We start from the raw sequence: 144,179 nt of genomic DNA, 5'->3' as shown, positions 1-144,179 counted from the left end.
GGGATATATTCCCTACTTCCTACCTGCGCCCCATCTTCCCCTTATAACTTTTGTGCTTCTGTGCCTCCGCTCCACTCCCTTGATTCTCTGTATCTTCAAACATACGCCAAAGACTGAGAATCTCTTTTCTCTTCTGTAGCTGCTTCCCCTTGTATTTCGCTACTAAAAATGTGGACATGTGTTCCAAAATGCTCTTATTGTGCGAGCCCTTCTCTCGAGCCATCCCCACTCCTCCTGTCTCCACGATACACTGCTTATGATACTTTTCCACCCTGTCATGATACAGTGGCAGGGCCTTATACATGCGCTCTATTGGTGATCCCCCATACTAGTGATGTCTATCCCTTACCAGCCCTGCAAAGTCCCTCTATGGCAGCTGCCGCTTGCTTATAACAACAAAAACAAAAGAATTAACCCTCAACCTTCTCTCTCACCCTTCCATACGCACACACACCACTCCAAGAGATCAGGCAGCACCACACCACACCGCGACTCACACAATTACTGGCCCCAGGTATGGCCTACATTTTCACCCACAACACACAACTACATAGACTAAACCAATGCACTACACTAGCAACTGCTACTTGTCCCTGGCCTACTACTTATATGAGACCACTACTTTGTACTTCCATTGATCTCCTTTTAATGTTATTCTGCCTCGTTGTACCACCTTCCCTCCCCTTTTGAGGAGGGGATCCCTGACTTACCTTATAAATCCTCACCTCATAATACTTTACCGAACCCCTCAATCACTAATACAAATGTTACCAACAATAACCCTACCTTCATAAACATCACATGAATGACCTCGCTCTTCGGGCTCTCTACTTGCTCACACCTCTCACACTTCCCCATGCGTCTGTCCCATACTTGTTATCACTTACAAGAGTCTACTCACATGTGTGTGCTCACCTGAACTCCTCCGTCACAGGGTTCCAACACCGGCCTGCACTCTCCTCAGAACTGCGCCACACTTCAAAGAGCAGAGAGGACTTCTCTTAAAATTGCTCCTGCTAAACCACTCGAAACACATATTTTTTCGGAGCCGGTCACTGTAGGTGGGCATGGCTCCTTCTCGAAAAGCGGCCTGGAAGCCTCTGCCGCTAGGGGGCGTGGGGGGGGGGTCTGGGATCCCGTCGGGGTCACCATTAAAAGTAAGCCCTAAATGCTCACACCAGAGAGAATACAAAACGGCTAGGAAAGAAAGGCCCAACATCATCATAAATTACACAATACATATGGTGACAACCCATGCGGCTGATTGGATGGACCCCATACAGGTGCATATGGGATGGCAGTTTATTGGTCCCAGCTCAGTCCGTCAGTCTTCCATCATGTGGGCGCTTCGGGGCTTATCTTCTCACGTCGAAGGTCAGACAACAAATTAATTATACTCCTACTACACAGCTTGTTTATCACTCACACCGTGCACTTGGCAGTCTTCAAAACAGACACACAGGAGGTTCCCGGGCACTCTAAACTTCACACACACATTTCACTCACTCACCCGCGCCATCTGGCTCCAAGGTCTCTGCCCTTGTTTTGAACTATGATGTATACCTCCCAGCACCTTGCAATACAAATCACGCGATTGTCACCACAAAGATACATCCTGTCCATCCTCTTTGAGCATTTTAGGACTTGTTACTTTGGGGTTGATGGTGAAAGGGCACTGGTGTTGTGCAATTCAGGGATTTTAGGGTTTTCGTCAGTTATATGGGCCATAACTCGTGGTCACTCAGGAATGGGCCCTGTCACGCGTTGGCCAAAGTGAGATAACAAGCACACCAGGTGCCAGCCTGTGATCACGGCCTTGTAGGGCACGTTCATCATGGGTGAAAGGCACATCTTCGCAACACTTTCAAGAACAATGGACAGTGTGGTGAGTGGGGGGTGCAAACTGTCCTCATGGAAGCTCATAACTGGAGATTTCCGTTGCCTCATAGATTTGAGCCTAGTGCATGCAATGCTGCCTTTATAGTGCTTACCGTGCAATATTGCTCTTCTACCTAAGAATATTAATATCTATGCAAAATAGCGATGCCACTTGTACCTTGGGCCACACCATATGAATACTCTATAATTGATGATGTTAGTATTGAGTGGGAAAGCGTCCCTTTTACTGTCCCCCCTCCACCTGGTTCATTACAGTGCCTCAAATGCATCTCGCCCCCTTCCCAACAACAGAAGACATGCAGGTATGTGATGATGAGATCATACTAACTCTTGCATTTTTTGTCAGAGACTCAATTTTTCAGCCCACATGTTGAGATTCTACCACATTCTTTAAACGTTCTCCCATCTAAATGTACTTCACTCCAAAATGCAAATTCATAGGGAAAACAAACCCTTATCTCCATCCCTCTTAACTGTTCTCAAATGTTGGATTGTATACATGCAATAAGTGTCATTGCATAAGTTGAATAACCCTAAGCTAACCAAACGTGCCTGATTTTTAGGGTCAGACTCCTATTTTCCCACCTTGCCCCAGATTGCATCTCTCCCAGAATATGCATCTAATTTCTGGACACAGACAGTTAAGAACAAGTGGTTAACGGCTTATCCCGCTCATAGCAAAAAGGGTTGCCTCCACGCACCAGAACACAACCCAGGTACATATGGAGGGAACAATATTGACTTGATGAGGTTCAGGAGAAGCACAGTCTCCTTCAATGAGCGCACTTCAGTCATCAAGTTGTACGTGTCAGTGAAAGGCGCCGCAGTCTTGGGCTGGGACGACCAGAGTTGTCTAAAAATCAAAGTGGACCTGTGCTTACCCAAACATGTATTTATTGTTCACCAGCAATCAGCAACAAGCCTACTCAATTCCCGGAGAGACATCTTCCGGGAGGAACTGGGAATGCTAAAACAGTAAGTCCACTGGATAACACTACAGGCCAGGGGACATTAAGACATACATACAGACAGAGCATGCTTAAGAGCAGTGATGGGACAGACCATGGGACATTAAGACACACGTACAGAGCATGCTTAAGGCCAGTGACAGGAGCTTGCACACAAAACAGACCGTGAGACATTAAGACATACATAAATACACGGCATGCTTAAGCCAGTGATGGGATATTGGACACATGGCCAGACCATGGGACATTAAGACCTACATTATAGAGCATGCTTAGAGCAGTGATGGGAGACTGTACATAAGGGCACACCATGGGACATTGACATACACACAGAGCATGCTTAAGAGCAGTGATGGGAGGCTGCTCACACGGCCAGACCATGGGACATTGACATACACACAGAGCATGCTTAGAGCAGTGATGGGAGACTGTACATAAGGCCACACCATGGGACATTGACATACACACAGAGCATGCTTAGAGCAGTGATGGGAGACTGTACATAAGGGCACACCATGGGACATTGACATACACACAGAGCATGCTTAGAGCAGTGATGGGAGACTGTACATAAGGGCACACCATGGGACATTGACATACACACAGAGCATGCTTAGAGCAGTGATGGGAAACTGTACATAAGGCCACACCATGGGACATTGACATACACACAGAGCATGCTTAGAGCAGTGATGGGAGACTGTACATAAGGCCACACCATGGGACATTGACATACACACAGAGCAGTGATGGAAAAATCCACACGTACACCAGACTATGGGACAGACAGACAGATAGACAGACATGCATACAGAGCCTTCTTAGGGACAGCGATGGGAGACTGCACACATGCCAGACTATGGGACATAAAGGCATACATACTGAGCATGCTTAGAGTGAGTGGCAAGAGTCTGCACACACGGCCAAGCCATGCACAATGAACACATGCAAAGAGAGCATGCTTAAGGCCAGTGATGGGAGACTGCACACATGGACAGACCATGGACATTAAGATATCCAGTTTAGGGTTCCAGTTACAATCATCCGGTTTACATTTTGTAAATGAAAAATGACAATACATTATAAGGCAGTGCAACAGTAGAAGGGGTGTGACAGGCGCCGCTGTAGTGCCTGGGATGCAGGTGGGCCTCCATTATCCAGGGGCCTCCAGAACATGTGCATGTTTATGGTGCTGGGAATATCCGGGGATCCTTCGCTTTCCTAAACAAGAGTCCTCTACTCATGGCAACACTAGAATGGTTTAGAAAGTGCTTAAAATATGGTAAACATAATATTAACAAGCATAGTTATTGTCTTTTTTTATACTTCTGTCCTTAAACAAGTCTTAGGGTTGTGTAGTATTAAGCATTGTGTTTTTTTATATCTTAAGTACCAGCTGTGAACAAGGGTTGAAGGACTATTCCTAGGTTGGCTGCGCTACAGCTGAAAACCTTTGTTTAGTTGCCTAGACATTTCTGTGTCCTGCGCATCCTCATCAGCGCCGGTGAGTAGTAGCTAATGTTCTGCGTGGCCCCAGTACAGCGCTGGTGATGTTATCTCCTGGTTTGCGCAGCCTCAAGGAAAGATCCTGTGCTGCGCAGCCTCAGTACAGTATTTATGATCGTATCTCCAGTTCTGCGCAGCCTCAGTACATCGCTGGGATAAGTAACTTATGGGTTGCGCAGCCTCAGTAAATCGTTTCTGATCAAAAAGCACCTGTTCTGCGCAGCCTCAGTAGATCTCTGAGCTAAGTAGCTCATGTTCTGCGCAGCCTCACTGCAGAGTATCTTCCGTTCTGCGAGGCCTTGGAGTACCGTTACGGAACATATTTCCTGTGCTGCGAATCCTCAGAACAGTATTTGTGAAGGTATCTCCTGTTCTGCGCAGCCTCAGTTCAGGCTGAGTGATTCGTACCTTCCGTTCAGTGACAATGACAGTCCTGAGGTGAATGACTTTTTTCAACCTGATATTCAACTACTATATTGGCTAATGCAAATGACCAGCTAGGACTTTTGATATATTGGTTTGTCCCATGTATTGGACCTATTGATATTTGTTCTCTGATGGGGCCTCCTTTCTGTCTGACCCACAGGTGTCCTATTCGAATTGACACTGCATTCCTTGAAGTGTCTGGTACGTACAGATGGAAAATTAGAGCATATTGGAAGCCTCAAACTCTGGCCTTTTGCTGTGTGAGGGAAGGTAAGGAGGTGTTTTTTGGACATAGTACCTGCAGTGCCTTTTATTTCTTGTGGTAGCCTATGAAATTATTAAGGAAGATACCTTTCCTTGAAGGCACCTAATTGAGTGGTCGCGAGCTGACCGCTAGGGTGATGTTGTGCAACAATTGGACTTGCACTTATTGTCTGATGACCTAACGACGCAGACAATTACAGGTACACTATTAGTAGTTTACTTTCTTATCCTTGTGGGGTGAAGAACCTTAGCTAGGCCGCATAATGGACCGCCAAAGCACATAGATTTATACATGTTTTAATTGTGTACCCATGTATACAGGGATTTGTGAAGAGTGACACAAGGAACAACCTGAGGGATTTTCTCCTGCCACCTACAAAGCACATTGTTTGATTTACATATTTTGCCCCTGTGGAATGTCCAGCTAGTAGCAGCGTTTTGGGACAGAAACCTATATAGGTCGGGCTAATTGCGACATTATGGAAACTTAGGTGGAACAAACCATCACTTTGTCATGTCCAGCCAATGTGGCCGGCTGTGTTTATTGTTGAAATGTATTAATTACTGTATGTCTTTTTGTGTTTTGTAATACTGATGTGATTGAACAATACGGTTGTGTATTTAGGATTTTAGTACAATTGGTTTTTTGTGACTCTTTAGCAGGTGATCTTACCTGCACTTTGTATCAATAAAATTGATATTTGCTTTTATATAAAGAACATCTCTACTTCGGGAGCCTGATCGTATTGAAAAAAAACTGTACGAAGATGACTGGATAGAGGCGCAAGAATCTGTATATGAATATAAGCATTATGAAGACTTTTGGTCCTTGCCCCGGAAGTGGAATGCTCTGCCACGCTATATAAATATGTTCCCAAACCCGTTCTTGAGGATGCAATATTTACACTTGCGCCTGAATCTATTTCCTTCAAATCTGTGGTTGAGTGAGAGAAAAGGCTCAAATACCTTACCCATTTGTAGGCTATGGGGGTCATTACGAGTTTGGAGGTAGCCATGGCACTATCAGTGCCATGGCTGCCTCCAAACCCGTGTCCGGTCTCTCTGAATGGGGACTTACCAGTCATTCCAACCTTGGAGGACCCGGTAAGTCCTCATTCAGAAAACCATTCCCCATTCCCATTTGAGCCCCCATAGGGCTCAATGGGAATGGGGAAGGAGCAAATAACCGGCCCGCTAATAGCGGGCCGGTTATTTGCTCCATTGCCCCTTAACGGGTCCCGCTAAGAACGGCTGGTCAGGCCAGCCGTTCCTGCTGGGACTCGCTAAAGGACCTCGGAATATGGCAATAGGGGCTTAACGGCACTGGCATCCTTAACGGTGCCGTTAAGACCCTCCCGTCATACTCGGAATGACCCCCTATGCCCTATGTCACCAGGAAAATTAGATTGAATCCATTCAACATCTGCTTTTGAGTTGTTCTGAACTATCCACGGAAAGAGAATTGGAAATGGGTGAAATTCTGAGGAAATATCGTTGCAGATCCACGGAGGACTGGTGGTGGATGATAATTGAGGGAGGACAAACACACTTTATACTAGCTGTGGCAAAATATTTACTTTTAAACCAGAAAAGACTGGAAGAAATTGCTCTGTAAACTAAAAAGATGATTTAAGGAGAAAAGAACTGACACATACCTAAAGTTATCATTTAACGTGGATGATAATGTAGATCTTCTTAATCTGGCATTAATGTTATGTAATGTTTGTTGATTTTCTTTTTATTTCTTTTCATGAAAGCTGCTCTTTTGGTTGTTTTATATGATAATAATGAATCTGTTAATTTCTTTTCTTTTTTTTGGCAAAAGTCTTTCAAAATTGTAAACCGTAATAATGCCAAATACATTTTAAAAAAATAAAGAACATCAACTTGAATCTCCATCTCCTTCTATTTGTTTTGAGGTAGATGGCTTGATCTCGCTGTTAGTGTAGGCTATGGGTATTTTTGTGTTATACGTATACAGAGTAACCTTCCTTTTGTTTGATGACAGACTGTACACACAACCAGACCATGGGACTTTAAGACATACATACATACATACATACACAACAATTGCTGTGAGACTCTCAAAGAATGGCACAACTACCCCCATGATAAAAACAACGAAAGGACTAAAGCAGGACTGTCCCTTTGCAGCCACCCTATATAATTTATACACAGCAGACTGTGAAGAACATCTCAATGGCTTGGCTCTGAATCTCCAAAACTGAACTCTGTCCCAATCCCAGCATTGTTCTATGCCGACGACATTATCCTATTAGACAAAACCATCTCAGGTTTACAACGGAGTTTAAATCTCATGGGAATCTACATGAAATCCAAAAATCTAAGGATCAACACGACAAAGACTAACGAATAAAGTCATGGCATTAGTAAAACCTACATTTAAGAAACATCCAGCATTAAAATTCTCTATCAATAACATCTGCCTAGAAAAAGTATCGACCTTCAAATACCTCAGCATTATGCTAAATCAGTCTAGAATAGAAAACCAGTGGTTCAACAACATGGAAATGAAACCTCAGCCAGACAAGGTTGTGTCCTACACTGGAAATACGGCAAATTCTCATTTAAACCCGTCATAACATTCTATAGACAGAATGTAATCCCGGTAATTACATATGGCAGTGACGCAGTGATCCACTCACAATCCAACAATTGGGCGAAATTTTAAGCTATATTCTGGAGAACGATCTTAAGGCTCCCAGACTATTATCCGATGGCCAGAACTTGCTATGAAGTCGCAACCCAATCCCTATCCTCGATAGTGACATGGAAACAGCTCGACCTTTTAAGAAAACTTCTGACAAATGAAACATCGGCCACAGCAATTCTGAAAAATAATCCAACTGCTTTTCACAATACATCTTTACGTAAATGGAAAGAACATTTTTTACAACAATTAAAAGACAAAGAAATATTGCTCGAAACCCTCATGAACAGACCCCAACATGCAAAACGTAAATTGGCAAATAATGTCTGGATCAGATCATGTCATGCCAAAACTTTAAACTCAAGAAATTTTCAAAGCCAATCGGATATCCGAGTCTTAAACGAAATCCCGAAGTACATGGAACAATTTCCTGATGACAACATCCGCACAGTGTACATGGGGATTCGTCTGAATAACTTACCTACAAGAAACAAACTGGCGATGACATGGCAAATCCCGAAAACTGATAGCTATTGCCGTTTCTGCAAAGATAGAGAAATACCAGAAACAATCTATCATCTAGTAATGATCTACCCAGAATTAACAAGAGACTGAGCTTCGGTAACTTTTTTAAAATATCGACCCAACAGCTGTACACGGAAATGCTTTGGTCATTATTATTGAACGGACGTGAAAACAAACTAATTTACATGATAGTTCAATTTTTACAACATATTTTAGGATTACATCCCAGTGCTCAACAGAAAGCCACATGAAGATACTGACGATTCGCCTAATTGATGCCGAAAGTGACAACAATGTTCTTATTGTTTTTATATTCCTTTTTTTATTTTTGTTTTTTTAAATTTTTTTCTCAATTGAAATGTTAAATATTATAATTTCGTGTATCACTGAGTTCTAAAAATAAAAAGTTTGTAACAAACTAAATCATTTTAATAAAAATAAATCCATACACAGCATGACAAACACACAAGCACACATGCACACACACAGATACACACACACACTTACACACACACAGACACACACACACACATACACACACATACACACATACACATACATATACACACACATACACACACACACACATACACACTATGTGACATTGATATGATATGATATGGCATTCATAACGCACCTATAGACAAGTGTTTCAAGGCGCAACAAGGCAAGGGAGGGGAATGGAGGGCCTCATTACGGCTTTGGTGTTAGCCATGCCGCTATTGGCGGCATGGCTGCTTCCAAAACCGGGTCCGGGTTCTCTGAATGGGGAATTACCGGGCCATTCTGAGTTTGGAGGGCTTGGTAATTCCTCCCTCAGGGAACCCGGGCCTGGACCTTCCCCATTCCCATTCGAACACCCATAGGGCTCAATGGGAATGGGTGCAGGGAGCTAACAACGGGCCGATTATGACCGGCCCGTTGTTAGCTCCCTGGTCTCCTCAGGGGACCCGGTAACGACGCCTGGTTTTACCAGGCGTCCTTACCGGGTCCTGCGAGGAGACCTCGTAATCAGGCGGAATGGGTTTAAGGGGTCCGCATCCATTAGCTGCACCCGTTAACCCATTCCGCCAATGTTATAATGAGGCCCAGAGACAACGATCTTACTAGGCCAGGTGACATTGAGATTGTGCATGTCCGGGGGGGGCAGGGGAGAAGTGCGAGGGGAAAGGAGGAGGGAAAGTGCAGTACATAGGATAAACAGTAAATTAAAACCAAAACAATAAATAAGAAGTGCGGCCAGCTGGTGACAGGTGCAAGGGTAAGTGCAGACATCAGGTGACAAGTGCTGGTAGGGGGCTGTAGGGATACAGAAACAGCCCCAGAGTGCAAGGGTTCCTAGGAGGCAGTGCAGGAGTGCAACTGGTCGGGAGGGGACCTAGGCCCAGGAACAGAGTGTAGCCAGGTGACCAGTGCAGTTTCAGTTTCAGCCAGGAGTTCAGCAGGGGAGAGGAGGAGAGAAAGTAGAAGCAAAGAGGAAGGTCTTGAGGTGCTTCCAGAACCGGAGATGGTTCTCCTCAATTTTCAGAGAGGCAGGGAGGCTGTTCCAAAGGGAGCCCCAGCCGAAGAAAGAGATCTACCACCAACTTGTTGCTTGGAGAAGCGACTGACCCTGGCAGAGTTGGAGTTGGATGAGCTAAGGGCTCGAGAAGGAAGATATTTAGGAAGACAGAGTTGACGGTATTGCGGCCCCAGAAGGCCTTGTGGACAATGCAGAGGGTTTTGAACTTAATCCTCGCAGCTACTGGGAGCCAGTGCAGATATGTTAGTCCTGGAGAGATACGATCCCTGAGCTTGAGGCCAAGGACAAGTCTTGCAGTCCTGTTTTGGATGAGTTGCAGAGGGCGGAGAGTAGAGGCAGGCAGATTTAAAAAGAGGCTGTTGCAGTAATCCAGCCTAGAGAGAACCAGACCTCGGGAGACAGTGAGCTTCTGGGGGAAGGTGAGGAAAGGAAGAATGCCTCTGAGGAGGTGCAGCTGGTAGTGTGACTTCTTAAAGACATCAGAGATGTGAGGAGAGAAGGAGAGTGTGGAGTCGAAGATGACACTGAGGTTTTTAGCCTCACAGGTCGGAGCAGGAAGAGGGCCAAGAGAGGCCGGCAAGAGAGTGACAGGAAAGGGGGGTGCGGGTGTGCCGATAAGGAGAATCTCAGACTTACTGTCATTAAGGCAGAGATCATTAATGGCACACCACTCCTGGATACATTAAGACATACATACACACATACAGAGCATGCTTAGGGCCAGTGATGGAAGATTGCACACACGGCATGACCATCAGACATTAAGGCCCTCATTCCAACCCAGGTGGTAAGTTCCCTACTTTACCACCATGGTGTAAACTCCGTTTGGGATTTACCGCCCCACTCACCTTGGAATGGGGCGGTAAATCCCCAATCCCCATTTACCCTTCTCCATTCCCATTTTTGCCCCATAGGGCATAATGGGAGTGGGGAAGGCGCTAATTACGGCACCGTAAATTACGGTGACGTAATTAGCGCCAAGGACGCTTAGCGCCTTGGTACTTAAGGCGTTAAGGGTTAACGGCGCCGACGGCGCCATTATACCCTTAACACCTGGGTTGGAATGAGGGCTTAAGACACACATACATAGAGAGTATGCTTAAGAGCAGCAAATGGAGATGCACACATGCCAGACTATGGGACATTCAGACATAATTACAGAGCATGCTTAAGAGCAGCGATGGAAGACTGCATACACTGCCAGACCATGCGACATTAAGACATACATAAATAGAGAGCATGCTTAAGGTGAGTGTCAAGAGTTTGCACACACAGCCAGGCTGTGCAAAATGAACACATGCAAAGAGAGCATAATTTAGGCCAGTGATGGGTGTTGCGTTGTGCCGTGATGCTTATCAGTCACCCTGTGAGCTCCCCCCCAGCCAAACAGAGCACACGGGAAGCACTTTTCCTTGTTCGGGCTCTATGGGCACACTGCCGCTCATGTGGCATGCCCCCTTTATTAATTTACATGCGGCAGAGTTACGTCACTCTGCCGCGTGTGTCTGCTTAAAGATACAGACACCACACTCCCCCTTTTTCATAACAACAAAACACAACAGGAGTTATACAAGGTATAAACATCTAAGCGTAATAACATTTCACTGCAAAATATCCCCCCCATCCCATTTCTTTGTTCAACAGACACCCATGTCCCCACTCGGTCCATGGAACAGGCTGTGCAAGTTCAGGGGTCCAATATAAAGTCATGGAAGTGGGCAGGCTTCCCCCTTTCCACTTTCTGGGGATATTTGCTGCCCCCTTCCCAGCTTGGACTCTCCTCACCTGCATCCCCTCGACCCCTCGGCTGGTTTTCCCCACCTTCTTAAAGAAGATGGCGTTCTGGGTGACAGACGCGGTTCCATCAGATGCTGTCACTATTGAGCCATTGACTGCAACAACGTCCAGAGGATTGGGTTCATAATTCCGAGAGAGCTTGCCCTGAGTCTGGTGGTTTCTCACCAGTACCTCATCGCCAGGGCTTAGCTGATGCTGTCGGTTGCCTCTTCTCACGTTCTCACCCTCTGTCCTTGTCCTTCTTTCCCATTTCACGTGGGCATTTTAGATCACTGCTGGCTTCTGCACACCGGCATCAGGTATCAGGCTCCTCGGGCATGGCTCAAACATTGTCTCTGCCAGGGCCACTCCGGTCGATGCATGAGGGGTAGCTCTGTTCTACCTCAAGAATTGGTACGGTGCCCACTGTAGGCATTGGCCCTGTCTGTGAGCAATTTGAAGACTTTGTTGAGGTTCCTCATGAATCGCTCAGCCTCACCGTTCGCACGCGGCCAGACGGATACCATATTTCTCCATGAGCTGCGCAAAACTTTCCCCTTGGAACAGTGGTCCATTGTCCGAGCAGAGGTTCTGGGGCAGCCCATGAGTGGCAAAGATCTTCTCGAGAGCCACAGCTACCTTGTCAACCGACACCAACTAGACAAACCTGACTTCGGGGTACCGTGACCACTCGTCCATCATCACAAGGAAATTAATGAGCCTCATTACGAGGTGGGCGGTAAGGGATTACCTGCACCGGTAAGGGCACCGGTGCCAGTAATCCCTTACCACCCTACTAGGAGTTCCCTTTGCGGGTCCTTCCTTAATGCCTGGTTTTTGCAGGCGTTAAGGATGGGACCCGCAAAGGGACTCTAGAGCTAATAACGGTACAGCAATTTGCGGTACTATTATTAGCGCCTTCCCCATTCCCATTGAGCCCTATGGGGGCTCAAATGGGAACGGGGAATGGCCCTGGTGAATGGGGAATTACCGGTCCCGCCAACCAGGGTGGAGTCGGAACGAGTTTGGAGGCAGCCATGGTGCTAATAGCGCCATGGCTACCTCCAACCTCGTAATGAGGCCCCATGTCTCTGCCAGTGGAACCAAAGTCTGCATGTACGATTTCCCAGGGCTGTGTTCCTCGGGGCATGGCTTCAATTAGGGGCTCCTACTGTGCTGGGGAGGCTGCTTGGCACCGCACACAGGCTGGGACAAAGTCTTCCACCCATTTTTCGAGATTGGGGAGCCACACCTTCTGCCACAGCCGTGCTTTCGTCTTTGCCATACCCTGGTGTCTCTGGTGTGCCAACTCAATGGGCCTCATTACACAGTAGGAGGTAACCATGCCGCTATTAGTGGCATGGCTACCCCCTTACTGCATTCCGGGTCTGGGTAGGCGTTATGGGGACTTACCGGGTCATTCCGACCCTGGAGGACCTGTTAAGTCCCCATGCCAAATACCATTCCCCATTCACATTTGAGCCCCCATAGGGCTCAATGGGAATGGGGAAAGAGCTAATAACAGTACCGCAATTTGCGGTACCGTTATTAGCTCTGAAGTCCCTCAGCGGGTCCCGTCCTTAACACCTGGTCAGATCAGATGTTAAGGACGGGACCCGCTGAGGGACCTCGTAGTAAGGCGCTAAGGGACTACCGGCACCGTAGACCTTACCGGTGCCGGTAATCCATTAGCACCTACCGTGTAATGAGGCCCAATGACTTGCTGAACCTTGCTTGCCGGCACCATAATGCGGTCCCCATGGAGCAGAAGCCCTGACTCTATGTATGTTAGTTCATCCCTCACTCTCCATACATGTTCCAATGTTATCTGCGCCTCTTGGGTTATTCTCCCTAAGGTTTCCATCACCGACCTCCATTCACCCTTTTGAAGTGCCTCCTTGAGGATCTGGAAAAACTCATCCACCTCTACCGCCCTCTCCAACTCCTGGAGAGGCATGGAGTTCGAGGTCACAGATTCAACGATCAGCTGCACATGCTCAACAGCCTCGCCACACTGATGCTTTCTCCATCTCTAACCCCACAACGCGGATGTCTTGAAAGGCAGTCAGCCCCATTGCTGGTTCCAGGGTGATACACCAATGACACACTGGCCCTCATTACAACACCGGCGCTAAACCATGGCGCTATTACCACCATGGTTGGTGCCGGTGTTGTAACGAGTCCGCCATGGTGAAATGGGGAAATACCGCCCCATTCCAAGGTTGGCGGGGCGGTATTTCCCCATTTCACCATGGCCCTTCCCCATTCCCATTTTTGCCCCATAGGGCTCAATGGGAATGGGGAAGGCGGCAATTACGGTACCGCAAATTGCGGTACTGTAATTGCCTGCGAGGTCCCTTTGCGGGTTCCTACTTTAACGGCTGGTCCAGACCTCATAGTAAGGCGCTAAGTGGTTAACGGCGCCGCAGCCTTTTACGGTGCCGTTAACCACTTAGCGCCTGGGTCGTAATGAGGCCCACTGTATTTGAGGAGATCCAGCATCCACCTCTCAACGCATGCCGGGTGCTTCGAGGAGGATCCAGCCATGATCGGCAGCAGTGGCTTGTGGTCTATCAATACAGTCACCGGCCAGCCCAGCACATAGAGCCAAAAGTTCTGACATCCCCATAGCACTGCCAGAGCTTCCTGCTCTATCTGAGAATAACATTGCTCAGTCTGCGACAAGGCTCAACTCACATAAACAATGGGCCTGACCTCCCCTTGGGCATCCTCGTGAATGAGTACCGCACTTAGACCAAACAGGCTGGCGTCCACTACCACCTCTGATGGGACAGAGGGGTCAAAAAAGGTCATGGTGTCCTCTGCCGTGAGTGCCCCTTCACGTCCATGAACCCAGCCTGCTCTAGCTTGCCCCACTGCCACGTAGCATCCTTTCTGATGAGGCTCTGCACGGGTGCCGACCTTGAAGCCAAATTCCTGATGAACTGACCACAGTAGGTCACCATCCCTCAAAAATGGCAGACTTCAGTCACATTTTCCGGTGGTCTGGGGACACCCCTCCTTCCTTAAACACAAACCCGAAGAATTTGTTGTTAGTTAGAATTCACACTTATCCTTGTGCAATGTCTTTCCCAGCTCCTGGAGTTGCTCTGGGCTCTTAACCAGGCATGCAATATGTTCCAGCTCTGTTCTGGCGAATACCAGGATATAATCGCTGATATTCAGAATGCCGGCTAAATCTGCCAGGGCTCCTCGGATAATGTTCTGAAAAACTTCTGCCACCCAGGACACACCAAAGCTCAGACGCCTACATCGGTCCAACCCTCGTTGTGTAGTGAAGGTTGTGATGTACCTTGAGTCAGCAACACGGCCTGGTGGTCCCTGCCCTCAAGTCCAGTTTCAAGAAGAACTTGGCACCTTGAAACTCTGCAATGATGTCATTGATTGTGGGTGTGAGGTGCATCTCGTGATTGATCGTTTTGTTCGGTAGCCTCATGTTTTACACATATTCTTAACGAGTCAGGTTGCTTCAGCTTGCGAGCGATGTCTATGGGCGACACCCAAGGAGTGGGCCTATCAACCTTTTCTGTATGATGTTCAAAGACAGTAAACTCTCCAACTCCTTGTCGACAAGGTCTTGCAGGTGGAACAGGACTCTGCGGTGCTTGAGGGCAATCAGTTGAATGGACTCATCGATGTGTAGCCTCACTGGCTCGCCAGCCATCCGGCCAATTCCTTCGAACAACCAACCATACTTTTGGAGAAACCCTTGAACATCCTCCACATCCTCCACTTACACCCGATAGGCAAAACTGACAATGCCCAAGGCTTCAGCTGGTGCACTGCTCAGTAGAGTGTTATTGCTTATGTCAGTCATGTAGAAACAGGCCTTGATAGAGGTACTGCCATGTTCCACCCATGCTACGAATGCTCCAGCCAATGGGATGGGCTTCTCACCCCCAAATGTGAAGATGCATGCCTTTGGCTTTTGCACCGTGGGCGGCACAGTCATGGCGTCATAGTGCACTTTGGCCATCACATTTACCGAAGCACCTGTGTCTACCAGCACTGGCACCGTTGACTCATTTACATGGTCCAGGCATTTCGGTTGTCTTCGGGTATTGGCACGCAGTGCACTTACACTGGAGATGAAAAAGATGTTTTCCTCATCATCCTCTTCCACTTCCTGAGCTAGCCTTTCTTCCTACTAGTCCACCAAGGCTATATTGGGCGGGGCGTTGTTGCCGGAAGAATCCTGCCTAGACAGGTCCTCTCTGTACCACCACCGGTACCAGCGCCCAGCACATGCGTTCATAGTGGTCCATTGTTCTGCACCTTCCACACACCTTCCCTTGTATGGGACATTCCGATGGATGCAGGAGGTCGTACCCACATTTCATGCATTACTCAAGTGATCTGCCCCCTTTGTCACGTGGGACACAAATCGGCCGATGAGCACCTCTCTCCCCTTGTGCGAGGCCAACGGCACACACCTCCTCTGTCTTTCCTGGACGAATAACCACATCCATCTTTGATGCCCTTACTTCTGCCACCTCATGAGAGCGACCCAGCTCCAGTATGGCAGGTAATGTGAGGCCAGGTTCACGCAGCACCTGATGTCTGAGCTTCCCAGACGAACAGCCCTGTATAAGCTGGTTCCTGATCATGGACTGTTCGTTATCCTAAGCACACAAGACTGCCATGTCCCTGAGGCGGCAATAGAATGTGTCCAGGGATTACTTTATTTATTTACATTTACTTCAGCGCACAAAGCCCCTGGTCATCTAGGCACTAGTTAGAGAAAGTGCATGGTACATTGCGAAGTGCATGAGTGAGCATATGGTTACAGATATAAAATGGTATGGTTACACAGACTGGCATCGCCTCACCTCAAGTTACAGGGAGCTACATCAGGCAGCATATGAGTCAATCAGGTATGGTTAAACAGACAGGCAAAGCCTCACCTCAAGTGACAGGGGGGGCTAAATCAGGCAGCATATGAGTCACACAGGTAGGTTGCATAGACTGGCAAAGCCTCACCTCAAGTTACAGGGTGCTACATCAGGCAGCATATGAGTCAAACAGGTATGGTTACACAGGCTGGCAAAGCCTCACCTCAGGATATCGAACCACAAGTTACGTGGGCTATAGCAGGTTATGTGGATGACTTCTCATATATAAGAGTGGCACTCAAGGAACCCAAGCGCAAAATCTAAGGTGGTTGCACAGATCTAAAGCGCCTAAATGCAATTCTTACATCAGTTACCAGGCAAGCGTACCATAGTGGTGAAATGGCTAGTAGTAGACAGGGAAGCGGCAGTGATAACAACAGATGCAGTGTCCAAGTAAGGAGGATTGAGTGTTATGCCCTGTGGTTGCTTACAAGTTCGGGTTGGAGCTCAAAAGGTGCCTAGAGTTTAGAAAGTTCCAGAGTATAATGTACGGGGGTGCTCTACCAGGCTCTGACTGGCTCAGACAGGGCCCTTTGTGTGGGCTGGCTTTCCTTGCCTGCCGGCTTGCAATTGGCTACAAGAGTAGTGGGGCAGCCAATCAGGAGCTTTTTGCACTCCGAAGCACCATGGCAACCAGATCAGCCTATGGAGGCACTCCGGTGCTGAGGATGAGGGCGGCCATCAGTAAAAACACACAGAAGCAATGAGGGCAATGGTACAGCAGTGCATTCATCGTCTTTTTGTTTTGCACTACACATGATGAAACGCTCATACTGCGTGTTGACAAGGAGCAACAGATGTTCGTGCAAGGCATTCTCGGCCTCCACATAAGAGTCATTAACCTGCTGCAGAGACTGAAAAATGTGATGAACCGGGCCGGGCCTGCAGAGTATAGTAGCGGGGCCATCTTGCTCTCCTCACCCGTCTTACTGTTAAGAAAGGAAGAAGGCAATGTGCACGGAATCTCACAGTGTACAATTCTGAATCTAAATATGTGCATACAAAACCCAAGACTTGTGTATACTAAAACCCAGGAGAAACAATAATAGCTATATATGAAAAGGAATGTGGGGTAAGCACTTAGAACCTCCTTATGACTGAAAGGAAAGTTGGCAAACTCCTTACCCACTATGCTATTACAGATACTGGGCCTCATTACAACTCAGGCGGTAAGGGGTTTACGGCGCCGTAAACAGCGCCGACCCTTACCGCCTGAGTACGAGGTCCCTTAGCGCCATGGAGCTTTTAACACCTGCTTTTAGCAGGTGTTAAAATCCATGGCGCTAAGGGACCATGGAGTTAATTATGCCACCGTAATTTACGGTGGCGTAATTAACGCCTTCCCCACTCCCATTATGCCCTATGGGGCAAGAATGGGAATGGGGAAGGGTAAATGGGGATTGGGGACTTACCGCCCCGCCAAGGTTGGAATGGGGCGGTAAGTCCGCCAACCACCATGGCGTAAACCTAGTTTACGCCATGGTGGTAAAGTCACGGCCCAGGCGGTAACTTACCGCCTGGGTCGTAATGAGGCCCACTGACAGCGCTAAACCCACGTAGAGGGCAAGCAAGGACAGGATCTGTGAGCTGACACTCTGGATGATACAGAATAAGGAACTTAGAAACTGTACTCACGAGGACCGGAAAGACCACTTGAATGTCAGTAAACTCACGAACCCAGTTGATCAAACAGGAACCCTGAAGGCTATAACAGCAATGGGTGGAGGAAACTAAATACATAAGACCCTAGTCAAGGGGCGAGTAGAAATAGTGATATAAAATAGTGAGGAAACAAAAGGGCATTACACTGGGACTAGTTACAATAACACCCACATCTAATAATCCATGGGAAATGAATGCAGAAGTGAGATGGAAAACATGGAATGGATCCCAATAGAAGGTATGGATCAGGAGCAGGGAAAATGATATCACAAAAGGAAACCTTGAGGCAGGAAGCTAAATCTATAAAGGGAAAGACTAAAGCATCAGGTTTTTCAGTAGCAAAGGACAGCAATAAAGAAACAGAAAACACAGGCGAATTGGGCAGCAATAAAGGGTAAAGCACAGAGACAGGCTGCCTGCAGACAGAGGAAGACAGAAAGGGAAATCCAGTGAGCAGAAATCAATTAAGCACAAGAATCCGAAATCCAGGGCAGAGGAACAAGGAACAGGAACTAGGTACTAGGCACAAAAGCTAGGAACAAGGAACAAGGGACCAGTCACAACAGGAACACAGCAACAATGACCAGCGCTAGACTGAAGCAAACTGAGGCTTTTAAAGCTGCTTAACGAGCACACCCCTCAGGCGTGCCGCCTGCTGCACCTGCAGCCACAGGTGTTGCCTATCCTCCACCCAGCCTTGTCCTGCAAGGGAGGAGGTGAAGCAGTGAGCCAGGCATTCTGGGAAGCATAGTCATTTGATTAAAGTAGCATGCTGGCTGCCAAAAACCTGGAATGGATCTGGAATGGATCCGGAAGGGAAGTAATTTGGGAAATAAGGTTTTAGCGCTCCCAATTCATCAGGACACAGTAGCATAAGGTTCGGAGGAAATGTCCAGTAGGGAATAAACCCCAAAACATGCCCCCAAGTGGCGGGAACAGGAGCGAAGGGAGCGAGCCGTGACACTATACCCCCTCCCACGGCCGACTCCAGGCGGCCGTTACTCGCACAAAACATCTTCTTTCCATGACAGGAGCGCTTTGTCTTCAGAAGTGGCACTGACGGAAACGATGACCCACGGGCAGAAGCAGAAGGACTGGAATGAATAGAATCAGGCCGCAGTCTATAAGAGCCATAGGCAGGTTTTCGGTGAGGAAGAGACTCATGGGTCGAAGAAAGGCATGAAGGACTTGCAGGACCTGAAGCAGAGTTGGAAGGTCCAGGAAGCTCAGTCTCTGGGAGCGAACACTCATACATTATTGAGGAGGGAGGCAGGCTGGTGCAACATGCTTTGGACAATGATTGATGCTCTGGTAGCCCCCCTGCTGAGAGTGGACACACAGGAGGTGAGAAATCAGCAGGTTTCAGGAAATGTTCATGTTCAGACAAAGAAGGTGGCGGCCGAGGTAGAGGTTCGGATCTTCTCTCATCATCCATTTGATTAAAGGCCTGTGGTTGAAGGTGACCAAGGTTCGACTGCATCTGTCCCACGCCTTGGGGGCCTGGAAGTCCAATGGGTTGTACGAGGTTGGCACTCTTGGTGTCAGTCATGTAGCCACCTTGTTGCACCTGGAATACAACTGCAGGAACGTCTGGCATACCGATAGGAGTGATAGACGCAGTACTTGGTACATCAGGCACACTCGCAGCAGGAGCAATAACGGGCACATTTTGAACTGCAGCAGTCATATCCTTCCTTTGGCTACTAGCACCCGAATGGTGCAGCAGATGGGGGGCCGTGCCCGTCCCTTCCTTCAGGCTCATGTGGGATCCGGCAACAAAAAGGCTGTCAAGCGGCTGATCCAAACCGGCCCCCAAATGTGAACCGTCCAGCCCGTTATCCTGGTTGGCTACTTGTTCGATGTCTGGGCCATGGCGGATGGTATCCGTCTCCCTCTTGTAACACTCCAGGCAAGTCCAACGGCCTTTCATGTAAGGCCCTCCCGAGTCGTGATCCAGCTTGATGTTTCTGGCAGAAGTCTCAGACTCAGATGTAGCATATGCGGGAGGTGCTGATTCTACAGTCAAGCAGTTGGGAGAATTAACTTGTGTAAGAGGCAGGCCTTTTGGTGATCCTCCTGAAGCATAAGAAGGGCAGATTGGACGTTCATCCGTAATAAATGGTTGTGATTTAGGAGGTAGCTCTGAAGTAGATGAATCTGCAACACGATCAAACAGAGCAGACAGGTGCACCTCCGATATTGGCAGCGAGGCTGAGCAGGATACAGGTCTTTCATGAACTGAAGCCAAACTAGCAGTAGGCTCTGGGACCGAAGACAGGTACTCAGGGTGTGCTACCGGAGGCTCCATGGCTGAAGGATAATCCACTGGATGAGTCACTGTAGCCGAAAACAGGCATGCCAGAGGAAATTCAGAGGCTGAGGGCATGCAAGCTGGCGCAGTCTCGTTAGCTGATGACAAACTTGTCAAGGTCTTTGACTCTGACCACGTACATGGTGAAGGCTCTTGAGTGATTGGCAGACATAGCAATTGTTCATTGATTGAAGACATGTTAGACAATGATGACTGCAGAGCCGTGGACTGGATAATCGAAGAGTCAATGGTTGTAGGAGGACAAACAGAAGTCCCAGAAGTCGACAGACACATTTGTGGCTCAGGAATGGAATGCACCTTTAGGGCGGTTGACTCCTTGGCACCAGTAACCAAAGACTGAGCTGTAACCATGCCGTCCCTCTCCTTAGTGGATGACACAGAGTCTCTTCCTTTGTAAAAGTCAAAATCAACCAGAGGAATCACCATAGTAAAGTCTCTGTTAATCAGGATTTCGTCAAATGTCCATTCCTCTGACTTAGCTTCTGAAAGTGGCATATTAACAATCAACAGTTCAGGAATTGCCTGCCAGGTCTTTGGTTCAGTATACTGTGGAATGAGTCCATCAAAACATGAATTTTGTACTGTCTTTGACTGTTCATTGAGACAAAAATTGGCAGAAGAAGGAGCGAACACAGAGGTAGCATCGTTTTCCACATCAGCTTGAATGTCTACTTCAGTCTCAGCAGCTAGATCAAGGGCTGAACCTAAGCCTACAGTAGTGACTGATTCTGTGTATGCCACCATTGTGGATTATGTTTGGGAATCAGAAGCATGTATGTGTTCAAGCTCAGAATTATGACTGACTGCTAAACAGGAAATCTTAGGTAAAGGAGTGGCTTGTAAATCTTCAGTTAACGGCAATTCCTGACAAACGGTAGAACAATTGTCAGAACCTGTGCCTTGAATAAGTGTTGTGCTAGAAAGAGAACTTTCACGCCCAATAGAATCTTCATATTGACAAGTATCATGACCTACAAAAACCTCCGCACTCAGGGATTGAACAGTATTCACTTCATCAACGGATAAAGTTTGAGGTGTATTCAGAAAAGACCGTAAAGTCTTATTCTCCTCTAGTAAAGTAATGTATTCTTGTTTTAACTCCTCAAGTTCAGCTTTTAGCATGCCCCGCCTTAACTGTACATCCCTATCAGTAGGCACAGGGGAAGGCATGGTGGCATCAGGGCTGGATCCTGCCCTAACCATCCGGGTGTGCACTGATTGTACATTGTCATTTGCTGCTTGCAGGTTTTGTGATCTATACTCACTCTTACCGACTTGGTCTGTGTTACCCTTAAGCAGACTACTGACATCAGACCTCTTGACATTAGGGACTACAGTAAGTACTTGTGCAGAGGAGTAAGCAGTTGACTGAGGGCTGAAAACAGAAGATATGCAATGAACCCCTCCATTCTTTATGTTTGAATCATGAAACTGTTCAATCTGAGGTAAAGCACAACCGGAATCATGGGGTTCAACAACAGACGTTCTCGTGTGTAATAAATCTAACAGTGTGTTGTTTTCTGCTGCTAAGGCTTGTGCGGACATAGAATCTGGATCAAAATTAAAGACAGAACTAGGATCAGGCAATGTACGATGGGCCATCCTGTGGGTAAAATACTCAGCACGTAAATACCCATTTGTATCAAGGAGTTCCTTTAAGTCAGGATCAATGATTTGATTGTCACAGGTAGATTTAGGGGAAACATTCTGTACTAACTTGTTAGTGACCTTGCTGCCTTTCTTTCTTAAACTGGCCATATTCAAACGGGAATAACGGCTGGTCATTCTGTTAAGAAAGGAAGAAGGCAATGTGCACGGAATCTCACAGTGTACAATTCTGAATCTAAATATGTGCATACAAAACCCAAGACTTGTGTATACTAAAACCCAGGAGAAACAATAATAGCTATATATGAAAAGGAATGTGGGGTAAGCACTTAGAACCTCCTTATGACTGAAAGGAAAGTCGGCAAACTCCTTACCCACTATGCTATTACAGATACTGACAGCGCTAAACCCACGTAGAGGGCAAGCAAGGACAGGATCTGTGAGCTGACACTCTGGATGATACAGAATAAGGAACTTAGAAACTGTACTCACGAGGACCGGAAAGACCACTTGAATGTCAGTAAACTCACGAACCCAGTTGATCAAACAGGAACCCTGAAGGCTATAACAGCAATGGGTGGAGGAAACTAAATACATAAGACCCTAGTCAAGGGGCGAGTAGAAATAGTGATATAAAATAGTGAGGAAACAAAAGGGCATTACACTGGGACTAGTTACAATAACACCCACATCTAATAATCCATGGGAAATGAATGCAGAAGTGAGATGGAAAACATGGAATGGATCCCAATAGAAGGTATGGATCAGGAGCAGGGAAAATGATATCACAAAAGGAAACCTTGAGGCAGGAAGCTAAATCTATAAAGGGAAAGACTAAAGCATCAGGTTTTTCAGTAGCAAAGGACAGCAATAAAGAAACAGAAAACACAGGCGAATTGGGCAGCAATAAAGGGTAATGCACAGAGACAGGCTGCCTGCAGACAGAGGAAGACAGAAAGGGAAATCCAGTGAGCAGAAATCAATTAAGCACAAGAATCCGAAATCCAGGGCAGAGGAACAAGGAACAGGAACTAGGTACTAGGCACAAAAGCTAGGAACAAGGAACAAGGGACCAGTCACAACAGGAACACAGCAACAATTACCAGCGCTAGACTGAAGCAAACTGAGGCTTTTAAAGCTGCTTAACGAGCACACCCCTCAGGCGTGCCGCCTGCTGCACCTGCAGCCACAGGTGTTGCCTATCCTCCACCCAGCCTTGTCCTGCAAGGGAGGAGGTGAAGCAGTGAGCCAGGCATTCTGGGAAGCATAGTCATTTGATTAAAGTAGCATGCTGGCTGCCAAAAACCTGGAATGGATCCGGAAGGGAAGTAATTTGGGAAATAAGGTTTTAGCGCTCCCAATTCATCAGGACACTGTAGCATAAGGTTCGGAGGAAATGTCCAGTAGGGAATAAACCCCAAAACATGCCCCCAAGTGGCGGGAACGGGAGCGAAGGGAGCAAGCCGTGACACTTACCCAGGGCCCTGAAATACATGTCCAGACGGTCAATCCATAGTTTCCACATTGGCTCTATGCTCGATGGGGCCCCAGAAAGATCAAATTCAGGCAGCAGTGTTAGTGCCCCCTGCTGGCATGAAATACAGACTCCCACTGGAGCTACTGGCCCTGGCTGCGCATTTCCACCAGCAGCACCACCTTCTTGCTGGTCGTTCATATTGGTGAGCGCACAAGCACCACTCGTATCCTCTGGGGCCGCAATTCACACTGGAATCTCAATGAGCTCAAGAAACCATCACGCAAAATGTGAGCGTGCTGACAAGCCATAATCCAAGCAGTGTTCAGAAACATACCAGTAACCGTGATCGTCCCAGTCTATTGATCGCTTTGAAAGAAGAGAAAGAAAATACATTTGTTTTTTTATTTTACTAGATCTCTCCCTTCTCACCTTGTCATCTGATGAGTAAAGGTCCAGAAAGCACCAGTCTCAACTATGCAGGTGAACAAAATACCCCCTTCACCCTGTGGGGGTTCCAAAAATTAAGTGGGAGGTGCACAAGCACTCCACAAGGGTGCTGCAACCTTCTCCACCATGTGTTCGCAAAATGACGGCTGTCTGCGTTATGTTTGCCGACTCTGCGGCATGATGCTAATGAGCCGTGTCTGAAAAATCACTTCAGCACTGGTCCTGCGGGTTCATTCAGCAGAGCGACAAGGTCGCCATTGTTATGCTGTGCCGTTAAGCTCATCATCCACCCTGTGAGCCTCCCTAGCCAAACAGAGCACACGGAACGCACTGCTCCTTGTTCGGGCTCCACGGCGCACTACCGCTCATGCAGCACACCCCCTTTGTTAACCCACACGCAGCAGAGTTACGTCACTCCGCCGCATGTGTCTGCTTAAAGATACAGACACCACAATGGAAGACTGCACACACAGCCAGACCATGTGGGCCTACTTAAGGCTCGAATTGCAATCATCCAGTTTATATTGTGTAAATGAAAAATGACAATATATTATAAGGCAATGCAAAAGTAGTAGGGGTGCGACAGGCACCTCTGTGGTGCCTGGGATGCAAGTGGGCCTCCACTAGCCAGAGGCCTCCGGGACATATGAATGTTAAGGTGCTGGGATTAGACCCTCGCTTTCCTACCCGAGTGCCCTACCCTCATTTTGTGACCTGCCACTTATGCATGCCAACACTAGAATGGTTAAAATAATATTAACAAGCATAGTTATCCAAAATAATGACTCTTTTTGTACTTTTTTTTAATTAATGATGTATAACAGTCAATTATCAGACTTTTCACATCTAGTCAAAGAGAAAAACAACATTAAAACAACATATTCATCTTAAACAATCCCATCTTTACACCCTTCACCAGGATACTTGTGTTTTTAAACAAGTCTTAGACTGCTGTATTATTAAGAATAGTTTTCTTTTTTTTAGCTTAAGTACCAGCTGTGAACAGGGAGGATCGAAAGACTGTTCCTAGGTGGGCTGCAATATATCTAAAAAACACGTTGTTTCATACTTGTTGATGGTGTCTCTTATACGCAGTCTCAGTACATCGCTGGTCAAAGGAGATTCCGGTTCTGCGCAACCTCAGTACATCGAAGGTGGTGTCTCTTATTCTGCGCAGACTCAGTACTTACTGAACGGAGACTCCTGCTCCGCGTAGCCTCTGTGGTGTCTCCTGTTCTGCGCAGCCTCATTACAGCATTTCTGAATAGAGCCGCCTGTTCTGCGCAGCCTCCGTCGTGTCTCCTCTTTTGCGCAGCCTCAGTACAATGCTGAGGAATCGAGACTTTGTTCTGCGCAACCTCTGAAGTGTGCTGTTCTGCGCAGCCTCAGTACAGCGCTGTTGAATGAAGAATGCGTTTGATCTTTCTCTGTTTGTCTTGCCGGGTGTTCCTAGGAGGCCCTTAAGGGATCTCTGGAACTCTAAGATCACTGGAGAAAAATCCAAGATCACTGGGGAGAAATGTCAGGGCAGCAGTCAGAAGAGGTGAGTTTTCTCTCCCGTTGTCAACTGGAACCGTGTCACGAGTACAGGCGTTCCTATAGGGCGTTAAAGGGGAGCAGTTGCCCCCATTTTTGCTGCTTTACCCCCCCCCCCCCATCCCGCAAATAACTCTTTCCAGGTGTCTAAAAGGTGCTCCCTCACCCAGATGTCCCTGGCATTTGTAGGCTCTTTGTTTGCAGATAGCTCAGAAGGAGGGTGCAGCAAGGGGCCCACCCAGAAAGCTGCTTCCGAGCTTGCAAAACAAAAGATGAAGCAGCCTGCAATGCTGGTGGGTGCTCCTGAGACTGCTAAGCGTTGGATTATGCAAACAAAGGAATGCATATTACAAACACAAGGTGTGAGATGCTCTGGAGTCACACACCCCGTGCCCCCCATTCTCTGTGTTGACAGCCTTTCAAGTGGGGGCATTTTAAAAGTGATAGCTCATTTAACAAGCCATTGTTTTTACACAGTATGTACTTAACATTTCAGTGTTAAGAACTGAACATAGGGCATTTTTATTCACCAGGCCAGTCCAAGTATCAGTCAGCTGACCAAAGCTATGTATTCTTCAAATAGAATTAAAATGCCACACAGAAAAAGTTTTAAACTACTTTATTTTCATATCTCTTTATTTGACACACCAAAACGTTTATTTTTTTTTTGTATATTACTTTTTAGTTACATATGGCGCATACCTGGGGAAAGTTAACTCTAATTTTCTTGCTTAAGTATTCTAGTGGCTGCTTTGGGACATGGCCTAAATGCATCTGCTCAGCATTAAAGGTCTTTTAATTGTCTACACAAGCCAACCACTACCTAGCAATCACACCAGATGTCAACTCAGTGTCACTTGGCACCTTGATTAGGAAAGTAAAGTTCATTGTGTGCCGCCATGCAGACAGTAGTCCATGGCAAAAACATGCAGTGATATGTGTGCAGCGATGTTTTGTGCACTGCACAAGCCTCCACCCTGTTGGTTAATGGCGACTATGTGTCGCTCCTGTATGTAACCACATATATGCCTGTTTTTGCGTATACTGGAACATTTTGGGTTTGTGGCTCTAATGAGCATGCCATACTATGCCCACACTTAAACACATAAAATAATCAAAGAAGTTGCCTCAAATTGTACATACACTAGGCCAAACGCCCTTTCTCCACTGCCACACCATGATTGTCACAAGCTGCAGGCCAGCACTAATAAGATATGCTAATGCCGGCACTGTTAGATAAAGCATGGGCCAGCTCGTTCTTGCAGAAATAACCACTGAGGCCTGCTTAATAGTGAGGAGATAGTGGCTGAGGAACTGTGGACCCTTTACCATGTATTAGAAGCCGGATTTGTTTAAAACGCTTCCTCCGCTTATTAATGGTAAGGCTAAAGTTTGTAAGGGGTACAATTCTTTCTGTGTAGCCTTTCTGTGCATTGTTTATTAGGTGTCTCTTCTACGGTATCCTGTCCTGTCTATAGATGTAATTCCCAAAACATATTTCTGTATTGGAGTTAGCAATGCTCACACTGAGACCCAGCCCTTTCTCATCTAAAATTCTTCAGAAACGAGAAGCAAAAGAGCCATTTTACCCCATTTGAGTGACCAATGTTGCAGCCATTTTATACTTGCATCCAAAAACTTAAGCTGTCCAATTGAGTATGTATGGTTTGTGGTTGCAAACATTTTAATTTTAAGGGGGAATGTTGTGAACAGTGATGAGAGCACCAAGCCATGTATCGGTTATGAATTTAGAGATTAACACATACAATCCATTTATCAAAGACTTGTTTATCCAATATGGAGATCTCTGATCACTGTTACAGTCCTGAAATGCTCTGTGATTTTAATGCAAAGTATACAGGAACCCTTACTGGTGCTATTTTTCCCCTTCCTACTTGAAAGAGTACAATAAGTATACCAGACTGTCCATCTTGGAATAATAACCTTCCATCAGAAAATAATTCATATGGTAAGTCTAGTATTGCACCTTGCGAAATACAAGTGAGGTGGTACGAACAGAACACCTGCAACACACAGGGCCAGTGGTCAGTGGGCCCACAGACCCCAATAGTCTGTTCACACCGCAGTGTGCCAGTATGGACAGTTCGTAACTGCATTCAGGCAAGGCCTTCCCTAAGGGAAGGAGACAGAAAAAACATGTACTTGGACAGCAACAGCTGTGATTTCACATTAGAATTCTTCTGTAAAGTTCTTGCATTACAATGTAATGAAACCAGTTTCATTTCTATAGCAATTATTTATTCATATTGACGAGAGGTTTTGTCGCACGACGCAGAGGTGTAGTTTGGGAGAGACTTGGGCACGTTGGGGACGCTTTCTGGTGTTTCGCCCTGGGCACCAAGCTGGCTAGAAACTGCCCTGGCCTGTGTTCTTTCTTCCTGAAAGCAACACCACAGGAAGCAATGGGCCATTAACATCACTGGGGCGGTGGCCCGTCCCTGATAAAATCAGGCTTTCTGCATGCTAGGTTACGTAACATATGAGTCACATGTCTGTGGTAACATAGATGAGCATGTGACCCACATTAAGGTGCTGAGCGGGCTTCAGCTCTGCAGTTGAAGCATAGACCTGTGTCTGCGTGGTACTTGCCACCACATGTGGCACTCTAACAATGGGCCTACGAGTCCGCCCTGCCAGACAGGACATCCTCACACAGTGAGGGTGGGAAACCACTGCCCCCTAACACTAAGCGCACTCTTGTTTTCCAATCACACTTTCATAGAAAAAAACGAAAAAGCCATTTCCCAAATGAAACATCCCTCCTAAACCTACATACACTAGTTTTCTTTAAACTGTTTTTAGTTTTTTTGTATTTTTTTCACAAATACTCTGTGATTTCTGTGCCCCTTTGTGTTTTAATCTCGGGATATATTGCTAAGATGTTATATGCTTGTCAAACAGCTTAATCACAAATAAATGCTTCTATTGAGCTCAAAGTAGTTATTAGGAAGCTAAACTGTGGGCTCATGGGTGCCAACATTCCCCCACCCCACCCTGAATATAAGCATGCGAACAGCACAACCCATCCCCTGGTCAAACACATTTTATAGCACTTCTTTTTTAATAAGGAATTGCAAAAAGTCATTAGATTAACAGCCAGTTTTAAATATATATAATCTCAGCAACAGTTACTCAAACTTGCTGAGCTACCCCGTTAACCTTCTACTGTAGGCCATATCTATGGATCCTTTAATGTGCTGAAAATCACTGCTTTGCCAACGGTGCTGTTCATGTACATAACTTCAAAGTCAACAGTATCTCATCTGTAGCCACACTGACACAGTGCATAGATTTATTGAGGATATGTCAGTGGGTGCCCATTCATGATGGGCGAGGGAGCGCCTACCCACTGGCACACTTACCCATTTTGGAGGAACTGAGGAGTCAGCCCAGTGTACTGAAGGAGCGATCGTGAGCTGTCTTGAACTGTCAAAGTGAAAAGCAATTTCTGTTTGACAGTTCTGTTCCCTAGACACGTATGCCTAATAGGCCATGCAAAGCTCAGGGTGATTTGCTTCTGCAGCCTTGCATGGCCCATTGGGGATGCTGTCTGGGGAACTGCATGTGTGTATGTGCATGTGCGAAGGGTGCTCCTGCGCCTCCGTGCACATAGGAACAGAGCGGGGCACTTCATAATCAGAGCTACAGCTCTTGCACACATGTGCAGCAACCAGCAAGCGCTCTTTGCTTCCTGGTTCCTGTTGATGCTATTCGGGTGCTGGAGTGCTGGGTGGAAACTTCAGGATTGGGCAGAATTATGCGTGTATGCTTGTGTTGTGTATGATGATGGGTTTGCATGTGAATGAGCAAGTGCATGCTGCGTGTGAAGTGTTTGTGTGTGTGTTTGTGCTGCGCCGGGGAGCTGATTTTGCTGGGTGTTGGGGAGAAAGGGGTTGTGCAACAATGGCATTTTAAAAAAGCTGTTGCTTTCAACCCCACTGGATAGACCCAGCTCCCCATGCGAGGCGCTGGGGGGCACGGGGGTTATGATAGATGCCTAGTTAATAAAACAATGCTTGACAACTGGGCCACCCAGCACCTCACCTGCACACATAATCACATTGTTTGCATCTCAGGCACTGCATAAATGATAGATGCCTAGAAGGAAATAGCCTGACTCCCATTGATTGTGTGTGTGCAAGGTGCTGGAAGTGGGCTATGGTGAGAGCATGGCATTATTTACTGGGAATCTATGATAAAACAAGCATGAGTGTTATTATGTATGCAGACTGGCATTTTAGTGAGTGTATGATGATGATGTGTGTGTGTGTGTGTTTTTTTTTCTGGGTCGGCGAGCTAATTTTGCTGGGTGTGGGGGAAAGGGCAGTATAGGGCTGAAGAATACAGATGGCATTCTACACAGCCTCAGTAAAGCGGGGCTCGCGTGTCTCCTGTTCTGCGCAGTCTCAGTACAGTGCTAATCAGGGGGTCTCCTGTTCTGTGCAGCCTCACTGCAGCTCTGCTTGAGTGTCTCCTGTTGTGCGCTGACTCAGTACAGCACTGCTCGTGTGTCTCCTGTTCAGCAACAGCCTCAGTACAGCGCTGTCGAATGGAGAATGCGTTGGTCTTTTCTTGTTCGTCCTGCTCGGTGTTTAAGAGACCTGTAAGAGATCTCTGGCAGTCCAAGATCACTGGGTAGGAAGGAATCCAAGCTCACTGGAGAGAGAACCAAGATCACTGGGGAGAAATGTTAAGAAGAGGTGAGTTTTCCCCCCGTGTATTTTCTTGTGCAGAGCCGCCATTGCTGTCAACTGGATCTGTGTCACGAGCATAGGCATGCCTATGGGGGTTAAAGGGGAGCAGTTGTCCCCATTTTTGCTGCTTTACCCCTCACCCCCTAATTGGTGTCCTGCCACCCCCCTCAATAAATCTTTCCAGGTGTCTTAAAGGTGCTCCTTCATCCAGCTGTCCCTGGCATTTGTAGGCACTTTGTTTGCTGAGCCCAGCTCTGTTTCTTGGCCCGGGCAGAGCGGGCGACAGCCCGGGATGCAGACCTAAATAGCTCAGAAAGGGGGCTCAGTAAGGGGCCCACCCAGAAAGCTGCTTCCGAGCTTGCCAGACAAAAGATGAAGCAGCCTGCTGTGCCGGTGGGTGCTCCTGAGATGTTCGGTTGGCTATCTCTGCCGACTTGTGGAAGACTGCGATGCATTCGGAATATGCAAACAAAGGAATGCCTATTGCAAACACAGCATGTGAGATGCTCTGGAGTCACACACCCTGTGCTCCTCATTCTTTGTTTTGACAGCCTTTCAAGTGGGGCAATTTTAAAAGTGATGGTTTATTTAACAAGCCATTGTTTTTACACAATATGGCCCTCATTCCGAGGTTGGTGGTAGTCATGGCGCTATTAGCACCATGACGGCCACCAATAACTGTATCGACTCCGTTATAGTTCAATGGGAACTTACCGGTGTAGTCCGACCTTTGCGGGACCGGTAAGTCCCCATTGAAAAAGCCATTGCCCATTCCCATTTGAGCCCCCCATAGGGCTCAATGGGAATGGGAAAGGTGCTAATAACGGTACCGCAAATTGCGGTACCGTTATTAGCTCTGAAGTCCCTTAACTGGTCCAGTCCACAACGCCTGGTCAGACCAGGCGTTAAAGGAGGGACCCGCTAAGGGACCTCGTAGTAGGGCGGTAAGGGATTTCCGGCACCGGTCTCCTTACCGGTGCCAGGTATCCCTTATCGCCCTACACGGAATGAGGCCCAATGTGCTTATCAAAGAACTGAACATGAGGCATTTCTATTCACCAGGCCATCACAAGTATGAGTTAGCTGACCAAACCTATGCATTCTTCAAAGAGAATTCAAATGCCACACAGAAAAAAGTTTTAAACTACTTTATTTTCATGTCTCTATTTGACACACCAAAACACTTTTTTTTGTATATTACTTTTTAGTTACACATGGCACCTCCCTGGGAAGGTTAACAGTAATTTTCTTGCTTAAGTATTCTCGTGGCTGCTTTGGAACATTGACTAAGCATCCGCTCAGCATCAAAGATCTTTTAATTGCCTAAACAAGCCAACCACTACCTAGTGTGCACAACAGATGTCAACTTAATGGCCATCATTTCGAGTCCGGCGGTAGCCATGCCGGTAAAACTGGCAGGCTGTCGCCGGACCCGTAGGGATTTACCAACTCCGGACTTGCCGGATTTACCAGGGCATTACAGCCACGGTGGTCTGGTAATTCCAGAGCCGGCATTCCATTACTCCCCATTCCCCCAGTAACGGAAACACCGGCACAATGCGGTAATGGTTCCGGTGTTTCCATGTCCGTCTGTGGGCGGGTGCCGTTCCACCCGCCAGGTTATCCCTGGTGGGCCAGACACCACCCGCTCGAAGAACTCGTAGTTTGCCGGTCCGGAAAACGGTGCGGTACGGTTTTACCAGACCGTTAAATCCGGACTGGCAAACTTAGAATGAGGGCCAATGTCACTTGGCACCTTGATTAGCAAAGTTGAGTTCATTGTGTGCCACCATAAAGACAGTAGTCTATGGCAAATCAATGCAGTTATATGTGTGCAGCAATGTTTTGTGCGCTGCACAAGCCACCACCCTGTTGGTTAATGGCGTCTATGTGGCGCTCCCGTATGTAACAGCACATATGCCAGTTTTTGTCTGATGTTTTCAATGTCCATACAGTAGCATACTGGAACGTTTTCTGTATGTGGCTCTGACGAGCATGCCATACCGTGCCAAATGCCCTTTCTACACTGCCACACAATGATTTTCATTAGCTGCAGGCCAGCACTAATAAATGATGCTAATGCCAGCTCTATTAAATAAAGCATGGGCCTGCTCATTTTTGCTCGTTTTTGCAGAAAGAACCACTGAGTCCTGCTAATAGTGAGGAGGTAGTGGCTGAGGAACTGTGGACCCTTTACCATGCATTAGAAGCCGGTTTGTTTAAAATGCTTCATCAGTTTATTAGTGGTAAGGCTAAAGTATTAGGTACAATCCTTTCTCTGCATTGTTTATTCGCATCTGTATTAAAAAACAGAGGAAAAAAGCCAGAGTACCTAAAGCCCGAATTCGTTTTTTTCATTTTTTCCATTTGTTCGCATATGTATATGTGGGGGGAGCCCCCCACCTTACGCCTATACATTTTCTATTAACTTTACTCCCCCCTACATATACATATGCGAACAAATGGGGTCAGACATTTGGGCCTTTGTCTTTTTGGGTGTTTCCGTTTATTGGGTCTCTCTCCTACAGTATCCTGTCCTGTCTATACATATAATTCCCAAACGATGTTTCTGTATTGGGGTTGGGCATGCTCACAGTGTGACCCAGCCCTTCCTCATATAAAATTCTTCAGAAACGAGAAGCAAAAGAGCCCTTGTACCCCATTTGAGTGGCTAATGTTGCAGCCATTTTATACTCGCATCCAAAAACTTCAGCTGTCAAATGAGTATGTATGGTTTATCGCTGCAAACATTTTAATGTTGGGGTGAATGTTGTGAACAGTGATGTGAGCACCAGGCATGCATCGGTTATGAATTTAGAGATTCACACATACTATCCTTTTATCACAGACTTGTTTATCGAATATAGAGATCTCTGATCACTGTCCTGAAATGCTCGTGTGATTTTAATGCAAAGCATACAGGAATCCTTACTGGTCATATTTAACCTCTTTCGCACCCCCATAGAGGCATTTTGAAAGAGTACAAGAAGTGTACCAGACTGTCCATTTTGGAATAATAACCTTCCATCAGAAAATAATTCATATGGTTAGTCTACTATTGCACCTTGTGAAATACAAGTGAGGTGGTACGAACAGAACACCTGCAACACAAAGGGCCAGTTGGCCCACAGACCCCGGTAGGCTGGTCACACTGCAATGTGCCAATATGGACAGTTTTAAACTGCATTCTGGCGGGCCTTCCTTAAGAGCAGGTGACCGAAAAACCATTTACTAGGACAGCTACATCTGTGATTTCACAATAGAATTCTTCTGTAAAGTACTTACATTACAATGGGCCTCATTACACGTAGTGCGGTAAGGGTTTACCGGTACCGGTAAGGGTACCGCCGGTAAACCCTTACCGCCTTACTACGAGGTCCCTTTGCAGGTTGGTACTTTAACGCCTTCTTTTTAGCAGGCGTTAAAAACCAACCCGCAAAAGGGACCAGGGTGCTAATTACGGTACCGCAATTTGCAGCACCGTAATTGGCGCCTTCCCCATTCCCATAGAGCCCTATGGGGCAAAAATGGGAATGGGGAAGGGCAATGGGGGAAGGGGGAATTACCGCCCCGCCAACCTTGGAATAGGGCGGTAATTCCCCTTTCCTCCAAGGCGGTGCCGGTATTTTACCGGCATGGACCAAGGTGCTAATAGCACCTTGGTCCACCGCCTACCGTGTAATGGGGCCCAATGTAATGAAACCAGTTTCATTTATATTGCAATTATTTATTCATATTGAGGAGAGGTTTTGTCGCACGACACAGAGGTGTAGTTTGGGAGTGACGTGTGCCAGTTGGGGGGCGCTTTCTGGTGTTTCGCCCTGGGCACCAAGTTGGCTAGAAACTGCTCTGGCTGAGCTTGTGTTCTTTATTCTGGCCTGAAAGCGACACCACAGGAAGCAATGGGCCTTTAATATCACTGGGGTGGGGGCCCATCACTGATAAAATTAGGCTTTTTGCATGCTGGGTATTGTAACATCTGAGTCACGTGTCTGGGGTCACATGCATGAATATGTGACCCACACTGATAAAGGTGCCGAGCGGGCTACTGCTCTGCAGTTGAAGCATAGACCTGTGTCTGCATGGTACTTGCCACCACATATGGCGCTCTAACAATGGGCCTACAAGCCCGCCCTACCAGATGGGGCATCCTCACACAGCGGGGGCCAGAGACCTCTTCCCCCTAACACTGGGCACACTCTTTCTTTTCCAATCACACTTTCATAGAAAAAAACAAAAAAAGACATTTCCCAACCGAAACATGCCTCCTAAACCTACATACACTATTTTTCTTTAAACTGTGTTTAGTTATTTTTTTTGCTATCTCACAAATACCCTGTGATTTCTGTGACCCTTCCTTTGTGTTTTAATCTCAGGATATATTGCTAAAGATGTTATATGCTTGTCAGATTGCTTAATCGCAAATAAATGCTTCTATTGAGTTCAAAGTAGTTATTAGGAAGCTAAACTGTGGGCTCATGGGTGCCAACATTTGATTTTCACTACAGGGGCAGACATTCCCCATCCCTGAATATAAGCATGCGAATAGCGCAACCCATCCCCTGATCGAACACATTTTATAGCACTTATTTCTTTATAAGGAATTGCAAAAAGTCATTGGCCCTCATTACGATACCGGCAGTAAACCATGGCGCTATTGGCACCATGGTTGGTGCCGGTATTGTAACGTGTCCGCCATGGTGAAATGGGGAAATACCTCCCCATTCCAAGGTTGGCGGGGTGGTATTTCCCCATCTCCCCATGGCCCTTCCCCATTCCCATTTTTGCCCCATAGGGCATAATGGGAATGGCGAAGGCGCTAAGTACGGTACCGCAAATTGCGGTACCATACTTACCACGAAGGTCCCTTTGCGGGTCCCTACTTTAACGGCTGGTTTAGACCAGCCGTTAAGGTCGGGTCCCGCAAAGGGACCTCGTAATTAGGTGCTAATGGGTTAATGGCGCCGCAGCCTTTTACGGCGCTGTTAACCCATTAGCGCCAGGGTCGTAATGAGGCCCATTGGATTAACAGCCAGTTTTAAATATATATCATCTCAGCAACAGTTACTCAAAGCTGCTGAGCTACCCGGGTAACCTTCAACTGTAGGGTATGTCTATGGATCCCTAAATCCCCTAATGTGCTCAAAATCACTGCATTGCCAACAGTGCTGTTCATGTACGTGACTTCAAAGTCAACAGTATTTCATCTGCAGCCACACTGACACAGTGCACAGATTCATAGAGGATGTGCCAGTGGGGGCCCATTCATAATGGGCGAGGGAGCGCCGGCCCACTGGCACCCGCACCCATTATGGAAGAACTGAGGAGCCAGCCCAGTGTATCCTTGTCACCCTCTTGCTTCGCGGTATCATAAGCTCACACTGAGTCTGCCTGCCGTTGCTGCTGTGCCTGACAGGCCTGATCCTGCCGGGCGAAGCGGCCACGGTAGGCAACCGTTCACGGTAGCAACGGTGCTGGTGCTTCTGTGTCCCCACTCCCATAGAGTCCTAATTGACGGTAAGTATGATGTTTCTTGTGCCCCATTCCCCTCCCCCACCCCCCTTTTCCACATCTCGTCTCCCCCCTCCTTGCCCCGACCAAGGCTTTCTGGGGCCTGGGACTGCAATACCACCAACTCTCAAATATCTTCCTACTCGAGCCTTCTGCTCTTCCACCTCCAAATCTTTGAGGGTCAGTCGCTTCTCCAAGCAAAGATGGGGGCAGAATTTTCTTCCGCTGGGGCCTCTCTCTGGAACAGCCTCCCTGCCCCTCTGAAACTTGAGCAGAACCATCTCCGGTTCCTGAAGCACCTCAAGACCTTGCTCTTTGCTTCCGCCTTCTCTCTTCCTCTCCTCTGCTGATCTCCTGTCTGATCCATGCACTGGTCACCTGGCCACCCTCTGAATTTGGGCCCAGGTCCCTGCCTGTCCAGTTGCAACTTGCACTGCCTCTTGGCACCCCCTACATTTGTGGTCTGTATCTGTAACCCTACAGCCCCCTCTCTTGCACTTATTTACCAGCCGGTGGCTGCACATCCCAGCAACCACACTTGCCACCCGTTGCCTGCAGTCTTTGATGTTTCCTTTGTCTCGCACTTCTCCATCCCCCACCCCCGGAACTTCACCCCAACCCCTGCACTTGCGCGATCTGAATTTCACAAGGACTAGTAAGATTGTTGCTTTTGTCCTCCCTCTGTTTCTCCCCATTGTCTTGTCGCGCCTTTAAAACAATTGTGTATAGGTGCGTTATAAATGCCATGCCATATATCATATAATATCACTGCACTTACCTGTGCTGCTCTATCCTTCCCTGCATCGGGAACACCAGTGTTCCCGGGCGCAGCATGGGTCCGGCAATGGCACGATGGAAAAGGAGAAGGGACTTTGTGTAGTTCCCTTCTCCCCGATCCATGGTGGGCAGTTTTTTTTAGTAGTATTTCTCGAGTTCTGAAACGGTTTACAATGTGCCAGGGTACTAATAGAAATAAAACCCTTGGAGGGGAGGGCATTACTGATTTGGTAATGCCCCAGGGCTTATGTTAAGGCCCTCGCTATGCTTGGGCCTGTAACTGACGCCTCAGGGACATTATCAGACCGGTAATGCCCCCCACCTTGGGTTCTATTGCTTAATGAGATTGTATACTCTAAGATTCAAAAATCAGAGCGTGCCTTGGTATATTAGGCTGAAGAGCAATTCTCAAGAATTAAGTATCATTGCACTCTTATTATACAAGATGATCTATTGTCTTTAATTTTTGATCCTTCATTGGACTAAATACAGTACCGTGGACCCATGTATGCCCTCTGAGATAACACATGAACCAGCACTTGTGCAATATCTACTTGTGGTTTAATGAATTTAGCACAATGTACACAGTTTAACATGAGTGGTAGCAGAGGGGGAGAACACGCATTCAGCACACCAGCTTCCCAAGACATAATTATGATAGCGTTGTTCTGTATAACAATGGCAATTTCTCCCTTTTCCCAATGCCATATCATCCTTCTATAACGTCACAGAAGAGGTTTATGGAATTCATGATCAATAGCTGTGATATTATGGGCTGGGGTCCTAGTGTTTTCTCTACCTCCCCTGTGTCAAAAATTGAGGGAAGCATGAAAAGCCCTGCACACCGGCCACATCCAACAATAGATTCCCTGACAGTGTAGGAGCCATGATTTTGGCTGTTTGTGAAAGCTTTGGCTCTGGTTGTGCCACTGGCCACCCTGCATTTGACCACACTGGAGCCGTGATTCTGGCTGTTTGTGAAAGCTTTGGCTCTAGTGCTGCCACAGGCCACACTGCATTTTACCGCAGAAGAACCATGGTTCTGTTGGGGAACTATCATGGCGATGGTCGGGGGTATTGGTTAATGGTGCACTTGTTGGGGTGGTTAACTTTATTTTTGCTTTTGTATATATTTCTCTCATGCCTTCCCTCCCTACCCTGTGCACTGCTCTGCTGGTCCCTGCACAGCTCAGGAAGTGTAAAAAAGACATAGGGCCCATAGAAATCATTACATTATGTGTGGGCAGTTATCAGTCATGGGGTATATTCCATCTCGGGGTATCTAATTGCTTCATAAATAAATTCGAACAACACAAGAAACACTAGCAAGATACCCCAGGGTTTAATGCAAGTAGGTACCCCTGGTATCAATATCACTTACAACACACATCCCACTTGCATTTAGAGCTCTACTTTAATTGACTATCAGGTTTCACTCATAACCTCTAGATCAAATGTAGTCCCATAGTCGACAGCTACTCATTAGTAACTCTATTACTCCTACGTCCCATCCCCTTTCCTCCATACTTATGGGACATTCCTCCGTCCTGTGGGACGGGACCATCACATTTTTCAAAAATGTGTCCTTCCTCTCATTTTACGCGGGGTACCGCACACAGCTGTAACCCCCACCCTCCTTGGCTCCGCCTAGCGCATCGCCCATCAGTCCTTTTCTCTGCACGATCAGGACTGGATGCACTTGCATCCTCTTTGTTTAGAGTGTTTGGGTCCAGATCATCGTTGGGACTCGTGCTTCCACTGCGATTCCCTTTCGGTCCGGGCGCTTCAACGTCATCTGTAGTAGTGGGAAGAGGTGTTTCAGCGCACTCCTCCTCTGCATTTTCAGAGCTTCATCGACGAGAAGAAGAGACGCCCTGTAAGTTCTTTAGTTTTTAGAGCACCCCGGCTGGGGGACTCCTTTCTGGGGTCTTCCCGGTCCAGGAAGAGCTTCAAAAGCTCTGTTACCGGGGTTTCCCCCTGAGGTGCCTTCTAGGCCTAAAATGTGTACCAGTTTTCTCTGAGGGCTTCCGTAAGGGGCCTATTGACACCGGATTACAATCTGAGGCCCCTCCTGCAGGGGTTGTTTGTGGGCCCAGTTCTACTGAGGTGGTGGGTACCGGAGCTTGCTTCGAGGTCTCCTTGTCTGGAGCTTCCCATACAGACACTGGGGTACGCCCTGAGGTCTCCGTTGAGGCTTTCTGTACCGAACTAAGGTTCGAGACCCCTCGTGAGGGGGCTGTTACTGGACTCTGGTCCGAGGTTCCTCTGTTTGAGTCTAAGGTGACCGACCGTTCTGAGAGACCTGTTAAGGTCTTGTCGGTGAGGTGTACTCCTCATCGTTCCCGCTCCGGCGGTGACACCGGTTCTGTCGAGGGGGCACAGAGTGAGGTCTCTGACCGTAATTCCTCTGTTACCGGCGTGTCCGAGGTCCCTTCATTGGAGGCTAATTTGGCTGATGGCATGTTTCAGAAACATCCTAGGCCAGACAGTACCGGCTCTATAAAGGCTAAAATGAAGACTCCTGACCCGCCTGTGGAGACTCCTGCCTCACTCCCACATGTGTCGCAGTACTCCTCAGGTGTTGACAAAATGGTGGCCGTTCACGCCAAGACTATGGCGGCCATTTTGAATTCCTCCCTTACACCTACCCATCGGCTTTAGGTGCTGGGAGCTGTTTTTCAGGTGAACATCGTTTTCCTTGTGCGCATCCTTTTCGTCCAGTGTATGACTGGAACGCTCGGATGCCTTTATAGCACACTGTCTCGCTCCCTGCGGCATCTGCGCCCTTAATCTACGTTGATTTGAGTGGAGAAGGTCCTTCTTGGCAGCCCTCTGTTAGGCAGAAACCTGTGCAGTTCCCTTAGGGACCACTGCAAAAGATTTAAGACTACAGGTGTTTGGCAGTAAACCCACTTGGTAGCAGTCTGTACCACACAGATTCACTTGGTATCTGTGGCTGAGCAGTCAGACTTCCCTCAAGAAGAGTTAGGCAGTATATAGAATATACACAATAGGTACAGAGATACAGTAGCACAAGCAAGCACTGACCAGAGCTTTGGTGTAAAAGTATATAATTATTTATTTAAAGACACACTTGTAAATTACACTAGCACAAAGAGCTAAGACAAAAAGTCTTAATGAGAAACACCACTTATTTTCAGACAGAAGTGAGCGCTTAACATAAGATGGCACTCTAATAAGTTATTAAAAAGGGAGGAAAAAGGGCAGAGTTACGAAAGCACACAAATTTCAATACTTTTCAACGAACCACAGTAAGGCAGGATAGGCAGAGTTCTACTGGAGAGCAAGGAAGTCAATTGCAAGGCCCACTCTTGGAGAGAGCAAGGAGAAGGGGTCCAGGTTCACACAGTGGGGTTATGCCCAAAGAGTCTTGTAGATAGTTTGCACACAAAGAATGAAATTAAAGTCAGGAAAAGGTAGCTAGGTTGTCCCAGGCCAGCCCAGGTTAGAACGTCGAGGCTTTACTGTCACCCCGAATGATCTGTCGCAAGGGAAGCCAGGCGGGACATAGTACCTTAAGTGGGAAGGAAGCTGCAGCGGCGGCAGTTGTTCCTGGCAGCGGGTGAAAGTCGGTGTTTCGTCCAGAGGAAGAGGAGGCCTCGACGTGGAGGAAAGATGAAGGTCGTTGCACTGCCAGGGAAGAAACCAGCCGCGGAGTTCTTCGGTTAAAAGGTACTACCCTTCTATTTGCGGTAGTGGTAAACCGTGGTATTCCGGTTGCCGGGGTGCTTGGCACGGGCAAGGCGGCCACGAGATGCTCCAGGAAGGCAAAAAGAAGACAAAACTGGTTATCCCCACCAGTCAAAGGAAGAAGACTCTCCGGACTGGAGATGATCTCTGTCGTCGGGAAAAGTGGTGAGACGGTTCAGCAGGGCTCCACCGGTGGTGTCATCGTTGCAGTTCAGCTCAGCTTCTCCCTCCTCGGATTCTTAGGTCCTGTGGCGACTTCTGAAGTTCCAGTCCCCAAAGCCCTGCTTTTATGCAGAAAACCCCCATTCACTCAGCCTAGCTGTCACTCAAACATGCTAAGTGGTGAGCCTCACCACTTGGGCCAATCACACAAGAGTGCGACTTGAGTTGCCAAGGCAACTCAGTCCAGGGTGCCTAAACCCCCCTCCCACACATCCTGCTAACCCAGACAGAGTGGCACCACTTTGGAGGGCTTCTGTGGAGAAGCCCGCCAAAAAGTGGAACAAAGGGCTCAACTTGGGTTGGAGTCACAGAAGAGAACACAAACGCCATTTTAGAATTGAGTTCTGGCAAAAAATACCAACCAGTGAATTAATATTAAATAAATAAACCAGCGGTATGTTCGAGGCTATAGGAATTACATAATTAAAGTTGGTAGCCTCGAACAATGGGAAAATCCCATAGAGATATATTCGCGGTCGAATATAAAAAGTAGTATCCACTGCCACCAGCCAAAACCCGATCAGGGGGGACGGAGACGTGCCCCCTCGAACAACAGATCCCGGGGCAATCGATTTGCCCCAACCGGTACGTCCACAATATGATGGTTTGTACTGGTTTCTGTTCATAATTTGGGACTGGTAAAGCCAATGGTGACTTTACATGCCCTGGGAGACAGTAGTCAGTCCCAGGGTATGGAGTCTATGTTTGGGGGTTGCTACGACACCCCTGGGTTACGGCACAGAGGGTGCTGTGTAACCCACATCAAAAACACATGAGACCCTATGGAGTAAAAGACCCCATAGCCCATAAAACACATGGAAAGACAAAGAAACACCTCAAATCATGTCTAAGAGTGGGAGTAAAAAGTCTCACTCTTAGCAGGAGAAAAAAATAAACCCCAAAAATCCAGCAAAGATGCTGGGGGACTCACTAAGTTTGGGAAATTAGCCTTTACAGAGAATTCTCCCTAACACCCTCTCCTTTATGCCCCTGGAGCTACTCTGCTCATGAGAGGGCCACGCCTAAACCGTCGGCAGAGGACGCCTTTTTATGAAAATTTCAAAAGCTTATGCACTCGGACCCCATGAAGGAGTATTTCTGAGGTTTGTATAGGGAAATATGCCCTCCAGTGCCTCCTGCCCCGTCGGTTCCAGCCACGGCACCGGTGGTCCCGGAAGCTCCGCCTCTACCGGCCGGCCCGCCTTCAGTTCTTCCTCCCTTGTCTCCAGTGGACAAATCTTCAGCCGGGCCAGATGCGGTACAGCCTGACCCAGATGTGTCAGATGACGCACAGGGGCATCAGGACAGCCCCGCTCTGTTAGAGCCTTCCGCAACCGGGTGCTGGACATGATGTGTCTTCTGGATGTTCCAGTACCTGAGGTGCCCGCTCCACAGGAAGGGGTGCTTTCGGGGGCGTTCACCTTGTCTCGTCTGTAGCGTACCGGCTTGTTCTCCCAGAAGAACGTTTTGGCCGAGGTCCGAAAGATCTGGGATAAACCACACTCTGGACTGATTGTTAACAAAAAGATTGACGCTCGTTATAGGCTTCATTCTTCCGAAGAGGTAGCCTTAGCGTCTTGTCCGCCCCCTTCCTCCACGGTGGTGGCGGCTACCACGTTACAATCCAGACCAGCTTCAGCGTCATCTACAGTGGCAGCCCAGGTTCTGGCCAAAGAGGACAAGCTTCTTGACTCTTTGGGGAGGAAGATCTTTGCTAATTCAGCCCTGCAGTTGTGTCAAGCGAACGCAGAGCTTGTGTTAGCGGGGGAGAATATGAAAATGTGGAAAGGTCTGTCAGAGTTTGAGGCATTCAACCCTGCAGATAAACTAGACGATTTTAAAGCGGGGTTGTCAGATGCCAGGGTCCTGGCACAGGACATGCTTGAGGATGTGGTGCATCATGACGACACCTCGGCCTGGGGCCTCATGCTTGGCGTGGACACCTCTCGTCAGGCTTGGCTTCATGCCACAAAGTTTTCCAAAGCGGTGCAGGATGAAAATCTGGACCTGCCCTTTGACAACAAAGAGCTTTTTCATTCATCAACAGAGGTTGAACTGACCAAGACTAAGGACAGCACTCAGACCGCCATGTCCCTGTCCGTTTTGGTGAAACTGCCTTTCAGGGTGTAGGGGACGTCTTCGCAGCCTCAGCCTTCCTCTGGTTGTCCCGGGTTTCTGGATCGGAAGACGTGTAGGGTCGATACTCCAACAGGAAACTCCCGTCGGCGTCAGCAACAAGGCCGGTTTTTCTCTCGATCCTCGGCCTCTTCCTCAGGATCTGGTGGTCCAGCCACTGAAAAACCAGCTATATGAGGTTTTTCTGTGCTCTCACGAGACCCCGGTTGGAGGGCGCATTGCGTCTCACTGGGAGGAGTGGCAGACCATCACCGAGGACCTGTGGGTCTTGTCAGTTTCTAGGGTGGGATTCTGCTTGCCCCTTCCTCCTACCCCACCCTTCAATCCTCCATTCCAGCAGTCAGGGACGCCCTGCCTCTGAGCCGAGGTCCAGAAGCTTCTGGATCTCAGAGCGGTGGAACCCGTTCCCCTAGGGGAGCGAGGGGAGGGCTTATACTCTCGTCTGTTTACGGTGCCCAAACCCAACCAGGCTGGCCTGCGCACCATCCTAGACCTTTCCCAGTTCAATCTCTCTTCCCCAAGAGAAATTCAAGATGATCATGCCCTGTCAGATAAAGTCCTCTTTGCAGAAGGGCGACTGGCTCAGCGTGGTGGACCTTCAGGATGCTTATATGCGTGTTCTTATTTGGAGTCCGCATCGTAAATACCTATGTTTTTCCATTGGGGAGGAGCATTTCCAGTTTTGTGTGCTCCCGTTTGGCCTCAGCTCGGCACCACGTGTCTTTACGAAGATTATGTCGGTCATCGCAGTGTATCTTCGGCTACAGGGTATCCATGTGTATCCGTATTTGGACGATTGGCCGCTACGCAGTCCTTGTCCTCTGTCAGCCTCGAACAACATTCAGTCTCTCCTCCAGCTCCTGTTCCACCTTGGGCTGTCAGTGAACTGGTGGAAATCCTCCATGACGGTCTCACAGGACTTGATTTTCATGGGCTTTCATTGGAACACGATTGACTGCAGAGTATAACTGACCGGGGACAGAATGGCGGTTCTGTTGGCCATGTGTCAGGTGTTTATGCGGTCGGAGAGCATGTCAGCCTGGTGGTTCCAGAGGTTTCTGGGCCTCGTGTGTGCTGGCTCTTCCTCTTACTCATCTCAAGATGAGGAGGACGCAGATGGCTCTTCGGAGCTCTTGGCGGCAAGTGGTGAACCCATACTCCAAAATGATTCTGTTCCATCCTTCATGAGGATAGACCTCGTGTGGTGGTCCTCTCTCAGCAATCTGTCGGTGGGCACTGCTTTTCAAGACCCCTGCCCGCTATTAACGGTCACAATGGTTTCCTCCCTTCTGGGTTGGGGTGCGACATTGGATGTTCTTCAGGTTTCTGATCTCTGGTCACGCAGGACAGACGGCTTCATATAAATCACCTGGAGCTCCTGGCGATATTCCTGGTGCTGAAAGCGTTCAAGCCTGTCATTGTGTCATGATTCCTGCCCCTCATGTCCCCAGCCCTCCAAGATGTCAGGCTGGAGCCAGGCCACTATCACCTACATGGCCCTCAAGGGCCTCTCCATCCCTCCAAAGACCCACTTCTAGACAGACTTGGCGCTTGTGGCACCAGACTCACTCACTCCCATAGGATAACATTGGGGATTGGACTTGTAGTGCATTGATGGGGACAAGATGGATGTCCCCACATATTTCAGTTCCCAGAACTGCATGTGCGGTCTAGTCTTTTGGGTGTGGTTCAGCCCAGAGGCACCTGGGATACCCAGAGACTATTTAAGCCACACCCAGGCTGAGAAACATGCTTTGTGTTTTCTGTACCTGCAGCGTGACACTCACCGTGTTCGGATCGGTCTCCAGTAGGCCTGCATCTTTCTTCTGCGCTCAGCTCCTGCAAGAACACTGTTAGGAACAGCCTTACCTTGCTGCGCTTCTGCCCATCAGTCATTGCTCCTTCTGTTCTGCGGGCATCTTCGGCGGTGTCATTCCCATCCTGGCATGCCGCTTCCTAAAGAAAAGGGAAAAGAAAAGAAAAAAAGGCATTAGTAAGCATTCTGCAAATCTTCGCTTATTTTTAAATACTGTACGAGCTTCAAATGCTTACCTGAATCCCAGCCGCTCTGGGGGAACTCTGTCTCCGGAACTTCTCATCCATCTGCAAGAGGGAAAAGACACTCCAGGTTAGCGTGGAAACATCTAGAGGCGCCGCATACCGCGCTTACCCACCGCATTTGTTCTTCATAACCGGCATCCACGCTGAAAACATCGCGGCACCTAAAAGACACAGGAAAAATAACTCAGTTCAATGCAAATACGAAAGGGGTGCATCGCGCATCGCGCTCTCACACCCTTTCAGCGCTACTCCTCTCAGCAGCACGCCGCCATCCCCGGGCGCCGGCCATCATCTAAGGAAGGAAAGGAACGAAGTTAGAGAACTGTTCAAAAGACTCATGGGCCCTCATTACAAGTCAGGCGGTGGACCATGGTGCTTTTAGCACCATGGTCCATGCCGGATTCCGCCATGCTGGATGGCGGAATTACCGCCCCATTCCAAGGTGAGTGGGACGGTAATTCCCCATTTGCCCTTCCCCTTTCCCATTTTTGCCCCATAGGGCATAATGGGGATGGGGAAGGCGCTAATTACGGTACCGTAAATTACGGTGCCGTAATTAGCACCAAGGTCGCTTAGCGCCTTGGACTTTAACGCCTGCAAAAAGCAGGCGTTAAAGTGTGAATCGGGCGTTAAGGGTTTAACGGCGCCGACGGCGCCGTTAAACCCTTAACGCCTGACTTGTAATGAGGGCCATTATACTTACCTGTCAGACTCTTGCCAGTGAAGTAACTAGGCAGCAACGAGCCCGCATCAATCAACGCGCCCCTGCGCTGAAGGCAGGACAGAGAGCACACTATCCAAGAAAATAAGGTGAGCTGTGGATCAAAGGGAAGGGTTGGACCCCGGGGAAGAAGGGGTTCAAGCACACAGAGACAATAGAGAGTTAAACTCTACCAATCCTGTGTTTCAGGCCCAGTCTCCAGTCGAATAGCCTCCAGGGAAGGGTTTGAGGTCGTAAGAGGTCAGAACAGGCTGAGTGACGTCCCCCTAGATACCAGGTGAGCGTTACAGAATGCAAAGCCTCGCATCAAAATCCACCTGGGCATCATGGAAACGTCAGAAACCGACCAGTTAGCCCACATGTTGGGGCAGCTACTTTCCGAAGTACATGCAGCCAGGCAGGAGACCAACACCCTGAGGAGAGAGCTGATAGTAGCCAAAGAACGCGCTGATGATTTAAGCCGGCAACTTTCCCAGTCACAAGCAGGGCATGCACCATTGCCGGGAAGCATGCCCTCGATGCCAGCGCCATCAGCCAATCCCATTCAGATAACCCTTCCTGGGGCAGTTCCCTTGGCCCCGCCCGAACGATTTACGGGGAATCCCAAGAGGTTTGCAACGTTCATGAACCAGTGCCGCCTGCACTTCTTTGTAGGCCAGGGGCCTTTCCGAATAACCAATCACGGGTCGCTTTTGTGCTATCCTACCTGAGTGGTAGCGCCGCGGACTGGTCTGTACCCTTTGTGGCCCAAGACGATCCTTTGCTACATGACTTCAGGGGCTTTCAGCAGGAGATGGAAAAGCTGTTCGCCCGTCATACTCATGGGCAGGCATTAGACAACGAACCTCTGTCCCTACGCCAAGGGAATCCAGACCTATTAACATACATAGCCACGTTCAATAGACTCGTAGTTGAAGCAGAATGTCCAGTGGAGAAGAGAACCACGGTATTTCATCAGGGGTTGGGGGGAGAGCTCAAGGATGTTCTTGCACAAGTAGTGAACCCCCCGAAAGACTGCTCAGAATTCATTGACCTTGTTGTTCAACTGGATCATAGGTTGCAGGACCGAAGTGCAGATCGAACCAGACCGGACCCTCGCCTTATGTATGTGCGTTCAAAGGACAATACTGCCCGAACAATGGAAGGTTCAGGAGAACCAATGCAAATCGGGGGGGGTCAGATCCCCCTTGACTAAAGCGGAAAGGGATAAAAGGAGACGGCAGCAGTTATGTCTGTACTGCGGAAGGTCAGGTCATTTCCTTAGAGTGCCCTGTGAAGCCACCGAGGAGGACGGTAGGGGCCTCAGACAAGGAAGATACCATCAAGGAATCGGAAAACTCCCCAGCCCGGCAAGTGTAGGGGTCCACTTGTCGAGCGAAGAAAGTGAACTGCAGACCTCCCAATTTGCATCTGTGGTCTTGATCAATCACCAACAACCATCTCAGATGCACGCAGTAAGAGCGTACATAGACAGTGGAGCCGTTGGGAATTACATCGACCAGGATCTTGCGGCAAAGATGGGGCTTCCGTTACGCCCTAAATCAACCACCGACACTGTTACCCCAGTCGACGGCACGGGAATAGCTTCTGGTCCAGTATCCCAATGCACTGCAGCTTTAACCCTTCTGTGCCAGGATGGACACCAAAAATCTATCGTTTTCGACCTCATTAAGGCACCACAGTTCTGGTTGATTTTGGGAATGCCATGGTTGGTAGCTCACAATCCTCGAATCGATTGGCGAGCAAATGAATTGGCCTTTCCCAAGACTTGCACCCACACATGTTATTGCCAAGAGAAACAACCAATAGACACTAGAACTTCCACGCTAATGACTGTGGCAATCGGCACCCTACCAAGTGAATACCAGGACTTTCAAGATGTCTTTCAGAAAGAACAGGCCAATACCCTGGCACCGCCTAGACCATACGATTGCCAAATCGACCTGAGGCCCGGCGCACAAATCCCTTGTGGGCGAATTTACGCACTCACAGAACCAGAAAACCAGCAACTGAAGGCCTATCTTGACCAATACCTGGCCAACGGGTTCATCCGTCCCTCGAAGTCTCCAGCAGCCAGTCCTCTATTCTACGTACCGAAAAAGGAGGGGGACTTGAGAACGTGCATCGACTATCGTGCACTAAACCAGATTACCATAAAAACCGCTACCCCCTGCCACTGATCCCTGAATTGTTTGATCAAGTGAAAGATGCCCAAATCTACACAAAACTAGACCTGAGGGGGGCATATCACCTTGTTCGCGTAAAACAGGGGGATGAATGGAAAACCGCTTTTCACACCAAATACGGCTTGTAAGAATATCAAGTAATGCCCTTTGGCCTTTGCAATGTGCCTGCTGCATTTCAATACTTCATGAATGATGTCCTACGGGAATTGATTGATGTCTGTGCACTAGTGTACATTGACGATATCCTAGTATATTCCGCATCAAACCAGGACCACGTTAAACACGTCCGATCCGTATTGGAGAAACTCTGTCAACACCAGCTCTACGCCAAGCTCGAAAAGTGATCATTCCACGTCTCCGAGGTGGAATTCCTAGGCTTTATTCTAAGCCTGAATGGAATCTGAATGGATGTACACAAGGTAGATGCTATCCTGAACTGGCCATCCCCAAATTCATTCAAGGGGGTTCAAAGTATGCTGGGTTTTGCAAACTTCTACCGCCGGTTCATCCCAGGATTTTCGCAAATCGTGCATCCCATCACGTCATTACTAAGGAAAAGCAACAAAAAGTTCCAGTGGACAACAGAAGCCGAGGAGGCTTTCCAAGAACTCAAAGCAAGATTCACATCTGCCCCAATATTACGCCACCCTCGCCCTGATCTCCCATACCTGGTGGAAACAGATGCCTCAAGCATGGCTATGGGAGCCGTCCTCTCACAAAAGGACCCCGAAACTGGCCAGTTACACCCTGTTTCCCTGTGGTCACGTAAATTCACACCCCCTGAACTCAATTACGCTATCACAGACAAAGAACTCCTGGCCATTAAGTCAGCCTTTAAGGCATGGCGGCACTACCTCTTGGGCACAGACACACAATCACCGTAATAACTGACCACCGGAACCTCCAGTACCTAAAAACGGCAAAACCCCCAATCCTCACGACAACTACGTTGGGCTCTTTTTTTTTTTTTTTTGCTGAATATGACTACGTGATTACATTTCGACCAGGGGTGAAAAACGGGAAGGCCGATGCCCTTTCCCGTATGGGGGTGGAAGAGTAAGGGTATCAGACCTCTGACCCAATAGCAATCATCCCGAGTGACAAGCTCCTAGGAATCACAGCAACCATAACTCAGAAAGAATTACAGGAAGAAATCCAAAACCTGTTGAGTCCGGAGCAATAACAAGCGTGGAGTGCACAAGGAGAACATTACATGATAAAAGATCAGTTGCCCTACTTCAGGAATCGTTTATTCTTACCAAACCAAGAACTACGAGAACAAGTCATGTCCAGTTATCATGATTCCTTGATCGAGGGCCACCCCGGAATCGCTAAAACCCTAGCCAAGGTAAAACGAAATTATTGGTGGCCCACGTGGCGTAAAGACATTATCCAATTCATCCTATCTTGTGGAGTGTGTGCTCAAAACAAGTCATCCAAGCAGAAACCGGCTGAGCTATTACAACCATTGGAAATCCCACCAGCACCCTGGCACACGTCCCTCGATTTTATTACTGACTTACCACCCAGTCAAGGGTTTAACGCTATTCTTGTGGTTGTGGACCTATTTTCAAAAATGGCACATTTCATTCCTCTTAAAGGGATCCCAAATGCTTCCACTCTGGCAAAGGTATTTCTTGAAGGCATTGTACGGCTCCATGGGTTTCCTTCAGTTTTGGTCTCAGACCGAGGTACTCAATTGGTATCTAACCTCTGGATAAAATGCTGCTCTATGGCCCAGATCGACATCCTGCTATCCACCAGTCACCATCCCCAAACGGATGGTCAAACTGGGAGGACAAATCAGACGCTCGAGCAGTATCTGCGTTGCATGTTACACCAAGCTGAAGGAAGCTGGTTCGACATATGGATAGCCGAATATGCTTATAATAATTTCCTACACACCAGCACTGGGCAGACACCCTTTTATACCATGTATGGCAGGCACCCACGTGCTTCTGAGTTGGACGTTCCTAGAACCCTGGAAATACTAGCAGTCAAAACCTTGCACACAACCATTTCTCAAACCTTTTAAAAGGGCAGCTGAACACCAACTTCAAGCTAAGAATCACCAAAAGAAGTTTGCTGATCAACACCGAGCAAAGGCCCCCAACTACCAAGTGGGAGATAAAGTCTGGCTGGCGTCTAAAAACGTGTCCATTAAAGGAGCCCAAACTTTCCGTCCAAGATACCTCGGTCTATTCACCATCACCTCCATGATAAATCCTGTGGCTGTCAGACTAGCTTTGCCATCAAATATGAAAATTCATCCTGTGTTCCACGTGTCTCTCCTTAAACCTGTTCGACCTGGGACCCGGGTAGCAATGCCACCGCAGCCAGTAGTAGTCGCCGAGGAGCCAGAATTCAAAGTCAAGGAAATCCTAGATTCAAAGTACGTCAGATCCAAATTATACTACTTAGTTGACTGGAAGGGGTATGGTCCACAAGACAGGACATGGGAGCCTTGTGAGTACCTCCATCCATCTCGCTTGCTTAGACGATTTCATCAAAACCATCCAACCAAACCAGGACCAGACAGAAGAGCCACCTTGAGAGGGGCGTTGGGGGTGGGGGGGGGGAGTGCTGTCATGATTCCTGCTGCCCCTCATGTCCCCAGCCCTCCAAGATGTCAGGCTGGAGCCAGGGCACAATCACCTACATGGCCCTCAAGGGCCTCTCCATCCCTTCAAAGACCCACTTGGAGTCAGACTTGGCGCTTGTGGCACCAGACTCTCTCACTCCCATAGGATAACATTGGGGATTTGACTTGTAGTGCATTGATGGGGACAAGATGGATGCCCCCACATATTTCGGTTCCCAGAACTGCATGTGCAGTCTAGTCTTTTGGTTGTGGTTCAGCCCAGAGGCACCTGGGATACCCAGAGACTATTTAAGCCACACCCTGGCTGAGAAACATGCTTTGCGTTTTCTGCACCTGCAGCGTGACACTCACCGCGTTCGGATCGGTCTCCAGTAGGCCTGCATCTTTCTTCTGCGCTCAATTCCTGCAAGAACAAGAACACCTTTAGGAACAGCCTTACCTTGCGGCGCTTCTGCCCATCAGTCATGGCTCCTTCTGTTCTGCGGGCATCTTCGGCGGTGTCATTCCCATCCCGGCACGCCGCTTCCTAGGGAAAAGGGAAGTTAAAAAGGCATTAGTAAGCATTCTGCAACTCTTCGCTTATTTTTAAATACTGTACGAGCTTCAAACGCTTACCTGAATCCCAGCCGCTCTGGGGGATCTCTGTCTCTGGAACTTCTCATCCATCTGCAAGAGGGAAATGACACTCCAGGTTAGCGTGGAAACATCTAGAGGCGCCGCATACCGCGCTTACCCACCACATTTGTTCGTCATAACCGGCATCCACGCTAAAAACATTGCAGCACCTAAAAGACACAGAAAAATAACTTAGTTCAATGCAAATACGAATGGGGTGCATCGCGCATCGCGCTCTCACTCACCTTCAGCGCTACTCATCTCAGCAGCACTCCACCATCCCTGGACGCAGGCCATCATCTAAGGAAGGAAAGGAACAAAGTTAGAGAACTGTTCAAAAGACTCATTATACTTACCTGTCGGACTATTGCCAGTGAAGTAACTAGGCAGCAACGAGCCCGCATCAATCAACACGCCCCTGCGCTGAAGGCAGGACAGAGCACACTATCCAAGAAAACAAGGTGAGCTGTGGATCAAAGGGAAGGGTTGGACCCTGGGGAAGAAGGGGTTTAAGCACACATAGACAATAGAGTTAAACTCTACCAATCCTGTGTTTCAGGTCCAGTCTCCAGTCGAATAGCTTCCAGGGAAGGGTTTATGGTCGTAAGAGGTCAGAACAGGCTGAGTGACGTCCCCGTGGATATCAGGTGAGCGTTACACATTGTCAACAAAGTGGTCCGTGTCCGCACGGACAATGTGGTGTCCATGTTTTATATCAACAAGCAAGGGGGTACCAAGTCCCCTCCTCTTGTGAATCTCGCCATTCAGTTTTGGCAATGGGCTGTTCAGCATGGTATCTGGCTGGTGGCAGTACACATTCCGGGCCAGCTGAATGTTACTGCAGATGCCCTCAGCCGACGTACAATGGTAAGCTACGAGTGGGAACTGAACACAGAGGTCCTCCTACAGATTTTCCATTGTTGGGGCACTCCAGAAGTGGACCTCTTTGCGATGTCGACAAACAGGAAGCTTCCCCTGTATGCCTCCAGAAACTGGCTGGGAGCCTCCTCTGGGAGATGCTCTCGAAATTTCCTGGCCCAACATGAGGGCCTACGCTTTTCCGCCTCTGTCTCTGATTCATTGGGTGCTTTGCAAGCTGAGGGGCACAGTGAATTGTTCTCTTCTGTTCATAACACCGCGGTGGCCGGCCAGGTTTTGGTTTTCAGAGCTTCAGCATCTATCGGTGTGTGCACCGATCAGGCTTCCGATGATTCCCAACCTGCTTCACCAGAGCGACCGGCAGTTGTGGCACCCCTCCCCACAATCGTTCAACTTGGCGGCATGGTGCCTGAGATCAGATCCTTAGAGCGCCTCAATTTGTCTGCAAATAACTTGCGCATTATTCAGGCGGCCAGGAAACCCTCAACGAGATCTCAGTATAAAAGTAAATGGCTACGGTTCTGCCACTGGTGTTTGGCTTTGCAGCTGGACCCCAGGGAGGCTACGAAACGCAGTTCTGTCTTTTTTCTCACATCTGGCAGAGTCTGGCATTCATGTTTTGTCCTGCAGGACTTATCTGTCGGCTATTGCCGCTTATCTGTCCACGGATCAGTGCTCTTTTTCGCTGTCAAATCCAGTCATTAAACGACACTTTGTGGGCCTCATGCACATTTACCCTCCTGTTCGGAAACCTCATCCAAAGTGGGATCTGAATGTGGTCCTTAAGAGTTTGTGCCATAGGCCCTTTGAGCCCTTGGCTACGGTAGACCTTAAGTACCTTTTTTGTGGAAAGTGTCCTTCTTGGTTACTATGACTTTGGCACGGCGTGTGAGTGAGCTCCAGGCTTTGTCGGTGGAGCATCCCTTCCTGGTTTTTCATAAGGATAAGGTTGTACTGAGGACAAATCCTTCCTTCCTTCCAAAAGTGGTCTCTGATTTTCATCTGAATCAGTCCATCTCCTTGCCTCTCTTCTTCCCATACCCAGCCTCAGAGGCCGAGAGGGTTTTGCATTGCCCGGACATTAGAAGAGCTCTTAAATTCTATCTGGACAGAACATCTGAGTTTAGGAATTCTTCTCAGCTTTTGGTGACTTTCGGTAATCCGCAAGGTAAGCTGGCCTCGAAAGCGACCAGCTCTAGATGGTTTGCTGACTGTATTGTGGAGGCTTAAACTGTTCAAGGTCGTCAACCTCCAAAAGGGATTCATGTTCATCTTGTGCGGGGCAAAGAGGCTGCTGTTGCTTTCCAAAAGTATGTCCTCTGACAGACCATCGCGAAAGCGGCTATGTGGGCCTCCCCATCGGCTTTTTGTAGGCATTACTGTCTAGACTTGAGCTCCAGAGCTGATGCTCAGTTCGGTCAAGCTGTGTTAAAAAAAACCTGTTTCAATAAGGAGTTTTCCATCCACCTGTAATTCCTGTGAGGAGTGCTTGGGAATCTCCTATAAGTATGGAGAAAAGAGGATGGGACGTAGGAGTATAATAATGTTACCGTAGTACAAAATAATTGGGGAAATAATAAAGTTACTCACCATAGTGACTACTTACTCCTAGTCCATAGTGCCCTTTCCTCCATACGCACGCCCAATAGAAAAGGACTGATGGGCAATGCGCTTGGCGGAGCTAAGGAGGGCGGGGTTACGGCCGTGTGCGGTACCCCACGTAAAAAGAGAAAAAATTGAAAAATATGCTTTTTACAAGGTGCACCGGTCCCGTCCCACAGGACGGAGGACTGTCCCATAAGTATGGAGGAAAGGGGACTATGGACTAGGAGTAAGGTAGTCACTATGGTGAGTAACTTTATTATTTCCCCAATTATTTTGTTTTAGAAACATACTGCATCAAACGGTGAAAGTGACATTCCTGCCCAGGTCTCATCTGTTCATGTATGGGGCAAATATGATTAGATTTGTACTCCAATATTGTACATGTAAGTCCGTGTAGGATTCTCCCAACAAGTACATTTTTCCCATATCTCTGTCCTGATTGGTGAATGCTCACAAGTGTGGCTTCTCACGGGATCACCAGATAGATAGCTCAGCGGGTTGAGAGATTTGCTGCTGTAATCTGTGTGATCTGCAGGTCGCAGGTTAGAATTCTGGCAAGGTCAACTCAGCCTTTCATCCTTTCGAGGTCGATAAATGAGTACAAACTTTGGTTGGGTGATATTGTATGTATATATGTTCTGTGTAAAGTGCTTAGGAGTAAGCGCTATATAAATAACACATCATTCTCACCTAGTGAGTATGTGAGCGGAGTGTTAAACGAGGATTAACAGCTCTTTTCTAGATGTATTGTTTTTTTAGGCTCTACTATGACATCAAATAATAAAGGGTGCCTGTGCTTCTTTCAACAGAGAATGAGCAGCCATCAAAGGATGCATGCTGGGGAGAAGTCCTATGAGTGCACAGAAAGTGATGAGCACTTTAATCACACATCAAAGCTGAGAAGGCATCAGAGATCCCACACAGGGGAAAGACCTTTCAAGTGCTTGGATTGTGAGAAAAGTTTCTCTCTGGGCTCACATCTGCAGCGGCATCAGAGGATCCATACTGGGGAGCGACCCTACCAGTGCTCAGAGTGTCTGAAAAGCTTCACTTTTAGCTCAGATCTGGTCCGGCATCAGACGATCCATACTGGGGGTCGGCCATATCAGTGCTCAGAGTGTGTGAAAAGCTTCACTCATAGCTCAAATCTGCATAAGCATCAGAAGATCCATATTGGGGAGCTCCCCTACCAGTCCTCAGAGTGTGAGAAAAGATTAACTCTGAGCTCACATCTGCACCAGCATCAGAAGATCCATAATGGGGAGCAACCCTACCATTGCTCAGAATGTGATAAAAGCTTCCCTCGGAGATCAAATCTGCAGAAGCATAAGAAGATCCATACTGGGGTCCGACCATACCAGTGTACAGAGTGTGATAAAAGCTTTACTCGGGGCTCACATCTGCACCAGCATCAGACGATTCATACTGGGGAGCGGCCATACCAGTGTACAGAGTGTGAGAAAAGCTTCAATCAGAGATCAAATCTGCAGACGCATCAGAGGATCCATACTGGGGAGCAGCTATACCAGTGCTCAGAGTGTGAGAAAAGCTTCACTCGGGGCTCAAATCTGCACCAGCATCGGAAGATCCATACCGGGGAGCGACCCTACCAGTGCTCGGAGTGTGATAAAAGCTTCACTGAGAGATCAACTCTGCAGAAGCATCAGAGAATCCATACTGGGGAGCGACCATACCAGTGCTCAGAATGTGAGAAAAGCTTCACTAGGGGCTCAAATCTACACCAGCATCAAAAGATCCATACTAGGGAGCGACCCTACCAGTGCTCGGAGTGTGATAAAAGCTTCACTCAGAGATCAACTCTGCACCAGCATCAGAAGATCCATACTGGGGAGCGACCCTACCAGTGCTCAGAGTGTGATAAAAGCTTCAATCGGGGATCAAATCTGCACCAGCATCGGAAGATCCATACTGGGGAGCGTCCTTACCAGTGCTCGGAGTGTGTGAAAAGCTTCACTTGTAACTCGGTTCTGATTAAGCATCAGAGGATCCATACTGGGGTAAGCTCTATGGGTGTACAGAATGTGGTAAGCACTTGACTCATAAGTGATCCTGCACTGGAGAGAAATACCCCCAGTGTATACAGAGTGTGAGAAGAGCTGAACTCTGAGCTCAAGTCTGTCCACGTATCAGAGGATCCATACTGGGTCTCGACCATACCAGTGTACAAAGTGTAAGAAAAGCTTCAGTTCACCCTCAGCCCTGAGCAGTAATCAATCCATACTGGGATGAAGCCCTAGTAATGCACAGAATAGAAGAAAAGCTTCTGTGAACCTCCAACCTGAGCAATCATAAAATAATCTATACAGGGAGAAGCCATGTGTGTGCATGGAATGCAAGAACAACTTCACTGACCAATGAACTCTGACTAGACATAAAAAGATACTGGGAAGCGGCCATACCAGTGCTCGAACTGTGTGAAGAACTTTTCAAACATCAAGTCCGATCGAGCATCAGAGGATCCATACTGGGCGGAAGCCCTATGGTGCACAGAATGTGGTAAGCACTTTAATCGTGCATCAAGCCTGATGACTCATAAGAGATCCCAAACTGGATTGAATCCCCACCAGTGTCCAGAGTGTGAGAAAAGCTTCACTCAGAGTTCACATCTTTTATAGGCATCTAAGGCACCATGCTAGAGACTGACCATACTAGTGTACAGAGCAAGAGTGCTGTAATCATGTTGTTAAAAGCCATGTATATGTTGGACAAGGACATCCATGACAATCGTGCATTATTTATTGAAACTAGTCAAGAGATATTTTGCAAAGAGAAATGTGTATATCCTAACAGTTCTGCAAGTCCTCCATCTGAAGGCTAGAGGTGATATAGGGGCAATAAAGAGGATTTCCCTTCCAATCACTGTTCCATTTCCTGATGATAATCTGATCTTTTGGGAATCTTGGAAGTCCTGTATATGTCCACAATCGGCAGCCCTGGTCCACTCTCGTCAGCACCAGGAGACCATTTGGAGCAATTTTGCATATTTTAAATGTTAACTAGAAACAGTTCATAGGTCAGCACCCACAGTAAATATCGACTTGTAACCTGCATGGCTCATGCACCATTCCCAGAATGATAGCTCAGCAGATTGGCTAACTGCTGCAGAAATGTCAATGCTGGATTGCAAACCCTCCCTGAAGCCGGAAGACCAGGGCAAGGAAGTCTGATACCTCAACAGCATCCTCTACTGCCGCTTTCCTGTTCTGTTGGCCCCGCTCACACTGCTTCAAAAGACGCTAGCTATTGAGCCCTTGGCGAAGCCCGGAGACAAGGGTAAGGCAGTCACTGCCTCCGCAGGCCCTGGACCTGCTGCTTTGCTGTTCTGTTGGCCCTGCCCACCCAGTTCCAAAAGACGCTAGATATTGAGCCCTTGGTGGAGAAAGGGGACAAGGGTAAGGCAGTCTGTCAGCTCCACAGGATCCTGTTCTGCCACTTTGCTTTTCTGTTGTTCCTGGTCCAACCTGCTCCAAAAGACGCCTGATATCAAGCACTCAGTGAAGCCAGAGACGAGGATAAGGCAGTCTGCCACATCCAAAGGACCCTGTCCTGCAGCTTTGCTGTTCTCTTTGCCCAGCCCACCCTGCTCTAAAAGACTCTGGATAGCAAGCACTCGGTGAAGCCCGAGGTCAAGGGTGAGGCAGCCTGCAGCATGCTGCGAAGGACTACGAGCCTGTGAGGTTGTCTGTTTTCTATACAGCCCCTGCTGCCCCGCCTTACTTCGTTTGATACAGGCTCCTCGGACAACTAATGGTAAAAGTACTCAGAAGTCCATTTATTTTGTAAAGCTTTTTTTCTTGCTGTCTTGAGCCAGCTACGGATTTATACTGTGATCTGAGACCTGCTCCATCAATCACAACTGACTTAACTTACAATACATATGTGAATTTGCAGTATAATCAATTTATCATGTTTCCCATCTCTACTTGAGTGGGACTGGCCTATGGTGTGCATCTGCTTTTATTTCAGAAATTAATGTTGTTTGGGGGCTGCACACAGACTAAAGCTGCCCCTTGAGCCAGTCAGGCATGCCCCGCTGACTTGGTTCAATATTTTATGATACTCTTTAAATTTTACTTCAAAGAGGATGTTGAAACATCAAGCAATGCCACACATTTCACTTATCAATGGCTCAAAGAAAGTGGTCTGCCTGGTTACATCCATAACAGGTGATTGAAAATCATATTAAGTGCCATCCATGCCCAAACATGGGGCATATTCCACCTAGAAATTAGGTGGGAGAAGGCCCCAAAACATCAGATGATGCACCTGATACTGTTGTGGGGAATAGTTCTCAGCTTTAGTGGAGATTATATACCAAGATTTGAAAAGACATTGGGCCTCATTACAAGTGAGGCGGAATGGGTTAACGGGACCCGCTAAAGGAGGCGGACCCGTTAAACCCGTTCTGCCTCATTACAAGCTCCCCTCGCGGGACCCAGTAAGTAACGCCTGGTCAAACCAGGCGTGCTTACCGGGTACCGTGAGGGGAAGAGGGAGCAAACAACGGGCCGCTCGTAATCGGCCCGTTGTTTGCTCCCTCCCCAATTCCCATTCAGCCCTATGGGGGCTGAAATGGGAATGGGGAAGGTCCGGGCCCGGGTTCCTGGAGGGAGGAATTACCGAGCCCTCTGAACTCGGAATGGCCCGGTAATTCCCCATTCTGGGAACCCAGGCCCGATTTGGCCCATACACCCTTATTAATACCTCCTGATTATAACCATAGAGGAGGAGTATTATACATGACTAATGTCGCAAAATTAGTATCAGGAAAACAGGAGGGGAAAGACAGTGTTATCAATGCATGCATCTATTGGTTACACCATCAGAAAAACGCTGTATCAATTATGAGAGATGATAGTATTGAAGCTAGGAGGTTTCACGGCCCAGGGGAAGGTAGCCAAGATTATATAACAATTACCTTCTGTAATGAGGAACTTGCATAGGGTCTTGGATCAATTCACATCCACACTATTCCTCCAGCAAGACTTCCCATTGAGAGGAGAGGTTGATCCCCAGTTGATTTAATCCATGCAGAAACTGCCAACAACCCTTGCCCAACCCAGAACCAAGTCCCTTTAATATCACATGAATCAGTGCTTGACATTCCCTTCCCCGTTTGACAGTTTTTTGTAATACTGTTGAATTAACAAAAGAGAGGGATCTGATGCAGTTGCTGGATCTGGTGGCCTGTGCAAATATCTGGATGACCTCTATTGGGTTATTTTTATTAGATCTTTAGACTTATGGCCTCATCACGAGTTGGGCGGTAACGCCGGCGCTGGCGCTAATAGCCCTACCGCCAAACCTCCCGGCGCTATTAGCGCCTGGATTACAGGTTTGGCGGAAGGGTTATTTCCCATTCCCATTGGGCCCATTCGGGAATTCCTCTTTCCCCATTGGGCCCAATGGGGAAAATGTGCGCTATTACCGCTGGCGGATTTCCTGCCAGCCGTAATAGCGCCGAAAATTGGCAATTTTGCTGCGGATTTCCCCCCAGTTTAGAGCTGGGGGGAAATCTGCCAAAGCCATGATCTGGCGGACCCTTAAATGCGGCGGTAATAGCACTACCGTCGCATTTAAGGGTACCGCCAGACTCGTGATGAGGCCCTTAATGTTTTCAGTGAACATGGACCTGTAGCCCTCTGTATTTGGAGGTTAATATCTGTTTCGCAGTTCCACAGTATGGCCCTCATTACAAGTCAGGCGTTAAGGGGTTAACGGCGCCGTAAAGAGCGTCGCCACCGTTAAACCCTTAACGCCTGATTCACACTTAAACGCCTGCTTTTTGCAGGCATTAAAGTCCAAGGCGCTAAGCGACCTTGGTGCTAATTACGGCACCGTAATTTACGGTGCCGTAATTAGCACCTTCCCCATCCCCATTATGCCCTATGGGGCAAAAATGGGAATGGGGAAGGGTGAATGGGGAATTACCGCCCCACTCACCTTGGAATGGGGCGGTAATTCCGCCATCCACCATGGCGGAATCCGGCATGGAACATGGTGCTTATAGCACCATGGTCCACCGCCTGACTTGTAAAGAGTGCCTATGTCTCTCGTGAGATCGGATCGCCAAGCGGGGACCTATGTATGTGGGTTAGTGTAAAATTGAATGCTCACGTAAAATGTATCGATACAGGTTCACCAGATATACAATGCCTATTTATCGCAGGAGGTGATTTTTTTTTTTTTTTTTTTCTATTCACCATCTATAACAGTAACAGACCCTATGGCTGAACATTTGGTAGCCAGATGGGTGGGTGATGAATTGAACAAAACAATGTTGTTAATTGTGGGAGATTTAAACCTTCTGTATTAACCCTTAGATTAAATGTTTGTTCCTAATGAGGAGGACTTGATTTGGGGCTTTCTTCCACTAACTCCACCAAGGCCAAGGAAATCCTATACATTTGCCTTACATACTGCCCAGCCTTTTTATAATTTGGGTATTGGGGCGTGTAATGGGCGACTAAACGTCCATGTATCACCTGAGCTTACTCACGATAACGCCAGGACCATTAGCGATATTGATTATATACTAATTGGTGTAGGAAACTAAAAGCCTGCAAAGTCATTAGAAGTTGTCCAAAGCGGTGAGTGTTCACTACCACCCCGACTATAACCCTAGGCATAGACTTGGAAAATGTATATTTTTTGATGCGGCCCACCTGTTACATCCATCAATAAATATTAGGCGTTTGAGTTGGGAAGACGTAGACCTCAAGAATATTATTCCCTTGATTTATCATAAATTGATCGCTGTTTTTTGCATTATTTCTAACGCTCAACGTCCTGATCCTATTGTCATATGCTGTTCATTTGAAACGGTCACCTCTAGTCTTGCTCCATTTTTTTTCTCCAAAATTCACAAAGCAGTGTACTCCATCAAATTGAAGAGGGAGTCCTGTTTCGATAAAAATTGTGTGAAGAAAAAATTAACTAGTTGCAGCACTTGAAATCCAAAATCGTGTGGATACTGATTCAGTAATGTACTAAACCCTTTTCTTTTGTTAAGGGTGTTGGACAATGGCGAATTCTAGTCTCCACCTTGTTTAATGTGTTCTTCAATGGGATGCTGGGTAATATACCAGGCTTCATTACGAGTGTGGCGGTAAGAGGTTAACGGCACTGGTAAGCATGCCGGTGCCATTAACCCCTTACCACCGGATTCTGAGGTCCCTTAGCGGGTCCCACTAAGGCCAGCTGGATTTACTAGCCGCCCTTAGCGGAAGCCGCTAAGGGACCATGGAGCTAATAACAGGCCAGCCATGTGCGGGCCCATTATTAGCTCCTTCCCCATTCCCATTGAGCCCTATGGGGGCTCAAATGGAAATGGGGAATGGTTTTCAGAATGGGGACTTACCGGGTCCTCCAAGGTTGGAATGACCTGGTAAGTCCCCATTCTGAGAACCCGGACACAAGTTTGGAGGCAGCCATGGCGCTAATAGCCAAACTCGTAATGACCCCCACCTTCTCTGACACATGTCTCACGTTCCCAGCATTGGATAAGATTCCATTGCTAATGTGTGATGATGATGGTATCCTCATTTCAGGCACCCCAAGTGGCCGAATTAAACTTAAAGAGCATTTTGTCAACTAAAACAACTAACATAGATGTGACCAAATTTACTGATATGTGGGGAAACCTCTAGATCTCGTTCCTGCATGCAACTATGTATTGGGGTAACTAGAATCAAGGATTTTCCTTTCTTTGTTTACCTTGGAATTAGGTTTGGCTTAAACATGAATTATCAAAAGCATATTGATAAAGGCAACCTGATCCTAAGGAAAAGGAGCAGTGCAATTGTGACCTAGTATGAATCTTATGGTAAAAATATTCTCCCCTCGGCTTTGATAATCTATCAAATGCAGACCCTACCAGCGGCGATGCTCGGTGCAGAATTGTGGGGCACTGCAACATCTATATATTTAGTGTAATTGAAGCATGTGTTATAAAAAAGCTGCTCACAGTCCCACAGCACACCAAATATCTTGCTACATCTGGAACTTTGGCTGCCATCTATTGGCGTTAATATCAAATTGAAACCAGTACTCTACTGGGTATGCATTTGGTCCGGCAATCCACTTTTGATTAAATATAGGGAAGCCCAGTTAGATTTGCTGGGGCATCAACATGCAACTTCCCTCCCATGGTTTAAAAACCTAAGGGATCGCTTACACCGGGTACAGCTGGGTGATTTGTGGATAAATCCCTCTGTGATCACACTGAAAAGTAGATGAACTGTCATCGAAGCACATGTAGAGTGGTCCATTGGGAAGAACGTCCATTAGAGTTTGGCACTGTCAGCAGACAATTCTTACTTAATTATCAAACAAGCGTATATGTGCTTCATTAACGATGCGTTCAAAAGGTCCTTAAACATAAAATTGCGATTCGACACTTTGCCCGTCGCCTCATTTATTTCATGTTGGACTAAGGACCAGTCAGATCAATGGGCCTCATTACACGGACGGCGGTAACCATGGCGCTAATAGCGCCATGGTTGCCACCGGTATTTTACCGATTCCGACTTGGTGAATTGGGGAATTACCGCCCCATTCCAAGGTTGGCGGGGCGGTAATTCCACATTCACCAAGGCCCTTCCCCATTCCCATTTGAGCCCCTATAGGGCTCAATGGGAATGGGGAAGGCGGCAATTACGGTACCGCAAATTGCTGTACTGTAATTGCCCCCAAGGTCCCTTTGCAGGCCCGTTCCTTCATGGCTGGGGTCCCGCAAAGGGACCTCGTAGTAAGGCGGTAAGGGTAAACCCTTACCGCATTCCGTGTAATGAGGCCTAATGTCATCGTATTCTGAAGCAGTTAAACGCTTACATTTTTTTTCTTTTTGCTCTAGGCATAAAGGGGTGCGCAACAAACATTTAAACTTATATTTAGGTAATAGAGGAATACAATCTCTAAATGAGGCAGAAGCTCTGTGCAAGATTTCATCTTTGAGATTTCCGCCTATTTGGCCCAGGCCTGGTGGATAAGATGTAGGATCTTGGAGTTGTCTTGAGAGATTATGGGCTCATCCAAGAAAGAATGAATTTTAGTGCCTGGTTGCAACTTGATATTAGACCATTCTATGGTTAGGGTTTACATTACGGTTCCTAATCCTTTTTCTTCTATTTAAATGTACCTTGAATACCGCAATCTGATATTACTATGCAGTTTTCTAGTAAAGGAATATAATAATTGGTGTTATTGATTGTGTATTACACATGGAAAATAGTTAATCAACTAGTGCGTTAGTTTTATTGTTGTAATTATAATTATTCATCTATTTAAATGTATTTTTAATACTGCAATTTGATGTTTCGCTTGCTAACCTCTTATGAATTATGATGCTCAATGTGATTGCCCGTTTTATTACCCATGGGACAGTGTCTTATGACTTGTTTTCTGTCTTATACATTTATCGGTATGTGTTAAGGTTTTAAAATCTTTTATTCAATGCATTTTATTTCTGTTCTGTACTTGTATGGCTACTTACAACCAAAATAAAGTTTTGAAGAAGAGGATCTATGTTTTCCATCAAGAGAAAGGGGCTGTAGCCCACCAGAGGTGCTATCGAACATCTCTTATATCGCTAGCCTGTGTGATGCTCCTTTACCTTTGAAATTGAATCACAATTTGAATAGGATTTTGCTTAATAGACATCAGTCACTGGCCACTAATTATGAGCCACTTTTTACATGCTATTACCATTGCGTTAATGCGCGCCGCCAGGGGCCTTACATGTCTAGTAATGTCACACTAGTCTGAGCTATCAGTTTCTCGATGATGGCTCCATTAATATTAGTCTGCTGCCCGTTCTGGAAACCTGCTTGATATTCTGTAATGATGTTATTAGTTTTAGCCCAGGTAGTTGGCTCCTTCAGTATGAGCGATGCAAGATCTTTCATATAGAAAGGCTATTGGTCTGTAGCTCCTAGCCTGTAGCTATTGGCGTGTAGCTGCTAGCCTGTAGCTATTACCTTGTAGGGTTTTGGATCCCCCTGGTTTAACTTTTTGATAATCTTGACCAGCAAAGATAGAGACCATGGGCCTCATTCCAAGATTGGAGGTAGCCATGGTGCTATTTGAGCCATGGCTGCCTCCAATACCGGGTCCGACACTGATCTTGTTCAATGGGGACTTACCTGTGCATTCCAACCCTGGAGGGACCGGTAATTCCCCATTGAACAAACCATTCCCCATTCCCATTTGAGCCCCCATAGGGCTCAATGGGAATGGGGAGGGCGCTAATAACGGGCTTGCGACTAGCAAGCCCGTTATTAGTGCCCTTGTTCCTTAGCGAGACCCGTAAGTGACGTGTGGTCAGACTACACGTTCCTTGCGATTCCCGCGAAGGGACCTCAGAATTGGGCGGTAAGGGATTACCGGCACCGGTCTCCTTACCGGTGCCGGTAATCCCTTGCCGCCCAACTCATAATGACCCCCCCCCCCATGTCTGGGAAGAATTAAGGAAGATATCATTTGACAGAACATAATAGCAAGACTCTCTGCCCATTCCATAGTATATCTTTTCATGAAAATGTTTGCTGTTCGTTGGGTCCTGACGCTTTGGAGTTCTTTAACTTCTGAATCACTTCTGCTATATCACAGGATGAGAAGATCTCCTCCCACTTAGCCTTCAACAAGGGTTTTGCTGTTTAACCCTTTTCAAAATAAAGACATGATTTTTTATGTCATTTACCCATGTCACGTTTATGATATTTGCTTGTGAAAAGCAAAGTACAACATTTTTCGAGTCCATGTTGTACAATTTCAAGCATGTACCTCCAATTGTCTCAAAGCTTGTTTGTTTATACCATTTTAACCCAGTTTCTCTAGGTCTGCTTTTGCCTTATGTTGCAGGGATCTAGGCGGCTGTGCTCAATGGCATCATGGTACATTTGCCTTGTATTTGGGTGGCACCCGCATGTGAGCTGCAGGCCCTGTGTTGGTCTGCAAATATTGTTGCCTCCTCTCATGCCATATACCCTTGAAATGCATCTGCTGCCTCTTTTCTCTGCACTCTTTACTGAATCTTCACCCTGGCAACGTGGTGGTGTTATTCTTGTTGGCATTCTGAACTGGTTTTCTACCTAGGTAAGCAGCTTGAACTTCTTGCCACTCCTTGATGTACTCCTCCTTTTCTCTCTGCACCATCTCCACTGGAACTGCCGGGAGCACTTGTGCTCTGCATTCTTGCAGCCTTCTACTCATTCTTCTCTTGCAAACTCTTGTCCATATATACGGGTAGCTGGTGTTTATTGCACATTCAGGCAGTCCCCCCCCCCACCTCTCTTCTTCCGCTCTTGAGGCACTGCAGCTCCCCTTGTGTTGCTATTTCTTGGTCTGGGCTTTCAGTATGTATTGTCAAGTCATCTGCATTCGAGCAATACTCTATCATTGTCCATGTTTTCATGTAACTGTCCTTATGGGGTAATTTCTCCCATGTCTTTCATTGTAGTGTAGCCTGCTTTCTCTAGAACCACCATAATAATCTTGAAGTTGCTCATGGCCTAGGAAGTGGGGGAGTTCGGGTTTCAGCCCTTCCCTGAAGCCCCCCCTCCCCACGTTGTTCATGTGCTGGTACTATACATCAGTGGTGTGGGCCAAATTGGTCGTACAAGCATATTGGGTGCACCTGGGTGGTTCTAGAAGCTGACCACTAAATGTTAACAATCAGAAAGAACCAGGGCACTCGGTTTGTGCTAAAACACTTATGTACTTTATTCAAAACACCAGTGCTTAGTTGTCACAATTATAAACAAAGAAAACAGACATGGGGCTTCAATACAGGTCTGGCAGTAACCCTGATGGTAAAACCAGCGGTTTGCTGCCGGACATGAACAAAATTACCGGCACCTGACTACCCAGGGCCACTGGACTATTCAGAGTCTGGTGGCCGGAAAGTCAGGCTCCGGTAATTTTGTTAGTCCCCATTCCATGGGAACTGGGACATGGGAGCACTGGCACCGTTAACAAAGGTGCCGGTGCTTCCGTGAGAACTCTGCGAGTGGGTGCCATCCCACCGGCAGGTGTGAACTTGGCGGGTGGGACCGTACCCGCCCGCAGAGTTGTAGTGTGCCGGTCTGGAAACAACAGTGCCGGTAGGCTTACCTGCACCATTGTTTCCAGACCGGCACACATGTAATGAGGCCCAAGGACTTACTGGGGATGCAAGCAGTCCTGGAGTTTACACTCTGTGCTCACCACGCGTTCCATCCCCGGGACTTCGTCAGGTACATACATTCATTGTGCTACGGGCAAGCGTTTATATAAGCAAACTGGGATTGTCTTTACCACTTTCCTCTCTATTGTTTCAGAATGATCATGTGATCTCCTAAAGATGTCCTGACAGCTAAGTTATAATGGGGGCCATCTTGGAACACCTATTTCACTATTGATGAAATAGTAAGCAGTTGTTTAGAAAGTCACAACCGTATAATGATGTGCTAAATAGCGATCGGAAGTGGCTGATTAGATCCCATATTAATTAGAGCTATCAATTGGCCCGTGAAGTTGTCAAATGTAAGGACTTGAAAGTCATCTGATTATGTGTATATACGCATAAACTCTAGGTGGTAGCGTCGGGAATTGCTGCAGCCAAGTGACAAAGCGGGTGGGGGGGACATTTGTTAAAAGACAAAAAGACAATGGGCCTCATTATTAGTTTGGAGGTAGCCATGCCGTTTTTACCGGCATGGCTACCCCCAAACTCGGGTCCGGGTCCCAAAAAAATGGGAATTACCGGGCCATTCCGCCTTTGCAGGCCCTGTAATTCCCATTCGCGGGACCCAGACCTGGTACCTCCCCATTCCCATTTGAGCCCCCATAGGGCTCAATGGGGATGGGGAGGATGCTAACAAAGGACCTGTTAATGACGGGACCGTTGTTAGCATCCTGTTCTGCTTGCGGGTGCCGCTCTGGACGTCTGGTCTGACCAGGCGTCCAAAGCGGCACCCGCGAGCAAACTCGGAATGTTGCAGTGAGGTAACAACGGCGCCAGTAGCACTACCGGCGCCATTGTTGCCTTACCGCAACACTCATGAGGCCCAATGGACCTCATCACGAGCATGGCGGTCTGGGAAGTACGGTACCGGTAAGCATGGCGGTACCGTACTTCCCAGACCACCATGCTCGTGATGCCCAATGGACCTCATTACGAGCATGGCGGTCTGGGAAGTATGGTACCGGTAAGCATGGCGGTAATGTACTTCCCCGACCGCCATACTACGGAATCTGCTCGCCGGAACCGTTTCACCCGCCAGGTTTTTCCTGGCGGGTGTAACAGCACCCGCGAGCAGAGCATGTCGGATGCACCGGCACATGCAGAGTTGTGCCGGTGCATCCGATGTCCCCCTCCCTATTCAGCCCCATGGGGCAGAATGGGGATGAGGAGGCCCTTGATTGCGGCACACGAAGATGGGCAAGTACCGTGTCTGCCTAACTCGGCATGACCCAGTTCTTGCCCATTACTGGGTGCCAGAAAAAATGTAACTCCGGCGGCAGCCATGCCGTTTTTAACGGCATGGCTACCGTCAGAGTTGTAATGCCAGTCCGGAAACAACAGTGGCGGTAAACCCACCGCCACTGTTATTTCCAGACCGGCTGGTTACGAGTTCTGCAGGTGGGAGGTGTCACTCCCGCCAGGTCTAACCTGGCGGGAGTAACGCCACCCGCCTGCAGATGGAAATGGAAACACCGGCACCGTCAATCATGGTGCCAGTGTTTCCATGGTCCCCATCCCCATGGAGTCCTATGGGACTCCACAGGAATGGGGATTTACAGAATTCCGCCTACAGAATTACCGGGTCACTGAGTTTGTAATGCCCCAGTGATTCCGGCAATCACGGAGGTGGAATGTTATTACGGGTCGGGCGGTAGCCTGCCGGTTTTTCCGGCACGACTACCGCTGGACTCGTAATGAGGCCCAATGTCTTTACTCATCACATTTGTACTGATATATAATATAAATCAGTGCTACTCGTTACACCCAAGTTGGCTAAATATGAATCCATGAACACAATTACATCTGGAAGTACATAGTATGCAGTATTATACAATTGAATAGACGAGAATGTCCATGAACTACTAGGTTGCATGATAAATTTATGGACAGGGCTGCAGGAATGCAGAGCACAAGTGTTCCTGACTTTCTAAACAACAGCTTACTATTTCATCAATAGGGAAATAGGTGTTCTAGATGGCCTCCATTGTAATTTAGCTGTCAGGCCGTCTTTAGGAGATCACATGATCCTTCTGAAACAATAGAGAGGAAGGTGGTAGAGACGATCCCAGTTTGTGTAAGGAAGAGAGGACTGTATTTATGGGCTAAGGCGGCCCGAGGACTACATTACCCATGAATATATGGGGTTTCGCTACTTAAGCCCCTCCTTGGCCCATGCGGCCTGTTGGTGATTAATGAGGTGGCAAGCACGGGCCGGAGAAGAGCAGGTGGCAGAGTTTTATGGACCCAGGCAGGTGGTGAGAAGGAACGTGGTGTCCGAGTCTACGGACCTGGCCTCAGGCAGTGAAGAGGAGCGTTCCGGGAAGCCTCTGTCCCTCACTGAGGAGACAGAGCAGATCACAGTGGTGTGACCGTCCAACGCTGGAGAAACATTGCCTGGGGAGGTGCCGGCGAGCCACCCCCAGGCCTTAGTTAAGTGAAAGTTGAGAGTGTTTTCGGGGATTCTGAAAGTCATTACCTTGTGCGGGAAGCGAAGTGTGTAAGTCTCACACACGTGCTACTTGGCAACACGCGGCAGAGAGCTAAGACGCTGCGTGATTAAGTGACTTCACGTGTGTTCCACTGCAACACTTCTGAGGAATTTAGCAGGGCAAGCCGCGGAAAGCAGAATCTTGGTTTTATGAACATTGAACACATTGGCCCTCATTCCAACCCAGGTGGTAAGTTCCCTACTTTACCACCATGGTGTAAACTCTGTTTACACCATGGTGGATGGCGGATTTACCGCCCCATTCCAAGGTGAGTGGGGCGGTAAATCCCCAATCCCCATTTACCCTTCCCCATTCCCATTCCCATTTTTGCCCCATAGGGCATAATGGGAGTGGGGAAGGTGCTAATTACGGCACCGTAAATTACGGTGCCGTAATTAGCGCCAAGGACGCTTAGCGCCTTGGTACTTAACGCCTGCTAAGAGCAGGCGTTAAGGTGGAAATCAGGCGTTAAGGGTTAACGGCGCCGACGGCGCCGTTAAACCCTTAACGCCTGGGTTAGAATGAGGGCCATTCTCTGCATTGTCAAGAATTAAAGCAAGGGACGATTTATGTTTGTGGCTGCTTGCTCTTGTCACATACTTTAGGAAATAAATGTGTTGCTGCATGTCATTCGCTCTAAAAGCATTATTTTGAAAGTAACCTCGGCCAGGTGATGTATTTTATTTGTATTGTGCCTATACACAATTGTTTCAGAGCACGACGAGGCAAGGGACGGGACACAAGGGAGGACAAAACAACGATCTTACTAGGCCCAGTGACATTGAAAACGTGCAAATGCAGGGGAGAGGGAGGTGGGGTGGAAGTGTGAGGGGCAGGGTAGGAGTGGAAAGTGCAGAACACGTGATAGAACAATAACAGGTAGTGCGGCCAGTAGGTGGTAAGTGCGAGAATAAGGTAAAGACAACAGTTGTCTGATAAGTGCTCGAAGGGGACTGTAGGGTATCAGATGCAGACCTGAGTGCAAGTGTAGCCAGGAGGCAGTGCAGGTGTGTGGCTGGGAGGGCAGGGATCTGGGCCTGAAATCAGAGGGTAACCAGGTGCCCGGTACCAAGCAGACAGATTAGCACAGTAGAGGAAGAGCAAAGACAGAGCAGAGAGGAAGGTCTTGAGGTGCTTCCATAACTGAAGATGGCTCTCCTCAAGTTTCAGAAAGGCAGGGGGGCTGGTCCAGAGGGAGGCCCCAGCCGATGAAAGGGATCTACCCCCAACTCGTTGCTTGGAGAAGCGACTGACCCCGAGGGAGTTGGAGGTGAAGGAGCGAAGAGCACGGGAAGGAAGGTATTTATGGAGGGAGAGTTGAAGGTGTAGAGGACCCAGGCCGCAGAATTCCTTGTGGACAATGCAAAGGAGCCATGAAGAGATTTCAGTGCTAGAGATATACGATCCCAGGGCTTTTGGTCAAGGACAAGTCTTGCAGTCCTGTTCTGGATGAGCTGCAGAGGATGGAGAGTGGTTGCAGCCAGATTTAGAAAGAGGCTGTTGCAACAGTCCAGCCTAGAGAAAACCAGAGCTATGGAGACTTTGAGCTTCTGGGGGAAGGAGAGGAAAGGAAGAATACCTCTGAAGAGGTGCAGTTGGTAGTTAGACCTTTTAGAGACGTCAGAAATGTGTGGAGAAAAGGAAAGCGTGAAGCCAAAGATGACCCCGAGGTTCTTCGTCTCGCAAGTGGGAGCAGGGAGAGGGCCAAGGGAGGCCGGCCAGACAGTGACAGGAAAGGAAGGTGCAGGTGTGCCGATGAGGACTATCTGTCTTACTGGCATTTAAGGCAGAGGTCTTTGGCGGCGCACCACTCCTGGATTGCAGTCAGTCGGAGATGAGAGAGGGAGAAGAGGTGGCAGAGGGGAGCCTGAAAACAAGTTGGGTGTCATCTGCTTAGCACTGAAAGTTTGAGCAGAGAGCAGCAATGCAGTGGACGAGTGGTGCCAGGTATTGGTTGAAAAGCCAGCTAGAGAGGTTAGACCCCTGTGGAACACCACAGGTAGAAAGTGAGATGGAGGAAAGGAAGGACCCAAGTTGGACCTGGAAGGGTGGTTGGAGAGGAAGGAGGTCAGACAGCCCAGGGCATGATCAGTGAAACCCAGGTTATCACAGAGGCTGTTGAGCAGGATGACATGGTTGACCGTGTCAATGGCAGAAGAAAGATTGAGTAGGATGAGGACAGATGGGATATTAGAATCAAGGTTGAAGAGCAGGTCTTCACGGATGTTCAGGAGAGCAGTTTCTGTGCTTCTTCAAGCTCTGAAGCCAGACTGATGGTCATGGAGACAAACAACAGAATCGGTGTGAAGATTAAGCTGGGAGATGGTCAGCTTTTCCAGGAGTTTGCCCAGGAAAGGAGTGATAGAGATCGGCAATAGTTAGCCGGGCAAGAGGGGTCTGCGGGGGGTTTCTTGAGAAGAGGGTGCACAAGAGAGTGCTTCAGAGGGGAGGGGAAGGCTCCAGAGGCGAAGGAGTGGTTGCAGAAGTCGGCCAGAGCAGGAGCAAGGTTATCAATGTGGTCCTTAATGGTTTTGGATGAACAGGGAAGAACCTGTTTTGACGAGACTTTCAGAGATGAGATTTGTCTGGAAATCTTGTCAGTAGAGAACAGAGGAAACGATTATAAAGTTGGAGGAGAGGTGGCTACAGGGGGGCAGAGGTAGCGCAGAGAGAAGGGGGAGGAGGAGGAGGAGAGGATGAGAGGGTGGACATGATATCCTTGGTTTTTGAGATGAAATGAGAGGCAAGGGCCTTGCAGAGGGCCTCAGAGGTGACCGGAGAGGTAGAGACTGCAGCAGGGTTGGCCAGCTCCTTACAGATTTTAAAGAGTTCAGCTGAGTTGTTGGATGCCGCAGAGACGTGGGCTTGGATATGGGCTCTCTTCTTAGTGCGGACAAGGAGCCAGTATTGCCTTTGGAGCAGGGGGCAGGCCAGTTTGTCAGAGGATGCACAAGAAGCCGCCATATCCTCTCAGGCACCCTACACTTGCGTTTATGGGTAACTAGGTCAGAGTCGTACCACGAATTGCACTTGGCTTTGGGCTTCAGGCGGATCCTCATGACTGGGGCAAGAACATCAAGAGTATCAGAGATAGAAGAGTAGAGCTTGGAAAGGGCTGTGTAAATAAGCATCAGCCAGAGGAGGTGGAGTGGTAGTGAAAGCCTCAGTTGACACACGCTTCATGGATCAGATGCCCAAGAAGGTAGGTGGCAGTGTTGGAGTTGCCTTGGCCTGAGGGGTAGAGAGGGAGATATGGGTGGAAAGGAGAGAGGAGTGGTCAGAGGGATAGAGAGGGGGAGGTCTGAAGAGAACGGAACACCCTGCAGAGTAAGCAGGGCCAGAGGGGAGAATTGAAAGAGCGAGAGAGTTGCAGAGGTAGCGAAATAGTCCAGAGGAGGGATAGGAAGCATCAAGATGGATGTTGGAGTCCGCAAGAAGAAGGAGGAGTTGAGTGGTCCAGGACAGGAGGGAGGAGGTGAGGTCTGCCCACTCAGAAAGGAAGGCGGTGATCTGACTAGGTGGCCAATAGATAGTAGCCACGGTAAGAGAGTGGCCAGGAGGGGGAGAGAGAGCGAGCCTGCAGACAAAGCATTTGAATGAGGAGTAGGACTGCATAGGAATGACGGAGGCAGGAATCCACTCCGGGAAGATCAAGGCTACACCAGCTCTGGAACGGTTGGATCTGGGCTCGGAGAGGATCTTGTGGCTATCTGGGAGGAGAGTGCCAAAGCTTGCGACAGAGCTGGTCGTGAACCATATCTCGGTGAGACCGAAGACATCGAGGTTAGGTTCTTCCAGGAGGCAGCAGATACGGCAGGAGGCTTGTGAATTACTAGTGGGGGTACCATGCGTGTTGAAAGATATATGTATTCTGTATTCTTGCTTATGTTATTTCCATGTTGTGTGCTACAGCAGTATCAGGAGATTCCTGAGAATCCATTATGTGCTTATGTTGCTGGCTTAGGTGTGAAAGGTTTTGAGATTCAGGTTTTGAGGTCCATATCCTAATCAAGAAGGTGTTAGGCTGTTGTCAGAAGTAGGGATAAGTGGTTGTACTGTTCAAGACTGTGTTTAGTTAAGCATGTCTTTCCCTTATGTCCCCCATACCTATCCAATTCAAGAGCCCTCAACCTCTTTCTGGTTTATCTAACACCCCCTACCTATCCACAACCTCTCGCTAACCCTCTTCCCCCCTCCCCCATTGGCTGCCTCGAGTTTACCTGTGTATGCTAAAATCAGGAGCCTGTACCAACCAAGGTAGGAGTGGTCAATTACATTTGGCTTCCATGGCTAGGAAGGAGATGTGTGATACTCCAGGGGTGTGACAGTTTGCTTATATAAACGCCTGCCTGTAACACAATGGATGTATGCACCTGACGAAGTCCTGGCTCGGGGACGGAACGCGTGTTGAGCACAGAGTGTAAACTCCAGAAATGCTTGCAAGCCCAGTAAGTCCATGGGCCTCATTACGACCCAGGCGTTAAGGGGTTAATGGCGCCGTAAAAGGTTGCGGCGCCGTTAACCCCTTAACCTTACTACGAGGTCCCTTTGCGGCTCCCGACCGTAATGGCTGGCCTGTACCAGCCGTTAAGGTAGGGACCCGCAAAGGGACCTTGAAGGTAATTACGGTACCGCAATTTGCGGTACCGTAATTACCGCCTTCCCCTTTCCCATTGAGCCCTATGGGGCAAAAATGGGAATGGGGAAGGGCCAATGGTAAATGGGGACTTTCCGCCCTGCTAACCTTGGAATGGGGTGGTAATTCCCCATTTCACCATGGCGGAATCGGTAAGTTACCGGCGTTAACCATGGCACTAATAGCGCCATGGTTAAGGCCAGGGTCGTAATGAGGCCCCATGTCTGTTTTCTTTGTTTATAATTGTGACAACTACACACTGGTGTTTTGAATAAAGTGCACAACTGTTTTAGCGCAAACCGAGTACCCTGGTTCTTTCTGATTGTTGGACTGAGTAGGTCTCCTTGATTACATGGGGCCGCTTTTTGGATACAACAACCATATTAAAATATATATATATATATACATATATATATATATATATATAATTACATGGCCTGCGGTAGCGGCCATGTAGTTAGGGTTAAGTTGCTAAACCCATAGGAAGAGCACTTTTTGGACGGCTTATAACTTCGCATCTCCTGAACGAATCCTCACCAATCTTTGCAAATAAAGTATATTGCTCACTCTGAATTTTTATGCAACCTGGTGAGGTTTGGTCAAGGGGAGGCAAATTTATAGGGGGGAGACCCAAAATTTATTTTTTTCCCATTGACTGAATGGGGAAAAAACTTTGCTCATGCCTACAGCCCAAACCGCTGGACTGAGTTTCACCAAATTTGCAGCAGGAGTGGCGGGTTGGTCCCCAAAGCGTGCTTTTGTAAATTTGAGAATCCATACAGTAGTGTTTTTTTTTAAAACGACCAAAAAGTAGGTCTGAAGAAATTAGTGATATATGTATATATGTGTCCGCTCTGCAGACACACTTCCCTGTTCACTCCGCGGACAAGACTTCAATTGGCTTATAGGGCAACGTGGTGTCCACGGACATCGGACATGCCCGCTGATTGGATGGTGAAGAGCGTGAAGTGCATCCGATTTTTGCAAACGCCCGCAATCTTGGATTCGCAGACAGTGGCTGCTGTCCGCGGAAATCGCAGTACAAACATATTAAAAAACACAACATTTCACTTGTCAAATTTATCAAATAGTCTCTGGGGAGGTGAGGAGTGATGAGGATGGGATGGGATATGGCTGCAAGAAGCAAAAAAACAGATGTTTTTCGCCATAAAAGTCTGCGAACAGTTCGGATGTTCACGAACAGTCCTGAAAAGTTTGCAGACACCTCAGCATTACTGGGTTAGAGAAAAGCAGTTCTTGGATGGCTTATAACTTTGGCGCCACTTAATGAAACTGCATGCAATTATATTCCTGACCTGATTCCAAATGAGTTTGCAAAGTTTGGTGGGATTCTGTCAAGAGGGGGCAAAATTAGAGGGGGGGTCCCAAAATAATATAGCGGCTTATAAATGAGGTGCCATTTGACAAATCTACACTTCATTTGGCATACTGATAATAGATCTAGGTATAAATGTTTGTGCGACGTTTGGTGGGATTTTGTCAAGAGGGGGCAAAATTAGACGGGGGTTCCAAAATATTGGAAAGGCTTATAAATGCGGTGCCATTTGACAAATCTACACAAAGGTTTGCAAAAAGGTTATAGATCTAGATATAAATGTTTTCGTAAAGTCTGAATGGATTTTGTCAGGTGGGGGCTAGGTTATATGATGATTGTATGTGCATACGTTTGACACTTTTGAAAAAATAAAACATGGGTGCATTTCCAGCAAACTTGTGTGAGGAGCATTGGCAAGGACCTACAAGCATGGTTTTGCAAATACGCCTGTGTTTTATTTCTTGACAAGTGTCATAATGTAGCTACAAAAAATTGTAGTATACCTTTAGTGACTGAGGGGGTAGCCTGTGGCCATGGGCAGTGGCCAGATTGTCCGGGTCATGGAATAAGGTCATGATCCGGACAATCTGGCTACTGGCCATGACCACAAGGGACAAAACATGGGATTAAAGTGGCCATGTCCACCTGGGACTGGCTTTGTGGTAACGTTATTCGAAACAGGGATAGATTTGAAAGGGAAGAAAAATGTGCTTGTGGAAATATGGTCATACGGTTCTCTTTTCGCCTTCTGTAGGCTGCCATGGAAAGTGAAGAGGGGCCCTGTATGGAACCCTGCCTTCCCTTCCTTCCCTTTACATGGTGGCCATCTTGGAAAAGAATTTTCCTTCCCCGGTGTAGGAAGAAAAATCTTTTTTTTTTTTTTGTTTAGCACCCCAGGTTCCCGCTTTGGAAACCTAGGGCCTCATTACACTGTAGGCGGTAAGGGTTTACCGGTACCAGTATTTTACCGGTACCGGTAAATCCTTACCACCTTACTAGGAGGCGTTAAAAAGCAACCCGCAAAGGGACCAGTGGTGCTAATTACGGTACCGCAATTTGCTGTACCGTAATTAGCGCCTTCCCCATTCCCATAGAGCCCTATGGGGCAAAAATGGGAATGGGGAAGGGCAATGGTGGAAGGGGGAATTACTGCCCCACCAACTTTGGAATGGGGCGGTAATTCCCCTTTCCACCAAGGCGGTGCCGGTATTTTACCGGCATGAACCATGGCGCTAATACCGCCATGGTTCACCGCCTACCGTGTAATGAGGCCCCTAGTGTGCTAATGGTCTTCATCCCCCATTATAGGGCTGGAATGGGGGGGGGATAATGGTCCAGAGACCTCCTTATCCACCCTCGCTTCGCTTGGGCTGATAACTTGGGCTGCCGGGCCAGTATCCACCATCCATTCCCTGGAACGGAGGATGAACGCCACAATATTCCCATTAGCATAACACAAAATGCTAATTAAAATGTTGGAAAATCTTATTGAGTATATGGGCCTCACTACACGGTAGGCGGTAAGGGTTAACCGGTACCGGTATTTTACCGGTACCGGTAAACCCTTACTGCCTTACTACGAGTTCCCTTTGCGGGTTGGAGAATTTAACGCCTGCTTTTTGCAGGCGTTAAAAACCAACCCGCAAAGGGACAAGGGAGCTAATTATGGCACCGCAATTTGCAGTGCCGTAATTAGCACCTTCCCCATTCCCATTATGCCCTATGGGGCAAAAATGGGAATGGGGAAGGGCAATGGGGAAGGGGGAATTACCACCCCACCAACCTTGGAATAGGGCGGTAATTCCCCTTTCCACCAAGGCAGTGCCAGTATTTTACCGGCACCTTGGTCCACCGCCGTCCGTGTAATGAGGCCCTATGTACTTTACTGAGAAATATAAAGTAGATGAAGTAAGTTTTTTATTTTTTTATTTCTTTTTTTAACTGTGAAAGGTGGTTCCTAAAGGCACATTTCTTTTGTTGTTTGTGGATGTCATTTTTTTTTTTGTTTGGCAGGAGAGCTAAGAACGAAAGGTGGGGAGGGAAATGAGGGAAGAGGAACCAAACACTAATATAGAGGGGTAGGTGGACAGGGGTAAATGTTGCGCGTGTGTTATTTCTAAGGTGGGGGCAGTGTTTCTCATGCTCCTTGATTACAGCAGTTGTGGTAGCTCTTGGGGAGGAGGTATGGCATTAGCTGATGCCATTTTAATATAAATAGCAGTTTTGCTAAAAGTATGTACCGTGTACTAGATTGTTAATGGATAATGTGTAGGAATAGGTGTTGGAGCAGTGCAAGGGAAATTTTGAAGTTGAAAGTTCCTAGATCAGTAGATAATGCAGTTCCGAACTGTCTGCGAAGCACAGATCTTATCGTGAAGTGCGGACGGGTTCTCAAACATGTCGTGCCACGCGCCAGCATATGGTGATGTGGCACTGTCCGGAAGGTCCTCTATGAAGTCAGATGTTCGTAGACGTCTAAGGATGCAAAACTAGTTGAAATAGTTGCAAAAAGTGTATAGAAGTGTTAAAAATGATTCTAGAAGGTGGGAAATAGCAGAGTTTTAAGGTGACACTTTCAGGGTAATTCATAGAATTTTGTTCAATGACCTTGGCCGTGAAGCCAGCGGTGCGGGCTGCACTCCTATAGCCACTAGTAAGTGGAGTCTTTAAACTTCAGTTACGTAATTTTTCAAAAAAACAAACAAAAAGAATCTCTTTTCATGTGTGGCTGTATTTTATTCTTAACTCTCACGAGATCTTAGGTCTCTTATTCCTGCAGGTGCCTATACGGGTGGCCAATGCATTTCGGAATAAATTCCTTCATCAGGGCCTGGTAAAAATCAATGCAACACCCATTTAAGTTGAAAAATCACCAAAGAGTTAAAGAGAACCCCCATTTTAGACCCAATGTTGTGTATCCATTATGCACCAGATTGCAAAGAACCCCATACATTTCACATATAAGAGCACAATTCAGAAATGCGCATGTGTATATGTATCATTAGATAAAGAATTCCATAAAAATTACATTTCTATCAGCATGTAAGTACAAAAGAAAAGTACATACGGTTACCGATGGAAGTGTGTAAAGACAGCCCAGCGGTTTGGAAACAATAAGCAAGCATCAGAAAAAACAAAACGAAAGGAAAACCAGAGTTAGCAATCGCTCTTTACATAAAACGCTATCTGTGTTTATCTTCCGTTCTAGCACAAGGAAAATGGAATCTGACCTGGCTTCCCTGTAAACTTGTATGTCAGCGTTTGTTTCGCTAGTCGTGTAATCACTCAGCTTAATCTGGTCTGTGCGTGCGTGGTAGACTCGTGCTCGTCACAAATCCTATAGAAGACATAAGAACGAGTATCTTTAGCCTGTCTAATGGCTCAGCGTTACAGAACAACGCGGAGCGTTGTACTTCGCTTACCTTGTGTCAAATCACAGTGCCACGAAACTTACAGAGAATCGCGGGTGCGCGCGTTCCTCTGCATGCTCTGTTGTTAAAAGTTACCATGGTAACTTGATCATGTTGAACAAGGAGGAACCGCCGGTACACCCGGCGGCCATGTTGGAATGGACTCGAACACTTAAACGGTCAATAAAACAATTGAGCACAGCAGCCTAGTGATTACCTTTCCATTATTGCAGGTCGCTCTAAATTTAAATGCAAGTATGCAACATGTCATTACCATGAATATAGTGACCGGTACTGTGATTAGTTTCTCTAAACAACTTCTGTTAACAATGTCTATGTCTACACTTTTTACGTTAATTTATGTCACAAATCCTGCTTCAAACCTTTAGTTTATCTGATGAATTCAGTTCAAGCATATTCCGAATCAAAATACCCTATATTTGACACGTGGTCTACTCCATTATTGTGTAGAATGCGGTTCAGCATAATCTGTCATGTGAATGTACATAATGAAAGAAAAATTAGTCAGGGATACAATTACAAAAAACAACTCAAATCAAACTCTTCATTAATTCCATCCGGTGCTAGGGAATCCAGTTTGTCAATCCAAAAAGCTTCCTGTTGAGCCCTCCATTTCTTCATATCCTTATCACACTTCCTGGTGGATTGTAGCTCTAGTACTGCAAATTTCAATTGCGTCACAGAGTGCCCTTTTTCTTTAAAATGTCTTGCTACTGCTGAAGTCAAGTTGTTGTTTCGAATGCAGGACTTGTGTTCGTTTATCCTCACTCTTATTTTCCGTGATGTCTCTCCCACATAATATATACCGCATGGGCACTTAATTGCATATATTACGTTTTCTGATAAACAAGTAGCATGGTACCTAAGCTTAATTTTGGCTCCAGTTTTGGGATGCGTAATGCAGTTGCCTTTGATCACGTTATTGCAATTGCTGCAACTCATGCAGGGATAAGTGCCCGGATGTTTGTCTGGTTTTCTATTAGAATTCTTGTCTCTCGTATTCACCAACATGTTGCATAGGTTGTTGCTTCTCTTGTAGGCGAAGACCGGTGGTTGGGGAAAAATCCTTGATTCGTGCATCGCTTGTGAGTATACTCCATCTATTCCTGATAATGTCTTTGATTTTATTGCTTTGTATCGCATATGTGGTGATAAACACCAAATCTGGATTTTTTCGTTCAGTTCTTTTAGTGAGCAGTTGTTCTCTTGTCCGTGTACTAGTCTTTTCTCTTGCTGTTTGTAAATCAGTTTGAGGATAACCTCTTACTTTCAACCTTTCTGAAGTAGTTCCAATTGCCTATCACAGTCTTCTGTGTCACTAACGATCCGCTTTATTCCCAGCATCTGCCCGAATGGTAAATTACGTAACAGATTCGGCGGGTGAAAGCTCATGCAGTGTAGTAGGTTGTTTCAATCCGTTTGCTTTGTATATATTCACGACTGCAGCAGCGCCAGTTACGCCCCCAAGAACGCCCTTGCGCAAGGAAAAGCCATCAAAATCCCCAATCCAGCGCAAAGGGCTGCGCTAACCCTGGACCAGTTTACAGGGCTGCCAAACAGCAAACGCCAAGCGGGGAACGTGTATTACTGGGGTTTGCGTGAATTTTCACACGCGAAAGGGCCTGTGCGAGTGGGGTTCATGTATTCCTGGGGTTCGTGGGAAGTCTCACACGCAATTTCAGCAGGGTATGTGTATTTCGGGGGTGCGCAGGAAGTTTCACACGAGAAAGGGCCTGTGCGAGTGGGGTACGTGTATAACTGGGGTTCGCGGGAAATTTCACACGTGATTTCAGCAGGGTACGTGTATTACAGGGGTTCGCGGGAAGTCTCACACGCGATTGGATCCAGGTACGTGTATTTTGGGGGTGCGCGGGAAGTCTCACACGAGAAAGGGCCTGTGCGAGTGGGGTACGTGTATAACTGGGGTTCGCGGGAAGTTTCACATGCGATTTCAGCAGGGTACGTGTATTACGGGGGTTCGCGGGAAGTCTCACACGCAATTGGATCCGGGTACGTGTATTTCGGGGGTGCGCGGGAAGTTTCACATGCGAAAGGGCCTGTGCGAGTGGGGTACGTGTATTCCTGGGGTTTGCGGGAAGTCTCACATGCGATTTCAGCAGGGTACGTGTATTTCGGGGGTGCGCAGGAAGTTTCACACGCAAAAGGGCCTGTGCGAGTGGGGTACGTGTATTCCTGGGGTTTGCGGGAAGTCTCACACGTGATTTCAGCAGGGTACGTGTATTACGTGGTTCGCAGGAAGTTTCACACGCAAAAGGGCCCTGTGCGAGCGGGGTACGTGTATTCCTGGGGTTCACGGGAAGTCTCACACGCGATTTCAGCAGGGAACGTGTATTACGGGGTTCGCAGGAAGTTTCACACGCAAAAGGACCCTGTGCGAGCGGGGTACGTGTATTCCTGGGGTTCGCGGGTAGTCTCACACGCAATTTCAGCAGGATACGTGTATTTCGGGGGTGCCGGGAAATCCTACACGTGAATTGGCAGTGTGGGTCCTCCCAGGTGTTCCCTCTACACCCTCCACGGCCCCTGCAGGCAGCCCACACCACAGGGGACTACCCTGCACCTCTGGTCATGTCCCGCAGGCAGCCTATCCACCATGGGCATGCCCCCCAGCCAAGCCACATGCCAACTTGCACTACTGATCTCCAACTAATGTCCCCTTGCACCCCCACCCCGCAGCACTGAGGGGCACCTGCCAGCAGGCCCCCACTCATGTCCCCCTGCACCCCCGCCCCCCAGCAGTGCAAGGCACCTGCCAGCAGGCCCCCACTCATGTCCACTTGCATCCCCACCCCCCAGCAGTGCAGGGCACCTGGCAGCAGGCCCCCACTCATGTCCCACTCATGTCCCCCTGCACCCCTACCCCCCAGCAGTGCAGGGCACCTGCCAGCAGGCCCCCACTCATGTCCCCTTGCACCCCCACACCCCAGCAGTGAAATGCTGATCTCATGACACAAACCAAAGGTCAACTATGTACATCAACACATGTCTGTCACACACATACACTGGTTGGCATTGCTTGTGTAAACCCACATTTTCACATGCATCAACCCAATGAGCGAATCCCACACATGGAACTAATGAAAATGTATTATGTACATGAAATCAAAAATGAAATGAAGCATACCAAAATATGAAACATGAAATGAAAAGCACGTGAAAAAGATGATTGAATGAAAATGATAACCAATCCAAAAGAATTTGAAAGAAAACAGTCCAAAGTCACCCTCCAACAACGCAAATCCAAAGGAAATGTAAAAACAAATCTCCATTGCTTCATGTTCATAATAAAAAATAAAAAAAAGAGAAATCAATTCATAGTCCAACTATTTACAATCCATTGTCCGGAAAAAATAAATCCATTGCTCCATGTCCATAATGCAAGAAAACAAACAAAAATGAATACGTGATGAAACTATATACAATCCATTGTCCAAGGATGTAAAGGGTCCATTATCCCAACCAAACAAATGAAATCTACCGAACTACCTAAAAATATAACTATATACAAATTTGTGTGTCATTGTCCATTGACCACAAATAAAAGGAAAACGAAAAGGAAACCTAACTCTAAAAACTATTTACAAGGGCAGCGGGCTAGTCCGACGGCTCACTTTTGGAGGTCCCGGGCCAGGGCATCATCGAACTCCTGCTCAATGTCCTGGAGGCAGTCCTCTTCCATGGCCCGAGGGTTCGCAGGGACGATGACATGTTCTCCTCCAACTCCCTGCGAATTGCCTCTAGGCACTCGGCCCGCCTCAGGGCCCTCCGCATGGAGTTCTCCGCCCTGACCATCGTGCGCCGTGCCTCTTCTGCCCGCTGCCACTCCGCATCTATAGCATGGCCTAACCGCTGCCACACGGAAGACACTTCCAGTCCTGGGTCCTCCTGCCCTCTGGCCGATGCCTGCCCCTCCGATGTCGAAGGCCCCGAGCCATGATGGCTCCCACCTTGTTGCTGATGCTGCTGTGCCTCTGCCTGTGCCCTGGCTCTTGCTGCCTGCACATCCTCCTCCGGCTGGGGTGCAGTTGTTGAGGTGGCCACCTCTCCTGGACATCCGACTCCCGACTGTGGCAGGGATGTGTCCTCCAGCAGCCTGGCCGCAGGGTCAGAGGCAGCTCCACAGGTTACCCAGGTGATACATGGGTGGGAAGATGGCATGGAGGACGACTGGGGCATAGGGGGTTCAGTTGAGGAGGGGGTCGGAACAAGGTCCAGAAAACGGAGGAATCGAGCCCTGGTGAGCTGTCCCAGTAGGTCAACGCGGTCAACGAGCCATTCGAGAAGACGTGCAGTCTCCTCATGAAAAGACTGCAGGTCACCTCGCATGGCCCGTTGACGCAATGCCACCCCACCCAGGACAGGCTCAACCCGGTCCCGGATAGCCATGTCCGCAGGGAGAGGAAGGCCAGTTGTTGTAAGCGGATCCCCTCCCTGAAAATGGGTCTGGACGTAGGCATCCCTGCTGGTGCGGGATGATGCAGTAACAGGATCGGGGACAGGATTACACACAGGCACCTCCGCGGTGGCCTGTGCTGCCTCCTGTCCCTGCCCCTGCACTGCACCACTAGCACCAGTGGAATCCCCACCTCCAGACCCGGTGTCTGTCCCTTGCACGGCCTCCTCCACCAAACCCCCCACCAACCTGGATGACTCCGTGCCATCTTCCTTCGTCGGACCCTGTGGTGTCTCAGCTGCCCCTTCTGCTGCCGAGGAGTCCAACTCCCACCTCCACCTCTTGGACCTTCCCTCAGCAGCTGCGGCCTGGGACGCGGCACCAGACTCCTCACTCCCCGACAAGATGACAACCTGGGAGGGGAGCCGGGCCTTGCGTCTCCGGCTGGCGGGATGATCCCTGCCGCTGTGCTTCACAGCACCCTCTCCGCCCTCTTCTTCAGTTGACGCTGCAGACAGGGAGAGATAAAACACAGGCATCAGGGCACTGTACAATTGACTGATACACACATGACAGTTGCACATGAGTGGCATTGTTTAACTACAGACACGGCATCACACTCCACGACACACATGTCATTTTAACTCACACACATGAACATTTCAACAGCAATATTGCACTAGGCAGAACCATCCATACACATACAACAGCATGAACAGCCAAAGGTGAGCCTGACATCACATGAAACAGAAGGAGTGCACTAGACATGCACACACGCCACCACACTTACATGCATGTCTACATATCCTCCAACTGTTGCAGTGATGAGATCACCATACATGTCACATCTGCCATTCATCCTTCTACATATCAGTGTCACTTGCATCCATGTTGCATCACCGTTGCACACTTGTCAGATACACATACATGCACATGTACACAGTGCAGATACATGCATTATGAACCACCATCCATGCCACAACCATGCCAATGTACATACACAGAAATTCAAACATATGTGCTCCCACACCTGCATTTGCCCAGCATGCTTACCAACACATACACCATTAGTGTGTCTCACAACTGAGAGGACTCGCATGTGGCAGCCTCACACCCATGTTCATACACATCCCTACATGGCCCTACATAAACACATGTGCAACCTGCACACTACGGGCACACCACGACACGCACAGCATACTATCAACATGCATGTACACTTACCGCTCGACTCCAGACGGGTCTGTCTCTCAAGGATCTGGACATAGAGCGCTGGGCATATGCGTTCCAGGACCCTCATTTGATGGTTCGACAGCTGGCCCCGGCGCCCCTTGGCATCCGCTGCCTTAGCGAGGCGCCGGGCGTTTGTTGAGGGTCCTGGACCTGAAGTCCTCCCAGCGCTTCTTGATATGATGTAAGTCGCGGATTACCACCCCCTCCGTGTTGATGGCAGTCACGATGTCCATCCAGATCCTGGTCCATCCTTCATTGTCGGCGCGCAAACTTCCAAAGAGGGCATCATACTGCCCCAGGACTTGCTCCACCAGGACACCAACTTCGGTGGCAGTGAAGCTGGTGGCCCTCTGCCTCTCTGGCTAGGGGTTGCCAGTGCTGCCAGATGGTGTTGTGCCGGACATGGCAACCCCAGAGGCAGGAGTGGGTGGGCAACTGGGTCCTGGGGCTGGGCTGTGGAGCGATGGAATCCCAGTCGGCAGTCTTCGGTTCCAGCAGGGCTGGTCACAGCAACTACACCCCTGGCTGACGTGCAGGCAGCAAATGGCAGGGCACGTGGGCAGCAGGCAGTCAGGCAGCAGCAGATGGCAGGTGGGAGCGTGCTTGGGGTTCTGGGGGGCAGTAATTCGGCCTTATGGGCAGGAGTGTGGTCTTCCGTGTGTTTTCGTGTGGCCAGCTTGATACAGAGTGATTCGGCACGTGAAAAAATTGCACGTCGGCGTGTAATTCGAGGAAAGGGCCTTAGCACGTAAGTGCATCAGCACACGCACACGATTCCATTGGACCAAAGGCCCTTAGCACGTAAGTTACATTACGTGCGTGGGCGTTTCCCTCATAGCACGTGATGACAGAGCACACGTGGAAAAACTGCACGTCCGAGTGTCATCGCGTGCAATTGGAGGAAAACGCCCGCGTACACGCATATCTGACGTGTACGTGTGGGCCGGTTTAAAAGCTACGTGTAGGACACCATTTCCTTGTACGTGCTTTTCGTGGATAGCAAGTGGGTGAAATCTGTACTTCTTGTCGGTTGACACGCGATTACTTCACAGCGTTTCTAGTTCGTACTCCCTGTTACCTCTGACAGCTCTTTTCTGAATTTTTGTTGGGCATGTTTCCTCAAACATAGTTAACTTCTCCTTTTGTCTTGTCTCCTCAGACAGCGTACAATTCTTCTTTTGGCGGGGGTGTTGCCAACGCGCACACGCACGTATTTTTCACGTTCTTTTTCCAGGCAGACGGTGAGTTCCGCACGTACTTAGCAACTGTGCTTGCCCCGTGTGTCGCGTTCCCCTTCAGAGGTCATTGTAGGCTGCGTGTATTACGCGTACGCTTAGTTTTGTGTTTCTGGGTGCCACAGCCTAGTGCGGGTTCATTTTTTCACGCACGTGGTCTGAGGGGTTGCGTGCATGTTAATTTTTGATTTTGGGCTGCCTGTGCATTGCGTGACCTGTCATATTCCCCCAGGGGTCACAGACAGCCTTGTTAGAGCACTAGGGTATGAATTCCATCTGGTATCCTACCCCTTTGACCCCCCCAATTGCCCAGGACAATAGTTTACTGCAACTCCCATACGCACAACATCAGTGCCATGGTTGGGAGGCGACCAAGTGGTAAGGGAGGCAAAGGTGGCCGACCTTCAAAAGGTGGGCGTGGTGGGCGCGGTAGGAGACGTGGTCGGGATTTTCAGGGTGCCCCTATACCCCCATGTGTGGAGGCACAATCAGGGACACCCATGCCCCCCCCATGGTTGAGGGAAACGTGGCTGACACCATCCCAACTCAGCCCCTGTTGGACCAGCCCATTGTGGCACCTGACCTGGCACAGGATGACTCCCTGGCTGACTTCCAGGTCAGCAAGTCTAGGCCACGTGTGGCGGTGCAAGTTATCACCAAGCCACGTGGATCTGGGGCAGCTATGTCATCTGCTGCCCCAAGTATGCAGGGTGGGGAGGCTGCAGGGGCAGCTGCAGCTCCATCCGCCCCAGCTCTGACTCTCCCAGCCAGGACAGTGTCAGTACAGGTCCATCAAACTGACGTTCCCCCTGCCAGCATTACCCTGCAACCAATGCCTGCATCAAGACCTATGGTCATTGTGCATTCCCACACTCCTACTACCCAGTCCACCGGTGATTCTGCCCCTACTGACCAGAGCGGCGTAAGCCACTCTGGCTCTGCTCCACCTTTAAAGAAGAGGAAGAAGGGTGCTCTGGCACGACAGGCTGAGACCCCAGACACGGCTACACACTCCGGTACCTCAAGGAAGCCTTGCTTTAATGATCTGGAACTAGATGCACTTGTGGCCTATGTGTCGGTACTTAGCCACGAAATGCTGGTGACTGCAGGGTCCAAGACCACAACTGGTCAAGGTAAGGCACACTGGCAGATCATCGCCGACCTCATAAGTGCCCTTGGATTTGTGAGGCGCACAGCTGATGATTGCTGCAAGCGGTGGAATGACCTGAAACGCAGAGCAAAGAACAAGCTGGCCTCAAATCATATTGCTACTCTGATGACTGGCGGTGGGTCTCCACAAGAGGACAACAAACTCACTGAACATGAGTCTGTTGCTGGGGCCTTCGTGGAACAGATCTGAGGTGTGGGAGAACTACCTGATTATGATGCATTGTCCGGTGAGTGCCCATGCATGTGTGTGTAATGCATGTGTGTGTTGTTTGGGTGAAGGGTTCTGATTGAGTGCCAGGTGAGGGTGTGTGTGCCTGAGTGGTATGAGTCACCCATGTGCTTCATCCAAAACATTCAGCGGCCTTGGATTTGGGTGTGACAGGATCCCTTCCGCCCACAGTAGTAATTTAGCGCAACATTATGGCAGTTGCCCTTGACGTGGCATCTTGCAACAACATTGTTTGTATTTTTCAGTGTTCGTTCATGCTGATTGTTTCAATTCTCCCACTTTTGCTACGCATTCCTCAGCCCTATTGTCACATTTGTGACATGCTTCTGTCATTGATAAACCCCACATTGGCCCATATGTTTTACCTTGTTAGGTGAATGATTTGACCATTCAGGCTGATTGAGTATTGGCCTGATCACATACATTTTTGGGGCCTGTTTGAATGTGGAACATGATAGTTGTTTCCTGTCATGTTGAAGTGCACAACCATTGATGTGTACGTCGGCCTGCAATCACTGTATTTTTGTACACTGGATGTGTTGCAGTGTGTGGCACATACCTATTTTGTCACACTATGTTGCATTTTTCATCTCATCATGTCCATCTCACATGGATGGCTGACAGTATTCATTCACTGACATATGGATGTACTTGTGGAATGTACCATGGCTATGGTACATGCCATCTGTGTGATGGCATGTGACATGTATGTGTATTGGACATGCCACTCACAGGCCAATGTGTGATGGCAATGCTACCCAGCATGCAGCAAATGTGTTGCTCTTCCATCTTGGTGTCATCAGTGTCTGCCTTTTGCCTCCCCTTCCAACTCAGTGACAGTGCATGCATGGGAGGGTTATAGTCATGTGGGACATGTGTAAATCATGTACTGGTTCTGTAGCTTGTCAGGTCTATTTGTGTGCTATGGTGCTAATGCCTGTTTCCATTTTTTGTCTTTCATGTTTTTGCAGGGGATGACGCACTTGATGCTGTTGAGGTTGAGGAGATGGTGCAGACCCAGGAGGGATCTCGGGCACGACCGGGCACCAGTGTGGGACGTGGTGTGGTGGTGGGTGAGAACTCCATCTTGCTGCAGACCATTCTGTCCAGGGGTGCCTCTGGGTGCACCTCCCCAGACCTCTATTCGGGTGCTGATTCGGATGATAAGACCTATGTGCCGTCGCAGGTAAGTGTTTCTGACAGGGATTCTGTTCTGTCCAACCCACCTGCACCAGGGGTAGAACCCTCTATGGGGATGTCAGTGTTGGTAAGTCCGCCTTTGGCGGTTACGGATGCAGGGTCACACTCCACAACATCTGATCCTGTTCCTGGGCTAGCAGATCAGAGGGGGAATGCAGTCCTGTAGCCTCAGGCAGTGCCGGCACAGCAAGACGCAGATCGCCTTGCCCCAAACAGGTGTGGTGCCAGCCGGCAATACCACATGGGAACAATCCATGTACAGTATGGCCACCCAACAGGCAGCATCAGTTGAGATGATGGCTCAAGCAATGGAGAGGGTGGCAACTACAGCAGGCAACAGACTCCATTTGCCAATCACACAGGGAGGACATGTTGGCGTCCAACAGGGACAGACGGGCGGCACTGGAGACTCTACGCCAATCGATATCAATAGAGTCCCAGGGCATGGGGATCTCCGCACTATAATCCTCCAGAACGAGACCTTCCACACCCGCATGCTTGCTGCCATGGAGGACCATACCAGGGCTTTGCGTGGGCTGCCTCCCATAGCACCACCACCTCTTGTGGCAGCAGCAGAGGGTGATGAGAGCGACAGCAGCAGTTCTCCCACATCGGCATAGCCGTGCAGGCCATGAGCCCATGGAGGTGTTTTTTTTTCCCCCAACATCCACACAGGTGGCTGTTGGTGCGCACCCTGTCCTGGGACCGCCTGGGTGGCCTCCGCCCCCCTCAGCCCCCACATGGCCAATTTTGATTTTTGATTTTTCTTTTACAGTGTGCTGCCTTGTGTGGCTCCCGTGGGCATCCACTGTATTCCGGCTGGGCACATGCAGGCTTGTCCTGAGTTCGGGTTAGATGCTTGGGTTCGTGAGACACACACCCCTCCTGCTTCCCGTTTCCATGGGCTTGCAAAGGGTGTGCCCAAGTGACAGTGACTTACACAGTGATGTTGGACTCCCATGAGCTGTGTGGGCAGTCTGTAGTCAATACTGTGTATACATTCCTAGTGGATATTGTTGTTGTATTGTACACTGCATGGTGTATTGATATGTGCTTGTGCATCCATGTCTTCCTCCTATTCCTCATGTCTTCACAAGGCCATCTACTTTGGAGATGGAGTTCATGTTGTAAGCAGTGCACTTACACATGTGCATGGCAGCAACACTGTACAGTTGGAAGTGGTCGATGTGCTGTCATAATCAGGTTGTAAGACTACCACTACTTTAACTTAGTACTGTCATGGTTATGCTATGTTTGAGGTTGTGTAGCTGCATTGTATTGTTGGTAAGTATTTGGTCATGTGTGTTGTTAGTTCTACATTACTGGGAGCATTTTGTGTGTGGCCAGTTTCCATTAGGGACACTGTACTTTGTGACACTTGTGTCATGTTTTGGCAATTGCTTTGTTTGCTCTCACATAGCATGACATGCCATGGTGTGTTTGGCGGCGGTGCTGGAGAGGGGTTGGGTGACATGGCACTGTTGTCATGTTGTATTTTGCAAGGGTGTTGTATTTTGCATTCTGTAAATAAAACTGTCGTGGGTGGACTCTGGATAGTTGGCACATACCCAGGTGATAATTCCCTTGGCATCACATACTACCTGGATGTTGATGGAATGCCAGTGCTTGCGGTTTCTATAGATGTGCTCTGATGCCCTGGGGGGACGTAGAGCCACATGGGTGCAATCAATGGCACCTAGGACTTTGGGGAATTGTGCCACCCCGTTCTGGGCAGGTATATGTGCCTGCGGACGGATGGGCGTGTAGTCATGATGGCCAAGACCAGGTGTAGGCAGCGTGACTGCGTGGCCTGTGACACCCCACCCCCCCACTATGGCACTTGTCCGCTGAAATGATCCAGTGGCCAAGAAGTACAGTACATTGAGGACCTTCTCCAGGGGGCTGAGTGCTTGGGAGCACAGGGTGGGTGAGTTCATCCTCCCACTCACTGACCAGGTTGAGTATTATGTGAGGTGGAAACCTGTACCTCCCATACACGTCATCAGGCATCCCAAAAAGGCTGGTTCTGGGTGTGAAAATTCTGGGTCTGACTATCCTCCTCCTCCTCCTCCTGCTGCGGTATCCCACGACCACTGCTGCTAGGAACGGTATATTCATCCTGGCGTCTGAGCTTGTTTGTTTTTTGTCCACGTATGCCTGCTTCCTGCGGCGTATGTGTTCCCGGATTAGCGCGTCTTTTTTGGCGCACATGTTAGCCCCATTCAAATCCATGAATACGTGTTTTGAACGTATGTGGGCGTTCCGCTCATTTGCCTCCTGTACTTCCCCTGTGACGCCCACATTTTCATGCGTTGTTCCCCATTCCGCGTGTCACGCCCTCTGTTCCTCCTACTTTTGTTATGTGTGCCACGCTATGTGCGATTTCGCTGTACGCGTTGCACACGCTGTTTGGAGACGTGTGCGCCACGCAGAATTTTGGCGCACATCCTGGAATTTACACGCGCACGGACTTCCATGAATCACTGTGCGCGGGTTTTGCTGCGATTTTCGCACTGGCACTGCGATTCGCACGCTTTCGCACGCTTGCGCTGAAAATGTCAGCGCATATTAATTCCATGAATCGGCCCCTTTGTAAATTTGACACAAATATTGCTATATTGGGTAAGTATGTTATTAGTAAGTTGTAGGAAAATAGCATGCACTGGTAAAAACGCATGAAATTCACGGTAAGAACTTTGTTAAAGGGTCGTTATGGTTAAGTTGCACAAATAAAAACCTATGAAATTCAATGAAAAAACGTTGTTAAAGGGACGTTACGGTTAAGTTGCACAAATAAAAACCTATGAAATTCAATGAAAAAACGTTAAAGGGACGTTACGGTTAAGTTGCACAAATAAAAACCTATGAAATTCAATGAAAAACGTTGTTAAAAGGACGTTACGGTTAAGTTGGACTAATAAAAACCTATGAAATTCAATGAAAAAATGTGTTAAGCAGACGTTATGGTTAAGTTACTTTGTTAAAGGGACATTATGGTTTCAAGTAAAACCGAAAAAACCTAGAAATACGCCAGTTATGGTAAGCTAAGCAACCATTACTCGCGCCACCGCCGTGCACTGCTAAGACTAACACCCAGGATATCAAAGATGACATCACAAAAGTCACCCCCCAACAGTCAGAAGCAGGCTTTTTTGGAAACAGTGACTGACTATTTATTTGACATCCCAACATTTTCCTTAGATTTCCTTGAGGCAGGGAAACCTATTTTTAGCTTTAGGGACATAGAGGTCATTTTTCCAACCCTTTTACTGGATAATAAAAGTTTGTAGCCAAAATAATGTCACCTTTGTTTCCGAGCCTTACTTCTGTGCCCCAACAGGTGGTATAGTCTTTCTGTGTGCTGGTCTTCATCATGGAGCAGCCCTTCTGCCTATGGGGGCATCGTCCTTCTGTGAGCTGGTCCTCTTCATCATGGAGCAGCCCATCTGCCTATGGGGGCATCGTCCTTCTGTGAGCTGGTCCTCTTCATCGTGGAGCATCCCTTCTGCATATGGTGGCATCATCCCTCTGTGAGCTGGTCCTCTTCATCCTGGAGCAGCCCTTCTGCATATGGTGGCATCATCCTTCTGCGAGCTGGTCCTCTTCATCCTGGAGCAACCCTTCTGCATATGGTGGCATCATCCCTCTGTGAGCTGGTCCTCTTCATCCTGGAGCAGCCCTTCTGCATATCGTGGCATCATCCTTCTGCGAGCTGGTCCTCTTCATCGTGGAGCAGCCCTTCTGCATATGGTGGCATCATCCTTCTGCGAGCTGGTCCTCTTCATCGTGGAGCAGCCCTTCTGCATATGGTGGCATCATCCCTCTGTGAGCTAGTCCTCTGCATCATGAGGCAGCCCATCTGCATTTGGTGGCATCATCGTTCTGTTGGCTGGTCCTCGTCATCATGGAGCAGCCCCTCAGCATATGGTGGCATCGTCGTACTGTAAACTGGTCCTCTGCATCCTGGAGCAGCCCTTCTGCATTTTATACTGTTGAAGTTCCATGCATTGAAAATTCCCACCTTGGTCTTCTACTGAGCTAAATATGGGAACACGTGTAAAGAGGACCCGTCCCTCTCAAAATAGCACATGAACATATTCCTGTTTATAGTCTCCATCTACCATGAGCGCAGGTTCTTGTAGGTAAAAAGAGCATTCATCCTTCCTAGCCCTAGACCAGAAATCCAGTGATAGCCAAAGGATCACTTGAAATCATCCTTGAATTGTCCTAAACACATGCACCTTGACATGTTGGCATCCTCCCTGGAACTTGTCTATCCCTCACCCTCACCAAATCTGTTGACATCAAGTGATTTGAAGCAGTGCCCTAATATATATTATGTATGGCTTGAAGCAAGATGGCCATCAGAGCAGTAGCACAGGGAGCGGGTTTGCCCTCACGGTTCAGTATAGTGAGTGTTTCCTCTTCTCTCCTCTGTCTTTGCCCTCCTCTTACCCCTTTCCCTGCACTTATACACTTTTCTTTTTTCAATATGTTACATTCAGATTTCCTTACCCCACTCTTTCTGAGATATTGGGGCAAACTCTTGTGATCGCTGCAGCCGCTTCTAGGCTCCTTCACAAGCACCTTCACTGGGAAGGTCCCAATAAAGACTGGGAAGTGTTCTGCTGATACTCAGGAGTCTCATCTTTGCCCAGAGAGTGGTGGGTTGATTTGGGGGGAAGCAATGGTGGATTCAGTGAATTGCCCTCTGCCACCATCTTTTAAATGGAATTGAGAGCTGGTGGGGGAGGGAGCAGGGATGCAGAACCCCCACCTTGGCTCCACCCTCCTTCCTCTTAGATGCTTATCTTATCTTACATGAACTTATAAAGCATACATCCACCAAAGGGCATCTTGGCGCTAAGCAAGATACAGTCAGGATGCTAGTCCTGGTTGGCATAGTTTAAACAAAAAGAAAAATCTTCAATGACCAACGGAAGGATGACTGATCAGCCGTTGCCCGACGGTGAAAGGGCAGAGAATTCCAAGATCTTTCTGCAGCAACAGAGAATGCACATCCCCTGACCCGACAGAGCCGCACCCGAGGGACAGAAATAGTGCAAGACACAATGGAACGGAGAGGACAATTAGGGACATAGGGGCAAATCTTGCACTGCAGATATTCATCCCCCAGGCCGTAAAAGGCCTGGTGCACAATAAACATAGATTTAAACTGCACCCTCTGTGCCACAAGGAGCCAGTGCAGCAGCCATAGGGCCAGGGAAGTAGATGCACGATGGGGAGTGTGCATCACCAGTCTAGCTGCCACATTTTGCAGCACTTGAAGACGATGGATTAAATACAGTGGCTGTGCTAGATATAAGGAGTTACAGTGATCAAGTGCACTCCGTACTAGTGCAGCAACCACTGGGGCCTAGAACTGGATAGGGAGGAAACCCAGTACCATGCGCAGAACTCTCAATTTATAATGCCCAGACTGACAAACAGATGCCACCAGGGCCTCCAGGGAGACTGAGGAGGAGATCTTAACTCCCAAATTCTTCACAACAGAAACTGGGACAGGATAGGGACCAAGAGAAGAGCACCAAAAAGAGGGGATCCAAAGGGATAGACCAGCCACCAGGACCTCTGTCTTGTCCGTGTTCAACTTAAGCCAGTTGTGGCCCATCCATCCAACACCCAATGTCCTCCAAGCACCCCCTGTAGCTGAGATGCGGATCAAGATGGGAAAGATCAAGCCGCAGAATAATCTGAGTGTCATCAGCATAGGAGTAACATCGCAGGCCGTGGCAGTGGATGAGCTCAACCAACGGCTAGATGTACACATTGAACAAAGTGGGGGACAAGTCCAAGCCCTGGGGGACACCACAGGACAGTGGAACAAAAAACAGAGTGAAAAGGTGGGAGAGAAAGGGTTTGTGCACAATCATCAAGAAAAGCTGAAAACCAAGATATCACGTGTCCAGAGATCCCCACTTCGGCAAGATGGCCAAGCAGGACGGAGTGGTCAACGGTATCAAAAACCAGCTGATAAGTCTAATAATATCAAGGCTCCCACTTTACCCTGATTATAGAGATGCGCAAGGTTATCCACCACCGAGACGAGCACGCTCAGTGTGCCCCGTCCGGGGCGGAAACCAAACTGGAAGGGATCAAAGAAACTAGAAGCCTCAAGAAACAAACCAAGAAGAAGGGATATTAAAGATTCCAACAGCTTAATAAAGAAGGGTAATAAAGTAATTGGACGAAAGTTAGCAGGAGAAGAAGAATCCAAAGATTTTTTTTATTTTTTTTAAAGAGGAATCACCAGTGCATGTTCCAGCTGTGAAGGAATGGACCTAGACTGACATGGGTGTTTGATGGCCTGAGCCACCCAGGGAGCAATAGCCAGAATAATGTCCTTACACACAGCCACTGGAATGGAATCTAGTGCGAAGGCAGACTTAAGCAAGGACATGACCCTTATTATCTGCTCTGCTGAGAACAAAGGAAAGGAGGACCACAGACTCACTTGGTATAGCTGGAGGAAATCCACCAAGGCCTAAACCCGACATTGAGATTGTAGTGTGAATACCTGCGAATACTTGCAATGTTATTACAGTCACACAACTCCGCCCTACTTGAGTAGAACCTGCCCTTGGCAGCTATAATGGCATTATGGAACACAACCGTAGCCTGGCGCAGAAGTACCCGACCTGACTGAAGATAGGAGCTTCTCCACTTCCGTTTGGCCTGCAGTTACTTCAATCGCAGAAGTTTCAGAGCATCATCGAACCACAGCTCAGACTGGCGAGCTTGCTGTCTAGATGAGTTGACGGGCACAAGACAATCGGCCGTCTCAGTGAATACTTGGGTCAGTGAAATCGGATCCACCACTGAGAGGGCCTGACACAACAGAATGGGCCACCTTAACTGCATCTCTGACCTCCAGCTATGTTTTCAGACTTTGGGCCTCATCACGAGTTTGGCAGTAACCCTTAAATCCGGTGGTAGCGCTGTTACCACCGGATTTAAGGTTCCGCCAAATCAGGGCTTTGGCTGATTTCCCACAGCTCTTAGCTGGGGGGGAAATCCGCTGAAATTTCACGCTCATACCGCCCACGGGAAATCCGCCGGCGGTAAGAGCACAAACTTTCCCCATTGAGCCCAATGGGGAATGGGGCATTCCAAATCCGCCAAACCCGTGATCCGGCGCTAATAGCGCCGGTGGGTTTGGCGGTAGGGCTAATAACGCCAGCGCTATTAGCGCCGGCGTTACCGCCCAACTCGTGATTAGGCCATTTATGTTTGAATCTGATCTGGGGATTACTCTCAGCTGTAATAGAGAAAGGAATCACAAAATGGTCAGACCAAACGAGTTGGAGGGCAGGGAAGATGGCCACTGCAGAAGGCGAGGAAAAATCAGTTTTAATGTGTTACCCAGGTGATGGGTAGGGCCAGACACAAGCTGTAGCAGATCAAGATCATACCCGACAGAAACCGCAGGAGGTGCTGGTCTGAGCAAGAGTTGGCTTTTAGGTTAGAATCTCCAACTATTATCAGTTTCTCAAATTTCAGCCGAAGCTCAGCAGCCAAAATTTAAAAAAGCATCAACAAAAGAAGAATCATAGCAAGGGGGGCTGTAGACCGTTAAAACATAACAGGAATGTGAAGATGTAATAGATAAACAAACTAAAAGGTCATGTGGTCACAGGGGATTACACAAACAGCTAGTCAACTTGTGAATAAAAGCAATCCCATCTCCAAACGTCAAGGGGGAGCGGTCAAGCCGGATGATATAATTTAATGGAGGAGCCTGCACTACTACGGGCTAGAATGGTCTTGCAGCTAAGTCTCTATTAGGCAGGCGATATCCGGAGAATAATCCTGTAGCAAATCATGGCATGCTAATGCATGTGCTGCCAGGGAACGAGTATTGAGTAGTAGACCGGAAATATTTTATGAATCTACAGATTACGTATCTGCCATGGGCAATTGTATAAAGCACACCGGCCACCCTGTGCTCGCTGGTGCTGCCCGATAGCAGCTGCTCACAGGATTGTGCTTGTGTACCGCAAGATAAGTCTCACGATTGTTGACCCCACACAGCCCTCCCGCATCCCGGTGAAGTGCAGATGGGCTTGACTTTGGCGCGACTTCGGCACGATGTGCCCTCGCCCGCTGCGATTGTCTGCTGCACGGCCAAGCCAAAGGCTGCCTAAGTAGGCACATGTCAGCCTAGCCTCACCCACTACTCAAAGGAGAGCAAAGACAGACCGCAAAGCGTGTTTTGTCTGGGGTTGGGGGAAGGCAGGAGACAAGGAAGCCAGGCAACTTCCAATCCAGACAATGGTCTACATGGAACCAAAAGTAAAAATAAAGTATAAAACAAAATAACTGAGCAATTAAAATAATGAACTTAAAATAATGGCCTCCAGTCACCGCCCGCTCATTGAAACAACCTGAAAGGAAATAAACAAGTAAAGCAAATATAACAGGGTTAAAAGCAATATGGCAGAGGTGAACGGTGGGCCGTGTTTGAAAGATTGGTTGGAGTGTCCTTCATACCTCAAACTGGCCTTTATGGGGGATGTCCTTTTTGTTCTGTCACTGCGCGGCTTGATGGGTTCAATTGGAGGGATCATGGATCCCCTTGAGTTTATGCATGGGTCATGCTTTAGGTGGTAGGCACTTCTCGAATTGACACGTGGCTGCGCTAAGTGGGCCTTTGTGCTTTGTCATACTAGGTTTCGGGAGGTTAAGAATGGAGGCTGGCAGGCACGTTACTGGCCCTTTCAACATTTCAGCATTTCAGCCTGGGTCCAACTCGACACTTGATTAGTTTTGGATCTTAGTCTTACTATCATGACCCCCGTCCTTTCCACGTCTCCCTATTAGATCCACCTGTATTCATGCATTCATGCTTTCGGTTGGTCTGGCTGCTGCCTTCCTAACACCTGATATATTCTGGCCTGTCTTTCCCAGACTCCCCTGCCATGGGTCTTAGTTCACTATTCTGGGCTTTTTTTCCCAGGCTCCTGAGGCATAGTTTTATGTTAGACTTTCTGGATGGTCATTCCCAGACTCCCAAGACATAGGTTTTATGTTCACTGTTCTGGGCTACCTGCTCTTTGACCCAGACTCCTGAACCACAGTCTTCAAGTCACTGTGCTGGAATATTTGTCCCAGACTCCTGGCACAGACATGTACAGTTGTTTGTCTCATTGCATCCAAAAATGAGAGGAAGCTATGGTTCCAAGGTCCTGGAGGCTGTGGTTCCAGGATCCTGGAGGCTATGGTTCCAAGGTCCTGGAGGCTGTGGTTCCGAGGTCCTGGAGGCTATGGTTCCGAGGTCCTGGAGGCTATGGTTCCGAGATCCTGGAGGCTATGGTTCCAAGATCCTGTATTCCATCCTGGGCTATTTTTCACGTCCTTTTAGTGCCATTTTTACCAGTGGTTGCTATGCTGAAATTGGCCCAGAACTATTTTTATGTCTTTTCTAGATTTAACCTGCCTCCTTTGTACTGGTGGAGGACAGTCAGGTTTTTTTTATCTTGCAACTCCTCATCTTGTTGCTCGAATTGACTTTCCTGATGTTCTGGTCTGCTTAATTCATTACTATCCTATTGGTGATTCTTCTTTTCTTCTTCTTCGGTTGTATTCTGCTGCTTACTGGTTATTTCAAGTATTGTACCAATGCATTTATCTTGTAAAGCGCCTTGGCGAAGGCACTGTAGAAATAAAATCTTAAAAAGCGGCACTATGTTAACACATTTTGTATTATCTCTAACACGTTTGCATCTTTACACACATGAAAAACGGTATCTTCTTTTCCACATTTTGCCTTTGACCACAAATGTCTCTAGTTTCTAAATGATGAAATCTTAATTTTATCAAAAATCTTTTTCTTTTATTCTGAAAAAAATTGTATATATATGCTCGATAAGTGGTATATTCACCATGGCCCTCATTACAACACCAGCGCTAAACCATGACGCTATTAGCACCATGGTTGGTGTGCCGGTGTTGTAATGAGTCCGCCATGGTGAAATGGGGAAATACCGCCCCATTCCAAGGTTGGCGGGGCGGTATTTCCCCATTTCACCATGGCCCTTCCCCATTCCCATTTTTGCCCCATAGGGCTCAATGGGAATGCGGAAGGCGGCAATTACGGTACCGCAAATTGCGGTACCGTAATTGCCTGCGAGGTCCCTTTGCGGGTCCCTACTTTAACAGCTGGTCCGGACCAGCCGTTCAGGTCCGGTCCCGCAAAGGGACCTCGTAGTAAGGCAGTAAGTGGTTAACGGCGCCGCAGCCTTTTACCACTTAGCGCCTGGGTCGTAATGAGGCCCCATGACTACATATTCTTTGGCAAACAATTTTGTGTTTGCAAATCTTTATAATTCTTTAGCCAGTCCCATATTATCTCTTTATAATTCAAATATTTAAATGTTGATTAAAATTGGAAGAAGCTGTAACTACATCGAAAAAAGCCACTTTTTTACCCTTAAAGATAGTTCAATATCTCACTTATCCGCTCCTGTCTCCTCCTAGATAATATTTAATGAATTATCCATGGCTGCATGATTTTAATAGATAAAATCACTTGTCTAATACGCACCATGGTAGATCCCAGCAGGTCTTTCCCAGACTTGGGCTTCTCAGAATTCCCAGCAGGTCTCTCTGAGACCTTGGCCTTCTTCAGGATGGGGTCTGGCATGGATTCACATGCTCATGAATGTTTCCTGTCCTCAGGCTGAGAATCTCCCATAAAAGAAAAAAACTGTTTCACTTTCACTTACAAATTGTATTTCTCCAGCATTGGATCTTTCATAGATTCAGATGCTTGGATATTCACCGACAACTGGGAATCCTCGGTGATAAAAATAATTCTTACATTTTTTTTATATACATCCATTATCCCATAGAGAATGCATGTAAATAAACCATTGTGGCCTATGAGCCATTCCATTGTGTAGTCCCTCCACCTCACTTTGGTCCTTTATGGCCCCAACCAATAAGGTGGCAGGGCTTAAGCTCCGCCCCAGTCGGCCATCTCCAGATTTTTCACCGCAGTCTATCAGACAGTTAGGAATCCTACAGCTCTCTGAGCTTTTGAATTTGTTTTACCTTTTGTGAGTAGTACATATTTTTGTAATATACTCTACTGGTTTCCCCTCCTTAGGGGCCTTTTAGTCTGGCTTTTGGGCTCTGGAAAACGTTTTTTTTTGGCACTTTTTCATCGAGTGAAACTTCAATCAGCCAAGAAGCCTTTGGCTGTTTCCGGACTGCACGAGGTGCAGGAAGAAACCGGTCTATATGAAGGATCCACATGACCACTGTATTTACTGTGTATATCGACATGACATCAACAAATGTGACATTTGCAGGACTTTTTTCCACCAAAACCCTGCAAGACAGGCACAGGAGACTTCTGTTACACCGAGAGGCCAAAGGTCTGTCCTTTGACGAGGAGTCTGCCAAGACATCTCCTGTATCGTCTACTAAGCCATCTGAGAGACAGACTTCTAAAAGACGGGCCTCTTCAGTGGAAAGGAGTTCATCTCCCTCTCATAAGGCTAAAAGAAAGTTGGAAGCCACTTCTTTTATGCCTTCCTTGGACTCAGGACACCACAGGGCACGTCATCCTGAAGAAATAACCACCTCCAAAGGTAAGGAGGTGTTTTTAAAAAAAAAACAGGGGGGCGGGGTGCAGTTGTCCATGGAGAAGCAGTCCATGAGCGGCAGCAAGGTCAGGGACTCATCGACAACCAAGCCATCGACGAAGCCACCATCGACTACGATAGCACTCAAAGCCTCATCGTCCACGACCAAATCCTCGTTGTCGTAGTCATCATCCACGAAGCAGTCGTTGATGAAGGAAGCCCATCACTCATCCACGAAGCTCTCGTCCACGAAGCTCTCGTCGACGGATCAACCATCTTCAAAGTCTTCGTCCACGAAACTGCCGTCGGTGAAACCAGCGTCGACGAAGCAATCATCCACGAAATCATCATCGACTACTCCGAAAAATTCTGTGCCATCTGAAGAAGTAGAATCCACAACGCCATTCACTGACATCATGGATAAACCATCCAATGTGAGCAGTCTCCGCAAGTATTTGGGGGCAACATCTCCAATTTCAGATATGCCTGAGCCAGTTGGAGCACAATTTTCCCCTTTAAAGGAGATGACAGAACAGATGTCATTCTTCAAGAGGAGTTCTCAGACACAAATTCTTGGTGAGCAGCCCTTCCTCATTCTTAAGTAAAACAGCCAGCCATGGCAACCGGATGCAGAGGATAGGGCTGATCCTTATGACAAGGGGCTCATGTTAGGAATCCACCTACCACTAAGCTTCGTTCACGCACACAGGGTTTAAAGGGCTCTGCTAAGTTACTGGATACCTCGCAATATATCAGGAAACATACTCTTTTCTCACCAGGTTCTCACGTAAATGCCAAACGCCTCGTTCTGCATAAGAACCTGCGCCGTTTTACACACAGTACTAACGTACACTACAATTCCCAGAAGGCTCAAAATATGGGACGCTACGGGCGTTCCTGGCGGTTGGCCTGGAAACTATGGCGCCCGTGATGTTTTCGTCATCACGTTTGAATTCCTGTCATGTGACTTGGTCTTATTTAGTTCCCGTTTGCCTTGGATTCAGCGCTTCTGATTAACGCGGAAGTGCGCCTTGTTTCCTGTTTTGAATACTGTTTGGAATTCTGCTGCCTCGACCCTTGATTTCGTGTTCCGGATTGCCCCTGCCTTATCCTCGTCTGTCTTGTTGCTCTGGATATTTCGGATTCTCTGGCTCTCGACCTTGGAACGTCTTCCTGGACTGCCTGGCTACTTCCTTGTCTGCTTCGTGTCCTGCTCGTTTTGTGCAGTGCTCTCTGTGCTTCCCACGGATCAAGTGTGCCGGACCTGTTTAACCTGCTCTTCTCTACGACCTTTCAAGCTAATCGCCTGTATCCCAGTGTTACTCAGCCCTTTACCGCCTTCCCCAGACATACACCTTGGACTAGAGACTTCTTTTGGGTGTATTGCCTTTGCGTCCTCGTTTCGTCGGGTTCCCTATCTGAACTAGTGACTCTACGAAGGCGTCCTCGTTTCGTCGGGCACAGTTGGGCTGTGGCTACCTGGGTACGGCTTCCTTGGATATATCTCTCTTGCTGACTTCTTGGAGTTCCATGGTAAGGTACATCATACACTACATACATTGCTCACCCAAAAGTGTAGGACTTTCTCCTCTCATCCTTTTTTGTCTTTGATTATTTTGTCACAGAATTTTGGAGGATAGGTTTCCTTGTACTTCTTACCGGCTCCTGTGTTCTTACCTTATAAGGTTGGTTCTAATACTTAGTATACTACTACTACTGTTGCATTGCATTGTTCTGATAACTAACCGGGGTTTTTTCTATAGGTTACCAGAACTGGCTGACATCCCTTGCTGTTTAAACCCTCGGGGCGTCCTCTGGTTTTCCTCTGGAATTTCGTGGATTTCCATCTTTCAAAGAATGTCTCAGTCTGTCCGATATTTGGCGGCCAGTCAGTGACATTGTTGGGAAGAATTCTCCGGCTACACTACGTGGTCAAGCATTTGCCAAGGAGTTCTGACAGCTCATTGCATCGATGCAACGGATCATCGAGGAATTTAACAGATGCCAAGAGCAAAAGAATAACAGGCCGATTCATGGAATCAACGTGCGCCGAAAAAACGGCGCACGCGTGCGAAAACGTGCGATTCGCAGAGAAACAGCGAAAATCGCAGTGCAAGTGCGATTATCGCACAGAAAACATCGCACATCAATTCATGGAAGTCTGTGCACGCGCGAAAAGTGGGATGTGCTTAGAAAGTGCGCGGCGCACGCTGGCGCACGCTGGCGCACAGGTCATCGAACGCCGTGCGATAAGGCCACAGCGAATTCGCACATAGCGCGGCGCACATAACAAAAGTAGGCGTCACACGCAGAATGGGGAACAACTCGTGAAAATGTGGGCGTCACGGGGGAAGTACAGGAGGCAAGTGCGCAGAACGCCCACACGCTCGCCTACAACACGTATTCATGGAATCGAATCGGGAAAAACAGCGCACGTCCAAAGACGCGCACAGGCCCATACATGTCCGCCACACGAAAGCAGGCGGTAGTGTCCCTGCGCAGAAAAAAATGTGCGCCAAAGTCCTACACGCGCGAGAAGGCCCACACGCGATCGGGCCTGGGGGAGCGTGTGCGTGTATTACAGGGGTGCGCGTGAAGTTCCACACGCGATTGGCCTGGGCGCGTGTATTTCAGGGGTGCGCAAGAAGTTTCTCACACGCGATTGGCCTGTGCGCGTGTATTTCAGGGGTGCGCACGAAGTTTTACACGCGACCCCCGGGCAGAGGGGGCACCAGCTTCACTGCCACCGAAGTTGGTGTCCTGGTGGAGCAAGTCCTGGGGCAGTATGATGCCCTCTTCGGATCGTCCCGCGCCAACAAGGAAGGACGGGCGAGGATCTGGGCCGACTGTGTGGTTGCCATCAACGCGGAGGGGGTGGCAACCCGCACCATCCAGAAGGTCAAGAAGCGCTGGGAGGTCTTGAGGTCCAGGACCCTCATAAAGGCCCGGCGCCTCATGGAAAGGGTCTGGGGCCGCATGAGTTCCATCCAGATGAGGGTCCTGGAACGCCAACCCTCCACGCCCAGGTCCTTGAGAGGAAGACCCGTCTGGAGTTGAGCGGTAAGTGGCCAAGCATTGCTGTGTGAGACAGGGCATGTTGCAGCGTGCTGGTTGTCTGATACTTGCCTGTATGTGTGACATAGGCCATGTACGCATGTGTGTGTGTGCAGGGACATCATGGTCATGCATGTGAGACCAGTAATGTGTGAAGCACACGGTTGGTGTATGTGTTTAAATGCAACATGGGGAGCCCTATGCGGAATGGACACATGAGAGCATGCCAGTCTCTGTTCCTGGACATGGGTGTGGGTGAGGGATGGGTGCTGATGCCATGTACATGTATGCTGTCGATGTCTGTGTTTCTGACCTGCGTGTCTGCGACTTGTGGATGCCATGGATGCATGACACATGTCTGTGACAATGTTCAGATTCACTGATGCAGCCTAGTTATCCTTGCATCCACTGTGTCTGGGGTGTACGAGTCCAGATGGATGAAAGTACGTTGAAGTGTGTGCATGTGATAGGCATGACCCATGATGCATGTGAGTCCAAAAACAACATTGTATGCTTCAAGAGTCCCTTGGGCATGTTTGCTTATGTCCATAGCATGTGCCATGCCTGTTACTGCATGTGTTTTGCCTGCACTGACCCATGTGTTGTGGAGGGACATGATGGAAGTGATCTTTGACAGTGCCACTCATCTGCTGTTGCTTCCTGTCTAGGGGACCATTGTACAGTACCCTGATGCTTGTGTTCAATGTCTCCCTCTACACAGCGCAAAGTGAAGAAGAGGGCGGAGACGGCGCTGTGGAGCTAAGCGGCGGGGGATGCCCCCACGGCTGCAGCGGCGGAAGACGGTGTGGAGCCATCCAGGTTGGTGGTTTCCACAGAGGAGGAGGAGGCCGCTACTGAGCCGCACATGGGGCCTGGTGGGGGCATCCCTGCTGGTGCAAGTGGTGCAGTCCAGGGGCAGGAGGCAGCACAGGTCGCCGTGGAGGTGCCTGTGCATGTCACTGTCCCTGACACTGGGACTGCACCAGCAGGGATGCCCCATCCCAGGCCCGTCCGCAGGTAGGGGGGATGTCCATGTCATCTGACTCCCCTCCACCTGCGGACGAGGGGACCCCTGGCCGTATGGAGAAGGTTCTGATTGGTGTCGCGTTGCGCACGGCTGTCATTCGTGATGAGGTGCGTGCTTCCCGGGGGGAGCACGCACGTCATCACGAAGAGCACCGTGCCAACGTGGCCCAGTTGGGAGCGGTCATGGTCGGGGGTCTCGTACATGTGTCGGGCACTCTGGCGACCCTCTCCTCCTCTGTGGAGGCTATGCGCCAGTCGTACTCCATGCCATCTTCCGGCCCAGATGCCACCAGGGCCCCCTGTGGACCTGCCCCGACCAATGCAGCCACCTCGGTGGGGATTCCATCCCTGCCACAGTCGGGAGTCGGAGGTCCAGCAGGGGTGGACACACCAGCAACTGGACCCCAGCAGATGGAGGATGTGACGGCATCATCGGGCAGGGCACGTGCACGACGGCGTCGGTGGTTTCCATCAGCCTGGATGCCGTCATGCTGGCACAGGCAGTTGCGTCGGAGGCAGCGGCAGGCTCGACGTGGGAGGCATCATGGCTCGGGCCATCAACATCAGGGGTGCAGGCATCGGCCGGAGGGCAGGAGAACCCTGGAATGGGAGTGGCTTCCGTGTGGGAGCGGTTGGGCCAGCAGATAGGTGCGGAGCGGCAGCAGGCAGAGGAGGAACGGCTCACAATGGTCAGGGCGGAGAACTCCATGCGGAGGGCGCTGAGGCGGGCTGAGTGCCTCGAGGGTCTTCACAGGGAGTTGGAGCTGGACACTGCATTATCCCTGCGGGACCTCGGGGCCAGGGAACATGCCCGCCTCCAAGCCATTGAACAGGAGTTCGATGATGCCCTGGCCCATGACAACAACCAGTGAGCCGTCGGACTAGCCCGCTGCCCTTGTAAATAGTTATGTAGTTAGTGTAGGTTTCCTTTGCTTTTTTATTTATTTTGGACCTTTTGGACAATGGGCCACATTTTTGTATATAGTTTTATTTTATTAGGTAGTATTTTTATGTCGGTTTCATTTCTTCAGTTGGGATCATGGACCCTGGTTTGTTCATCTGTATATAGTTGACTGTTGGATTTTTTTTATATTTTTCTTGGATTTACCCATGGAGTAATGTTTTTCGGTTTTGTTTTTACCTTGGATTTACTTTCTTGAACTGTGACTTTGGACACCTTTCCTTTCGATTATGATTTGTCGTTTTTCATTATTTTACGGACATGCTGCTTTTGGTTTTTGATTCCCATTATAATTTGTTTATTTTTAATTCCATTTATGCTGTTTTTAATACATTTATTTCATCAAACTTCAATGTGTAGTATCATCTCATTGGTATCATGCATATCATGATATGGGTTTTGAGATTCACTGACACCCATTGGGTGTATGTGAGGGCCATGTGTTCATTTCCAGACTTGCTATTGGGGTTCTATCATGTCATTGCCATATCTAAGTGGGTGGATGCAATACTTGAGTGGGTGTTTTGCATTTGGAGGCTGACCATAAGGGCCAGGGATCTGGATTGTGATGACATGTTGGCTGGGGGACATGTGTGGGGGCCTGCTGGCAGGTGCCCCACAGTGCTGTGGGTTGGGGGTGGTGGGGAACATGAGTTGGACATGGGTGGGGGCCTGCTGGCAGGTGCCCCACAGTGCTGGGGGGTGGGGGTGGTGGGGAACATGAGTTGGACATGGGTGGGGGCCTGCTGGCAGGTGCCCCGCAATTCTGGGGGTGGGGGTGCAAGGGGACATGAGTTGGTGATCATTAGTGCCTTTGCTGGGGGGCATGCCCATGTTGGGTGGGCTGCCTGCGGGACACAACCAGGGATGCAGGGTAGTCCCCTGTGGTGTGGGCTGCCTGCAGGGGCCGTGGAGGGTGTACAGGGAACACCTGGGAGGACCCACACTGGCAAATCGCATGTAGGACTCCCCGGCACCCCTGAAATACACGTACCCTGCTGAAATCTCGTGTGAAACTTCGCGCGCACCCCTGAAATACCCGCACGCAGCCCAATCGCGTGTGAAACTTCCCGCGCACCTCTGAAATACACGCACACGCTCCCCCAGGCCAGATCGCGTGTGGAACTTCCCGCGCACCTCTGATATACACGCACACGCTCCCCCAGGCCAGATCGCGTGTGGAACTTCTCACGCACCTCTGAAATACATGCACACGCTCCCCCAGGCCAGATCGCGTGTAAAACTTTGCGCGCACCCCTGAAATACCTGCACGCAGCCCAATCGCGTGTGAAACTTCCCGCGCAACTCTGAAATACACGCGCCCAGGCCAATCGCGTGTGGAACTTCACGCGCACCTCGGAAATACACGCACCCAGGGCAATCGCGTGTGGAACTTCTCGCGCACCTCTGAAATACACGCGCCCAGGCCAATCGCGTGTGGAACTTCTCGCGCACCCCTGAAATACACGCGCCCAGGCCAATCGCGTGTGGAACTTCTCGCGCACCTCGGAAATACACGCGCCCAGGCCAATCGCGTGTGAAACTTCTCGCGCACCTCTGAAATACACGCGCCCAGGCCAATCGCGTGTGGAACTTCTCGCGCACCCCTGAAATACACGCGCCCAGGCCAATCGCGTGTGGAACTTCTCGCGCACCTCGGAAATACACGCGCCCAGGGCAATCGCATTTGGAACTTCTCGCGCACCCCTGAAAAAAACGCGCCCAGGCCAATCGCGTGTGGAACTTCTCGCGCACCCCTGAAATACACGCGCCCAGGCCAATCACGTGTGGAACTTCTCGCGCACCTCGGAAATACACGCGCCCAGGCCAATTGCGTGTGGAACTTCTCGCGCACCTCTGAAATTCACGCGCCCAGGCCAATCGCGTGTGGAACTTCTTGCGCACCCCTGAAATACACGCGCCCAGGCCAATCGCGTGTGGTACTTCTCGCGCACCTCAGAAATACATGCGCCCAGGCCAATCGCGTGTGGAACTTCTCGCGCACCTCTGAAATACACGTGCCCAGGCCAATCGCGTGTGGAACTTCTCGCGCACCCCTGAAATACACGCGCCCAGGCCAATCGCGTGTGGAACTTCTCGCGCACCTCTGAAATACACACGCCCAGGCCAATCGCGTGTGGAACTTCTCGCGCACCCCTGGAATACACGCGCCTAGGCCAATCGCGTGTGGAACTTCTCGCGCACCTCGGAAATACACGCGCCCAGGCCAATCGCGTCTGGAACTTCTCGCGCACCCCTGAAATACACGCACACGCTCCCCCAGGCCAGATCGCGTGTGTAACTTCTCGCGCACGCGTGTTCCCAAACCCCGTAATATGCGTTCCCCGCTTTTGCCAGTCCGGTAAACTGGTACAGTGTTGGCGCAGCCCTTTGCGTTGGTTTTGCGATCTTGATGGCTTTTCCTTGCGCGAGGGCGTTCTTGGGGGCGTAACTGGCGCTGCTGCAGGGTCGCTGCGCCACTCTGCGCCACGTCTGCTTTTGGAGGCGAGAATCCATGAATACGCTGTGCGCGGGAATTGATTTTATCGCACGCGGCTGGCGCAGACATTCGCACGGGCACGCTGTGCGCCAGCCGCGTGCAACACTTTTGAGAGGAATTACATGAATCGGCCTGTAAGTCTTCTGTACCGAAGGAACCAAGAACCCCGCTAAGGAATGCTTTACCTCGACACAGCACGCCCAGACACTCCCCTTCCAGGAGTAGACCACAGAAAAGAGCACGATCACCTGAGCCTCCACAGAGATCCATGAGCAGAACACTCAGTGCTTCACTGACAAGAGTGCCCTCTCCAGTATCACCGCATAGACCTTGATCGCCAATTCGAGATCCAACTACGGTACCGTCATCTGTGTCGGTATCCGATTGGCAAGAGGACCCGTTCAGGGATTTTTCGGATCCTCAGTAAGGGGAGATTACACAGGATTCTGATGCTCCCAGTGAATGGAATGATTATATCGTCGAGAAACCCAGGAAGAAGGACTCCCCAGGTGATGCGTCCCCTACGGATGATTTGGTATAATTTCATACTATAATTGGTAAAGCTGCGGACTTGTTCAATATACAAGTTTCGTCGCAGGAGAAGAAGTTGGTGCTTTATGAGCACAGAGACAAGTGCAGAAGAACGGTTACCACCATTCCTCTTCTCGACACCATTTGGGAGGCTGGCACGAAGATACTGGCCACACCTTTATCCACACCTGCGTTCGTGTCAAGACCTGAAAAGAAGTACAAGGCACCAGACTCTGCACGCTTTGCTTAAGAGGTCATGCTAAACCGGTCATCACAGTAGCAGCCAGAAAGAAGTTAGCCAACCCATCATCACCACTGTCAGCACCACCAGACAAGGAAGGTCGTAAGCTGGAAGCCATGGGAAGAAAGGTGTCTTCCTCAGCATCTCTCACGATTAGAGCGGGCAACGCAATAGCCATGACAGCCAGGTTTGATCGCAAACTTTGGCTTTGCATGTCCAAGCTGACGAAAAATCTGCCAGCAGACTTACAGGAAGAAGCCAGGTCCATCATTGCGGATGGAGAAGCTACTTCAGACCACATGATCGACGCTGCTGTCGATGTATCTCAGTCAGGTTTCAGACAGATGGCCCACGGCACGGTGCTAAGGAGACAAGCATGGATGAAGGCCACAAATTTCCAGCCTGAGGTGCAGGCACACATTTTGGACATGCCCTTCAACGGACAAGATTTATTTGGCAAAATAGTAGATGACCACCTAGAAGGAATTAAAACGGACACGGACACAGCCCGAGCCATTAGTTCCTTGAAGGATAAATATAAAGACTGCAGATCAGTGATGTCATCAATGACATTAGTGATTTCATCTTTGATGTCCTGGGTGTTAATCTTAGCAGTGCACGGTGGTGGCGCGAGTTATGGTTGCTTAGCTTACCAAAACTGGCAAATTTCAGGGGGTTTTCGGTTTTACTTGGAACCATAACGTCCCTTTAACAATGTTTTTTTTCACTGAATTTCATAGGTTTTTAGTAGCGCAACTTAACCATAACCTCTCTCTATCAAAGTTTTTTTTACTGAATATACATATACATAGTGTGAATTTGATAGATGTTTACTAGGATTCCTTTACTTTATATACATGTAACATAGAATATGCTGAACCCCCTGCTAGTGATTTTTGATGTCCGCAGACTGTGCGTATGTCCGCGAACGGACGCGCGCAACATCAACACTACCCAAAGACTCAGGGGGTATCTTGGATTGTTCTATCATGCCATATAAACACTGAACAAGTTCAAAAAGCACCACATGACACATTATATGTAATAATAAATGAGTGGAACCTAAATATGTAACACATCAACTGCCATTTAAATAGCATATGTACTAAAATGGAATATACCAAAACAAAAAAGATATGCCTCCAACATAATTACCTCATAGAAACTGTGTAGCAAGAAGCAACAGCAGACCTACACAACAGTAACAACAAAACTTACCAGAAACTAGTAAGTAAACTTATTTTTTCTTATATATTTCTAAACTTTCTGTATTAGGTACACTAAAAGTAATATATATTTTTTTACACAGAAATGTCCAGTATTTTGAATGGCTTGAAGAACATTTCCCACATGATGAAATGAGTGAAGACAGTGATACTAATGGTAGACACTTCTCTATATAAGCCAATTAATAGTCATTACTTTATGTGTACTTAACACAAAGGGCCTCATTACCACTTTGGCGGTAGCCATGCCGCTATTGGCGGCATGGCTGCTGCCAAAATCAGGTCCGGGTTCCCTGAATGGGGAATGGGGAATTACCAGGCCATTCCGAGTTCGGAGGGCCCAGTAATTCCTCCCTCCAGCAACCCAGGCCTGGACCTTCCCCATTCCCATTGAGCCCCATAGGGCTCATTGGGAATGGGAGAGGGAGCAAACAACGGGCCGATTACGAGCGGCCCGTTGTTTGCTCCCTCCTCCCCTCGCGGGACCCGGTAAGGATGCCTAGTTTGACCAGGCGTTCCTTACCGGGCCCCGCTAGGGGAGCTTGCAATGAGGCGGAACGGGTTTTACGGGTCTGCCTCCGTTAGCGGTGCCCGTTAACCCGTTCCGCCTCATTTGTAATGAGGCCCATTTTCTTTTTTTAACAGACCATACAAACAGTGAAAAGAATATAGCAAAAGAGACATTAGAAAATGCTCTGCAGCGCATGGAACAAAAAATGGATATGCTAATGGAAAATGTCAATCTTTTAAAACATTTTGTGGAGGACCACATAAAAGAAAAAATTAAATATCATTGTCCCACATGTACCTGTTCCCCTTCTCCATGTCCCAGTCAACTATCCCCAAACCCTCCCCACCAAGAAAAACTTTATGGTGAGACTTCCATCCCTTCATCACCTCCATCCATCCTCACCAAACCCCGAATTCCCCTGTATTTGTGTCAGTTTCTGCTTGCCCCTCTTTCATAAATTGTATATTTGTATATAATAAAAAAAAATATTATGGACCTCATTACAACCCTTGTACTCCCGTAATGAAGGGTACCGGTACTGGACCGGCACCCTTCATTACGGGAGCGCTGATTACGAGGTTCCCTTTGCGGGACCCGGAACAAACGTCTGGTAAAACCAGACATCATTTCCGGGTCCTGTGAGGGGAAGAGGGATGTAATAACGGGCCATTTGTAATGTGCCCGTTATTACCTCCCTACCCATTCCCATTGTGCCCTATGGGTGCTCAAATGGGAATGGGGAATGGTTCCTTCAAGGAGTCCAATGTTGGAAAGACCCGGTTATTCCTCATTGAAGGAACCCGGTAATGGAGCCCGGTTTGGCTGCCTCCAAACTCGTAATGAGGCCCCATGTGTGTTTTAAATCAGTCCTCTGTGTCTTTTCTTTTTTTTAAAGGCAGTTAAGGTGTCCGCGGACAGCGCGGGTGTCCGGAATGTCCGCAATTAACCAAAATGGAGGTGTCCTAAGAACACTATACATGTCCGTAATGTCCGCAATCAAAATGGAACTGTTCTTAGAACACACTCGATATCCGGAATGTCCGTAATTAACCAAAATTGAGGTGTCCTAAGAACACTATACCTGTTCGTACTGTTCGTAATTAAAATGGGACTGTCTGCACTGTCTGTAGATACAGAGTGACAAATTGTGAAGGCAGCTTAGTGAAACGTACCAAACAAAGCTTAATTAACCATATCAAATTGTCATTAAAAACTCCAGCATAAAGAACTATAGTACATGTCCCTGCTACAACTTTTTAAACCATGGAGAAAAGAAGAAGAGTTACAAGATATCTATGACTCCTATGAAGACGCTTTCAAAGCAAATGAAAGCACTATAACAGATGTAAACTTTACACAGTACAAAACAATGTTGCACAATGAACAGCAACACCAAGAAGAACTCCAGGCCCAACTAGATAAAGACACTCCCGAAAGTAGTCAACCTTCTGTAACAGGAAGCCAAGAACCACTGGCACAGCCACTAATAGCAAATGAGGCAGAATTAGCTATGACAGAAGTAGAAAACACCATGTCTCACTATGAAGGAGATACAGAAGACTTCACTGTACTGAAATCAAAACTGAACAATGAGCAGCATAGCATTTTCCAAGAAGTAACAAAATAAATTGAACATAGTGTACAACATGAAAATAAAAAGTGTACCTGCCAAAACTACAAACCTATACTGCTATACGTCGGTGGTCAGGCTGGTTCAGGAAAAACATTCTTAATCAATATCATCAGCAAGTTCCTTCAACAATTGACAAACAACAAACTGTCAGCTGTTGTAACTGCCACCACAGGTTTAGCTGCCTACAACATAGGCAGTGTCACTTTACACCGATTACTACTCCTTCCGGTAGAACACCAAAACAAATTAGATTATTTCAAACTTTCTACAGAAGTTGCAGTGGAACTACGCAGAGTTTTTAAACCAATGAAAATGCTACTAATAGATGAAGTGAGCAAGGTCTCCAACCTAATGTTGGCTTTGATTCACCTCAGATTACAAGAAGTACTACACCTTAGGGCACAAACTCTGCCGTAAAACTGTTGGCAGTATAGGAAATGTCAACCTTTGGCAACATTTCCAATACAGAGAATTAACAGAAAACATGCGCTAGTCTGCAGACCTCACATACGCCAACATTTTAAAAAGTATTAGAGTTGGTGTACTATCTCAAGAAGCACAATCAATATTAAAAACCTGGCACATCCATGCACTTTATGGCCATAACTCATGTGCTACTGATGTCATGGAAAAATGAGCACCCAAAAATGTCAATTGTATGTCCTTGATGCCAACTTTTGCAAACTGTTCAAAATTCAATGAAACAATGTTGAAAAAAGAAATGCAACCAAGAATTCAAATATTCTCCACAGACAAACTGGACGTACATGGTATGACACTACCCATGTGTCAACAAACCACAACAAGACTAAATACCTTAGAAAACTCAATCTCCAACACAGCTAGTTTGGAGAAAATATTAAAATTATCTTTAAACTGTAGAATAATGCTTAAACATAACCTTGACGTGGAGCAAGGACTAGTTAATGGAGCACTTGGTACAGTTGTTGGCTTTCAAACATACCCCCGTGTCAACAACATTCAGTTTGTCAATATTCTCTTTGACAAACTATCAGAAGTTAAAAGGATAGGACGCTCAACAGCCCGATTCCTTCTTTTCAGAGACATGTATGTACGCAGAGAACAATTTTCTCTAACTCTAGCATACGCAGTCAACATTCACAAATCACAAGGTCTTACCCTAGATAAAGCATTGATAGATATTGGGAGCACAGTCTTTAAAGAAGGCATGAGCTATGTAGCACTATTACACTTACGTACACTTGACGGTCTATTTCTAATCAACGTTGATGCAAGTAAAGTAAATGCTGATATTCCTTGCATTCTAGAATGCAATAGACAAAACGTTGTAAAAGAAAACTACTTCAAACAGAAACGAAACAGGATTTCACTGCAAATCCTCCAAAGAGAGCAAAAGAAGCTAATACTTCATCAATTACCACAACCAAAGAAGAATCTACTACTCAAAGTAACTCGGGTACTTCTTCAAAGAAGCAACACACACTCCAAAGAAATGACTTGGATACAGAACTATCAGGTCCATTCAAATTTTCAAATATAACTGGTGTAAATTGCTACGCAAATGTAGCAATAAATATTCTATTCCAATTGCCCCCAATTATTGACAACATTTACTTACACAATACAGACCAATTTTGTTTGCCAAATGTTAGTCCTTCATAGAAATGCAACCAACAATCCTGACAAGACCTACAGTGTTCATGGAATAAGACAAGAATTGGACTGCTGTGCTGGAATGGTCAAATTCACTATAAACTCACAACAAGATCCACAAGAAAACAAAAATATACCTATAAATGAAATCTTTCAGATTTCATACATGCACTCTCTGCAACCATGTGGCACAGGAACAAATCCCTAATGAACGCTTCGTGTATGTATCAATACCTAACTGTGAATCCATTCCATTTCAGCAACTTGTACAAATTGTAAACCATGGCAGATTATGTATTTTGTGCAATTCTGATAATCGCTCCACCTTACAAATACAAACACATAGTAAATGCGTAATACTAATGCTTTTACGTTACAATGCAGATGGTACCAAAAACAACTGTAAGGTGACTGGATTCACACATGGTCAAGTATCACTTGGTAAGAAAACCTTCACAACAATAGGTATAATCTACTACACAGGATCCACAACCAAGGCAGTTCACTACACTGCATATATAAAAAAGAATTGTGGATTGTTCGGATGTAATGAAAGTACAATTACTCTAAAGCAGAGATTACCAGAAAATCTTATAAACGCTTATTTAATATTCTTAAAACCAAAATGTAATTACTAATCTTTGCATAAACATTAACAAAACTTCAATTAGAAAACTATAAACAGTTAGAATACGCCAACAGGTATCTAACTGCCCCAAAAATCTGCAACAACCCAACAAATAGATGAATAACTTGAAAGTATAAATAAAAAACTATAACCAGTTAGAATACGCCAACATGTATCTTAACTGCCCCAAAAATCTGCAACAACCCAACAGATGGAACATTAGCCAGAAACAACAAATAAACACTGAAAACAAGGGAAGAAGATTTTTTTTTAAATCCAGCATGGATTTTATTTCCACAGACCCAATGATTTAATAAACAAACACAGAAACTGAGCAAATTGCACAGTACACTGGTTTGTAAACTACTAAATATGAGGGTCGAAATAATGCAGAAATGTCTATTATGGAATGCAATAACTCATTATGAACTACCTACACTAACATGATCCTTTCTTTTATCACAGAAATTGAAGAAGAATATTTGCTCCAGTTACCCAAGTCATGAAGAAAATATATCCAATCACCAAAAAAATCAAACCGTAAGTATATAATAATTCAACTCACAAATACTGCTCCATAACACAACCATTGAAGCAAACATCTAACCATACACCACAATCCAAAATGTTTACTTCCATGGATATGTTATACTGCAGTGCTTGTTACCAAACTCTACAATATTAATTGCATGACTTAGCCAAAACTTCACATACAAACTATACAAATCAAACAGTATACAAACTTTAGATTTGTGGATATTTGATGGATGTTTGATTCTATGGGTGTGTTATGCTGCGGTGGTTGTGTCCAGGGCCTAGAGTCTTGGGTGCCTGGCTGAAGGCCGCAGGCCCGCATTTAACCCATCTCTTACTCCCCCACCCTCCCCAAGCACTCTTACAAACCAACACACTCCCCAAAGTTGTATTTTTTCCCCTGTTCGTCGCTGTGCTGTCCGCGGATCCAAGATGGCGGGCGCATCAAAACAGTGCGACGCACCTCATGCTTTACCCCAGCCAATCAGCGAATACGTCATATGTCCGCAGACATGACGCAAGGCAATTAGCCAATTGGTGTCCTGTCCGCGGAGCGAACAGGGAAATGTGTCGGCGGAGCGGACATAGATCTACTAATTTTTTTTAGACCTACTTTTTGGTTGTTTTGAAATAAACTACTGGACAGGTTTACACCAAATTTTCAAAAGCACACCTTCGGGACCAAGCCCTTCTCCTGCCGCAAATTTGGTGCAAATCCGTCCAGCGGTTTGAGCTGTAGGCGTGAGCAAAGTTTTTTCCCCATTCACTCTATGGGAAAAAAATAAATTTTGGGACCCCCCCTTATAACTTTGTCCCCCCTGCACCAAACCTTACTAAACTTTGGAAAAATATTCAGAGTGGGCCATATACTTATTTTTGCTAAGTTTGCTAAGTATTCGTCCAGGGAGAGCCAAGTTATAAGCCACCCAAAAATTGCTCTTCCTATGGGATTAGCAACTTAACCATAACTACACGGCCACTACCGTGGGCCGTGTAATGTGCATTATGGTGGCATGCTTTAACTGCTTGGTATTCTATTCAAGCATCTGAATCTATGAAAGATACAATGCTGGAGAAGTCTTAGTTACTTTCCTGTAACTGTATTTCTCCAGCATTGGTAGCTTTCATAGTTTCACATGCACCCACCCGCCTCCCTGGCAGACTTCTCCTGCTCCTACGCTCAGCACCCATCATACTGTAGTTCCTATGGTTCAAAATCTGAAGATGGCTGACTGGGGCAGCTTAAGCCCTGCCACCTCATTGGTTGGGGCCATAAAGGGCCAAAGTGAGGTGGAGGGACTACACAATGGAATGGCTCATAGGCCCCAATGGGTTATTTACATGCCTTCTCTATGGGATAATGGATGTATATTAAACATTTTAATAATTATTTTTATCACTGAGTATTCCCAGTCTGATGACGGGGAATATTCAAGCATCTGAATCTATGAAAGATATCAATGCTGGAGAAATACATTTACAGGTAAGTAACTAAGACTTCTCCTTTAAACCAATCACTGTCCGCTATGTCATACTGCCCCCATCCATTGACAGCCCTCTCCCTAAGCCCCTCCTCTGGTAGCCATCTTCAGACCTTTACCGCACACTTAAGTATTGGGAGTCCTTGAGTTTGCTCTGTGGGCTACTTCTACGTTTATTTGTGTTTTCAATGGAAAACAGTTCTATTTTTGTTCCAAAAGAGCCTGTGTTCTCTTTTTTCCATCTGCCAACACCGGGGATCCGTTGTTGGTGAATATCAGCGCACCTGAAGGGCGAAGATTGTTAACGTTTCCAGGAGGCCATTGGGCCTACCTTGCACCCTCCGGCTGTGACGGGGGAGAAGGAGGGAAGGTCCCTCTTGAAGCCCTGCACCAAGTGCGGGCTACGGCACATGTTTGTGGAAGACCAGCACCCACTATGCCTATACTGCATGCACCTGGACCGTAAGGACGCAGAGTATGATATATATCTGGGGTTCTCCAAGAAGACAGGCACAGTAGACCGGCGGCATGGCTTAACGCTAAGGCCTTTGCCTCGTGCACCGAGGAGGGTCATGCCACACCGAGGACCGGCCGGTCCGAGGATCGGTCTTCTAAGTCCTTTGAGGGCACCTCATCTGTGGGCACCCAAGACAAAGCCAAGAACCGCAAGTCCAAATCCACTGGGGTCGCTGCAGGAGCGGGTCCCTAGGTGGATATGGCCCGATCAACGTCACCCTCCACCTCCATTGCCAACCGGCAATCGAGCTCCTCCTCAAAGAGGAAATCATCAACCCTTGCGAAACTGAGAGACCGCGGACTGAGGAGAAGAAGGCTGAACTGCCCAAGCAGGCCCAATTGAAGCAGGTTAAGACTTTGGCGACGATAGAGTCGGTGGCAGCTGCTCTGATGGCTGAGGGAGCTGACCCTGTGAAGGTAGCCCCCGCAGCATAGAATGTTTCCTTGCCCCTAGGCACTACACTTCGCAGTTACTTTGGCAAAGTCTGCTGGCACACCAGTAAGGGGGGGGGACTGGCTCAGGCCCTGGTTCATGCCCCACAGGGGGGGAAAAAAGTGGGGGTGAGGAGTCCCCGAAACAGCCCTCCCAGGCCGTGGCACAAGCCATGGAGGTCTCATCCAAAGACGGCGAGGACCAGTAGTCCTTGCACATGGTCCACAAGGATGTGAAAGAGGAGGACGACAGAGGCAACAGTGACAACGGTGCGGTGCCTAGTTTTCTGATCCCGCCAGCTTGGCCGAGGGATGTGTCTCTGGACATTCTGTCGAGCCTTCACACCTTGGTGTCGGAGATCCTTAAGAGGATGTTAGCGGGCCCGGTTCCTGTGGTCCCCCAAGCCTCCGCTCAGCCTCCAACTAAGAAGAGGAAGCATCATCAGACGCCCCCATTTCGGCTTCCACATCTGCGTCGTGCCCTATCTCCCCCAGCAGACCCAGAAACGGAGACTGACACGGACAACGACGATATCTTCATCACAGCGGGCAACGAGTCTCCACCTTTGGATGCTCCACCTAGGGCATACCCACCAGATGAAGTGGGGTTGTTCCATTCCATGATCACCAGAGCCTCCAAGCTTTTTCATCTTGTGCTCAAAGAAACCAGGAAGGAGGGTGTCTTGTACCAGAGGCGCAAGTCCATGAAGAAGACTATCATGGCGGTGCCCCTTCTGGACAACGCTTGGGATGAGTGCCTGGCCCTCATGAACGCTTGCACGGCTCCAGCCAAATGGGATAGGCTGGAGAAGAAGTATCAGGCGCCGGACTCTGCACCCAAGTGCCCGAGGTCACAACCATTGCCAGATTCAGTGGTGGCAGCGGCCGCAAGGAAATAGTCAGCTAACCCATCCTCATTGTATTCGGGCCCTCCGGACAGCAAGGGGAAGAAGCTGGGCGCCATGGGACGGGAGATTAATTTACACTGCATCATCCACGATCAAGGTGGCCAACGCACCAGCGATCCTAGCCAGGTATGACAGGGAGCTGTGGTACAAGCTGGGCCCTATTCTGGAGTTCCTCCCGGATGATAAGAGTATGGAGGCAATCGCTCTTTTCCAAGAGGGGGAAGCTGTGTCTGTTCAGCCTAACAATGTATAGGAAACTGCAGTTACACAAAATTATGGTCACAGTGATAATGACATATTATACAAGCAAAACCACTTGCGGACAATGTATTTATTTAAAGGGAATTCATTTTGCAGCAATTAATTAGGATAATATACATACATGTGTTAATTTTTGCAAATAAAAACAAACTCAAGGCCTGATTTACTGAGCGTTTTCCAATGGGATTGCTGCATTATAAAATGTTTCTGTGAATCAGGCCCTGTATGTTTTAAAGACGTGTGTCAATCAGAAAGCATACATTTTGATCATATTATGTATTTCGCTCTAACCTACTTCACTAAAGACGTTTTAGCTCAACACTTAAAACTGACAATACCAAACACAAATTTAAATAAAAATGTCACAAACCTTCACATTCAGCGATTGGACATCACTGACACAGGGTTCCGGCAGATGGGGAACAGTGTCTGCCTTCGTCGAAAAGGCTGGATGAAGGCCACAAATTACCAGCAGGAAGTCTAGGCGAAGGTGTTCGAAATGACCTTCGACGGAGAGAACTTGTTTGGGAAGGTCATTGATGAGTCTCTCCAGGCCATCAAGTTGGATACAAAGATGGCCCATTCCTTGGGCACTCTCCAGCAGCAGCGCTCTTCTTTTCACTCCTCCAGGGGGAAAGACGAGCAGGTCTTCCTCTCCTCTTCGTACTGTCAGCCTTCCAGATCCACGACCCAGGAAGCCTACAGAGGCTGTTCATAGGCGTATGGTAGCGGAGGACAGTGTAGCCGTCACCCAAATAGCATAGCATAGCATACAGCATATTTATTGGCTCAAACATTTTCCCCACATAGCAGGTCTCATTACATGCCTAAACCTGCTCTACCGCTGTAAACCAGCCATATGTCTAGCCACCGTATTGTTATATGTGCCTTGCTCCACAGCATTAACCCTTCCGAATCCTAGTCAAGGACTTTTTCACTAGCATTTACAGCATTATGTATCTACCAGCTATATACACAATCCTACTAAGGATAATCCTCCACTTACTCCACCTTACCAGCCTTACTGGCCTCCCTCACTCACCATAATGTCCACCAAAGGACTACCCAACACTCTGACACCTCCGCATAATATCGCGCTAAACCAATCGATCGTGACCAACCCCTGCCACCCTACCACCAGAAATCTTACTCTCTAAGATTTACGAACTACTCACCCGCTCCCTGAGGGAACCTAACTCCAGAACTACCAAACTCCCCACGCCTACCTTGAGACATACTAAGATTCCTGACCACGCTCGCATGAACAACCCACATACAACTCCCCCTAATCACTCCCCAATCCACCCCCCACCACCACAGCCCCCAAGGCCACCACACTACACATCAGAGGTGCCCTTATTAATGCCCACTCTATTGTAGCCCATGCCACAGAGATAGCAGAACTCATCCTCTCTGAAAAACTGGACTTCCTAGCCATTACGGAATCCTGGCTCCACACAGCCGCAGGCCCCGCCCTCACACTAGCTGTCCCTAATGACTTTACCATCCTCAGAGCGGATAGAACTGAGTCTTGTGGCAGTGGCCTTGCCATCATTGTCAAAACTGATCTTCACCTAAGACTCACTCCATCCCATAAACAAAACTCACGTGAATCCCTTACAGCTAAAATGCCCATCATGAATGACCAAACCCTCACCATCCACCTACTCTATAGACCTCTGGGTCCCCTAGGATCCTTCGAAGAAGACCTCACAACCATCCTTACCGATAAACTAAAAAATACCACCCAAAGTATCCTCTTAGGTGACCTTAACCTGGGGTTCAAAGACTCCAAAGATCAACATGCCACAATCATAGCTGACACTTTGGCTGAACAAGGGTTCAACCAATAAATCACCCTTCCAACACATAATAAAGGTAGGACCCTCGACTGGGTAGCAGACCACAACTGCTCTGTTGCCATCTCAGACATCGCACCTCAAACTTGGTCAGACCATCATCTCATCACCTTCATCATGGAAGCCCATACACCCTCCTCCCACAACAACCCACCAGCCCCCGCCATACCCACAAGAAACATGAAAAATATCACAGCTGAAAAGCTAGTACCACTCATCCTAACCACCCTCAACTCCCTCGCTGATCCCGGTGTCCCTGGTGACCCCTTCACCCTAGTCAACAAAAACAATAAAATAATGACCTCAGCACTTTACACTATTGCACCTCTGAAACGTAGGAAAAGTAAACCTAGAAAACACCTGAACACTTGGTTCTCGCCACACCTCAAATCCCTCCGACTCGAGAAACGCAAGAGTGAACAAATCTGGAAACACTCACCCACAGAGGCCAATAAAACTAACCTCACTAAAATATCTTCCATATACAAGAAATAAATAATACAGGCCAAACAAGACTCATATAACCAAAGAATAGCCCACTCTAACTCCAACATAAAAGAACTATTCTTAAAGAATTGGAATCGCCCATCCCCATTCCATATACCTGTGTCAAAAACAAACCCCAGTGCGCTAGTATTCAAAATGCAATCTCTAACAAAGTGGCCACCCTACAAGATAAGTTTACCAACAAAAAAGAAAACTAGCCCAATATTACCTACACCCTCCATTATTCCCAAGGCCACTCTCAAACCACCTCACCATTTCAGCTTCTTCAAAGTTACCGCACTCGAGGTCGAAAAAGTTATTCTCACCTTGAAACCATCCAACTGCCAGGGAGATCCCTGTCCCTCGCAAATTATAAAAGATGCTGCCAGAGACCTCTCACCCTTTATCACCAAACTCATTAACTCCTCCTTCTCCAAAAGCATCATTCCTAACAACCTCAAAGAGTCCTGGGTTCTCCCATTACTGAAAAAAACAAACCCTAGACCCCTCCATACCCACTAACTACAGACCTATCACCACCGTCCTATTCCTGCTCAAAATGTTAGACAAGGTAGCATACCTTCAAATACAGCAATACCTGGAACAAAACCACCTCCTGCGAGTCCGTGAGTCCGGCTTCAGACCCCAACATGGAACCGAGACAGCCCTGATTGATCTCAAGGCACAAATTGATACCCTCAGAGATAATAGCCAGACAGCCCTACTCCTCCTTTTGGATCTATCAGCCGCATTTGATTTAGTCGATCATACCATTCTCTGCACCCACCTTAACACTGCAGCCCACTTTTCTCAGGAAGCCATAGGCTGGATTCAATCATTCCTCAGCAACAGGACTATGCGCATTTTCTCCACATCTGCAGCAGCCGACCCTATCTCAATCACCTGTGGCGTGCCCCAGGGATCCTGTGTCTCCCCCACTCTTTACAATATTTTCATGAATCCCCTTTTCAATGATCTGGGTATCACCTACACCAACTATGCGGATGATACCCAGATCCTCATACTGCTGACGGGAGATTACGATAAGGATTTGGCCTTGGTGAATAGGGTGTACCTCATCATTCAGGCATGGACTCACATGGCCTATGCCTGAATGATGACAAGACCGAGCTCATCATCCTAGGCACAACCCCCAACATTAATAAATTAGGTCACAACTACTCAAGTTTCAACATCAACGGAAACACTATCAAAGTAGCCAAGGAAGTAAAAACGCTTCCCTGGAAGGCTGGGGAGCCCACATTGGGCGTCTGCATGCCAGAGGCCTGTGGCTGCTGGAGGAGAAGGATCTCCATATCAACATCCTGGAGCTATGGACAGCGTTCTGGGCCCTCAAGTCGTTCCTTCCGTCTCTGATGGCAAGGTGGTGAGGATCTTCACGGACAAGACCACCACAATGTTCTACATCAGGAAGTAGGAGGGCACTCGATACCCAGCGCTCTCCAAATAGGTGCAGGGTTTGTGTTGCTGGGCCATCGGGCAAGAGATGTTCCTCTTCACCAAGTCAAGAACACCATTGCGGCAGGACGAGGTGGACCGCATCTCCAAGTGCGGCAGGCCCCAGATCGATCTGTTTACAACAGTGGCACACTCCAAATGCCAGAAGTTTTACAGCAGATTCCACCAACCAACGAGCATGGGGGACACGTTCTTTCCCATGGGAAGGCCTGTTTCTGTATGCGTTTCCTCTGTTGCCTCTCCTGCTACGAGTCAACAACACACTCAGACAGTGCCAATGCAGGATGATAGTCATCGCCCCAGCGTGGCCGTGGCCGATTTGGTATCTGGACCTTCTCAGTCTGTCAGCATCACCTCCGGTCAAGCTGCCGGTAGTTCGAGATCTTCTAACCAGAGAAGGTTGTGCAATCCTGCATCACGACCCAGGATCGCTGAACCTAAGGGCTTGGCTTCTGCAGCATTAGGGTTTGGTTGATATGAGTTGCATGCGATTGCAGCGAGATCCTCGCCAAGGTGTAGTCGACTTTGAAGTGCTACGTTCACAAGTGGAAGCATTTCGCTATGTGGTGCCGGTCACAGAAGATTGCCTCGGTGAGGGTAACGGCCCTCAAATTCTTCCATACTTGCTCTCCTTGGCCTAAGCTGGCCTGGCACGCTCTTCAATCAAGGTGCATCTGGCGGCTATCTCCCGATACACCAGGTCACCAGGAAGATCTTCCCTGTGGTCTCACCGACTCATCAAGGAGTTCCTCAAAGGACTTTTTTCGATCTTTCCCGTTGGTGAAGGCACCTGCTCCAGCGTGGGTACTCAGCCTAGTTCTGATGAGGCTCATGGGGGCCCCCTTCGAGATGATGCATCAGGCCCCTCTCAAGTTCCTCTTGTGGAAAACAGAGCTCCTTGTTGCCATCACCTCTACCAGGAGGGTGGGTGAGATCCAGGCCCTATCCTGCAAGCAACCATACCTGAATTTCCATGAATTGAGGGTGGTGTTACGGACGCATCCCTCTTTCATGCCGAAGGTTCCATCGGAATTCCACTTCAACAAGCCTTTGGTGTTACCTGTTTTTCCCAAAACCTTCGTCATCGGCTGAAAAGGACTTCCACTCACTGGACATTGCTCGTGCCTGGAAGTTCTATGTGACACTCACGAAGAGTTTTCTGAAGACTTCACACCGGCCGTGAACTTTGGTCCTGTGAACCACGGGAAGGCCTTATTCAAGGCTTCCATTTCAAGGGTGCTCTGTGGCTGCATCATGCATTGTCATCGGTTGGCGGACCAACCGCTGCATGGCCGTCCGAGAGCCCACTCCACCAGAGCGATTGATGCAAGAACGGTGTTCCTGACTGGTGTGCCCCTGCTGGACATCTGCAGGGCTGCTACGTGGAGGGCCGCACACACCTTCACAAGGTTCTACTGCATCGTCCAGGATTCCAGGGAGGAGTCCAGGGCAGCCAAGCAGTGCTACTCAACCTGTTTGCTTGAGGCGAGTTTGTTCCAGAGGTAAGAGTTAATTGCTTCTGTTGGGCCTTGCCACCTCTCGTGGTTATGTAATGTTGTACTGCTATGTATTTGTTATTCATGAGCATGTGAATCCATGCCAGAACCCCATGCTGGAGAAGGAACAAGTAACTTACCTGTAACTATTGTTCTCCAGCATGGGTCTGGCATGGATTCACATGCAAACCCTCCCTCCGACCCCTCTGCGGTACTTCTTGGTCATACCCACCACTTTAAGTGCCTACCAAATCTGAAGATGGCTGCCACAGGAGGGGCTTAGGAAGAGGGCTGTCATTGGATGGGGCAGTATGACCCAGAGGATAGTGATTGGTTTAAAGGAGAAATACAGTTTGAAAGTGTTTTTTCTTTTACCGAGGATTCCCAACCTGCCGAGTAGGAATATTCATGAGCATGTGAATCCATGCCAGACCCAAGCTGGAGAACAATAGTTACAGGTAAGTAACTTGTTCATTCTCACAATTCCCAGCAGGTCTCTCCAGATCTTGGCTTTCTCAGCCATGACTAGCACCATTACCGGTACCGTGTCCGCCCTCGTTCAATGGGGACTTACCGGTCTAGTCCGACCTTTGCGGGACCGGTAAGTCACCATTGAAAATAACATTCCCCATTCCCATTTGAGCCCCTATAGGGCTCAATGTGAATGGGGAGGGTGCTAATAACGGTACCTTAAATTACGGTACCGTTATTAGCTCTGAAGTCCCTTTGCGGGTCCCGTCCTTTACGCCTGCTAAAACCAGGCGTTAAGGAAGGACCCGCAAAGGAACCTAGGAATAGGGCGCAAAGGGATTACCGGCACCGGTGTCATTACCGGTGCCCGGTATCCCTTTGCACCCGGGTCGTATTGACCCCCATTAGGCCTCATTACGAGGCTGGCGTATTACCAACAATAGGCAATTACCGGGTCAATACGGCCTACCAGACATTAGCTTCCTCAGAATTCCCAGCAGGTCTCTACATGACTTTGGCTTCCTCAGAATTCCCAGCAGGTCTCTCCCAGACTTTGGCTTTCTCAGAATTCCCAGCAGGTGTCTACCAGACCATGGCTTTCTCAGAATTCCCAGCAGGTCTCTCCAATACCTTGGCTTTCTCAGAATTCGCAGCAGGTCTCTACCAAACCTTGGCTTTCTCAGAATTCCCAGCAGATCTCTCCAAGACCATGGCTTTCTTAGAATTCACATCCGGTTTCTCCCAGACCTTAGGTTTCTTAAAATTCACAGGAACACCAATGTGTGCTCTCTTCCCGTTCAGGGACTTTGCAGGCAACTGTTTTTGTGTCACCCTCCTGCCACGGGTCTAGATGCTCTGCTTTGTTTCATGGGGGGATACTGGTGTAAAGTCTTAGGCTCTGGCCTTCCAATTTCCCCAGGGGCTTAAGTAGTTTTCTTGAATCACAATGGACAGCCACTCTCCTTAGAGCTTCCAGGTCTGAACAGGTCCCAACCTGGTTTCGCCCATTTTTCTCTGTGTTTGCTCAGCCTTTTTTTCAAGCAGTACTCCTTCCAGTGTTTCTCACTCCAGGAATCTCCCCTTGTGTTAAGAAGCATTAACAGGCACATCTGTTTCCTCTGGGATTCTCTCTGACTCTGCACATTCCCAGCCCATCCTTTTATAGTCTAGTCCTCCATGCCTAAGGCTTTTGCTGATGGGTTACTCCCATCTTTGTTTGAACTCTTTGCTTCCTTAGTTCCTCTCATTATTGTATTATAGTTAAGGCCTGGTATTGAGTGATGACCGATGACCTCTGTTGCTGTCAATGATGACCCATAAGGATTTAAAGGCATCTGCAGTGTTGTGCAGCATTATCTTCATATTACTGGTAGCATGGTAGCTGACTCTGCAGTGTTCCCCTGTCTCTACTAAATTCCAAATATAAGCAGCGACACACAAGGAGCAAAACCTTTCCTTCCCTCTCTTTTCATCAGGTAGGCTCCGAGTATGAGTTTCTGGTATTTAAAAGGAACGTTTTTAAGTTTTGCTTGAAAAGTGTGAAATCTATGGTGCTCTGCAGCTGGAGTGGCAGTGAATTCCAGAGCCTAGGCCCTGCGATAGAAAAGGCCCTGCCACCGATTTGCTATTTTCAATATTTAGGACCGCACAGAAGTGCTGCATCAGTGGATCTAAGGGGGCGGCCCAGAGGATAGCACTGTAACTTTTCCCGAATGACCGGCCAGACAGCCTTTCCCGCTCAGTGCTCGGTGAATCATGCAGGAGGCTTTAAACTTGACTCAGGCTGTAACAGGTAGCCAGTGAAGAGATTGGCGTTCTTTAGAGACGTGCTGGCCAAAAGGAATCTGCTTCATTAATTGAACTGCTGCGTTTTGCAACACTTGAAGGTGTTGAATGAGATATAATGGCTATGGCAGATAAATGGCATTGCAGTAGTCAATGCTCCCATTTAGTTAGGCTGCAACTACCTGGGTATGGAATTTCTGAGGAATAAACGGGAGAACGTTCTTCAGCTGCTTCAGTTTAAGGAAATACTGAGTTTATCTGGGTCTCCATGGTCTGCAAAGTGGGTATTTTGATGCCTAGGTTCCGGACCGCTTTGGCGGGTACTGGCAGAGGTCCAAGTGAAGGTGGCCAGAATTCAGAGGTCCAGCTCATCGTGGACTCCGTCGGGCCAAAGATCAGGACCTCCATCTTCCCACCATTTAACTTAAGCTTCCATCCAGGCCCGAGTAGCATCAAGGCAACTTTTTAGTCTTTCTCCCACATCAGTCTGATCGGGGTCTAAGCTAAACAGAATTTGAGTATCGTCTGCATAGGAAAAAACCCTTAACCCAAATGAGTGTCATTAAGGGCCGGATGTATAGGTTGAACAATAGCAGGGACGAAGTCGAACCCTGATGAACACCACCAGTCACCGTGACCGGGGAGGATCAATAGGGGAGAAGAGAGTCCATTTGAAAACAAGAGGTCAGGAAAGTACAGAACCAGTCCAAGACAGGTCCTGAGAACCCTTCCTCTTTTAGTCTGGATATTAAGATCTCATGAATCAATGGTATCGAAAGCGGCCGACAGGTCTAGTAGAATAAGGCCTGCTGTGCCGCCTTTATCCCTAATCATGGTGAGATCGTCAAGCACTGACACCAAAACGGATTCAGTCCCCATCATTGTACAAAAGCCCATCTGGCAGCAACCCAGGACATTTTGTCCCTCTGACCCTCAACTGTGGGGTGACCACTGCTTCTAGCACCTTCAGGAGAAAAGGCAGCAGCGAGATGGGGCGATACTTTGATAAGACCAAGGCGTCTAGAGATGGCATTTTCAGCAAAGGGATCACTAAAGCTTCTTTTAACTTAACAGGAATTTGACTGAGAGCTAAGGTATTATTCAGGGCTTCGGCTAGAATCATGAAAAAACACTCAGGAGCTTGTTTTAACAGGTACAAGGTAGTATCGAATGGGAGGCTGATTTTGGGCTGGCCTCCATCCTGCTCATCTCGTCCCTGTTGGTGGGTGTAAAACAGTAAAAAGGGTGACAGTCTCCTTTATGGTTGATGGTATAGGACCAGTGATTTTGCAAGATACAGCAGTATTATGTTCAATTATCCCTTTGTCCATAATGTCTTTCCTGATCCCCCTGCTTTTATCAATGAAAAAAACGGAGAGGTTGTCGCAGAGTAACTGCGAGCTGAACGTCCCAGAGTTCGCATTAGGCTTGGTTAAGTTCTCAGCCATTTAAACCAATTTCGCTACTTTCAGAGCCTTATGATAAGCTATGCGTTGCTTCTTAAAATTCTTGCATAGCCTGGCATCGTAATACTTTTCCCATTTGCGTTCTGCTTGGCGGGTCTCCAGACGTAGCAACGTTGGCATCCACCAAGGTGCAGAATGTGAGGGGGGTTTGGACGACAATTGAAGAGAAGCTAGCTCATTTGCCACTAATTCCATGGCGATGGCTAAACTAGATATGGCAGAGGAAACTGGGCCTGGCTCCAGAGGTGATAAAAAGTAGTGGTGTGCAGTTTCCAAAAGCACAAGCCCAGGGTCCACTTTGGCCCAGTTTCATTGTAAGTATAATGTAGTTTCTCTATGATCTGAGGCTTGCATATGTCTCCCTGCAGCATGAATAGTAAAGGGAACCACCCGATGGTCAGACCAGGTTAGAGTGTGGCTAGGAAACACTCACATATATGGGGGGAAGCAAATATATGGTCTAAGGTGTGACCTTTAACATGGGTAGGCTCCGCAACTTGTTGCAGCTGTTTCATAGCATTCAGAAAAGCGTTATTGAGTCAGGCTGAACCAGCCTCACCCCATAAATTAAAACCTCCTAGGATAATTCAATTCTTGTGGTGCCGTGCTAGATCTGATGCTTCATTCCAAACCACTTTAAGGAATCTAGCTAGATTAGATGATGGAGGGTGATACCGCAGCAGACCAGACGCATGAAGCGTTCCTTACTACTCTTACTAATACATGTTCCATATCAGCGTCTAATGAAGTTGGCAGAAGTGAGCATCCATACTTCACATTATAAATCAGGGCCACTCCTCTCCATTGGTGCTTAGAAGCTCGAGCTACCTGAAGCATTACGTAGCCCTGGGGCAAAGTTTGGACAATGTCAGGCCGGATCACTCAGATAGCCATGTCTCGGTTAGTTACGAGCATAAACTCTGGGTGATGATGTTCTGGAAAGGAATACGTTTGTAATCTGTGGCCCACAAGTGATCACGCATTGACCAAACATCCGTAGAGAAGGGGGGGGGGGAGTGGGCAGACTTGAGTAGCGGCTGGACTTGTAGTCCATGCTGTCCAGATGGGATGTGTGTGGTGGAAGGTGCAAGAGCAAGTATCTCTGCACGCAAATACATCTTAACTACAGCGTGCCGTGCACAGAGCACGGACGGGCCGGACCTTGGGCTGCGCGCCCAGTGTGGTCTTTTAAATAGTCATGTCATACTATTGCAGAGACCAATCCCGGAGGAGCCCGGTATTAGAAAGAGGGAAAGCGAGAAGGTACTCGCCCTCTGCAGTGCATGTGTGTGAGAACCCAGAGATGTCTGGGAAATGTAGTCCTGGCACGTGCACCGGTCTCCCACAAATCCAGACAAACTTGAGACCGCTGTAAGTGGAATACAAGGAAATAATGAAATACAAATTTAGAAGACGGAGATTTTTAAATAAATGGTAAGCAAAGAAAAACGTTCTAATAACCAGGGCATCGAGTCAGCCGCCTGGCACAGTAGCGCCTAAAAGGGAAATAAAAGATACAAAGCAGGGCATCGAGTCAGCCGCCTGGCACAGTAGCGCCTAAAAGGAAAATAAAAGATACAAAAAGACAATGATCAGAAGAATGTCAAGCAAAAGAAACAACCCCACACTTGCGAGTGTGTCTCCACGTCTTCCAAATGCTTTAGCCAATAAGGGGCAGGGTCCGACAAATGGTCACTCTTAAAAAAATATTGGCTGGCTATAACTTTACATCTATCCATAGCACAATGTTCTCCTTTGGCCGAATATAGTTTAGTATTTCTCTGAACCCACTGCCCAGTTTGCAGGATGACTAGACTTTGGAGAAGCCGATGAAAGCTACTGGGCCTCATTACGACCCTGGCGGTAAGGGGTTAGCGCCAGCGTTAGCTGCGCCGACCCCTTACCGCCAATTACGAGTTCCCTTTCCGCCATGGCGGTTTTTACACCTGCTTTTAGCGGGTGTAAAAAACCATGGCGGTAAGGGAACTTGGTGTTAATTACGCCACCGTAATTTACGGTGGCGTAATTAACGCCTTCCCCACTCCCATTATGCCCTATGGGGCAAAAATGGGAATGGGGAAGGGTAAATGGGGATTGGGGATTTACCGCCCCGCCAAGGTCGGAATGGGGCGGTAAATCCCCTTACCGCCATGGCGTTAACGTAGTTAGCACCATGGCGGTAAAGTCACGGCCCTGGCGGTAACTTACCGCCAGGGTCGTAATGAGGCCCACTGTGAGGTGATATGCCAGTGGAATATAGCCACATATCTGCTAAGTACATTTACGCTTTAGCAGACTGTGGGCCTCATTACAACCTTGGTGCTAAGTGCACCAACTTTACCACCATGGTGGATGGCGGATTTACCGCCCCATTCCAAGGTGAGTGGGGCGGTAAATCCCCATTTCCCATTTTCCCTTCCCCATTCCCATTTTTGCCCCATATGGCATAATGGGAGTGGAGAAGGCGCTAATTACGCCACCGTAAATTACGGCGACGTAATTAGCACCATGGCAGGTTAGCGCCATGGATTTTAACGCCTGCTAAAAGCAGGCGTTAAAATCAGAATCAGGCGTTAAGGGTTAACAGTGGCGTTAACCCTTAACGCCTGAGTTGTAATGAGGCCCTGTATTACATAATGTGAAACCGTGATATAGTTGGAGGTGTCAGTGGACGTCTGTGTAGTATAAGCGTGTCTCCCTAGTGCCTGTAGGCTTTTGGAGAAACCCGAAAATCGGCTTCTGTTTGCCATTTCACAAAAAGTGACCTTACAGCTGCTGGTTTGTATTTTGGCCTGGGCTCATAAGACATATACATGTATTTATTACATCAAAATCTGTGTTAAGGTTAAGCATGCTCTGAGCTTAAAATCAGCTGTGTTGTGGTCACCTGGACAGATCAAGGGTACCAGCAGAGCAGCACCACGGGAAGATGCTGTAATATTATTCCTTCCAAATACTCCCAACACGCAGGAGCCTGCTCCCTGCTTCCACCCACACTGGTCAGGGGTACCAGCAGAGCAGCACCACAGGAAGATGCTGTAATATTATTCCTTCCAAATACTCCCAACACACAGGAGCCTGTTCCCTGCTTAAACCCACACAGGTCAGGGGTACCAGCAGAGCAGCACCACAGGAAGATGCTGTAATGTTATTCCTTCCAAATACTCCCAACACACAGGAGCCTGCTCCCTGCGTCCACCCACACAGACCAGGGGTACCAGCAGAGCAGCACCACGGGAAGAGGCTGGAATATTATTCCTATCAAATCCAAAGCAAATATTTATGTAAAAATACATCTTTTAGCTTCCATGAGTTACGAGGTACAATCAAGAAACCATTACAAAATGTTATAATTTCTAAGGTTAACATATTTGTGTTCTTGTCTGGAAAAAGAATCCTTCTGGAACGGGAATTCCTATTTACTTCCCAACTTTGCAAAACATGACTAATCTACTCCAACTTCAGAGTCTTTCCTGCGGCCCTGATCATAGCTATTCTCCATGTTTTTGTATGTGCAGCCGTGTTGAATAAATCTCTTTGCCTTGGATTACTAATAAGACCCACCTCACAGGAGTATGTTGTTTGCCCAGGTCAGAGTTCATCTACATTTCTCTGATACAATATGTAAATATGTAGTGATGCGTTACATGCACCTTCTGAGAATTATTTTTGTTTCTTTTCTTAATTTTTTTCTTTTTGTCTCGTCTGTTGCATTTGCTCTTCTTTGGCCTTGGGAATGCATGTTATAAATCAAAGACCACTGTGAGAAACACGTATTGGTCATAGTTGTCTTTCTTTTAGTGTATAGCTTCTGGAACAGTATTTGGAGAACAATACTAATTGTAACATGTTCTAGTTATATATAATGTAATGTATGAGATTATATACGCTAAAATTGAAACATCAGAGCAAGCCTTAGAGTATTAGACTGAAGAGCGATTGTCAAGAATTAAGTATTATTTGACTCATTTTGAGGGAGACAAGGAAATGACCTCTAATTGGCAGCAGCGAGTATGGGAGTATGGGATTACCTCTGAATGATTTTGGTGAGTTGGGAGAAACCCTATTCCCCAAGTGATGGTGACAGAGACTGGGGGGGGGGGGGGGGGCGGTGGGACACGGAAATATACAATACCCCAAATTTTCTTCTGTAATAGATTCACAGCCATCAATGGTCAAATGTGGAGCCAAGAGGAGTATTGTCGGTGGTGTTGGATGAGCTATAGTATGTTACCGCAATTTAGCTTATTATAAAGTAATAAATGCGTCTCCATCGGCTGCTGCCACTCGCATCTTCTATGCACTGCACCCACCTCACCTTATACACATACATTCCCCTGTACCCACCTTCCTACTACTCTGCAGCGCGGATCCATTTATGCACTCTGAGACAACACTTGTGTAATATCTATTTATTGTTTTAAGAAATTGAGCAGGATGTACACAGTTTAACATGAGTGTTAGCAGAGGGGCGTTGTTTATAGAAATGGCAATTTGTACCTTTTCCCAATGCCATATCGTCCCACTGTAACATCACAGCAGAGGATTTTGGACTTCCTTATTCAATAGCTGTGATGTCATGGGCGAGGGTTCAGTGTTTTCTCTGCCTCCCCTGTGTCATATAAGAACTGAGGGAAGCCAGAATAGCCCAGCACCCCGGTGCCCCATGTAACAATAGCTTCCCAGGCCGCACAGGAGCTGTGATTCTGGCTGTTTGTGAAAGCTTTGGCTCTGGTGCTGCCACCGGCCACAAAGTATTTGACCACACAGGAGCCATGGTTCTGTTGGGGAATTCTCATGGCAATGGTCAGGGGGTATTGGTTGGTTGTGCTTGTCTTTCTCCTTCAGAGATGGTTAACTTTATTTTTGCTGTTGTATATATTTCCCTCATGCCTCCCTCCCTGCACTGCTGGTCCCTGGGGACAGCACATGGAGTATGAAGACACAGGGCCAAAGACTTCATAACATTACGATTGGGCAGCCATCAGTCATGGGGTATATTACATCTCCCGGTACCTAATGGCATCATAAACTCGAGCTCTGCTTTCCTTGTCTATCAGCTTCCCCTTACAACCTCTAGATGGAATATAGTCCCATAGTCGATAGCTACTCATTGATAATTCTACTACTTTTCACCAATGAATTTCTTGTTTTAGAAAAAGACTGCACCAAAAAGTCAAAGCGTAATTCATGACTGTCTCATCTGTTCATGTATGAGGGCAAATACGACTAGACTTGTACTCAATATTATACATGTTATTCCATCTAGGATTCTCCCAACAAGTACATTTTTTCCATGTCTCTCTCCTGATTTGTGAAGGCTCATTAGGGTTATGTAGTTATACTTATTAAGGATTCAACTATGTTCAGGCTCCTGCTTTTCACTCATAAAATTGATCTGAGGCAAGACTTAAATGGCTTCTCACAGGGCCCCTCAGTGAGTTTGGGAGCCGGGTATAAAATGAGGATTAACAGCTCTGTGGTACATCTGTTCTTTTATAGGCTGTACAATGACGTAAAATAATAAATGGTCCTTGTGCTTCTTTCAACAGAGAATGAGCTGCCATCAAAGGATCAATGTTGAGAGGAAGTCCTATGAGTGCAAGGAATGTGATATGTGCTTTAAGTACAAATCCAGCCTGAAATGTCATCAGAGATCCCACACAGGGGAAAGACCATTCAAGTGCCCAGAGTGTGCAAAAAGCTTCACTAGGGGCTCATATCTGCACGCGCATCAGAAGATCCATTCTGGGGAGCGACGATACCATTGCTCAGAGTGTGAGAAAACCTTCATTCAGAGTGCACATCTGCTGGCGCATCAAAGGATGCATTCTGGGGAGCGACCATACCAGTGCTCGGAGTGTGAGAAAAGCTTCACTCAGAGCTCACATCTGCAGAGGCATCAGTGGACCCATACTGGGGAGCGACCCTACCAGTGCTCAGAGTGCGTGAGAAGCTTCACTTGTAGTACGGATCTGATCATGCATCAGCGGATCCATACCGGGGATAACCCCTATCGATGCACAGAATGCAAGAAAAGCTTCATTGACCAATCCACTCTGAGGCGCCATCAAAGGATCCATACAGGGCAGAAGCCCTATGGGTGTACAGAATGTGGTAAGCACTTTAATTGTGTATCAAACCTGATGACTCATAAGAGATCCCACACTGGAATTAAACCCTACCAGTGTACCGAGTGTGAGAAGAGCTTCACTTCTAGAGCAAGTCTATCCATGCATCAGAGGATCCATACAGGACGGAAGCCCTATCGATGCACAGAGTGCAACAAAAGCTACAATTACCCCTCAGCCCTATGCAACCATCAAATGACACATACTGGGGAGAGGCCCTATGGGTGCACAGAATGCAAGAAAAACTTCACTTACCAATCAAATCTGATGCGCCATCAAAGGATCCATACAGGGCAGAAGCCCTATAGGTGCACAGAATGTGGTAAGCACTTTACTCGTGCATCAAACCTGGTGACTCATAAGAGATCCCACACTGGATTGAAACCCTACCAGTGTACAGAGTGTGATAAAAGCTTCAATCGTAACTCAAGTCTATTCAAGCATCACAAGATCCATACAGGGGAGAAGCCCTATGAATGCACAGAGTGCAAGAAAAGCTTCAGTGTCTGTTCAAGTCTGAGGCGTCATCTGAGAATCCATACTAGGGATAAGCCCTGCTAATGCACAGAGTGCAAAAAAGAGTTTCCCCTTAGACCTGAGCAGTCATCAAAGGATCCATACTGGTGTCAACCCAAATGAGTGCACAGAATGTGGTAAGTACTTTAATTGCGCATCAAACCTGATAAATCCAGTGTACAGAGGGTGAGAAGATCTTCACTCAGACTTCTCAACTTTATAGCCTTTGAAGGTGGCATGCTAGAGACTGACCATGCAAGTGTACAGAGCGAGAGAATCTTCTTTCATATACCTACAAGCCATGTCTATGTTGGAAAAGGACTTCCATGATATAATAAAATAAAATAATGTTATTTTGCAAAGAGAAACATGTATATTCCTAACAGTTCTACAAGTGGCCCATCTGAAGGATGGAGGTGCTATAAGGGCCAACAAGTGGATTTCCCCTCCAACCACTGTTCCCTTTCCTGATGATAATTTGATCTTTTGGGAATCTTGGAAGTCCTGCATATGTTCACAATCAGCAGCCGTGCTGCACTCTTCTGTGGTCCAAACACCCAGCTCCAGGATACCTTTTGGGTGAATGTTGCATTATGAATGTGTTAAATAGAAATAGCCTGGGGACAAGGGCATGCCAGTTTGCAGCAGTCTGTCACCTCAACAGCATTGCCCGCTTTGTTGTTCACACCCTGCTCCAAAAGACGCAGAGACAGGGGTATGGCCGTCCACCACCTCCGCAGGACCCTGTGCTGCTGCTTTGCTTTTCTGTGTGGCTCTGCCCAACCTGTTCCAAAAGATGCCAGATTGGAAGCCCTCAGCAAAGACCTTGGACTAGTTCCACAATTAAGTTGTGTTGATTTTAGAACACTTTAGTTAGACTGCCCTGTTGGAATTAGGCTTCATGTGTTTGTCACTTCTGTCCTGTGTTTCTTCACATATGGGTATCCTTTATTTGGTTGCCATAATTTGTTTGATACTGTTCTTAAGTATGTGATTGTGTTTTCTATAAAATTATACATATCAAAAACTACTAAATAAATCATTTGACTGAATCAAAATGGTAAAGGTGTACTCAAATATCTGTTTAACCTGAAGAATAAGGTTTGATTTAATATTTCAAAAACAGATCCAGACTAAGAATTTGAATAATTTAGGATTTGTTGTACTGTTAGAAAACCCTTCTGCGTTTTCTTCCAAGGACAAGGGCGATGCAGTCTGCGGCACTCTGCGAAGGGCTGCTAGCCTGTGAGGCTGTATGTATGTCACCTTACTTGGTTTGATACAGGCTCTTTTGACAAGTGATGGTAAAAGTCAATTTATTTGTAAGCTATTTTTCTTGCTGTCTTGACCCAGCTGCAGATTTAGAGTGCAATGAGTCCTGGTCCATCAATCCCAACTGATTTTTAACTTGTTATACATCTGTGAATTTGCAGTACAATTACGTTCTTGTATCTTTCCCATCTCTACTTGAGTGGGAATGGCCGGGGGTGTGCATCTGCTTTTATTTCAGAAATTAATGTTGTTTTGGGGGGAGAAGGGAAGACAGACTAAAGCTCCCCGTGAGGCAGTCAGGAGGGCCCCAGTGACTTTGTTCCATATGTCATGATGCTTCAACATCCTCTTTGAAGTAAAAGTATCAATCAAAGGAAGTGGCCTGCCTGGTTGCACTCTTAACAGAGGTAAATGCGTTAATACATTAGATTGAGGGCATCTTAGACAATATTAAATGTCCTGCTGGAGGACCTGCATCAGACCTCCCTGTTTCAGATAAACAGAAGCAGCGAAGGCGACAACATGCAAGAACTCTGTGTAAAACCACCAAACACACCTGTCCATTGTTTGTTGATGTAGTACACATTGATGGTATGTTTGCCTCTCATTGACAAACATTCGGTCACTGGGTATTAATGACATGCCATTGTCGCATGGGCCGCAGGGCCTCACTTTAACATTCACTTGTCACATGTGTATGTTGGGGGATGGTTAAGACCAGCAAGTGCATGTGAGCAGATGCAGCAGTCATGGATGTAGCTCCGATGAATGCTTTTATTTTGGTTTGCAGGATAAATGTTCCTGATGATATTCAGGCTGATGTCACAACACGGCAGTCCAGGTGCGCGACACACAATTGTGGTAGTGATGATGTGTCACAATGTCAGGGTACGGCCTGCAGGTGCTGTCCCTTGTGGAGGGGGCTGCCTGCAGGGGGTTGTCCCTTGTGGAGGGGGCTGCCTGCAGGGTTTGTCCCTTGTGGAGGGGGCTGCCTGCAGGTGGTTGTCGCAGGTGAGAGGGGCTGGGGGTGCTGTCCCTTGTGGAGGGGGCTGCCTGCAGGGGGTTGCTACAGGTGAGAGGGGCTGGGGGTGGTGTCCCTTGTGGAGGGGGCTGCCTGCAGGGGGGTGTCTCTTGTGGAGGGGGCTGCCTGCAGGGCAGTGTCACAGGTGAGAGGGGTTGGGGGTGGTGTCACTTGTGCAGGGGGCTGCCTGCAGGGGGTGTCCCTTGTGGAGGGGTGTCCCTTGTGGAGGGGGCTGCCTGCAGGGGGTTGCTACAGCTGAGAGGGGCTGGGGGTGGTGTCCCTTGTGGAGGGGGCTGCCTGCAGGGGGTGTCCCTTGTGGAGGGGGCTGCCTGTAGTGGGGTGTCTCAGGTGAGAGGGGCTGGGGATGGTGTCCCTTGTGGAGGGGGCTGCCTGCATGGGGGTGTCCCTTGTGGAGGGTGCTACCTGCAGGGGAGTGTCACAGGTGAGAGGGGCTGGGCGTGGTAAGTTACCGCCTGGGCCGTGACTTTACCACCATGGCGTAAACTACGTTTACGCCATGGTGGTTGGCGGACTTACCGCCCCATTCCGACCTTGGCGGGGCGGTAAGTCCCCAATCCCCATTTACCCTTCCCCATTCCCATTTTTGCCCCATAGGGCATAATGGGAGTGGGGAAGGCGTTAATTACGCCACCGTAAATTACGGTGGCGTAATTAACTCCATGGTCCCTTAGCGCCATGGATTTTAACACCTGCTAAAAGCAGGTGTTAAGTCCGCCATGGCGCTAAGGGACCTCGTACTCAGGCGGTAAGGGTCGGCGCTGTTTACGCCGCCGTAAAACCCTTACCGCCTGAGTCGTAATGAGGCCCATTAAAGTAGCCGTGAGGAGTAGCTATCCAGAGTATCCAGTGTCTCCTTGATGTGTGAATCCTATGGCTGACTAGCAGTCATAACAAGTGTCCCTTGTGGAGGGAGATGCCTGCAGGGGGTGTCACAGTTGAGAGGGTGTCCCTTGTGGAAGGGGCTGTCTGCAGGGGATTGTCCCTTGTGGAGGGTGCTGCCTGCAACGGGGTGTCACACGTAAGGGGGGTTGGAAGGTGGTGTCCCATCTGGAGGGGGATTCAAGCACGGGGGTGTCCCTTGTGGAGGGCACTGCCTGTAGGGGGTGACACAGGTGAGAGGGGGCTGCCTCCAGGGGATTGTCACAGGTAGGAGGGGCCGGAGGGTGGTGTCCCTTGTCGAAGGGGCTGCCTGCAGGGGGGTGTCCCTTGTAGAGGGTGCTGCCTGCAGCGGGGTGTCACATGTATTGTACTCTATTTATTAATCTTATATGTGAGGGGGGTTAGAAGGTTCTGTCCCATTTGGAGGGGGATTCATGCAGGGGGGTGTCCCTTGTGGAGGGTGCTGCCTGCAGTGGGGTGTCACAGGTGAGGGGGGGCTGGAGCGTGGTGTCCCGTCTTGAGGGGGGATGCATGCAGTGGGATGCATGCAGGTGAGAGGGGACTGTCTGCAGGGGGTTGTCACAGGTGAGTGGGGCTGGGGGGGTGGTGTCCCTTGGGGAGGGGGCTGCCTGCAGGTGGTGGTCCTTGTGGAGCGTGATGCATGCAGGGGTGTCACAGGTGAGGAGGCCTGGGGGTGGTGTGTGCACTACAGTGATTAATGTGCTGTGGGTGGTTATGTGGGCAGGCTGGGTGCAGATGGTGTGTGGGGGATCATGTTTTTTAAACGGGTGTAGCCTACACTTACAAGGGGGTGCGCAATTTCACTGGGGTGCGGCAGGAGATTGCGAGGTGCTGACGCGCGATTACACTGGGGTACGGCCGGGGATTGCGTAGTGCTGATGCGTGATTACCCTGGGGTGCCGCCAGTGTTTGAGAGGTGTTGGCGCACGATTTCCCTCGTGTACGGCCTGTACTTGCATGGGAGGGCACGTTTTTTCTGGGGTACGCCCATGGATTGCAAGGTGTTGGCGCGCGATTTCGCTAGGGTGCTGGAAGCTGGGCCAGGGATGGTGCGGAGGCTTGCACCATGTTAGGCCTTTCACTTGCTTTTTGGTGTGCATGGAGGCGTGTTGGGGGCGTTCTTTATGCAGCTTGCTGTTACTTGCGCAACGGCTACTGATGCCTCTGGAAATCCATGCATACGTGTGCCGCACAAGTTCTTATCTGCACCACGGCTCGCGCAGGGTCCTTCTCAGCATGCAGCCATTGCGCCATTCCATGAATCAGGGCCTCTGTGTTTACTGTGAGAAATGATACTATTGAAGCTAGGAGTTTTCACACCGCAGGGGAAGGTTGCCAAGATTATAACACAATTACCTTCCAAAATGAGGAACTTGCATAGGAGCTTCTATCAATTGACTTCCACACTATTCCTCTAGCAGGCCTTTACATTGAGAGGAGTGATCGATCCCTAGTGAATTTAATTCCTGCAAAAGCCGCTAACAACCCTCGCCACACCCAGAACAGATACCCTCAACATCGCATGAGTCAGTGTTTGACATTTCCTTCTCTGCTTTCCCACCCAGATCTGATACTCTTCAACATCACATGAATTACTGTTTGACATTCCCTTTTCCCCGCTTGCCATTTTGCAATACTATTGAATTAACACAAGAGAGGGATCTTATGCAGGAGCTCATTCTGGTGTCTTGGAATATAGCTGGCCGGTGCCAACATCTGGACGACCTTGATTGGGTTGACTTCATTAAATCTTTAGACTTAATATGTTTCCAGGAAACATGGACCTGTAGCCCTCTATATTTGGAGGGTTCTATGTGTTTCACGGTTCCGCAGTCTGTCCCTCTCATAAGATAGGACAGCCAAGCAGGGGGCTATGTATTTGGGTTAGTGTAAAATTGAATGCCCACATAAAAATTATCAATACAGGTTCACCAGATATAGGCCTATTTATTGAAATCCCATGAGGTGATACTTTTTTGCTATTCAACATATATAACAGTAACGGACCCTGTGGCTTAAATGATTTGGCAGCCAATTGGGTGGGTGATAAATTAAACAAAAAATGTTTTACTTGTGGGAGATCTAAACCTTCAGAATGCCCCCTTACATGAAATGTTTGTTCCGATGGAGGTGGACTTGATTTGGCACATTCCTCTCCTATCTTCACCAATGCTAAGAAAATCCTATAAATGTTCCTTACAGACCACTCAGCTTTTTTATAATTTGGTTATTAGGGCATGTAATGTAATGGCGATGTTCCACCTGAGCCTACTTATCATAACGCCAGGACCATTAGCGATATTGATTATTTACTAATTGGTGTAAGAAACTGGAAGCCTTCAAAGTCATTTAGAAGTTTTCCAAAGAGGTGAAAGTGTTCACTACCCCCTGACTACAACCCTATCCACAACTTGGCAAATGTATATGATTTGAGATGGCCCGTGTGTTATGTCCCTCAAGAAATTATAGGCGTTTGAGATGAGAAGACTGTGACCTCAAGAATATTATTCTGTTGATGTATCCTGAATTGATCCCCATTTGTATTATTTCTAACGCTCACATCCTGATTGTATTGTTGGATGGTGTACATATGAAAGGGTCATCTGTATTCTTGCTTCCGTTTTTTACAATAAATCATAAAGCAGTGTCCTAGATCCAATTGAAAATGGAGTCCTGGTTTGACAAGAATTGCATGAAGCTAAAAAGGAACTAATTGCAGTACTTCAAATCAGAAATCGCATGGATAATGATGCAGTTAGAAACCTGAGGATAGAATATAAGTGTCTGATACGGGAAAATAAACTCAAAACTTCAGAAGACATTGTGAAGCGTTATTATTGGCCTCTAATTGTAACAACTCAAGGATGATGTGGTTTCTAGTATACAAAGACACCTACTGCAAAGAACAGCTGTTGCCTTCAACAATAACTGATAACACATGGTGCAGTCATTTCTCAATCCTTCACCTAGAGGGCCGAGAGCCCTTGACTAGTAACAATGATGATTTGATGAGCCTTTACAGCAATACAGAAAATTGCCTACCCTTGGAATTTACTCTTTCAGAGGTTCTTGCTGTAATTAAAGCCCAAACCCAGGGAACAGCCCCAAGCCCTGACTGGATACCAGTTGACCTCCATAAAGAAGATCCAAATGTCTGGGGCCATCATTAACTACTGCTTTTTAACACAATAACACATTTAGGCAAGACCCCGGACTCATGGAAACTCACTGCAATTTTTCCAGTTTATAAGAAGGGTCCAAGACCTACCAGATATTTACATGCCAATTGTACTGCTGGCTGTACAGGAAAACTCTGTTCCTTAGATTAGGAGATTGGATTAATAACACATCAGCCATCTCCAAGAAGGATTTACCAAGGGGTGAGTACACAAGGGTATAGGCTTATTTTAGTTATGAATAGTTGTACGTTCTGAAAGGACTTCTGAGTTAGCCTCAGGTAAAAACCGAAGCCTTGATCTAACTGACACGGAAATACTCGGGCGATCTATGTTCAACATATGAAAGATCGCTTAGGAACGAACTTAATAGGGAGCCTATAACTAAGCCTTATCAATCTAATAAAAGGAAAATGAAGAAAAGACTGAGAATTTCATCCGATATGGAGATGGATATGGATGTCTACACTAATAAGGTGGACCAGAACTCTTGTCTCGAATCCAAGCTAGGGATGAAAGTTCCGTCCTGTGAAATTAGCAAATGAATTCAACAAGATGAACTCAGCCCTGATTTTAGGAATAAACCAATGGTTGATACACAAAGGACCCCTGATAATATTCAGCTACCTAGACCTGGTGATAATGATGATTTAAGTGCTATCCCTTCCTTACATTTTGCATCTGAGAAGGATTCTGCAGTCTTAGGGCCATTAGTGACTGATCATGACAAAGACTGGGTCCAAATGAGGTCTGATCCTAAACCTCATAAATAACGGTGTAGGCAGGATCAAGTCGACGGGGAGTAGCCATTGAAGGAACTGTCCCCCACCCGATTTAGCCACCTAAATAGATTTTCAACCAACACATGTCCTGTTAACGGCAGGGGGCAAACAACGGCTGACCATTTGGACTCTCACCATAGTAGACCTGCAAGCATGACTCATTGGCTTTAATGTCTATGATCACGATTGCACTAGCTCCATTCTTGAAGCTTTACGAGGACATACAAGAGACCCTAGCAAACCATACAACATTACTTGCCATTCTCTACACTAAATTGATTTTTGTGGAAGGATTCATTACAGCTCGCAAACACCAACAGGTTGATGAATACTCTATCGTGGATAGGTGTGCGAGAGCCAAGAAGGGGGTGGAGGGCAGAAAGAATAACCACCTGATGGAGGAAAATGGGGGTGGTGTACCTCGTGAGCTCTTAGTGGAACCCAGAGAAGGCTCGACTCAGTCGGTCGGGATAGCCCTGGTGATGATTGATGATTCTACTGATCTGGATCTTCTGCACGTTCCTTCCAACAACAAGGAAACCTCTTTGTTGAACCTGTCCTTGATACAGCCTGCAAGCTCCTCAAAATCAAACCCTACAAGCCTGAGTAACTCAGATCAAGAGGTCTGAAAATTAAAGAAGACACACCTAACTACCCATTGGAGGAAACAGATGTTGGAGAAAGGATATTGGTCTAAAGTATACCGTTTGTTAGCAAAACATTAAGACTTTATCATCAAGGACACAGAAACTGGTGCAACGTTCAATGGGAAGTGACTCGTGTTCATTCTTCAAGAAGCTTTCACTCCCAAACAAAAGCAATAAAACAAAAAGGCAGAAAGCTAGCAGCAACAACGCTAAGCAATGACCTCTGAATAATTAAACGGAATTAAGACATAAGGAGCTCCCATCTAATACATCGCAGGAAGAGCCGAATCCTCACTTGATCCTCCCAGTTTATTCAATTGAATCAAATGAGAATGATATCCTGCCATATTCTGAGACTAAATCAGTAAAGGGTGGTGAGAGACATGCTCCCGATACTTGCAGACCAAAAGGAGCCAGAGGAATTTACAGAGAGAAATGTATATTCGAAGGAGGAAGAAGATCAGCCGTTCCTAACATTGGCTGAAAAGAGAGATCGGCTGATTGAACGTGCAAATGTCCAAACAGCTTAAAATGGGCTGCACATTTATTCTACAAAAGAAAAATAAAAGGTTAGAAAGTCTAGGGGGGAAACAGACTGCCTCCAATAATGGATCCAATGAAGAGCAGAAGCAAGTGAACACAATGGAGCTGCCCTCAGAATCGACTCTTCAGTGAATTCTCATGGCTCCAACAAGGCAAACAAGGAAATCGAGTCCTAAATCTAGAATAAGTTCCTCAACAATTTCTAGGAAAAACGAAAAACATAATAGTGCACAGCATGAAGTGAAAGACTACAGTCGTTCACTGAGATTAGAGCGAACAGAGAAAGCCCAAGACTGGCTTACTTTAAATCGTCAAATGTGGTTAAGCTTTGCCACTTTGTTGACAACTGAGGTAAATTACCAGCAATTACTTTTTGCTGGTTGAGTTTAGAAGAGAGACGAGAGCTGATCTGGTATACCTCCACTTGACCTCTCTGGTAGTTAACGACTTGCTCTTAACTGCCTCCTCAAGTTTCTTAGCGATGGGCTTTGAGTTGATAGAAGATATGGCAGAAATCCTGGATAAAGATGAGAATCCACTAGGAAGAAAAGCAATAAAGGCAATATCAAGCAACAACAAGACTCCTATACGATCCTCCTCTTCCTTTGACAAGCAATGCTCTAAAGAGCCATCAAGACCAATCCTACAACAAATTCCACGAGGAGCCCTGCGAACCGGACCAACGGGACAAGAAGTGTCTGTCACGTTTGCTATCGAGAGTTAAGTGACATGGCCCCAGAGGTCCCTGCAACAAATTCAATCTGCAAAAATAAATATGGATGAATCATCTTGGACATGGTTGCTGGCATTGCTGGCTCCGAACCGAAAGCAATAGCCATGACCAAAAGGAAACTGCCCAACTAAGCTGATATTCCTTTTATTGAATTCTCTGTATTTCTAAATCCTGCCATCCAAGGACTTGCCGGTAGACCACAGGCCGGCTTGCTAATCCTGGTCAATAATAACTTAAACTACGAGACAGTGAAGCATGTTAAAATTAGTCCTTTTGTACAATACCTAATCCTAACAAGGAAACAGATGCCTAATAAGGCTACCAGTGCTAGGGCGCACCTCATTTTAATAAATATCTATTGGAGCGTGAATGATATTAGCTCCAATGACATGAGAGGTAAATTGGAATGTATACTATTGATGAAGCCTATACCTGGCCGAACTCGACTGCGATCCTTTGTGGTGACTTTAATGGTTTATCCTTCGATGAAACATATACAAGACATGGATAATGTGGATCCGTCTGTAACTACCAACAACAAGATCGGTTTACGCTTGAACTGATGTTGAGCCAGGATCTCCATGTCCTAAATGGATTTTATGAAAACAACTCCCAGAGACATCCTACGTGGAAAAGATGATATTAAATTCTACAATAGATTATGGGCCTCATTACACGGTAGGCGGTGAACCATGGCGCAATTAGCGCCATGGTTCATGCCGGTAAAATACCAGCACCGCCTTGGTGGAAAGGGGAATTACCGCCCCATTCCAAGGTTGGAGGGGCGGTAATTCCCTCTTCCACCATTGCCCTTCCCCATTCCCATTTTTGTCCCATAGGGCATAATGGGAATGGTGAAGGCGCTAATTACGGCACCACAATTGCTGTACCGTAATTATCTCCCTGGGTCCCTTTGCGGGTTGGTTTTTAACGCCTGCAAAAAGCAGGCATTAAAATCCCCAACCCGCACAGGGACCTCGTAGTAAGGCGGTAAGGATTTACCAGTACCGGTAAAATACCGGTACCGGTAAACCCTTACCGCCTACCGTGTAATGAGGCCCTATATCTTTGTTTCACAAAATGCAACAAAGAACATGGAATCTTTGGAAGTTGTGCACTCGGCAAAAAATGGCCACAACTGGCTAAAACTATCCTGGCATAGTGACTAACCAGGTCCCAAATTGGTATGTAACACCCAAGTAGAAGCGTCGGGTAGGAGCTATCGATTGAAATTGAATATGCAAGCCGTAGCACAGATATTGAAATCGCTTTCGAATCAGATGAATGAGAGGCCCTAAGGGACGAATGTGGCACAGGCTGATTATACTAATACATTGATGTTATATCGGATAAAAAAGTCAAACTGTGTGTCGGAAACAGCCTGGTCAACGTTCTTTGAAGCTCTCTATGCTATTCCAGGAGGAACAAATGTACAAGTGGCAAAAACAGTCAGCCATCTGGTCCTTGTATGACCAGGACGATCTGGTGATAAATAAGGCATTAAGAGATTGACCACCTCGAGGGCGCCTGGCCCAGATGGCTTATCGAATATCAGGCTAAGAGAGAATACAGATAAATCGGCCCTGATTCTGCATTTGGTCCTTAAAAATGTACTCCTATCCAAAACCATCCTAGGTTCGTGGAAAACCATGAATATTATACCCATCTATAAAAAAGTAACACACGCAGATCCTGCTAACTATAGACATATTGCACTGTTAGATGTGCTGGGGAAACTATAAACTACCTTACTGCTTAAAATGCTGTCTCATTGTACCCAGTAAAACAGGCTGAATTACCATTTTCAAGCTGGTTTTGTAAAAGGCCTTGATACTGCACCGCCGGCTCTCTTGATTAACGTATTAAAACACAAAGCCATAGATACCAACACTAACATCCATTTGGCCTTTGCAGATTAAACAAAGGCTTTTGACAGCTTGAATCAAGAGCGTCTCTGAGCCAAACTGGTAGCAAAGCAATGCCCGGCTGACCTGTTGGAACAGATCCAAGAATTATATACAGATACCATGATACGTATATGCCTATCAATGAAAGGCGATCTGACGGAGGCAATTCCAACGCATAGAGAAGTCAAGCAGGGGTGTGCCTGGGCACCAGCACTCTATAACTTCTACATTGCAGACTTGGAGGAATTTATGAAGATCTGTAGAACTTTTCAACCTAAATTGGGGCCTTTGAGAATAACTCACCTCCTATATGTAGATGACCTAATCCTTATTGACTATACTCCAGTGGTGCTCCAAAGGCAACTTAACTGTCTCCATGAATATGCAAAGGCAAATGATCTGGAAATGAATACTACTAAAACCAAGATAGTGGGCCTCTTTACGAGTTCGCCGGTCCGGAATCTGTTGTTTCCATGACTGAGGTGACACAATTTCCGCGACCGCAAGCATGCAGAAGCAACGCCTGATTACGGTTTGACGGTCACGCGCACCAGACCATTGAGGAAACGGTGTCACTGCCGGCACGGAAACACCCAGGGACATGGATGCACCGTGAAACACAACAGTCGTATATCCATATCTGCCTCCACCGTCACTGAAATACCGGTTCCGGAAACACTGTGATCACGAAAACCGGAAAGAGAGTGGCAGCCATTACTTAAACCAGAATCCACTGCCATCCTCTGAAACCACAGGGCCTACTACCTCTGGGAACTGCTACAATCCACAATCACGATGGCATCGCACATCCCGGCCACCCGACAGCAGAAGCCACGCTTCATTGAGCCTGAGTTGACAGTGCTGGTGGAGCACATCGTGCAACATGCCCCTATGTTCTTTAGCGCTGACCA

The 144,179-nt window shown here is 47.8% G+C and overlaps 1 protein-coding gene across 4 annotated transcripts; it reads left to right on the top strand.

Annotated features, from left to right (window-relative positions):
- The first annotated feature begins 25,360 nt into the window (after positions 1–25,360).
- On the top strand, positions 25,361–133,319 carry LOC138489360 (zinc finger protein 420-like). Of its 4 annotated transcripts, none has more exons than XR_011274787.1 (3): positions 25,380–25,539; positions 54,083–57,044; positions 131,172–131,265. XR_011274787.1 is itself a non-coding variant. In XM_069617078.1 (3 exons), the coding sequence occupies exons 1-3, from the start codon at positions 25,516–25,518 to the stop codon at positions 132,309–132,311; spliced, it is 1,239 nt and encodes a 412-aa protein (XP_069473179.1). In that variant the 5' UTR covers positions 25,380–25,515; the 3' UTR covers positions 132,312–133,313. The 4 variants fall into 4 exon arrangements, 3 of the variants coding, with proteins under 3 accessions (XP_069473180.1, XP_069473179.1, XP_069473178.1); XM_069617078.1 differs by lacking the exon at positions 54,083–57,044 and adding an exon at positions 112,911–112,985 and having other exon boundaries at positions 131,172–133,313; XM_069617079.1 differs by lacking the exon at positions 54,083–57,044 and having other exon boundaries at positions 25,361–25,539; positions 131,172–133,319.
- The last annotated feature ends 10,860 nt before the right edge of the window (positions 133,320–144,179 follow it).

The sequence above is a fragment of the Ambystoma mexicanum genome, chromosome 9 (genome assembly GCF_040938575.1).
Source record: "Ambystoma mexicanum isolate Mex_15411 chromosome 9, UKY_AmexF1_1, whole genome shotgun sequence".
Taxonomy (NCBI): Eukaryota; Metazoa; Chordata; class Amphibia; order Caudata; family Ambystomatidae; genus Ambystoma; species Ambystoma mexicanum.
This window is presented reverse-complemented; position numbering and strand designations above follow the sequence as displayed.

Coding starts and splice junctions, on each gene's coding strand:
- LOC138489360 (XM_069617077.1), top strand. CDS start 25,516: ATGTCAGGGCAGCAGTCAGAAGAG. Junction 25,540..54,082: donor CAGGGCAGCAGTCAGAAGAG/GTGAGTTTTCTC, acceptor TTCTTTCAACAG/AGAATGAGCAGCCATCAAAG.